Here is a 144179-nt window from a genome sequence, read left to right on the forward strand (position 1 = left end):
TATCATTTCAGTTAATTTGTGTACCATATAAGGTAAGTGTCTAAGTCCATTTTTATTTTTTCAGATGGATATTTAGTTGTCCTAGTACCATCTGTTGGAAAGACTATTCTTTCCTCATTATTTTGGTACCTTTTTTGAAAATCAATTGACCATAACGTACGAAATCTCAGTTTGTTTCATTGATCTATATGCCTGTTCTTATACCAATAACACACTGTCTTGATTACTGTAACTTTATATTAAGCTTAGAAATCAGGTAATGTAAGTATTCCAATTCCTTCTTTTTCAAAATTGTGTTTGCTATTTTAGATCTTTATATTTCCATATAAATGTTAGGATTTGCTTGATGCCAAGATACTGCTGTAATAGACAATGTTCCAAATCAAGTAAGCCTCTTCTGGAAGTGGTCCCAAAACAACTGGATTTCATGGCCTTTCCTACCCTATCCTGGATGAACTACTGCACCAATAGAGCTGGAGTGAAGATGGGAGCAGCCCCAGATGAAAACATTACAGACTTTTACTGTTATTAACCACGACTCAGTAGTTTTCATAAATAAATGCTTTGGTCACTTTCCAGTGACCAAAATTATTGTTTTTTTATAGTTTTATTCAGCTTTATAGTTGCATTGGGAGGGAAACATCTGTCAACCCCTTCACTTAGTCATGCTAGAAATCAATCAGGAAAACTTTTCTTTTAAGGTTTATTTTGTTTTTAATTGACACATAATAATTATACATATGTATAGGGTACAGTGTGATGTTTTGATATATGTATACACCATATAATGATGAAATCAGTGCAATTAGCATTTCCTTTACCCAAATATTTATAATTTCTTTGTAGGGAGCACTATCAAAATCATCTCTTCTAGCTATATGCAAATATGCAATTCATTATTGTTAGCTATAGTCATCCTACTGTGCAATCAAACACCAGAAATTATTCCTTCTATCTAACTGTAACTTTGTAACCATTGACCTACCTCTCCTCATTCTTCCATTTCCAGTATTCTCCCCAGCCTCTGACGTTACTATTTTACTCTCTACTCCTAGGAGATAAACCTTTTTAGGTTCCACATATGTGTGAAATCACGTAGTATTTGTTCTTCTGTGCTTGGCTTATCTCACTTAATATAATGTCCTCTCGGTTCACCCATGTTGTTGCAAACAACAGTATTTTGTTCCTGATATGATCTCGGTCTGTGTCTCCACCCAAATCTCATGCCAAACTGTAATCCCCAATGTTAGAGGTGGAGCCTGATGGAAGGTGATTGGATCATGAGGACATATTTTCCCTTTGAGGTTGTTATTGTGATCATAAGTGTGTTATCATGAGATCTGGTTGATTAAAAGTGTGTAGCACCTCCCCGTTCTCTCCCCCTTCCTCCTGCTCTGGCCATGTGAAGACGCGCCTGTTTCACCGTCACCTTCTGCTATGATTGTAAGTTCCCTGAGGCCTCCTCAGGCATGCTTCCTTTACAGTCTGTGGAACCATGAGCCAGTCAAAGCTCTTTTCTTATAAATTACCCAGTTTCAAGTATTTCTCTATAGCAGGGTGAAAATGGGCTAATACAATTCTTTCTTATGGCTGAATAGTATTCCATTGTGTACACAGACACATTTTTTAGCCGTTCATCTGTTGATGGACACATAGGTTGATTCTATATTTTGGCTATTGTGAATATTCATGCAATAAACATGGAAGTACAGATATCTCTTCAACATACTGATTTTATTTCCTTTTAGATATATGCCCAGCAGTGGATTGTTGGAACATATGGTAGTTCTATTTTTTATTTCTTGAGGAATCTTCATAGTGTTTTCCCTAATGGCTGTACTAAATTACATTCCTACCAACAGTATATGAGAGTTCTTTCTCCATATTCTCTCCAGTATTTCTTATTTTTTGTCTTTTTAATAATAGCCATTCTAACTGGGATGATGTTCTCATTCGGGTTTTGATTTGCATTTCTCTGATGATTGGAGATGTTGAGCATTTTTTTATATATCTATCGTCCATTTGTATGTCTTCCTTTGAGAAATGTTTATTCAGGTCTTTTGCCCATTTTTAAATTAGATTGTTTTGTTTTGTTTTTCTATCGAGTTGACCTCCTTATATATTCTGAATATTAGCCTCTTGTCAGATACATACTTTGAAATTTTTTTCTCTCATTTGGTAGGTTATCTCTTCACTCTGTTGATTGCTTCCTTTGCTGTACAGAAGCTTTTTAGTTTGATATAATCCCATTTGTTTATTTTTGCTTTTGTTGCCTATGATTTTGAGGTCTTGTCAAAAAAAAAAAAATCCTCACCCTGACCAATGTCATAAAGCATTTCTCTTGTGTTTTCTTTTAGTAGTTTCATAATTTCAGGTTTTATATTTAAGTCTCTAATCCATTTTGAGTTGAATTTTGTATATGATGAGACATAAGGGTATAGTTTCATTCTTCCGCAGATGTGTAAATATCCAGTTTTTCTAGCAACATTTATTGAAAAGGCTGCCTTTTCCCCAATGTGTGTTCTTGACACTTTTGTGGGAAACCAGTTAGTTGTAGATGTATGAATTTATTTATGGGTTTCCTATTCTGTTCCATTGATCTGGGTGTTTGTTTTTATGCCAGCTATGTTGTTTTGATTACTGTAACCTTGTAGTCTATTTTGAAGTCAGGTAGTGTGATGCTTCCAATTTTGGTCTTTTTGCTCAAGATTGCTTTAGCTATTCGGGGTCTTTGTGGTTCCATATGAATTTTAAGATTTTTTTTCTAGTTCTGTGAAGAATGTCATTGATATTTTGATAGAGATTGCATTGAATCTGTAGGCCACTTTGAGTAGTATGAACATTTTAACAATATTAATTCTTCCAATCAATGAACATGGGATAGCTTTCACTTATTTCTTTCCTTCCATTTCTTTCATCAATGTGTTATCATTTTCATCATAAAGATCTTTACCTCCTTGCTTAAATTTATTTCTAGGTATTTTAATGTTTTTTATTTTTATTTAGGTTCAGGGTTACATGTGCAGGTTTGTGATATGTAAATTGCATGTCACAGGGGTTGACTAGACAGATTGTTTTGTCACCCAGGTATTAAGCCTAGTACCTGATTGATAGTTTTTTTACCCTCACCTTCCTCCCATCCTCCACCCTCAAGTAGGCCCTGGTCTCTGTTGTTCCCTGCCTTGTGTCCATGTGTACTCAATGTTTAGCTCCCACTCATAAGTAAGAACATGTGGCATTTTGTTTTCTGTTCTTGTGTTAGTCCACATAGGATAATGGCCTCCAGCTCCATTCACGTTACTGCAAAGGACATGATCTTGTTCTTTTTACAGCTGTGTAGTATTACATGGTATATATATAGCACATTTTATTTATCCAGTCTACCATTGATGGGCATCTAGGTTGATCCCATGTCTTTGCTATTGTGAATAGCACTGCAATGAACACATGTGCACATGTTTCTTTAGGGTAGAACAATTTATATTCCTTTGGGAAGATATCCAATAATGGGATTGCTGGGTTGAATGGTAATTCTGCTCTGAGTTATTCAAGAAATCTCCAAATTGCTTTCCACAGTGGCTGAATGAATTTACATTCCTACAAGCACTGTATAAGTGTTTGCTTTTCTTTACAGTCTCACTAGGATCTGTTATTTTTTGACTTTTTAGTAATAGCCATTCTGACTAGTGTGGAATGGTGTCACATTGTGATTTTGATTTGCATTTCTTTAATGATTAGTGATGTTGAGCATTTTCTATAAGCCTGTTGGCTGCATGTATGTCTTTTTTGAGAAGTGTCTGTTCATGTCCTTTGCCCATTTTTTAATAGGGTTTTTTGTTTTTGCTTGTTAATTTGTTTAAGTTCCTTATAGATTCTGGACATTAGACCTTTGTTGGGTAAATAACAGTTTGCAAAAATTTTCTTCCATTCTCTAGGTTATCTGTTTATTCTGTTGATAGCTTCTTTTGCTGTGCAGAAACTCTTCAATTTAATTAGGTCTCATTTGACAATTTTTGTTTTTGTTGCAATTGCTTTTGGTATCTTCATCATGAAATATTTGCCAGGGTCTATGTCTATAATAATATTTCCTAGGCTGTTTTTCAGGGTTTTTATAGTTTTAGGTTTTTACATTTATGTCTTTAATCCATCTTGAGTTGATTTTTGTATATGGTGTACGGAAAGTCTCCAGTTTCAATCTTCTGTATGGCTAGCTATCCCAGCACCATTTACTGAATAGGGAATCCTTTCTCCATTGTTTGCATTTGTCAACTTCATTGAAGATCAGATGGTTGTAGATGTGCAGCATTATTTCTGGGCTCTCTATTCTGTTCTATTGGCCTATGTGTATTTTTTTTGTACCAGTGTCATGCCATTTTGGTTACTGTAGCCTTGTAGTATAGTTTGAAGTTGAGTAAGGTGATGCCTCTAGCTTTGTTGTTTTTGCTTAGGATTGCCTTGACTATTTGGGCTCATTTTTTATTCCATATGAATTTTAGAAGAGTTGTTTTCTAATTCGGTGAAGAATGTCATTGGTAATTTGATAGGAAGAACATTGAATTTGTAAATTTCTTTGGGCAGTATGGCCATTTTAACAATATTGATTCTTCCTATCCATGAGCATGGAATGTTTTTCGATCTGTTTATTCATCTCTGATTTCTTTCAGCAGTGTTTTGTAATTCTTGTTGTAGAGATCTTTCACTTCCAGGGTTAACTGTATTCCTAGGTAGTTTATTCTTTTTGAGGCTATTGTGGATGGGATTGCATTATTGATTTGGCTCTCAGCTTGGATGTTATTGGTGTATAGAAATGCTACTGATTTTGGTACATTGATTTTGTATCCTGTGACTTTGCTCAAATTATTTGTCAGACTGAGGAGCTTTTGGGCAGCAACTCTGAAGTTTTTCAGGTATAAAATCATATCATATGTGAAGAGAGATAGTTTGACTTTTTCTCCTCCTGTTTGGATGCCTTTTATTTCTTTCTCTTGCCTGATTGCTCTGGCTAGGACTTCCAGTAAAATGTTGAGTAGAAATGGTGAAAGGAGGCATCCTTGTCATGCCCTGGATTGCAAGGGGAATGTTTCCCGTTTTTGCCAATTCAATATGATGTTGGCTGTGGGTTTTTAATAGATAACTCATTATTCTGAAGTATATTCCATCAATACCTATTCTATTGAGAGTTTTTAACATGAAGTGGGGTTGAATTTTATTGGAAGCATTTTCTGCATCTATTGAGATGATTATGTGGTTTTTGTTTTTGGTTTTATTTATGTGGTGAATCACATCTGTTGATTTGCATATGTTGAACCAACCTTGCATCCCAATGATAAAGCCTACATTATCACGGTGAATTTGCTTTTTGATGTGCTGCTGAATTTTGTTTGCTAGTGTTTTGTTGAGAATTTTTTAATCTATGTTCAACAAGGATACTGACTTAAAGTTTTTTTTTGTTTTGTCTCCACTAGGTTTTGGCATCAGAATGGTACTGCTGTCACAGAATGAGTTAGGAAAGAGTCTCTCTTCCTCAGTTTTTTGAAATAGAGTAATTGCCCAATGGGTTCACCTTGCCTACTGCCTAACAGAGCTGATCTATCAAGACATGGAAATTGCAATAGAGAAAGAGTAATTCACACAGAGCCAGCTGTGTGGGAGACCAGACTTTTATTATCACTCAAATCAGTCTCCCCAAGCATTCAGGGATCAGAGTTTTTAAGGACAACTTAGTGGATGAGGGGAAGCCAGTGAGCCAGGAGTACTGATTGGTCAGGTCAGAGATGAAAACATAGGGAGTCAAACCTGCCTTCTTATGCTGAGTCAGTTTCTGAGTGGGGGCGACAAGATCAGATGAGCCAGTTTATCAATCCGGGTGGTGCCAGCTGATCCATCAAGTGTAGGGTCTACAAAATATCTCAAGTATTGATCTTAGGAGCAGTTTAGGGAAGGTCAGAATCTTGTAGCCTCCAGCTGCATGACTCCTAAACCATAATTTCTAATCTTGTGGATAATTTCTTAGTCCTACAAAGACAGTCTAGTCACCATGCAAGAAGGAGGTTTGTTTTGGGAAAGGGCTATTATCATCTTTGTTTTAAACTATAAACTAAGTTCCTCCCAAACTTAGTTCAGCCTATGCCCAGAAAGGAACAAGGACAGCTTAAAGGTTACAGCCAAGATGGAGTCAGTTAGATTAAATCTCTTTCATTGTCTCAATCATAATTTTGCAAAGGCAGTTTCAACAGTTTCAGTAGGAATCATACCAACTCTTTATACATCTGGTAGAATTTGGCTGTGAATCCATGTGGTTCTGGACGTTTTCTGGTTAGTAGGCTTTTTACTACTGATTCCATTTCTGAACTCTTTACTGCTCTGTTCAGGGATTCAGTCTCTTTCTGGTTCAATCTTGGGAGGTTGTATATTTCCAGTAATTTCTCCATTTCCTCTAGGTTTTCTAGCTTGTGTGCACAGAGATGCTTTCAGTAGTCTGAAGATTTTTTGTATTTCTGTGGAGTCAGTGGTAATGTCCCCTTTGTCATTTCTGATTGTGTTTATTTGAATCTTCTCTCTTTTTTCTTTATTAGTCTAGCTAGTTATTTATCTAACTTATTTATTTTTTCAAAAAACCCACTCCTGGATTCATTGACTTTTGTATGGTTTTTTGCATCTAAGTTTCTTTCAGTTCAGCTCTAATTTTGGCTATTTCTTATCTTCTTCTAGCTTTGGGGTTGGTTTGCTCTTGTTTCTCTAGTTTCTCTAGTTGTGATGTTAGGTTGTTAATTTGAGATCTTTTGAATATTTAGGGTGGGCATTTAGCGTTATAAACTCCCTCTTAATATTGCCTTAGCTGTGTCCCAGAGATTCTGTTATGTTGCATCTTTGTTCTCATTAATTTCAAAGAATTTCTTGATGTCTGCCTTAATTTCATTGTTTACCCAAAAGTCATTCAGGAGCTGGTTGTTTGATTTCCTTGCAATTACACAGTTTTCAGCAAGTTTCTTAGTATTGATATCTATTTTTATCGTGCTGTGGTCCAAGAGTCTGGTTGGTATGATTTCTGGGGTTTTTTCCAATTTGCTAAGGGTTTTTATGTCTCTGTGTGGTTGATTTTTACAGTAAGCGTCATGTGCAGATGAGAATAATGTATATTACATTGTCTTTGGATGCAGTGTTCTGTGGATGCCTATTAGGTCCATTTGGTCAAATGTCAAGTTCACATCTTGAATATCTTTTTTTCTGCCTCAATTATCTGTCTAATATTGTCAGTGGGGTGTTAAAGTCTTCCACTATTATTGTGTGGTTATCTAAGTCTCTTTGTGGGTCTCCAAGAACTTGTTTTATGAATCTGGGTACTTCTGTGTTGGCTGTATATATATTTAGGATAATTAGGTTTTCTTGTTGAATTGAACCCTTTATCATTATGTAATGCCCTTCTTTGTCTTTTTTGATCTTTGTTAGTTTAAAATCTGTTCTGTCTGAAGTTAGAAGAGCAACCTGTCCTTTTTGCTTTTCTCCATTTGCCTGGTAGATTTTTCTCCATCCCTTTACTTTGAGTTTGTGGGTGCCACTGCATATGAGATGGGTCTCTTGAAGATAGCATACCACTGAGTCTTGCTTCTTTATCTAACTTGACACTCTGTGCCTTTTAATTGTGGCATTTAGCCCATTTACTTTCAAGATTAGAACGAATATATGCAGATTTATTCCTGTTATCATGTTGTTAGCTGGTTATTATGCAGGCTTGTTTATGTGGTTGCTTTATAATCTCACTGGTCCATATACTTAAGTGTGTTTTTGCAGTGGCCAGTAACAGTCTTTCCTTTCCATGTTTAGCACTCTCTTCAGGACCTCATGTAAGGCAGGTCTGGTGGTAACAAAATCCTTTAGCATTTGTTCGTCGGAAAAGAAACGTATTTCTCCTTTGCTTATAAAGCTTAGTTTGGCTGAATATGAAACTCTTGGTTGGAAATTATTTTAAGAATGCTGAATATAGATCCCCAGTCTGTTCTGGCTTGTAGGTTTTCTGCTGACAGGTCTGCTGTTAGCCTAATGGGGTTACCTTTGCAGGTGACCTGTCCCTTCCCTCTTGCTACCTTTAACATTTGTTCCTTCATTTCAACCTTAGAGAGTCTGATGACTGTGTCTTAGGGATGGTCTTCTTATGTAGTATTTTGCAGGAGTTCACTGCATTTTCTGAATATGAATGTTGACCTCTCTAGTGAAGTTGGGCAGGGGTTGCAGTTGTCAGACAAGCCTTATCCTTGCTGGGTTGGCCGTAATCTGCTGTCCATATATTTCTTAGGGAAACATGGGGTTGTGCCTGCCTTCAGAGTTCAGGCAGAAGCAGGACTGCTGGGCTTGCAGCTCTAAACAGGCATGACTTGTGTGGCTACCAGTGGCAGGTTTGGGTGGAGATGTGTGCCCTACTGTCTAGGTGCTTCCCAGGACAACAGGTGACTGAACCAACCAGCTGAGTTCACACAGAAGTGGGACCACTGGTCCAGAAACTCTAGCAGGCATTGCCTACCTGGCTATCAGGTGTCTGCAAACTTGCCTCCAACAGGCTACATAGTAAATATTTCAGGCTTAGAGGAGCAGTCCCCAACCTTTTTGGCACCAGGGACCAGTTTCAGTTTCATGGAAGATAATTTTTCCTGAATTCTGCAGGCAGGCACAACCCCATGTTTTCCTGGGAAGCACATGGACACCACATTACAGCCAATCTGGCAAGGGTAAGTTGTGTGCCCTGCCATCTGGGTGTTTCCTGGAACAGGAGGCTGCACTCTCCAGCTGAGTTCTCACAGAAGTGAAAGCACTAAGCTGAAAGCTCTAGCAGGCATTACCTGCCTGGCTTCTAGTGCCAGGAGTGGGTGGAGCCACCCACCCCAGTCATCCAGGCATTTCCCAGGACCACAGGAGGCTACATCCTCCAGCTGAGTTCACACAGAAATGGGACCAGTGGGCCAGAAGCTCTAGCAAGTGCTATATGTCTGGCTACCAGTTGCAGGGGTGGGTGGAGTTACATGCCCAGCCATCCAAGTGTTTCTCAGGACAAGAGGCTGCACTCTCCAGCTGCATCCACACAGAGGTGGGGTCGCTAGGCCAGAAGCTCTAGTGGGCATTGCCTGCCTGACTACCAGTGGCAGGGATGGGTGGGGTCACACATCCTACCATTTGGGTATTTCCCAGGACAACAGGAATCTGCACCTTCCAGGTGAGTTCATACAGAAGTGAGATCACTGAGCTGGAAGCTCTAGCAAGCATTATACCCCTGGCTACCAGTAGTAGGGACAGGTGGGGTCATGCACCCTACTGTCTGGATGCTTCCCAGGACAACAGGAGGCTGTGCCCCCCAGCTGAGTTCACACAAAAGTGGGACTATTGGGCCAGAAGCTCTAGCAAGCATCACCAGCCTGGCTACCAGTGGTGGGGGTGGGTGGTGTAGCCAGCCAAGTTCAGGCTGAAGCAAGACTGCTGGGATGGAAGTCGCCAGCCCTGTTTGTTGAGGAGGGATGAAGCAATCTCAGTGTTCCCAGGAGCTACAACTGCAGCCTCTGTTGGGGATATGGCACCAGTTCTGGTCTTTTCCAGGGATCAAGGCTTGTAAAGGTCCCCATGGACTTGAGAGTTGCCCTACAAAATGTCCAGATGGCTTTCTGCCTCAGTCTAGAAGCATCAGGGAAGGGAGTTGCTGGGAGGCCAGGGAAATTCTTCCATTTCTAGTCTTGCACAGGTGCTTGTGGAGGCCATGAATCTTCCAGTCTTCCTGGACCTCTCACTCACTCACCCTTTCCCATGTTGCAGAGGTTCTCCTGGCACCACATTGAGCCCAGACAGGCTGGTGCCCACCTTCACTTCTCTCTTCTGTGTCCCCCTGCTGCCTTGATGGATCCCAACGTGGTTTCTCAGATGATCAGCCTACAGGGTCAGCATTCACTAGCCTTTTTTTCCTTCTCCATGAGAGCAGTGTACATGAGCTGCTTCTAGTCCACCATCTTGGCCTCCTTCCAATATTTTTTAGCCATTGTAAATGGAATTGTTTTCTTGATTTCTTTCTCAGATAGTTTGCTGTTGGAGTATAGAAACACTACTGATTTTTGTATGTTGATTTTGTATCCTGCAACTTTACTGAATTCATTTATTAGTTCTATCAGTTTATTGGTAGAATTTTTAGTGTATTCTATACATAAGATCATGTCTTATATATAGAATACTCTAAAGGGAAAATCTGACTTCCTTTTTTTCCATTTTGGATGCCCTTTATTTCTTTCTCTTGCCCAATTGCCCTGACTAGGACTTCCAGTACAATATTCAATAGAAGTGGTAAACGTGGGGATGCTTATCTAGTTTCAGATCTCTGAGGATAAGCTTTTAACTTTTTCTGGTTAAATGTGGTGTTGGCCGTTAGTTTGTCATATGTGGCCTTTATTTTGTTGAGGTATGTTCATTCTAGACCTAATTTGTTAAGGATTTTTTAATCATGAAAGGATGTTGATTTTTATCAAATGCTTTTTCTATGTCTGTTGAAATGATCATATGGTTTTTTCCTTGATTCTGTTAATGTAATGTATTACATTTATTGAATTGCATATTTTGAGCCATTCTTGCTTCCTTTTGATGAGTCCCACCTGATCATAGTAAATAATTATCTTAACATGCTGCTGGATTCAGTTTGCTAGTATGTTGCTGAGGATTATTGCATCCATATTAATCAAGGATATTGCCCTAAGATTTTCTTTGGTGGTTGTTGTGTTCTCATCTGGTTTTGGTAACAAGGTAATACTGGCCTCCAATAATGAGTCTGGAAGAATTCTCTCCCCTTCAGTTTTTTAGAATAGTTTGAGAAGGTCTGATATGAGTTCTTTTTTAAACGTTTGGTAAAATTAGCAGTGAAGTCATCGGGTCCAGAGCTTTTCTTTGATAAGAGACTTTTATTACTAATTCACTCCTGTTTTTTTGTTATTGCTCTATTCAGATTTTTCTCTCTCTTCGTGATTCAATCTTGATAGGTTGTATGTGTCCAGAAATTATTCATTTCTTCTAGTTTTTTTTTACTTTTTGGCAGGTAGGTATTTACAACAGTCTCATATGACCCTTTGTATTTCTGTGGTATCAGCTGTAATTTATCTATTTTCATCTCTCTATTTATTTGAGTATCCTTCTGTTTTTCTTAGTCTAATCAAAGGTTTGTCAATTTTGTTTACCTTTTTAAAAAACTAACTGTTTCATTGATCTTCTGTAATTTCCTTGTTTATTTATGCTCTGATATTTATTAGTTTTTTTCTGTCCACTAACTTTTGGTTTAGTTTGTTCTTGTTTTTCATTTCCTTGAGGTGCAACAGTAGTTTTCTGAATTTAGGTCTTTCTACTGTTTTGATGTAGGCATTTATTGCATAAATTTCCCTCTTAAAAGTGCTTTTGCTATATTCCATAGATTTTTGGGATGTGTGTTTCCATTTTCATTTGTCTCAAAAAATTTATTTTTTTTTAAATTCATTTATTGACCCATTAGTTTTTCAGAAGTGTGTTGTTTAATTTCCACATATTTTTACACTTTCCAACTTTCCTCCTGTTATCAATTTCTAGTTTTGTTCTATTATGGTAGGAAAAATACTGGTATGATTTCAATATTTTTAATGTTTAAGACTTGTTTTATGGCCTAACATATGTTCTATCCTGGAGAATGTTCCATGTGCTATTAAAAAGAATGAGTATTCTGCAACTCTTGTATGGAATGTTCTGAAAATGTCTTTCAGTTCACTTGGTTTAGAGTGTGGCTTACCTTGATGTTTCTTTGTTGATTTTCTGTGGGGATGATCTGCACATTGCTAAAAGTGGGGTGTTGAAGTGCCCTACTATTATTGTATTGCAGTCTATCTCTCCCTTTAAGTTTACTGAATGTTTTCTTTATATATTTATGTACTCCAATGTTAGGTGCAAGTATACTTATAATTGTTATATTATCTTTCTGTATTGACATGTTTATACAATGGCTTTCTTTGTCTCTTTTTACAGTTTTGGGCATAAAGTGTATTTTATCTGATACACCTATAGCTACTCCTGCTCTTACTTGGTTTTCCTTTGCATAAAATATGCTTTCCCATCCCTTTGTTTTAGATCTATTTATGTCCTTCCAGTTGAAGGTTGATTTCTTGTGAGCAGCAAATAGTTGGGTCTCGTTTTTTTTATCCATTCAGCCACTCTATGTCTTCTAATTGTAGAATTTAAATATTTTACATTCAGGATAATTATAGATAGGTAAGCCCTTTAGTACTGCCTTTTTGCTACCTGTTTTCTAATTGTTTTGTAGATCCTTTTTTTGTTGTTTGTTTTTACTTTCCTCCTCTCATACTCTCTTTTTTTGTGATTAAGTGATTTTCTCTAGTAGCATGCTATGATTCCTTGTTTTTTAACTTTAGTGTCTCCATTGTAGGTTTTCGCTTTATCATTACCATGTGGCTTACAATAAGCATCCTATAGTTATAACCAGTTATTTAAACTGATAATCTAACTGATCACAAAGGGAAAAAAAGAAACAAAAAGAACTGTACACTTTGACTCCATTCTCTTCCAACATTTTGAATTTTTGATGCCACATTTATATCTTTTATATTGCCTGTCTCTTAACAAATTATTTTAATTATTATTTTTAATTGTTTTCTCTGTTAGTCTACATACTAAGGATATAAATGATTTACACACCACAATTACAGTATTAAAGTATTCTGAACTTGTTTGTATACTTACTTTTGCCAGTGAGTTTCATATCTTCAGATGTTTTATTGTTACATGTTAGCATCCTTTTGTTTCCATTTGGAGAACTCCCTTTAGCATTTTTAGTAAGATAGGTCTGATGGTGACAAATTTCCTAAGCTTTTGTTTTCTGGAAAAGTCTTTGTCTCGTCTTCTGTTCTGAAAAGTAGTTTTGCTGGATATGATATCCTTGTTTGGCAGTTTTTACCCTTCAGCATTCTGAGCATATCATCCCACTCTCCCCTAGTCTGCAAGGTTTATGCTGAGAAGTTTGCTGCCATATGTATTAGAATTCCTTTATATGTTGTTTCTTTTCTCTTGCTGCTTTCAGAATTTTGTCTTTGATATAGTTTTGATACATGTCCCCTCCAAATCTCATGTTTAAATGTAACCCCCAATGCTGGAGGTGGGAACTAGTAGCAGATATTTGAGTCATGGGGGCAGATCCCTCATAAATGACTTGGTGCCCTCCCTTTCATACTGAGTGAGTCTCATGAGAGCTCATGAGAGCTGATTTTTTAAAAGAGAATAGCATCTTCCTTCCACCATCTTCCTCCCTCTCTTGTCATGTGACATGCCTGCTCCCCATTCCCCTTCTGCCATGATTAAAAGTTTCCTCAGTTCCTGACCAGAAACAGATACAACACCACACTTCTCACACAGCCTGAAAAACCTCTTTTCTTCATAAATTATCCAACCTCAGGTGTTCCTTTATAGCAACGCAAAACAGACTAACACATTGACCTTTCAGAGTTTGATTATCCTATGCCTTAGGGTAGTCTTACTTGGGTTGTATCTGATTAGCGAACTTTAGTCTTCCTTTACCTGGATATATATACCTTTTGGATATAAAAAGTTTGGAAAGTTTTCTGTTACCATTTCACTGAATAAGTCTTCTACATCTTCGTGTTTCTCTGCTACTTCTTGAATTCCAATGATATGAATGTTTGCTTTTTTGAAGATAGCCCATAGATTCCATAAGCTTTTTTCATCTCTTTTTATTCTTTTGTCTTTTTTTCTCTCTAGGTATTTTTAAATAGCCTGTTTTTTGAGGTCACTCTTTCTTTCAATAGCTTGATCAATTCTGCTATTGATACTGTCTATTGCATTTTTTATTTCATTCATTGAAGTTTTTACATCCAGAATTTGTTGTATTATTTAAATCTCTCTGTAAAATTCCACTAATAAATTTCTGAATTGTTTATCTGTGTTTTCTTGAAGTTCACTGAGCTGCCTTATCACAGTTATTTTGAATTCATTGTCTGACAGAGCACACATCTTCTCTCTTTAAGGTCTGTCACTGGTGAGCTTGTTTTGTCTGTTAAATGAGGTCATAATTCCCAGGTTGTTCTTTATCCTTGGAGACATATGTTGATATCTATGCTTTGAAGACTTGGGTATGTATTCCAGTCTTTGCAAGTCTGCTCGTGTTTGTGCCCATCCTTCTTTAGTGGGCCTGCCCAAAAATCTAAGCTGGCTGACCTTTTTCAGAGTCAGTGACTACTGAACTATTTCAGCACTAGAGGGCGCCCTAAGCTCAGATTCTCCATAAGTCTAGCTATAGCTTCAAGGTTGGTGTAGCACCTCGACCCAGATGAACTTGGGGAAGACCCAAGGAGGATACCCAGGATGTGCAGGAAAGTTAACCAGGGACCCAATTCTGCAAGCCTGTCCCATGTGCCCAATGGGCACACATTTACCAGAAGTTTATTGTACGGGTGTGACAGTTCCTTAATTGCTGAGAGAGGGGCTGGAGCCAAGAATGAGCCCCCTCAGAATTCACCATGGGACAGAGGCTGACACGCTTGCCCCATTGTCCCAGACTTGCACACTTCCCAGTGGTTTCCTGCATGGGCAAGAGGGTTCCCCAATTGCAGCAAAAGGAGACATAGCTAACACTGTGCCCCCTCAGAATCTGCTGTGGAATGGTGCCTGGTGGGCTCCCCATAGAAGTTCAGACAGATAGATAATTCCCAGTCTTCAAGATAAAGACAAGTTTCCCTCTGAGACCAGTGGAAGAGGGCTGGAGCTGAGATACAGGGTGACCTTCAGATCCACTGCTGAGATTGATATCAGTGGACAGACAAGCCTTTCTGCAAAGGCATTAATGTGCATGATTCCTCCCAGACTCCTTGGAAGAGAGTTTTGGTTGAAGGCTCAAGGCCAAATGGGGCTGTGGCCAAGCCCTTTGGGGAATTAAGCTGTTTCTGGATTTGAACCTGGGAGCATGATTGTAGGATCTGCTACCTGGGTGCTGACATGCACTCTCAGAATGGCCTTCCTATATCTTAGACTCCACTGAGGTTTCATAACCTCCTATCTGAATTCCAAGGCTCCCTCAAAGAGACTGCGTTCTGTAAATGCGTACAGAATTCTTACTATTGTGGGGCAATATAAGTGGGTTATCTCTGATTCTGCCATCTTGCTGACATCATCAGCTCCAAGTAAACTTTTTAAAATCTGTTTTGCAGTATATGTATTTATTCTCCCCCCAAGTCATCTTAAAGCCCTTGTCTAACAAGGAAGGAAGAAAAGGAAAAACAGGAGACAGCAAGGAAGGAAAGAAAGAGTTTCCCAAGCAAGAACATAGGGAAAAGAATTTTTGAAGAGATTTTACTGTTTTTTCCTGGTTTTTTTTTTTTATATTTTCATTAACCATTTTGTAATGTTAACTTTGTGTTTTCTACTATTCATTTAATGTTTGGATAAGTAATAAATGTGTGTGGTTCAAAAATTAAATTTAACAGTGTATATGTGGAGTCTGCCTTTCAATCTAATTTTCACCCCATCCTTCCACTGGCTGCCTTTTAAATTGTTTTATTTATTTTATTTATTGATTTTATGTGCTGCCATGGTTTTTTTTATGGAAATGCAATCATATATGAAGATATTTTCTTGATTCTCTCCTGTTTCTAGTAGAAGTCAAAATATAATACATACACTGCTTGCTCTTGCTTTCTTCACTTAAACATAGATGCTGGGATGTTTTCCATATCATTCCAGCATTTCCTCATGTTTTTACCTAGCTGCATTATATTCCATTATAGATGTAGCATAATTTATTTGAGCAATTCTTTATTGATAAATCATACACAGGAAAATCTCTATACATAATCTATGTCATACACAGGAAATCTCTATACACAATCAATGTGAAGTGAGGTAAAATCCCTTCTGCTCTCAGTGTTTCCCTAAGCCAGCTGGATGAGGGAATATGGATGAGCGGGTGTGGTTCTTAGCTGGATAAGGGAGTGTGGTTCCCTCCAGCCCTTTTCCCAATCACATCACCCCAGCCCAAGTGAGGTCACCAATTAAAATGTGATAAGAATGGGTGGATTAGGAAAATCCTGAAAACCCAGCCATCTTCGTCAACCATGGAGAACTTCCTCCTCGGTAGCCTAGCCAAATCTGAGATCTCCCAGATCCTGCACACACCTGCAGATATGTTCCCTGATTCACAGTTGTAAAAGAAAAACACCTTTATCACATAGGACAGGCTAAGATTTTTACCTTTATAATAATTACTATAAAAGATACATATTCTTTTCTTGACATTTGTTGAAGTTAAGTAAAGGTTTCTAAAACAGAAAAGATGTTTGGGTGAGCCTGACACTATATTTCTTTCTCTAAAAACTTGTTCTAACCCATATTACTATTGAGGGGTGGGTAAGGGGGCTATATTAATACTGCATGTCATTGGCCACCCACCCCTGTGTCTGATTCAGGATTGGATGTCCAGCCCAAGGAGCACCAAACTTTAACTGGTCAGGAATTTATACATGTTTTTCAATCAATAATTTATTCCAAAAGACACAGAGAACAGAGAGGTATAGTGGGCACTTGAACTGAAAAGTGATGTACAACATGACTGAGGAAACATCTGCCCAGGAACAACATTTCTGAGAGTAAATTGAAGCAAAAGCCCTCTCCTTGATAGCAACCTAAGGCCAATCTTCCCTTCTGGATCAACTTCAAAGCCCTTCTTCGTTAGCTAAGGATGTAAATGACTCGATTGCTCAAGGCAAAGGGCATTTGTACAGGCAGCAATGTCACAAACCATCATCAAACACGGTATTTGTTCTGCGTATCAAGATCCCAGCATAGTGAGGGTCTCTTAGATGCACCCTGTACCCCCCTTATGACCCCCCAAAAAACTGGTCCTCCTCTGCCCTTCAACTGTCTCTCCTTTTTGCACTCCTTTAATTGCACTTGTTTTTGAAGCCCACAGAATTTATTATTCAGAAAACAACCTTCTCTGCAATATCAACCTTAATTAACTGTGTTCTTTTTCTATCGCCTCCCACCCTCCACTTTATGCATTTGAATTAAGGCACTCCGGAGCCCCTGGCCAGCACCCCTCCCCCATCACACACCCATCAGAGTCTTACCAGCCAACCATGACCAGATAAGGGAAAATGGAATTTCTTATCTCTGGCTGCCAATGTGAAAGGGTCAAGGTTACCAAGGAGAGACCTTCCAAAAGGAAGGAGAGAAAAAAGGAAGCCAAGCCTCCCTGGTTTCCATGGTAACAGAAGGTTGAATCATGGTGCATCCCCGAGAGCCTGGCCCGCTTAGCTCTGCTGACATCTTTCCACTTCATTAGCCTCTTTATCAAGTGACTCTGCATAGGACTAAGTGTATTTTGGTGTCAGGGTGCACTGCAGATGATTCAAAAACAGGGTGACCTTTTCCACTGATCCCCAGGGCCTTGTGGGACCACAGACACTTACACCCCACCTCCTGGGTCCTCTTAAAGGCTTGGCTTGCTCTTCACTCTTTCTAATCAAAACTCCGTCACCGAGAGGCCCGGAGGTGCCCTTACCCAGCAGCTCAGGAAGCCAGGACCCCAGCTGTCAGTGATGCACAGCCCCCGAGCCAGGAGGAAGATTAATGACTTTACACACAGAAAACGGATAAAACGGGCCCCAAAAAGACAATAAACGCAGGGCAGGCTGCGAGGAAGGCTCTGACAGTAACAAATACTGACTGACACCGCATTGTGTTCCCTTTCTAGATGACTCAGAGCTGCCAGTGGAAACACAGATTCATTTAATAAGCATTTCAGTGAGACAAAGGGACCTTTGGGGGTTAAGATTGATCTCCATCTCATGTGTGTGCACTCCATCGTACGTGTGTGTGAGAAGGAATGTCCGTGCTCAGTATTGTCCCTCTGGAAATCCAAGGAGCATGCTGTAATTTCCCAATCTTGTCTCCAGGCTTCAGCAAATTTGTCACTGGTAGAGTATCTCAGCTATGAAAATTCTCCTGCAACCAAGAGTCCAGGGCTGAAAGAAAATCAGTTAAGAGGCTTAAAACACCTTTGACAAGTTTGACCTCTCCTTCAGGAACCCTGTACAGGTCTGTGTCCAGGCGAGGAACTTCCTGCTCCTCTTGTACACAGGCTGCAATGATCTTTACCCCAGAAGCATGCTGGGCCAAGTGGCAGACAAAGGAGATAGGAGCCAGGGGAATGAGACTGACAAGGAGTTTCTAGGAGAGCTGGGGCTACGTTGGTTTTATTTTGTTTTCTTCCTTCCAAATTAATTCACAAATGCTATGCTGCAGAGTCCAGGGAATCTGGTTCCCCTGTCCCAGTGCCAATACCAACAATTGTGTGATCTTGAAGGAGTGACTTGCTCTCCCTGGGCCTCACATTGCCTCACATTGAGGAATGAGCGGGCTGAATTGGGTCATGGCTAAGATTCCTTCCAGTTCTCTCCAGAGCAGGGGTCAGCCCTAACTGCCTTGTCTCTCACACCCACACCCCAGTACTGCCTCCCTCCTAAATCTGTTTTTAAATCCCATTTACTCCACATTATACCCACTCTCAATGCCCTGGCTCTGAACCTGGTCAGAGCTTCATTATCGCCTGCGTGACTAGTACCATGACCTCCTACTGGACCCACAGAATTGTTCTCTTCCCATTCATTCTGCAGAGCCCCAGTTCTTAAAGTGTGGCCCCAGGCCAGCAGCATCATTATCACCTGGGAACTTGTTAGAAAAGCAAATTATTGGGCCCCACCCCAAATCAAACATTTTGTGCTAGGACCCAAAGATCTGATTCTCCCAGATCCTTAGTCTGGACTCCTCCAGGCCTCTCCAGGACCCCATCTTGCCACTCCCTTCCTTGGAAAATATTTACTCTCTAGTAATCCCAAACTTGTTATTTCCAAATACACCATGCTGTGTCACACCTCTGGCCCCACATAAGTCATTCCTTCTAGCTGGAATAGTCCTATGACCAATCTCCACTTTGTAGGGCTAAGTGCTTCTCAGCCCTCTCAACTGAATAGCCTTTGACATCCTTCCAAAGGCACCCCTGCAGATAATAGCCCTCCAAAAAGACTTCCCTGGCTTCTCCCACCTCCAAAACTATGTACTCCTATGATTTCTTGTGTATGCCTCCAGACATAGCGTATGCCTCCAGACATAGCACATGCCACTTTGCAAGGTAGGCAGGATTCTGTGATGTCCCGAAGATTTTCCATACACCCCTTTCCAGTGTACATAATTTCATAATTATGCGCTGCATAATTTCTGGGACAGTGATCATGATAGAGGCAGGAGGAAGAGAAATTCTAGGCCGACTGGGGACAGGTCCCCAGTGAAACCCCACCTTTGAGCCGAAAAGCCTGAAACCTACAGCCCAAAGTGAGAACTTCTATCCCTGTTTGCCAGCTCTCTCCCAATTGGTTCTTTCTGAATAATGTCTTTTTTCCAAAACTACCTATGGCCCACTTCACCCCACATCCTGTGCCTATAAAGACCACAGACTCAGTCAGTAGAAGAGAGAGAAGCAGCTTGACTGGAAAGAGGTGACTTGACTTCAGAGGGACAGCTGGACTTCAGAGAAGAGGCAGCTTAACTTCGGAGAGATGGTTTAACTTCAGGGAATAGCTGACCAGAGACAGCTGCACTTCAGGGCAAGACTATCTGCATGTCTTGTGCCCTCTCCAACTCCCCTCTCTGCTAAGAGCCATTTCCCATTGCTTAACCAAATTATCATCCTTCAGGTTTCTGGGTGACCTCATTCTTCTTGGATGCCAGACAGTCAGGACCCACCGAGTGTGGGTACCCAAAAAACGCTGTCACACTGGCCCTCTTCCCTCACTAATGGACGGCAGCCACCCCATGCAGGGAGGCCCACTGAGCTGATAACACACCACTGTCCACAGACGGCAGAGGTAAGAGAGCAACCCCTGAGGCAGCAGGGGTTGCAGGCACCCCCGGCGGGGGCACTGCCGGGAGGCCCACACAGAGCCTGCTCCTGCTGGTGCCTGAAGCAGCCGATCAGATCCTGCATTCACTCACTCACATGCTCCCTCCAGCAAGGGGCTGTGCCCAGCAAGCCAAGTAAACAGGGCACCCCCGTTGCAAGTCTGACAAAGGGGTAGAGAAAAATCCCGCATCAATTATAATACTCCTGTAATTACATTATGTTATATAGCATATGCTATTTGGTTGACCTTAAAATAGGAAGATTAACCAGGTGGTCTTGACCTAATCACAAGAGTGCTTTAAAAACAGTGCTTTCTCCAGCTGGTTGCAAAAATAAAAGTCAGGGAGATTCAACATGAGGAAGATTCTCAGTTGCTGAGATGGAGGGACCCTGGGGCAAGGATCTAAGAGCAGCCTCTAAGAGCTGAGAACTGTCTCTGGCTGACAGCTAACAAGGAAATGGGGATTTTAGTCCTATGACCTTGAGGAACTGGATTCTGCCAACAAGGATGAGCTTGGAAGTAAATTATTCCACAGCCTCCAAACAAGAAATCAGTCCAGCCAAAACCTCCATTTCAGCCTTGTGATACCTTGAACTGATATACCATGATGGGTTTCTGATCCACAGAAATGTGAGTTAATAAATCAGTGTTGTTTTAAGCCACTAAATTTGTGGTGACTTTTTGCACAGCAGCAGAAAACTAATACACCTTGTATTGTAATTCTCTGTTTGCATAGCAACTTCCTCACTGACTGAGCTCCTTAAAGATACTGCTGGCCGGGCACAGTGGCTCACGCCTGTAATCCCAACAGGGGATTGGGAGGCCGAGGAGGGCCGATCACCTGAGGTCAGGAGTTCAAGACCAGCCCGGCCAACATGGTGAAACCCCATCTCTACTAAAAATACAAAAATTAGCTGGGTATGATGGCAGGCGCCTGTAATCCAGCTACTTGGAAGGCTGAGGCAGGAGAGTCGCTTCAACCCAGGAGGCAGAGGTTGCAGTGAGCTGAGATCATGCCGTTGCACTCCAGCCTGGGTGACAAGAGGGAAACTCAGTGTCAAAAAAAAATAATAATAATAATAGAGACTGCTTCATTAATTCTTGCATCACCAGCAACTTTCTGGGGCATGCCCAGAGAGGGTTCATAGTAAATGCTTACTGGGTGAATAGATAGATGGGTGGATGGATGGATAGATGGATGGATGGATAGATGGATCATGAAGCATGTGATACCATTGTTTCAGCAGTTGCTTTAAATATGGGGGGGAATCTAACATAAAAAGGGGATAGAGTATGTAAATAAACAATAAAAGCCAGGATGGGACAAAGTGATTTTTTTGTCCCATCATTGATTTTTGCAGCATAGAGGCCTTTTGCTGCTTAATACTGAGTGTCAACCTGATTGGATTGACGGATACAAAGTATTGATCCTAGGTGTGTCTGTGAGGGTGTTGCCAAAGGAGATTAACTTTCGAGTAACTGAGTGGGAAAGGCAGACCCACCCTTAATCTGGGTGGGCATAATCTAATCAGCTGCCAGACTGGCTACAATATAAGCAGGCAGAAAAATGTGAAAAGAGAGACTGGCCTAGCCTCCCAGCCTACATCTTTCTCCCGTGCTGGATGCTTCCTGTCCTCGAACATCGGACTCCAAATTCTTCAGTTTTGAAGCTCGGACTGGCTCTCCTTGCACCTCAGCCTGCAGACAGACTATTGTGGGACGTTGTGATCATGTGAGTTAGTACTTAACAAACTCCCCTTTATATATATGACTATTCCATTAGTTCTGTCCCTCTAAAGAACCCTGACTAATACAGGCCTCTTTATCTGTTAGGAGTTTGTCCTTCATTTATCTCTTACAGCTCAACATCTTATAGCATTAAACTAAAGACATGTGCCCTTGTCAAGCAAGTGAGACCTGTTGCATATCACCAGAAGCAGCAGTATCAAAATGTCAACCCACTGCATGGTTTGTAGACGTCAAGATCACCAAGAAAGACACAACTCCCAGACGCACTGGTTGGAACAGCATTTTAGAGAAAAGACAGAGCAAGGTCAGCTTCAACAGTGACCGCTGGTCTCCCATGGCCAGTAAGCCAGCCCTGGAGCTGAGGCGGGGGGATTGTCTGCATGCACTCCTCTTATATTAAAGGCAAAGGATCGTGTTCTGAAGAGATATAGCAGTGGGATTGCCAGGTGTGGTGCCACATGATGCATACGCTTAAGCAAAACAAAAAAGTTCATATCAAACCTAGAACAGGGAAAGATACTCCCAAACAAGGCAATCAGTCCAGCAAAGGCCGTGACGGCTTTTTATCTCTATATAAGAAAATGTCCCAGGTCTGAGGATACACTCATAGGTAACCATGCAAGGATCAGTGAGGCTGCATGTGACCGCCTTGTCCAGCCCCAGTGTGGACATCTATTATTGCTGTATCTAACTCCCACTTCTCTTTGAGTCAATGTTGCCCTATGTTAATGCTGGTAGGGTTCAGTACCCAGCCTCTTACCTCAGAAGTCCAAAGGTTGGGGGTTCTGCCTGTCTGTATTCCCTGGAAATTCAGACAGATAGACCCTTCATCCAGAAGCTGGAGTGAGTGGTGTGAAGACTCTCGGATAGTCAGGTTTTTCTTCCTGGCAGCCATAAGAGTACCTAATTCCTGGTGTCTAATGACAGGTCAAGCGCTATCCTAGAGAAGCAAAGGATGCTTCCTGGCCCAGTTGTCCTAAGAAGGTTCTTAACTCAAGCTCTCAGTTTCTGTCCACATTTCAAATTGATTCTTTAGTATCTCACTGAATCACTGAAACCTCAATAGATTCCTTTTCTGCTTAAAATACAAAGAGTTGGTTTCAGTTGTTTGCAACCAAGAACCCTGACTGATACATACTGTGATCATGCTGAACTGACAGCCAAGTGTTTCTCCTATTTCTAAAAGTCTCCAGAGACTCCATAAGCTCCCTCAGTTACCTGTTGTACCAGTCAAGGTTCTTAGGTGTGGACAAAGGAACACTCCGTAGCTGATTTAAGAAGAAAATGAAATTATTAAAAAGTGTTGCTAGTTCTCTGTGAGTGTCTCTGGGAAGCCCTACAGCCAGGAACAGTGGATCAATCAGACTGTCCTCCAGACTGCTTTTATGGCATCCCCATCAGCATCCCAACTGACACAGAAACCACAGGTCCCACCCACAGCACTGAGAACTGTGTGTTTCCACAATCAACTCTGTGATTGCTGCATCTAGATGCTAAATATCTATGTCCCTTCTCTCACCACAACAAATTCCTCCGGACACCTGCTTCCTAGCATCACTGGCCTCCTAAACGAAGCCAGACACAGGTGCCTCTGGTTGGAAGGAACTTAGACCTGCACTCTATACAAGGGAAGCTTGGAAAACCCATTTCTGGCTTTCCACTTGAGGCACAGACTCAGAAAATGAGAAATTCCCCAAACTTAGAAAGCGTGTACAAGAGTGCTGGGCACCCAAGTGGCTTGACTGATATCCTGTTCATTGCAAGTAGCTTGACATCTGTTACAGCATTAGAAATGCCTGGCATCCAAGAAATCCTTCCTAGAAGCTAACCAAGTGTCTGCCTTCTGAAGTGCTCCAATTTCACCAGTCCTCTGTGTGTCTTCTTCAGTGAAATTCTACAAAAGCCTGCCACTGTCTTCCAAACGTTTGGACACTTACATTCAATCCCCCTTAACTTTCCTGTTATTCTGGTCAAGAAGCAAGAATCTTTTCTCCTTCTCTTTTCCTTATGACTCCTTGGAGTTTTAGTTGCCTCTAAAGCCAGTCTCTCAACTATTCAGACCTCTCTTCAATTGCTCTAAAAGTCCCACTTTTGTTCTGTTCTCCACCAAATTACATAACTGTTGTCATTTTCTCTCTTCATGCTGTATTCCCAGTTCATATCCTTAGCTACGTTCCCCAACAAACAGCATCCCACATTGCCCAGGCTCATCCAACTCTGGTAGGTCATACTGCCTCGTGGTCAAATCACAAAGAAATTTCACAGTGACCTGGCACTATAAGCTGTTCAGAGCTAAAAACACAGCAGCCCCTCCACCCCACTGCTCAGCAATAGTGCATAGCCAACTAAAAGGTATCTGGAATAAGAGGGGTTCAGAGAGAATGAAAGTGGCACACTACTGCCATGGAATGAGACTGTCCTCCAAAGACTTACACTAGCTGCATGACCTCAGGCAAGATATTTTACCTCTCTGAGCTTCAGACTCCTCATCTGAAATGTTGAGATAATAATAATATTTGCCTCATAGAATTCTTGAGAGGGTTAAAGGACAAGACAAAACTACATTGCATACGGTGAAGTGCTCACAGATGGCACCTCATAGAGATGACTTAGAGACCCAAACTGATCAAGGATTTAAAAACACTGTAAACTGGAGAAGTCCCATAAAATTTCAGGTCGTTATTGACATCATTGCAATTAATATTATTTTACAAACTGCATAAAAATACATGGTTACACCCTTGATAAATTAAATTCATTTTCTGGCAGGGTGCTAGTGGTTTCCATATTGCCCTAAAAAATGAGGAGTGAAAAAGCATCCAATACAGACATGCCCAGAATGATTGAGCTACAGAAACTCTCAGAGTTGGTTTTCAACCCTTGCAATTTACAGTGGTAGAAACTGAGGGGATAATACCTTGCCCAAAATGGTCAGTGGCAGACCGTAGATCAGTGCTCCTGCCCCTGTAAACATCACCTTGGCAGAACAGGGCTTTCACACTGGCCTTCATGGACCAGACGGTGCCCTCCCATACCCACACGCACACCGTAGCAAGGCTCCTAAGGGGGCACTCAATGTCCAAACCTCTGAGAAAAGCAAGTCTTACAGAAGCCAGAGTTAATGAATCCTTAAACATCATTTTAAGAGCCAAGGAAATGTCCACACCAACAACACCTCCCGGACTCTAAGTCTAACCTGCCTTGTATTAATCTCTTTAAGAAAGGTGAAAATGGGAATAACAGTTGGAGAGTGAACTTTGGAACTGTTATTATCATCAACACCATACTGAGAACTAGCCTAGCAGACCCCTAAGAGCCAGGGTGAGAGTTTGTAAGCGGAGTGGGGATAAAGTAGAGTTAAATATACATTGACAAGAAGAGCAGAAAAATCCTGCAAAGATCCCAATATAATAAGAGATTATTCCATATCAAATCCCAGGGTGGGGGCCACAGAGGATGTATGAGGCTCCCTGGAGGAAGAAGTTTACAAGTTAAAGAGTGGGCATAGTCGCCAGGCGCAGTGGCTCACTCGTGTAACCCCAGCACTTTGGGAGGCCAAGGCAGGTGGATCATGAGGTCAGGAGATCGAGACCATCCTTGCTAACACAGTGAAACCCCGACTCTACTAAAAAAAATACAAAAAATTAGCCAGGCGTGGTGGCGGGCACCTGTAGTCCCAGCTACTCGGGAGGCTGAGACAGGAGAATGGGGTGAACTCAGGAGGCAGAGCTTGCAGTGAGCTGAGATCGTGCCACTGCACTCCAGCCTGGGCAACAAAGTGAGATTCCGTCTCAAAAAAAAAAAAAAAAAAGTGGGCATAGCCATCCCTCCTTCTAGGCTCAGCCCAGCAGCCCCTCCTCTGGAAGTCTTCCTGGGGTCCCCAAGATTGAAGGAGACATCTGCTCTTAAGGAGGTCGTAGCATTTTGAGCCTCCCTGTCATGGTACTTCCATCTCACCAGCTGTGAGCTCTGGGAGCACAAAAGTAGGTCCAAAAGTAGGTCTTATTGGCTCACCAGCATGCAGCAGAGGACCTGGCAAAGTCTACCAGTTGGATCTATGAAGGGCACCTCAAGTTGAGGCCAGCTTCCTCAATATATTTACAAGCCAGACTTGGAGTAAAGGCCCTTTAAGCCAAAGCTATTTCTCCTGAGATCTGGAACTCTATTGATTCTCAAAATTCCTTTAAATTCATAGAAAACAGATGGAATCCATCAGCTGCAAGGAGATGATACAAGAAGAACCTCTCTGACTAGCCCAGGAGTTCAACACCCAGGAGCTGCATCTTCAAAAATTCAAAAGAGGAGGTATAGGAACATGGCAACCTGGGTGAAGAAGGGCTGGGGGGCTTATCATAGAGGTGGCTTTGCATAACTGGCACTCAGTTTTAAATTGGATTACATGTTTCAAGCCAACTTTTTAAAAACAGAAATTTATTTGAAATGCTTTTACTTATACTTTATATAAGAATAAGAAACTTCCAGTGGTCCCAATCAAAGAATATATAAGTATACATAAAGAATGCATACGTTGGTGTTGGGGGAGTCTGAGAAGTCTCTCTGAAGTTAAAGGGAGGGCTGTGCCCCTACATTCCCACTACAGACCCGCCCATTTTGAAGACGCCCAACCTGAGCCCAAGTGCATTTCTCCTGCTTGCTGCCTTTCTCTTGTGTCACAAAATGAATCTTCCAATTCTACCACGGAAATCCATGGCTTTCACTAAGAACTCACAGCAGTGCCCAAATGATGGAAAACTGAAGCAGAAAGAAAACACATCCCATCCAAACACAGGCCTTTATGTGGGCCTTACTGTCTGCAACACCAATTCAGAAAGCTGCTATCGATTTTCCATGGAAAAGGGGACTAAGGAACTGGAAAGCTCGTGGGGGAGTCAGGCCAGAGGGAAGCTAATATCTCATCTCTCTGTATTATCTTTTTCCACAGTTCAAAAATCAATTAGTGATGAATTTCTCTGGAAACTTTTTAAACAATGTTGTTTCATTAAAGATCTATGCAAGCACCATCAGATTTGCTCTCCAGGTGTGAATTAGAAAATTAGCCTCATCCTTTTAATAATTTCCTCCTTGGTAACATTACATCAGTCTACACAACGTCTAGTGCCAGCTGAGTTGGAGCTGATGGGAAGTACATAATTCCTTTTTCCTTCCAGTAACACAAATGAAAGCAGGCAGGATGGAAATTGTGGCGCTTCCTGCAATGGGAGCAGGAGACAAAATAGAGGAAAATCCAGTAGAGGCCAGGAAGAGGAACTTCAGAAGACACATCTGCAATGGCTACTGCCAGTAAATAACAAAGAAAAGGAATAGAAGATGATCAGAAGATTACAGTGCCTATGAAAGGGACTGAGAGAGGCTCAGGCCAGCCTGTTGCCGCAGCAGTGTGCTGCCTAGGTGAGGCCAGCTGGGAGACTTTCTAGAGTTGTTTTTTGTTTTTTGTTTTGTTTTGTTTTGCTTTGTTTTGTTTTGTTTTTTTGAGATGGAGTCTTGCTCTGTCACCCAGGCTGGAATGCAGTGGCTCACTCGGCTCACTGCAAGCTCCGCCTCCCAGGTTCACGCCATTCTTCTGCCTCAGCCTCCTGAGTAGCTGGGACTACAGGCACCTGCCACCATGCCCTGAATTTTTTTTTTTTTTTTTTTTTTTTTTTGTATTTTTAGTAGAGACAGGTTTCACCGTGTTAGCCAGGATGGTCTCGATCTCCTGACCTCATGATCCGCCCGCCTCGGCCTCCCAAAGTGCTGGGATTACAGGTGTGAGCCACCGTGCCCTGCTGAGACTTTCTGGAGTTGTATAGCCCCAGACCTAATCCCCTTGATCAGCCTGTGCCACAGGTAGTAGGCTAGGAAGGAGTGTGCTGTTCTGTGAGGGAGGAGGGAAGTTACCGTGGTAGTCACAGTGCCTGGCCTGGCACCACAGCATGCAACTGCTTTATTTCCTGCCTCCCTCAACAGAGGGAGATGAACCCTCATTAATTCAGACTAATTTGCTGGAAGGCCAACCTAATAGACAGTAGTAAGATGCTCTTAAAGGATTCCATTTTATCACTTTCATTTACACATAGTAAAAGGAACTAAGTCTGCCTTTGATGAATAGATAAAAATAATCAGGAGTTAGCTCATTAAAACACAATTTAAAAATAAATTAACTAACATTTTATCGATTGAATAAAATTATATTAAAGCTACACTGTGACAGGCAGAGCAAACAACCAGGTCACCATCCCTGTCCTCAAGGATCATGCAGTCTGGGTAGAAGAGCCAGGTCCGGAAGAGGAAGTAAATGATTGCAACAGGGTAGAATTTATGTTATTGGAGGTCAGCTAAGAGAAGGACGGTAAAGGGAAGGAGGAAGGGGCGCCTTACCCAGAGGGAGCAAGCTTAGCAGCCAGGGGAAGCTTTTTTGAAGTGTTCCTGGAAATGGGTCTTGAAGAAAAATTAGAAGTTAACTAGGTTGCGAGGAGGTAAGGGGAAAGGGAGAGGTAATGGGGAAGGAGGGAAGAGGACCACATGGCCATTCCAGGCATTCATGTAGTAGTGTATGGTTTGCAAATCACATAGTTTACCCATGTTTCTCATTTTAACTTCATAACAGCCATGTGAGGAAGGTGCTGTTATTTTACTCTATTGTAGATGAAAACAGAGCCCATGTGACTCCCCTACCTCAGCTGGTAAAGATAGGAGCCAAGGGCTGGAATCGAGGCTCCTAGACCCTAAAACAATACCCTGCCAGGATTCTAATGAAAACCACAGACTCTCTTCTCAGAAAAAAAAAATGCATATATGCTCACACACAGAATAACATTTCACATACAAGTCAATATTCAGAAGCCCGGAAAAGTGGGATCAGTCCAAGGATTCTAGCTAAAATACCCTCCTCTGAACAGAGTGTGTACTTACACTGCAATCATCCTACATTGTAGACTTCTAGGTTGATCTAAGGATTCTATTGTTAATTGGGTAAATGGTCATTCCTCTTCTAAATCTGTTTACCCTAGTGCTAGTGAGCCTCACATCCAGGGATCAAGCATGGGTTGTTCAGCCCTACATCTGAGCAATCTCAGATTGTACACTAACTGTGTCTTGCCCAAAATGGTTTCCGTCTGCTGAGGCCCTAGGGATCCAGAGTTACAGGCTCACATTTAGCGGGGAGGGTCTGGGTGGGAGAGCAGGTAGGTAGTCAGGGTTGATGAGGCTGGGAAACTCAGTAGAGAAAAGCAGGCAGGCATCAGAGGAAAGAAATCCTTCTCCCCATCTCCAGGTCTTACAATATCATAAGCAGTTCCCAAGTTATTCTCCCAAGCTCTGAGGCTCTGCTAGGAATAATTCTCCCTGCCCCTGCAGCAAACCCTCCTTTTCTCCAGACTGCAGGGTTGTGTCTTCCTGTTTACCCCCTAGGCACAGTGTGGCTCAGTGCCTGGCCCACAGCAGGTGCTTAATAAATATATATTGAAATGATGTATGGATGTGCCATATCTGCCCATCACCGATTCAAGATCATCTCTGGAAGTTGCAGAGAAGAAAAGGAATTGAAAAACATCTCTCCTCCCCGTGCAGTTTTCACATCATCACAGCACATTTCCAGGGGTTTATCTCCCTTACCTGGGTGTCCACAGACATGATGATCTCATAGGCTTGTTCACGCACCAGCTACCTTGCTGCAGGCCATCCCTCTGCCCGCAGCTGGTGAGGTCTCTGTGGGTCACAACCAGGCTCCCAGGAGGCTGAAATCCCCTCCTTGTGTCTCCTGGTTAGCAAGCAGCCAGCCTGCCCCGCCCACAGTCCTCCTCCCCTTCCATAAGGACACCAACTGGGAAAATGCAGAATTTAAATGATTCCACAGGAAGAAAATCAACATCTCTTCGAGATCAAATTCTAGGACCAGAGTAGAAACTGAACATTCTGGAAGCAATAATTGGTCTCATTTATCTAAATTTAGAAGGTCTAGAAAGGGAAAGAGTAACTATTAAGACATGTTATTTAGAAGAAGATAAGTCTTTAATCAAAGAGATGAGTCAAACCCAAACTCCAACCAAAATCCTGCTCAAGTCACGGGTTTGAAATCTAAGTTCCTTTGGGGATAAAAGTCAGATTTTATTTAACTTGAAAATGAATAAGAATGTTTACAGAAAAAATAAACTCCACCAACAAAAATAGGCCAACTGATAACTAAAAAACACCAAAAGTCATTAGTTGCAAATCAGAATATTTTGAATAAAAAGGATGCCTATGAGCTGAGAGACAGCTGAGTTCTTTGAGTTCACGGTGCTTTGAAATCACCTAGGACATGGAAGCAGATCTGGTGAATAGGCACCCACTGCCTTGCACTCTGATACCAGCCCTACCCTAGGTTTCCCTAGATGGCCTGGGTCATGCAGCTTATCCTCCCCAGCCTCAGTCTCCTGAATAGTAAAGTCAGATTGATACCCCCTCACTTCTTTCATCTTCAGTTCAGTTTCCTTTAACAAATCTTTCCTGAATGCCTGCCCTGTGCCTGGGGCTGTCCTAGGTAGTGTCAATACAAAAATGAATAAGACATTGTCCCTGTCATTCTGGAAACCCACTGTCAATGTGTAAGGGTGATGGTAGAGAGATGTCCAGGGTCCTAAAGCCTGGGGCTTGGGGGAAGTGGAACCCAGGATACCTCTAAGGCTAAGTGGGAGCTTGCAGGTGAAGAAGAAGGGAGGACATTACACTCAGAAAGAACCTTGAGGGGAGCACGGAGATGCAGGAGGTCATCTAGTGTGAGGGAGGAGCCCAGGGGATTGGGTCCCATCAGAGCCCAAGGGCAGGAGAGGCAGGACGGGGCAGCCATGGGGAGGCACCAGGCCAGAAGCTGTGAGAGTTGAGCTAAGCATTTTAATGCTATCCTGCGGGTGGAGAAGCGCCATCTTAGGGTTTCCAGTATAAAAGTGACAGCTGTTTTGGCATTTTGGAACAATCATTTTTCCACAAAAAGGTATTGGGAAGACAAAATAAAATAACAAAGGAGAAAAAGGGCGAATCTAAAAACAATAAAAAGCCATCGTGAAATTGACTGCAAAAGTGACTTCACTTAAGAATATGGATCCCTGTTAAGAGTGGCCCCAGCCAGCCGGTGAGCTATGGGCCTGAACTCAGGAAGAAGCTGAGGTCCTCTCAGCACCCTGCCTCAGGATGCTGAAGACGTATGTCCTCAACCTGTCTTGCAGCCCCTGCAGGCTCCTGCTGAGATTTCCTTTACTGGGTATGTAAGCTATCTCTGGTCTGATGCATGCACCTTCATACCAAGTGGACCCTTTGGTAATCTGTACCTGGTACGGTCCACTGGGTGAACTCAGTGCTCTCCATCAATGTTTTGCTGATCTTCATAAAGTCCAAAAGGATAACATCCCTCGAGTCTTGTTAAGGATGCCCGAACTGGGAGGGTCCCAGGTACTTATAAAAAAGTCCAGATTCAAAGGCCGGGCGCGGGGTCTCACGCGTGTAATCCCAGCACTTTGGGAGGCCAAGGCGGGCTGATCACCTGAGGTCAGGAGTTCAAGACCAGCCTGGCTAACATGGTGAGTCACGAGGTCAGGAGATCGAGACCATCTTGGCTAACACGGTGAAATCCCATCTCTACTAAAAATATAAAAAATTAGCCGGGCGTAGTGGCAGGCAACTGTAGTCCCAGCTACTCAGGAGGCTGGGCAGGAGAATGGCGTGAACCCGGGAGGCGGAGCTTGCAGTGAGCCGAAATCGCTCCACTGCACTCCAGCCTGGGTGACAGAGCGAGATTCTGTCTCAAAAAAAGAAAAAAAAAAGTCCAGATTCTGGCCCAGCATGGGTGCATCTGCACGTACACACAACATGAGTCTCAAATAGGGCCTGCCTAACCACCCGCTATAATGAAATTCTATGTGTTGTGTTAGTCATTATTTCTAACTATTGAGCTTCTGGAAATTCTACACCTTTCCAGATAAAAGATTGAGAGCTAAAAATGATAAGTCAGTCACAGAAAAATAGCTTCCAAATGCTATTTCTCTCTTGGTGTCTCTATTTATCTCTCTTTATTTTCCTTCATAATACTTATCATAATCTGATGATATATTATATACCTGTATGTTTGTTCATTATCTCTGTCTAAAAACTGTATAAAAAGAAAAAGATTCTGTCTATTTATTGCAATACCCTCAGAGCCTAGAACAGTATCTGGTCAAAGTAAAGTCTCAATAAATATATGTGGAATAAATAAATGAGTGACAGTAAGACACCTATAATCCACTAGCAGCCTTGATTTTTTTTTTTTTTTTTTAACTGTTCACTACCTCACCAAATGAGGAATTGGTACCGATTAGGGGGAAAAGCACAAATGACTGACAGGTTTTATTGCATTCATTCATTAACTCAAAAAAAAGTTTTTGAGAGCCCACAATATGCCAGGCATTTAAAGCAGCTTCAAAACTGGTATACAGGTTAAAAAATAGACACTCAGTTTCAAACAAGGGAAGGGAATATTGTGAAATCTGTAGCCTTCAAAATAGGAGGTCCAGGTCTCATACATCCTGGAATGTGAGGAAATTTCACCAAAATTACTTATTCACCATAATAGCAGAGGTGGGAGAGAAAGATGAAAGCTATCGATTGCCATAAATAGCTCTCCAAATCCTTTCTTTCATAACATCAATCATTTCAAAATAACCGAAAAATTAGGAGAAAGTCCCTAGTCAGTACAGAGGATACAGTGACTTTTAAAGAACTAAAATGCCAGGCAGAATTGAGAGCTTTGAGCCTGAATACCAAATAGAAAGGTGCAAGAATACTATTGATGGAATGCAAGCAGCTATAAGAAAAGCATTTGATATAGTGGTATAAAGTGTTACACTCAAAATTAATTCAAATTGGCTTAGTAAGGAGTGCTGCCACATAAATTTAAAACTCGCTCAAAGTCTGCAAACAAAGGGTGAAGACATGGAAATGTATTGGGTTGGGGGAGGCAGGGTGCACGGGGGTCATCTTTATTAATGATCTGAAAAACAGAGAGTAAACAGCATGTTAATGAAACTTGCAAATGACGCTAATTTGGGAGGTGTTGCTCTGATCACTGTGGACAGAGAGGGAATGTAAATGAACCTTAAGTGGTAATAAATATGAAGAGGAAATAACACAATGAGATTCAAGTCAGAAAATGCAAACCATGCCCAGTGCAGTGACTTGCCCACTCCCACCACAGAGCTCTTTGCCCCTTATGTTTGCAGGATGGTGCTGTGGAGGAAAAGAACATAACGCTAATGCAAAAAGGTTTAATCTAACAAAACAGTTCTTACTTGTGCAATTTTTTTCACCGGCCCTTTAAAATTCCACAAAAGGCTTTCCCTGGATTCAGAGCAAGAGTAGTGCTCTTAGATGATGAGGCTCCATAAATTACAGTGCAGGAGAGGCTGTTAAAAGAAAACAACCAAATAATGAGGGGAATGGAGAGATTGATTTATAAGAAATGACCCAAAGGGGTAGACGTTTGTTAATTGATAGCTAAGTGGTAACATGATAATGACCTGCTGAGATCTCTCCATGACAAATAACCAAGGGGAGGAAATATTTAGTATCAGATGAGGAACTTCTTCATTCTCTCTGGCAGGTAGTGCCTCTCCCTGGGGGCTGCTATTGCACTGAGTTTTACCGGCCCAATTCTGATGGACTTCACCTCTGAGCAGCCCAAATGCTGGCCCTCTTCACCCTCCATAGTAAGATGATAGAAGAGGCACTTTCTAAACACCCTCACTGCTTATCCCCACGTGCACTGCTTGTCACACCCTCCTCACTTTTGCTCCTGATCTGATGAAGGGCATCAGTTCAGGGGAAAGAAAGAATTCCAGCAGGGCACAGACACACTGGGAATGGACACCAACTCCAGCAAAAGGACAGGGATGGGAGGTGAGAGGCCTCAAGCTGCCATCCTCTTCTCAAACAAGCCTTCTCCCACTGCAAGAAAAATGAATGTCATAGCTCTATGCAAATAGATAATTGTATGCAAATATGAGTTTTGATATGGTTTTTATTTCCCAGCAGGTTCAGCCACCCAAATTTATGGCTTCCAGCCGGAGATCTTTCTGGGCTGCGCCAGTGACAGATTGTGGATGGAAACTGTGCCAGATAATGTCTTGTGCTTCGTTCAATTCAGAACCCTAGGAAATCAAAGTGAAAGGAAGCTTAGAGGCTGTTTGTCCCACTTCTTTGTGTTACATTTGAGGACTTAGAACTTAATAAAAGTTTGTGTTGAATGTATATTTCCCTCAGGAGAGGCTGCCCGGGATTGAATGGCACTGTCTTAGTAGTAACACTAGCAGCTTAACAGAGACCTTGGCTTATTAGTCTCTGAGACCCAAGCAATGGTCTTCCCTCTAACCCAGCTACCTCAAGAAAACTGGGAACACTGGGACCTTATGCCACAGAAGCCAGGAAGCTTTTCCAATGACTGAAGCAGACATCTCAAACCTAGGATTTCTGGATAATTCCTAGATGGGTCTAGAATGTGGGCAGTCTTGGCAATTTTTTCAATGCCAACAATGGTACCCATAAGGCAAGCACCATAGCCTTCTCCACCCCTTTCCTGACTTTCCCAGGCCCCTGGCTGTGATCCTCTGTCACCATGCCTCTCCTTGGCCTCATCTCCCCAGGGTTCTGATGCATGTTCAGAGAATACAGGCAGAGAATTACCACTCCTCATGCTTGGGCTAGCACAGAACATTCAAAGCATGTACCACCTTATTAGGTTACCTTAACCACCCTGTGAAGCAAGCAAGGCAGTTGTTAATAACCATCTCCATTTATTCAGTCAGCAAATATGTACTGAGCACCTGATATGTGCCAGACACCACTGGAGATACAACAACGAACAAAACAAGCAAAGCCCCCAATATCATTCCATGTAGAGAGAGATGAGCCTACTGGAGATACAGCAATGAGTGAAACAAGCAAATCCCCCAATATCATTCCATGTGGAGAGAGGTGAGGCAACCAGAAAACAAACTAGTATACACACAAAAATAAAATGGCTTCAGATGATAGTAAGTGCAATAAAAATAAATAAAATATGATAATGAGTAAAAATAATTGGGGGATGGGAAAAGGGCAGCTGTTTTAAAGGGAGGACGGGAGCCTCTCTGAGAAGGCGTATCTAGCAGCAACTCATGATAAGAAGGAACCAGCCACGCACAGATCAGAAGATGGAGTGTTCTGAGAGATGGCAAGCACAAAGATGCTGGGGCCAGAATAAAGTCATGCTGTTTGAAAAACAGAAATTCCAGTGGCTGGAAGGTCATGAAGGATTGGCCTAGAGGAGGTAAAGCCTGGAAGTGGGCAGAAGCCAGATCATGCAGGAGCAGGTAGAAGAACATGGCAAGGAGTTTGAGAGTTGTTCTGAGGGCTGAAAGAAGGAACCTCTACTTTCCCCTTTCATTTTAAATGGACGATTCCCTAAATCTTAGAGGAGTTCCTTAGTGCCTCAAAATATCACTCAGCCAAGCAATGGAGCAGCCAGAACCCAAGCCCAGGAACTGTGACTAAGGTTCTTACCTCAAATTTTTTTTTTTTTTTTTTTTTTTTGAGACAGAGTCTTGCTCTGTCGCCCGGGCTGGAGTGCAGTGGCACAATCTTGGCTCACTGCAACCTCCACCTCCCAGGTTCAAGTGATTCCCCTGCCTCAGTCTCCTGAGTGGCTGGGACTACAGGCACACGCCACCATGACTGTCTGAATTTTTTTCGTATTTTAGTAGAGACAGGTTTTCACCATGTTGGCCAGGATGGTCTCAATCTCCTGACCTCGTGATCTGCCTGCCTCAGCCTCCCAAAGTGCTGGAATTACAAGCATGAGCCACCGTGACCGGCAGGGGAGATACCATGATCCCTTAAATAATTTCTAATGAGCACCTACGAAAGCAAGAAAAATTGGTCCTGTGTCAACATTCCCCCACCCCTTTCCCAGATCCTCTGATGGGGCCAGGTGGCAAGAGGGCAGGTTCCTCACACAGGCCAGAAGCCCTCAAAAAATGGATGCCTCCAAACTAGAACTGCACCCTTCCCAGCTCCTACTAAAATGAAAGTAAATGAGGGGCAGTTGGAAATGCACATCAATGTCTAAGGAGGAGCCAAGAACTGCCCAGATAAATTTTTGTTAAGTTCTAAAAGAAGTCAATGGCTGCCTTGTAGGCACCCCACGCAATCTTTTCATGTCATCACACCCTGGCAGGATGGTCAAACATGGCTGTCTCACACTGGATGACGGATGCAGGAAACAAGGAAGGAGGAGGATTCTGTTGGTCCAGAGAAGACTGTCTCACTAAGACTCTGTCCCCAGGCTGGTAAGACCCTGCAAATCAAACCATGGAGCCCAGTATCTGCCATGGTTCATCCCTGTCTGACCCACCCTTCATCCTTCATGCTGTGGTAACGTCAGAGACCCACTTGTGAGGCCACAGTGAGTGCAGAAAAGCCAACAGAGCCATTACCCCTGTCTCAGGATGCTGCCCGCTACAAACTCCCATTCTCCAGCCCTCAACTCCCTGCTCATCCCTGCTTGGCTCCCAGATGCTCTGACTCACTATCATTTGCAACCCTCCTCCTTGTCAGTCTCATTCAGAGTCCCTTCTCTAACTTCTAAATCTTAGCCCAGAGACTCAATTCTCTCTCCTAATTCTAGACAAAGGAGCTTCCATCCAGGGCCCTAGATTCAGGCTGGTGGGCTCTCTTAGTCTTCCCACCAGCACCACAGTCCCCTTCACTGTCTGCCTTGAGTTTGGCTCCCACTGGGTTCTCTCTGCACAGCCAGGTCCCAACTCATCAAGTCTGTCAGTACCTGATGCTCCGAAAGTCCCAGAGGCCTGGGCTGTTGACATGATTTAGGTGATCAGGTCCCACAGGCTTCCTCACAGGTCAGGGTTCTCTAACAGCTCTCATTGGTGTCTGAATCCAAATAAGAGCCCAAAGCTGTGTAAAGTCAGGACCACCAGTGCTACTGTAAACTTCCAAGTTCACACTGGCTTTACTTTCGGACAGCAGTCAAGGGTCAATGGTGAATCTCAGGATTCTTTAAAAATCTGTCCCAGGATTTTGATTGGATCTATAAGAAATTGAGAGAAGCCTGAGTTCTGGACTGGGCATTGCCTAAAGCCAGAAATCCCTTCTCACAGCCACTATTCTGGGTCTTCATATCCCCTTCAGGATCCTCCAGGAAGTTACTAGCATATCAGGGATAGGGTTTCTCTATTCCAGAGATCCGAAAACATAGTCATCCTCTATGGCAAGCTCTGGGGCTTCAGAAAATTCACTACAGACCCTAATGATGGTCCTGAGAAGCCAGCTTCACTAGCAGAAACCTTTATGGTCAGAAGTCTCCGCTCAGAAGTACACTGAACCCATAGGGACATCTGTGCCCATATTAGAAGTCCAGCTTCTGGAAGTGCAGTCCTCTAGCCAAGACAGTGAGGGCAGTGGAAGTGGTGGCTGGAGTAGCATACACCAGCCCTCTCTGGGGCATGGAGGGAGAATGACCTTGAGCTCTGAGTACTCTCTGAGTCACAGGTAGGTAGTGGCTCTATAAGTCTCAGCCCTGGAAGTGAAGATGGGTTGAGTACCAAAGAGCTCCCAGCCTCATCTGCCTCACCAACCCCTGGCTTGGCCCCAGAGCCCTAACATGAGGCTAAGATTTCATTAGAAGCTACACATCAAGTTCTAGGGCCCCTCCTTCAATGTGCCCATGGTCACTGTGATAGTTAATTTCATGTGTCAACTTAACTGGATCAGAGGGTGCCCCGATAACTGATTAAACACTACTTCTAGGTGTGTCTGTGAAGGTATTTCCAGTGAGATAAGCATTTGACTCAGTGGACTAAGTAAAGTAGATTGCCCTCCCCAATGTGAGTGGCCACCCTCCAATCCACTGATGGCCTGAATAGAACAAAAGGCAGAGGAAAGAGGATTCACCCCTTTTTCTGCTTTGCTGCTTGAGCTGGAACATCTCTCATCTTCTCCTGTACTGAGATTGGAATTTATGCCATTGGTTCCTCTGGTTCTAAGGCTTTCAGACTCAAACTGAATTATACTAACAGTTTTTCTGGGTCTCCAGCTTACAGCTGGTAGACCATGGGACTTCTCAGCCTACATAATTGCATGAGTCAATTTCTCATAATAAATCTCCTTTCATTAATATATATATATATGAATATATATATGTATATACACACACACACCCCAATAGGAGATCTATAGATATGGATAAGTCTATATAGAGATATATAGATGTAGATGTATATTAGTTCTGTTTCTCTGGAGAACCCTGACTACTAGTCACCTCACCAGCAAGAGCCACAGGATCCAGTCAGTTCCTGGCAGTAGCGTTAGGCCCTGTCACAGGGCTTAGCCCTACAAGGGCCCTAAATAAATGCCTAGTGAATAAATGGATAGTTGGAATGGCCATTTGTCCATCATCTTTTGTTCATACATCCTTATCTGCTTGTCCCTAGTGGGATGCCCCTGAGGTCAGAGATATCGTTGGTCAGGGACAGTCACACCACAAGAATTCCACAAGGCCTTCATGATTGAATAATACTGGTTTGCGGGGAAAGCCAGGGGACTTGTGTTCTGGTCCCAGTACTGTCCAATTCCCTGTCTGAGCCTTGGCAAGTCTGTCCCTCTCTTAGCCTCTGGCTTCTCACCTCTGAATTATAGAAGGTGCTGAAAGAAGACACTGTTTCTACAATTCCTGGTACACTTGCAGGTGTGCCTCTTCTGTCTGGTCCCTTCTCAGACCTCCCCCTTTTGGAGACTGAACACCTATTTCCATGCCCCTCTTAGGGCTCATCACTGACTCTGAGTTGACAAGTGGAAACTGGCCACAGAAGCTAAGCTGAGACCTTCTGGGGGATGCAGAGGCCTTTGGGATTGACGGGCCCTCCAGCATGGCACTTACAAATAGAATTTCTCATGTCTCCCAGTGTTCCCGATCAGAACAACTCTCAGACAGTCTCATTCTTACTCCCCAGTCTCCAGGTTCCCAAACTATGAGCAGGAAAGGGCTTTGAACTATATGATGGGGTCAGTAGCACTTGCCTCATAGAAACATTGTGATTATTAAGTGAGACACTGTAAGCAAAGCATTCTGCACAATGTGAGCACTCAGCACACATTACCTTTTATTATTTCCTTTCCAGTTTCATTTCCAGGACACACTTTCTGCAATTCCCTTCTCAGTTCTTGGTCCTCCTTTCTTGTGTGCTATACTACCATGGTGACAGCATCTCCCCAACGGGGCCCTTAGACTTCAGGTCAAGGTCAACTCTGGTTTCTCTCTGTGTCCTCGGGGTCACCATGGGACCTGGCACCAGGTAGTCTTAGCAAGTGAAAGAGATGCTCTTTCTTGAGACATCAAGGTGGGAGCCTTGCTTCCCACCTGCTTCCCATTTATCACACCAGAGGAAGGTAGAGGTACCAGGAGGAAGGAACTGACATCTTGGTTGTACATCTTCAGTAGGTCAGACATTATGCTAGATTCTCACTCCATGCTGGAGTGAAGGGACTTGTGACCAATTATTCATTATAGCCGCAGACCTCAAGAAGCTTAAAATCTGCATTTTGACTGAAGCCGATGAATGGAAAACAGATAGCCTCATGGTAGGCACAAACCTCAGTCCACAAATCTGGGGGTATAAGAAATCTTACTCTATTTTCTACAGTTTAACTTATTTCTAACTTTTCCAACAGGTTAATCAAATAGGTTGGGGTTTGCTGCAAGGAACAAATTAACCCTGAAATCTCTGTGATACAACACTGGCTTATTTCTAATTCATGCTACATGTCTAGCACAGGTCAGCTGGAAAGCTGTGCCTTCTACAGTCACTCAGGGACCCCAGGATATGAAAGACTCTCCTCTGTCCTCTCAATATGGTGACAGAAGTAAGAAGCTGGAAGGTCACAGAAGACCTTTATCTGCCTTAGCACAGAAATGATTCGTGTCACTTCCATGCATAGCTCATTGATCAGAACTAGTAGCTTGTCCTCCCTTAAATGCAAGAGGCTTAGAGTCTTCCTATGTGCTCAGGAGGAAAAATGAAACAGCATGTGGTCTCTCCAACACTGAGTAAACTTCTGTTTCCCACTCCCATAGGTTGTGACACATTTCTAAGTTCTTACCTTGTGCCAAGATATTGAAGAGGGGGATTCCCACCTGTATACATGAGTTAAGAGTGAGATGTCTGCTGTCCCTTTCCATGTGGCCCCTTCATGACTTGCATCTCTCTATTTCTGTTCCAGTCTTGGTATATGAACTTCTTCCTTAAAAGTGGCAGGCGATCCCATCTGTACCATGCAGCTGGCTTCACTGAGAGTGACCTCACTGCCTCCCAGTGGCATAGCCAGGAAGCTGGGCTCAGCTCTTTGTTATTCTAGGCTCTTCAACCTCTTTCTCCTCCCATTCCCCAGGCTGAGGGAATAAGTTCCAGGGTGAGGTTGAAGGTGGAGTGGGGGGAGCCTATCCCCTTGTGTTTTTTCAAGAGGCTTTTTATCTACCATCTCCCTTTAAAAAAAACAGGTTTCTTAAAAAAAACAAAAAAAAAAGACCTAGAAGGGAATTGTTTTGCTGACAACATCTGCCTTTTACCCTATTATATACCTTCCTTGAGGCAATGAGCACAGAGCTTGTGTGAATAGGAAGAAAGAATAGGGGAAAATGCAAAAATGAAAAAAGACGTAAATTAGAGCTGCAAAATCTTACCCAGACACACACACAAATAGCACCTTCCTGGGCTTGGAAAGGAGGAACTACTCCACAGGTTAGGCCCAATTTCAGGAGAGGATGAGCATGTGCCTATCTGCCCCAGCGACCAGAGGGGCATTTCAGCATGGTGATTCCAAGGCAGTCTTAGACCCTCAAATAATGGGAGGCTTGGAGCTCTCCATTGTTAATGAATAGAACCCAAAACACACAACTGACCTCATAAGCATGGGGCTGGGAACAGGGAGTCAGGTTCTCCCGAGAGCATCACCAGCAATGGAAACTGCTACACAGAAATATCAGGGTGTGGGCTCTGTTTCTGTGCTCAGAAAGGACAGTGTTTTAGCTGAGACACACTGCATCGGACACACCAAAGGAGGGGATTGATGAGGAGTGTCTAGGATACACGAGGTAAGGCACAGAGTCAGAGGAAGAGGAGCCCCTGTCAGAAAACTGTGGGAGGCTTTGGTCCCATAGACCCATCATAGGTGCCCAAATATATCATCTAGAGGAAGAGAAGTTCTGACCACCATGGCCCATGGCTGCCCATCAGAGAGCCCTTTTTTGGTACTGAATCCTTCCCTCATGCCTGGAAAAGGGATAACTAAATGTATAGCCACTCAGATATTTCAGCTAAATCTAGTCTGTTATCCTCAAAGGAATTCGATTTCTTTAAGATTCACTTTGGATGGCTTAAATTCCCATACCTATTTTATTGTTGACATGAGGCACTGGGCATAGTGGTGGCTTTTAATGTTTCTTTGTTTATTTTAAGCTCACCACTGGCTTTCATGCGGATTTAAATTGAATCACTCTACCCAGCAGTGCGCTTCTTTATTGTTTAAAAGCTGATCACATCTCTTTCTGAAAAGCACAGCATACTTGTTACCTTTGCTACAAAGCAGCCACGATTTAGTGAGCTGAAAATCAATATGTGATTGAATCCAACATGTGCTCTTCTCTGGAATTCTTAGTCTTTCAACTGATAGTCCCACGTCACTGTCCCACCCAGGCATTTACTTTCAAAATCTGGAGAGAAAAGAATCCATTTTCCAATGAATGAAAAAAAACAAAATAACACTAACAGAATGATTTCAAACACCAAAGAGAGATTCAGCATTACTTGGGAGCTGAGCAGACAATCCTTGGGCAAAGAAATAAATGACAAGTTTTAAACTAAACCAGAGGTCTACTCTATAATGTTCAGCTAGCTAGGAGTCACTGTCTGGAACCTAGTATGAATTTGCTTTTAAGATGTCTTATCTCTTACATATATTTTAAAATACATGATCCGGAAGATTTGGCACCTCTTCTATAAAGACATTCTTCTAGAACTCACCTGGTTTAGAAAGTGCAGCTGCTAAGAAATGCTGCTCTCCTTTGGTCATGAATTTCAGAGAAGAGGAGGAAGAAATGAGGCTATCATTGCCTGGTGCCCCCAGGATAAGGAGAGAGCCCCAAGGTCAGGGAAATTTGCCCATCCCCAGTCCCACTTTCACTGAATGGAAGGCTCTGTAACAGAAGAACAGGGCTAGGGAGAAGCCAGATTTGACTTTTCCTGTTTCATTAAACTGGGTTACCAAGCCTAGGAAAGGTCTAAAGGAAAAGGTTTTGCTCCAGCTCCCTCTGTGTGAGATGGGAGCACTCCCCTGAGAAGTCAGCTAGACAGAATGGAAAGTCTGTTTAAAGGACACTGAACCAATGCACCTCATTTCTGGCTAATAAAAGAGCCCAAAGACAAGACAAAAATGCATGAGTAAAGTTCCTGAAGATTTTTGAATGTGGATGTTAAGGTCGGGAGAGTGGAGAAAGACAGAGGAAGAAGAATTTAACTCAGGTTGGAAAACATGGTTAAAGGCCACAAAAAGGTCAACGTGTTTAGTACATAACATGATGAAAGCGCATACATTGATGTTGTCTGATTCCTGCATAGTGCATGGTGTTTCATACCAAGTATGCCTACTATAACTGTTGTTTAATTTATAGTTTTTCACTCCAAACCAAAAAGTAGCTCTAGCTACAGTTAGTATACCTGAAATGTAGTAATCACTAGGCTTGAAGAAGCCATTAAGACCTTTGCTGTCTAGAGAGAGACCATTTGATATGGTTTGGCTATGTCCCCACCCAAATCTCATCTTGAATTGTAGCTCTCATAATCCCCACATGTCATGGGAGGGACCCAGTGGGAGGTTATGGAATCATGGGGGCAGGTTTTTCCTCCTTGCTGTTCCTGTGGTGGTGAATAAGTCTCAGGAAATCTGATGGTTTTATAAAAGGGCAGTTACCCCACACACGTTCTCTTGCTTGCCACCATGTAAGACGTGCCTTTTGCTCCTCCTTTGCCTTCCACCATGATTGTGAGGCCCCCTCAGCCATGTGGAACTGTGAGTCCATCAAGCTTCTTTCCTTTATAATTTACCCAGTCTCCGGTTATGTCTTTATTAGCTGCATGAGAACAGACTAATAAATACACCATCATATAGTGGTAACTACTTTTTTTTCTGTTGCTTAGCCTGGAGTGCAGTGGCATGATCAGAGCTCACTGCAGCCTCGACTCCCAGGCTCAAGCAATCCTCCCAGCTCAGCCGCCCAAGTAGCTGGGACTACAGGCAGGTGCTACCATGCTTGGCTAAGTTTTTTTTATTGTTTGTAGAGATGGGGTCTCTCTATGTTGCCCAGGCTGGTCTCAAACTTGTGGGCTCAAGTGATCCTTCTTTCTTGGCCTCCCAAAGTGCTGGGATTACAAGTGTGAGACACCACACCCAGCCTGTGGTAACTATTTTAAATTGCCTATAGGTCACTAAAGTTCAATAGATAAAGCAAGGACAGATAATGGTGGTCACTGTAAGCCACAGAGATGAGTTAGATGGGAAGGGGAAGAAACAAGGAGAGGAATCATTTGGAGTTTCAGATGGATGAAATCTGTGTAAGACAAAATATTGTTCTGTCAGGTAAAAAGCCAACAAAGACCCTTCAGATCTCAAATACTACAGCTAACTCCAGGACTGGAAGTGAACCATCATCCTCGGTGACACAAACACTATGAAGGGCTTATGTTTATAATGGCAGATTGAGCAAGCACTGAAAACCTCTCTTCCTTATCTAAATGCATAGAAATGATAGAAAATATATATTTAAAAACACAATGCTATGGTTAAAACCTAGGAAAGTATATATCCACAAGCCAACTTTTAAGAGTATTCCTAAACCAGAGAACAATATAGCAGCCCATAGGACATGTGTGGGTACAAGATTAGAGGTGAGTCATCACCGGCATGGCTCCTGTATGGAGTCAGAGACTAGACCCAGGTAAAAAGGAGACAGAACCATGTATCACAAAGCCTTCCCCATGAACAAGGAAAAAATTGCCCTCATGGGTGGAGGTTCATCATAAGTGGTCCTTGAGTGCTCTGGACAAGATCAATCTCCCCAAAAAATGTCACAGTTGAGAAAACAACACAACCTTTCTACCTAGAGGCTGCCACAACTCGGAATATACGAAAGACAAATTACCCACAAAGACTAACTTACAACCTAAAGTTACTACATATATGAGGAGTACCAACTCCATGACATACAAATGGGAAAACTCAAGAGATTTAAGATCTTAGGCCTAAGGAAACAAATATAATAAAGCATCTAATATATTTAAAGTCCTTAAAAAGATTTTTCAATATTATTTATGAAAAAGAACAAGGATATTATGAAATAAGAGCAGGTACTAATAAAACAAGTTGTTAAAAATATAGCTACTTAAATAAAAATGAATAATTTAATGCTTCCAGCTAAAATGGAGTAGCAGGGATTGGATATACCTTCTAGCATGAAACAACTAAAAACTAAAAATATATTAAACGACAGTTTTTAAGACATTGCATATCAGACAACAAAAGTCAGTTATCTCTGTGAGACAGTAAACAAACAAGGGGAGCCCCATGAGTACCCAAACTTACAGTGAATGCATGCAGACCACCATGCAAGGAAGAAGAACACAGGCAGAGCCCATGAGACTCCTTGAGATAAGGACACAGAGTTGGAGTCAGGTAGACCAAGTCAGTGAGAGTATCAGAGTACTCACAATACCAGAGAGGAGAAGCAGCAAGAAAGGGAACCCCAAGGATAGGTAGAAGGTCTTCCATGTGCGTTCATCAGACTACTAATCAGCAAATGCATGTGAAAAGACTACCTGAAGCCAGGGAAGGAGCCTTCCAAGAAGATTAGAAGGGCCAGTGTTTAGTGGTCACACACGGCCAGGAATAGTGCCTGTTCCTACCAGCTAGACTGCTGTGAATAAATTTGAACCTTAAAGAGTCAGTCCCTCAAGATAGATCCTGAGAGGCTAACTGGGCCTAAATTTAAAATAGAACCAAGTAGCTATTTGCTGACCAGGGGTCACACAAGTACTCTGAGTTCTCTGAAAATCGGTACCTTTTTATGTTTGGAACTTTCAGAGCTCACCTGAACCATTCAATCAGAGATCACCTGTTTTGGCTAATCGGGGTTCAACTGTATTGACAAATCAGGGCTCAGTTGTTTCAGCCAATGAGAACTCAACTGTATCAACCAATCAAAACTAGGCAAGTTTCCATCTTACATATGCATAAGTGGACCTAATTGGGAACCTGGGTAGGAACTTTTGCTATAAAACCTGAGCCTTCTCTTTGTTCTATGGAACCCACCTTCATTTTGCATCAGAGGCTACATTTCCCTGGTTGCAAACCATTCAATGGAATAAAGTCTCTTTTCTACAAGTTGCTTTTCAGAGAACTTTTGTCACACTGGAAAACTTTCTAATTAATGAACTGTTTGGTAGCATATTTAGACAGGTTTTTTTTCAGTACTGGAGAAAATTTGTTCTAGATTAAATATTGCCCTGGTCTTGTAAAACAAATGTTAAAGCAAAAATGATCAAACTGCTTCTAAGTAGTTTAACTGCATCTCACATGAAGCTAAGAATAGTTACAAAAATATTAAAATCTCAAACACCCAAGAAGTTAAAATTTACTCCAATAAAAAAATAAACAAGCATGCAAAGAAGCAGGAATATACAACTAATAATAATGAGGAAAAACAATCAATTGAAACAGAATTTGCTTCAAGAGACATTAAAAACAGTTGTTACAATTGTATTCCATATGTTTAAAAGGCTAAAGAAAACATTGATCATGGAAGATATTTTAAAACCCAAATCAAATCCAGAGATGAAAACAATCAAAGCCTGAGATTTAAAATAATGATAATAAGAAATCTGGATGGGTTTAATGGTAGATTAGATGTAACAAAAGATTAGTAAAATTGAAGATATAACAATATAAAATGATCCAAAATTATGCCCACAAGAAAACATAGCTATATTAATAGTCATGTTAAATATTAACGGGCTGAATCCTCAAACGAAATTTTGCAAAGATTATCAGATCAGATAAAAGTATCAAAATTCAACTATAACTGCTTATAAGAAACACCCCACTTTAAATATAAAGATACATAATACCGGTCAAGAGAAAACAGGAATGACAATATCATAGAACATATTTTAGAGCAAATAACATTAACAGAGATAAACATTTTATAATGATAAAGAGGCCAATTCATTAAGAAAAAATAATAAGCCTAAATATTTATGTACCTGATAGCATAGCTTCAAAATGTAGAAAGGAAAGAGTGATAAAACTTCAAAGAGAAATAGACAAATCTAGAATATAAGTTGAAAATGTTAATAACTCTTTCTCAACAATTGATAGAGGAAGTAGACAGAAAATCTGTAAGGATAGAGAAGACTTGAACATTATCAACAAACTTAACCTAAATGATATTTATAGAACTCTCCAACCAATAGCAGAGTACATACTTTTTGAGCGTACACATGATAGACCATATTATAAGTCATAAGACAAGCCTCAATACTCACTCTGTTGCCTGGACTAGAGTACAATGGCACAATCATGGCTCACTGCAGCTTCAAACTCCTAGGCTCAAGCAATCCTTTCACCTGAGCATCCCAAGTAGCTGGGACTACAGGCATACATACACCACCAAGTCTGTTTTGTTTTTTGTTTGTTTGTTTGTTTGTTTTACTTTTGTAGAGTCAGGGTTTTGCTATGTTACCTAGGCTGGTCTCAAACCCCTGACCTCACACAATCATCCCGCTTCAGCCTCCCAAAGTGTTGGGGTTACAGGCATGAGCCACCATGCCTGGCCAAGCCTCAATGCATTTTAAAAGATTAAAGTCATAAGAAGCATGTTGTCTGAACACAAAGGAATTAAGTTTGCAGTCTTTGTGTCATTGGATCAGGTAAAGATTTCTTAGGTGCATGCCCAGAAAAATAGTGTGGCCTGGAGTCGAGGGCTAGCATGAAAGTGCAGAAACAATAATGCTCACTAAAGATCATCATGGTGACTGGTAACAAATGGGTAGAAGAGGACCTCTAAAAGAAAGCTCCAAGATTTCAAGGCTGGAAAGCTAGAAGTACAGCATTACACATAGGGGCAGAAAAACTGTGATAGAAACCAGTTTGAGAACAAAGATAATATCTTCTGTTTGGGTCAGGTTGAGTCTGAGCAAATATGAAACCTCTAATAGGAAGCACAACAGACTGCAAGGGGTATGCAACTAGAGACTCAGGGGGTCCAGAATTTTGGATACATTATTAGTGTGGTTTAAGCTGTAGGAATAAGGGATGCTCTGGGGGAAACACAATAGGGAGAGAGAAGTTGACCAGGGACAAAGTTGTCCAAGCACATTTGAGCTCAAAGAAGAAATTGCCGGCCGGGCGCGGTGGCTCAAGCCTGTAATCCCAGCACTTTGGGAGGCCGAGGCGGGCGGATCACAAGGTCAGGAGATCGAGACCACAGTGAAACCCCGTCTCTACTAAAAATACAAAAAATTAGCCGGGCGCGGTGGCGGGCGCCTGTAGTCCCAGCTACTCAGGAGGCTGAGGCAGGAGAATGGCGGGAACCCGGGAGGCGGAGCTTGCAGTGAGCCGAGATTGCGCCACTGCACTCCAGCCTGGGCAACAGCGTGAGACTCCGTCTCAAAAAAAAAAAAAAAAAAAAAAAAAAGAAGAAGAAGAAATTGCCAGGAAGTAGGAGACATGAACAGATGGTATTACTGCAAAAGCCAAGGAGACAGGCAACAGTTTCAAGAAGGAAAGCCTGATCATTGTGTGGGTCACTATCGAATAATACAGGTTAAGGAAATGAAGATAGAAAAAGCTATTGGCTTTGGGACTTTAGTCAGCTCAGACTGCTAAAACAAAATACCATAGACTGGGTGGCTTAAACAATAGGCATTTATTTTACATGTCTGGAGGCTGGAAAGTCCAAGATCAGGGTGCCAGAATGGCTGGATTCTTGGCAATGCCGCTTTTCCTGGCTTGGAGATGGCCACCTTCTCACTGTATCCTAATGATGGAGAGAGGAAACTCTGGTGTCTCGTTCTCTTTTTTTTAAGGGCAGTAGTCTCATCAGTTACCTCCCGAAGACCCTATTTCCTAATACCATTATATTGGGGCTTTAACATACGAATTTGAAGGAGTGGGGACGGTGACACAAACCTTCAGATTATAACAGAACCAGAGTCCAGTAGTGTCCTTTCATGAAACTAGTCTCAGTATAGTGGCAAGGGGAACTCTAAAATGCAGTGAGCTAGTGCAGAGGGAATGGAGCCACAGATGTGGGCCATCCATCCTGGAGGTTTGGCATTGCACGGGAAACCTTTGCATGCCAAACACACCAAGCACCTCAACATTCCTTCAATCCATCAGGCCCTTTCACACCTCACTCTCTTCCTGCTGCCTGGAATCTTGTGGGTAAAAACTTGTTCTTTTCCTGCTCAGTAAATTTTTCCCCTTCTGGGAACAAAACCTCTTTTCTGTTACCCTACTTTCATCCTTCTGGACAGAGTAGGTGTTCAGGAGTAGGCACATGACTATGTGTAGAGTCAACTGGAAGATGGATTTAAATGCTGGAAGAGGGCATAGGGTCTCTCTCCTTGTGAAATCGGGAGTAGAGCTAAAACAGAGAAGAAGGTGAAAATGGAGAGAGAGAGAGAGAGAGAGAGAGAAAGAAGAAAACAGAGATACTTTTAAGAGAAAAACAGATCCTCAACAACATTATGTAAACCCCTTATTCCAGTCATGTCTAAAATCATGCCCTCTTCTTTATGACATGAGCTAATACAGTTCTTCTTTTCTTTGAGTTAGTTTGATTTGATTTTCTATCACTTGCAACTAAAAAAGTCCCAGCAAACAAATGTCCCCTACCCTTTCCTCTCCCCCTTTCTTTACCTTGAAATTTCTTACCTATCTTTCAAGTCTCAAGTATAATGTTACTTTCTCGGTGATGCCCCTGGGGTGTGATGGTAAACTGGCTCTAAAAAACACAAGCCCTGTTTTGTTCATGTTTTCTCACCTGTGTATCCCAGCACACACACTGTGTGACATCATCATTGGTTACATTTTTGTCCTGCTGCTCAATTGTGAGCTCCTCAAAGATAGGAACTGTGTCTTCTTCACCATCTTCCCAGAGCTAGACTTGTAGGAGGTGTCAATAAATACTTATACAATGAGGCTAGATAGTTATAGCAGCAATGAAGCCAAGTAAATAAGGTAAAAGAGGCCTGTGGATATTTGAAGGCGGAAAAAGTTGCTAACAGAGAGAAAAATAAGGGGAAATATTTAAAACTCTGGCAAGGGAAGAAAGCAAGGTGTTTCAGGGGCTAGAAGAGATAGTAGTAAGAGGCAAGATGGACAATTTGAAAGGAAGTGATGAGAATCTGGGTGTGGAAACAGAAATGTGCCAAGATGAGGAGGGGATAAATTAGAAGAGGGTTTTCCTTGTTCCAGGGAAGTCAGAGACAAGGAGAGAGGGCAGAGAGGGGCTGGGAGTGGGACCAGACAATCAGGTCCAGAAGAGGTGCAGGGATTCAAGACAGGACAGAGCAAAGCTTCAGTTCAGCTGAGCTGAATGACTTCCATTTTAGTCATTCCCATGTGTACAGTTCTGCATTGTGTTCAACTTCACAATTTCCAGCAATGACCTAGAAACCATACTAAAGCTGCAATTACTCTCTGAGAATAAGAGGCTAGGCAGTTATCCATCGCTTCCCCCAAACACATCTCATTCTCTTGATTTACTTTTCCAAGGCCATGCCTGACAGTGCTTCTGGAGCAACTACACAGGACAGCCATGCCCAGCTAGTGAGAGCAGCAGGGGAGAATTAAACTCAGCCAACTGCAGCCGGCAGGGAGTTACACCACGTTGCCCTGACAACTAATGGGCAGAGCTAGTGAGAGATAGATGGAGATGGCTGAGGTCAATGGGTAATAAAATTCTAGTTAAAGGCCGATTTTTCTCTCCTTCATTTCTGCTGATATAAACATGAGGAAAAAGAAAAGATAATTGGGAGGCAGATTTTTCCAGTTCCCATAGGAGCTACAGATTCTAAGCATAAGACCCTGGGTTGAATTGAGGATAAAACCAGGAAATACCTAGATCCTCAAAGATCCTGCTCAGGAATGGCTGCCCTCAAAACACAAACCAAAGGCATTGGGAAGGAAGTACATAAGTGAGTCTCTTTCATTGAGTGTCTACTGTGTATAGAACATGGCCCTAGGAGATGTTAACCAGAAGTCTCAGGAGACATTATAGGCCCCCAAGGTGCAGCCCAAATCTTATCTCTGACATTTACTGCCCAAGCGACCCTACCAGATACCAGACCTATTTGAGTCTGAGTGGTATAACGGATATATCAGTTCTTGTCTCACAGGATTATATGTTGGCCAAGGAGATAATGAGAGTAAAGGCGGTAGCATAGTTGTCTCATGCATAAAGCACAGAATGAATGGCAGCCCAAAATAATAGATGACATCACTGAGCCCCTACCCTATGTATATTAGGCTGTTCTTGCATTGCTATAGAGAAATGCTGGAAACTTGGTATTTATAAAGAACAGAGGTTTAGTTGGCTCACAGTTTTGCATGCCTTGTGGAAAGCATAGTGCTGGCATCTGCTTGGCTTCTAGGGAGGCTTCAGGAAGCTTACAATTATGGTGGAAGGCAAAGGGGGAGCAGGCATGTCACATGGCGAAGGCAGAAGGAAGTCAGAGAGAGAGTGGGCGGGCAGGTGCCACACACTTTTAAATGATTAGATCTCATGTGAACTCAGAGCCAGAGCTCACTTATCACCAAGGGGATGGCCCAAGCCATTCATGAGGGATCCACCCCCATGATCCCAACACTTGCCACGAGGTCCCACTTCCAACACTGGGGATTACATTTCAACATAAGATTTGGGTAGAGACAAATATCCAAACTATATCACTATGCTAGCACTATTTTCAAATCTTTACACATGTTTTCTTACAATATCCTATGGAACAGGAACTGCTACATACCCATTTTACAGATAAGGAAACTGAGGCAGAGAAAAGGTAATGTTCCTGCTCAAAATCACATAGAGAGTAAGTGGCAGAGCCAGGGCTTGCACCCAGACAATCTGGCTCCAAACCTGGGCTCTACAACATCAACAACACAGAGGAGTCATCAAAAATGAAGATGCAGAAAGAATACTGAGATATTACTTACATATCTTTGCATACACATATATAAAATAGTTCTAGAAGGATACACAATTTAAAAATTGTAACGTTGTTTGCCTCTTGGAAAGAGAAAGGCAAAGAAGGGAAATTTTCTACTGTATATTTCCTGTGAATTTTTAACCATAGGAAGGGATTGCTTATTTTAAAAATGAATGAATTAAATTAAAATTTAAAAATAGAGGAGCAGGGCAGGAGAAGTCACTCTGAATACATTTATTTCTGCAAACATTCATTGTATGTGAAAAAACAGGCTCCCATTCTCTACTCCCTGACATGACTGTGGAGGAAACAGGCCCATGAACAGATGACTAGAGAACATGGTGACAGACATTCATACAGGTGAATATAATGTGCTGCATAGCCCCTGAGGAGGACATGAAAAATTCTGCACGGAGAGAGGAAGTCTGGAAGGCTTCACAAAGGAAGGACTTCTAAACAGATCTTTCCAGAACTTATTATCTTAAGTCAAGTCATATGTGCCCATGGGAAGTTACTCAACCTCTTTAAGCCTCAATGTTTTCTGCAAACATTCACTGCATGTAAAAGAACAGCTGGGTGAAGAAGCTGGGATTTGAAGCCAGCCCTCACCAGAAATCACTGCCCTCAGTCATCTTAATCCTCTGGTGGCACCTCTAAAGAGACAGGAAAGATGGGGTCATGAAGGCAGATGTGGTCCCTGCTGAGGATCTAAGCAGAAGATGAGCTGTGGCCAGTCAAGTTGAGTGAGAGATGGAAGGACATCAGGTGGGGAGTCGGTCCAATTCCAGAGTCCCCACTGTGTGATGTCCTCAGCCAATTTCTCTGGGCTTTAATTTCTACCACTCCAGAGCAAGAAGTTAAAAGAGCTGCTTTCTAAACACGCTCTACTTATCCGATCGGAATTATTTTTCTGGTTGCCTAATAGATTTTATAACTCAAGCCTGCTATAATTTGGCCTCAGAAAACTCATCTGACCCTAGGCCCCCATCCTCAACTTTGAAGCTGCCCCTCATACCTTCCCTGAGAAGCAGCTACTGAATGCAAAGACCTGCACTAGCTACCAAAGAAATAGGTCTGGCCTCTGCTGTGATGGGGGGGGATGAGTAGAAAAGTGGTTATTGTTTAAATGAGAAAAAAAATAATCCATAGAAAATGCCTAGATCACACAGATACATGTGAACCCAGTCCAAGCAGCATGCACAAGGCTGAGGCCAAAGCCTCATCTGTCCTTTCCAGAACACTTTGGTGGTGTCTAAAGAGAATCTTCAAGTTAGGTTTTAAAGGTGAGAACCTGGCTTTGGCAAGAGTGGGAGAACTTCACAGGTGGAAATGGGAATGAAAGAGATAATGGCCCCAGACTGGGCTGGAACGGAGCGTCTACGCAGGTGAGGAGTGCTAAAGAATCTTGATGACATGGGCCTGGGAATAGGCGGATGAAGCAATGGAATGAATGCAAGACTGACAAGCTTCTGGCTCAATATAAAAAGGTAATGGATAATCATGAAAGGGAGTAGCTTGATAAGAATTGCCTAGAAGGAAGATTATTTAAGAGCTGTTTATGTCTTAAATGGATGACAATCATAGTGTCTAAGCCAAAACCCAAATCACAGTCTACTCACGGAAATCTACTCTGATTTCTAATTTAAAATCAGAACACATGGTGAACACACCATATACTTCCATATCTGTCCAATATTCCTCTACATTAGCATTTTCAAAAGTAGTATTTGCATAATATTCATTCCAGAGAATGAAAATAGGTGTTACAATGAAAAAAAAAAAAAAAAACTTCAGGCCAATATCCCTGATGAACGTAGACACAAATATCCTCAACAAAATCTAGCAAATCAAATCCAGCAGCACATCAGAAAAGCTAATCCACCATGATCAGGTAGGCTTCATTCCTGCGATGCAAGGTTGGTTCAACATACACAAATCAATAAATGTGATTCATCACATAAACAGAACTAAAAACAAAACCACATGATTATCTTAATAGACACAGAAAAGTCTTTTGATAAAATTCAATATCACTTCAGCATAAAAACACTGAACAAATTAGGAATTCAAAGAACATACCTCAAGATAGTAAAAGCCATTTACGACAAACCCACAGCCAACATAATACTGAACAGGCAAAACCTGGAAGCATTCCCTTTGAGAACTGGAACACGACAAGGATGCCCACTCTCACTACTTCTATTCAACATACTACTGGAAGTCCAATCCAGAACAATCAGGCAAGAGGAAGAAATAAAAAGCATCCAAACAGGAAGACAGGAGGCTGAACTATCTTCACAAACGATATGATTCTAGAACTAGAAAAATCCCATAGTCTCTGCCAAAGGCTCCTAGAACTGATAAACAACTTCAGTAAAGTTTCAGGATACAAAATCAATGTACAAAAATCAGTAGCATTTCTATACACCAGTACTATCCAAGCTAAAAGTCAAATCAATAATGCAATCCCATTCACAATAGCCACAGAAAGAATAAAATGCCTAGGAATATAGCTAACCAGGGAGGTGAAAGAGCTCTGCAACAGGAATTACAAAACACTGCTAAAAGAAATCAGAGATGACACAAACAAATGGAAAAACATTCCATGCTCATGGATAGGAAGAATCAATATTGTTAAAGTAACCATACTGCCCAAAGCAGTCTATAGATTCAATGTTCTTCCTATCAAACTACAAATGTTATTTTTCACAGAATAAGAAAAACTATTCTAAAATTCATAAGCAACCAAAAAAGAGCCCAAATAGCCAAAGCAATCCTAAGCAAAAAGAACAAAGGCAGAGGCATCACACTACCCAACTTCAAACTATACTACAAGGCTCCAGTAACCAAAACAGCATGGTGCTGGTACAAAAACAGACACATAGACCAATGAAACAGGATTAAAAACCCATAAATAAAGCCACATACTTACAACCATCTGATTTTCAACAAAGTTGACAATAACAAGCAAAGGGGAAAGGACTTCCTATTCAATAAATGGTGCTGGGATAACTGGCTAACTATACGCAAAAGATTGAAACTGGACATTTTCCTTTCACCATACATAAAAATCAACTCAAGATGGATTAAAGAGTGAAATGTAAAACCTAAAATGATAAAAATCCTAGAAGAATACAAAGGACATAGCATTCTGAACATAGGCCTTGGCAAAGATTTCATGACAAAGACTCCAAAAGCAATTGCAACAAAAAGAAAAATTGACAAATGAGACCTAATTAAACTAAAGAACTCTGCACAGAAAAAGAAACTATCAATAGAATAAATAGACAACCTAAAGAAGGGGAGAAAATATTTGTAAACTATACATCTGACAAAGTCTAATATCCACAATCTACAAGGAACTTAAATCAACAAGCAAGAAAACAAACAATTCCTTTAAAAAGTGGGCAAAGGACATGAACAGACACTTCTCAAAAGAAGACATACATGTGACCGGCAAGCATATGAAAAAAATGCTCCACAGCAATAATGATTCAAGAAATGTAAATCAAAACCACAATGAGATATCATCTCACACCAGTCAGAATGGCTATTATCAAAAAGTCAAAAAATAATAGATGTTGGTGGGGTTGTGGAGAAAAGGGAATGCTTATACACTGCTGGTAGGAATGTAAATTAGTTCAGCCACTGTGGAAAGCAATTTGGAGATTTCTCAAAGAACTTAAAACAGAATTATGATTCAACCCAGCAATCCCATTACTGGGTATACACCCAAAGGAATATGAGTCATTCCACCATAAAGGCACATGCATGCGTATGCACATCACAACACTTTTCAAAATAGAAAAGACATGGAATCAAGCTAGATGCCCATCAACAGGGAACTGGATAAAGGAAATGTGGAACATACAGGAATACTATGCAGCCATAAAAAAGAATGAAATAATGTTCTTTGCAACAACATGGATGCAGCTGCAGGCCATTTTCCTAAGCAAATTAACTCAGGAACAGTAAACCAAATACTGTGTGTGCTCGCTTATAAGTAGGTGCCAAACATTGAGTACACATGGACACAAAGAGGGAGACAATAAACACCAAGGCTTACTTGAGGGTAGAGGTGGCAAGGAGGAGTAAAATTGAAAAACTACCCCAATCATGTACTATGCTCACTATCTAAGTAACAAAATCAGTTTTACACCAAACCCTAGCAACATGCTATTCACCCATATAACAAACCTGCACATGTAACCCGTGAACCTAAAATAAAAGTTGGAAGGAAAAAAGAAGAAAAATAGGTGTTGCCAAAAAAATCCAAGTTAAAAAATAATAATAGCTAACTGCAAGCCAAACATAAGTGATCCACAAACATGCTTTTACTCAATCCTCTCAAAATCGGTAGGTGCTATAAACATCCCCATTGTGCAGGTGAGAAACTGAAATTCAGGCATCATTAGTAACTTGCCCAAGTTCACTGTGAAGTGCCACAAGTTTATTTCAGGCAATCTGGATCCCAAACCCATGCTCCTAACCCTCAGGCTACATTACTTATCATAATTCAGAAACACAGGCTAAACAAACTTCCCTTCCCATAGGACTTCTCAGAGACTTTCAATCATTCTTCCTCCCTCCTTCCCACTTCAGCTGTGACATAAAACAGGTTAGGAAATCCTTGGTGAGGCTGGGGTTTTGAGGGACCCCACAAGGTACTGAGAAGAGCATCAGGAGACATTACCTTTCCCCAACCCCACTCCCAGCCCCTCCAGTACGGGCAGCTTCATGATGAACACTGGGAATCAGAGAGGGAGAAGAGAGATCACTGTGGGGAAAGAAGGGCCACTAGGGCCATCTGGGCCCACAGGAAGGGGCAGGACATAGGGGGCAGCCGGAGGTCCCATTATTTCTCTAGTCTACCCCCTGTCCTTGTGACCAGAATAAGGCATTGTTCCTTTGGTTTCTGGATCATGGAGGTCAGTCTCAGAAGTCCCAGACCTAAGGGCTCTCGGAAGGAACCAGAGTGATGGCAGGGTGGGCAAGGGCAGAGGCTCTTTACTACTCAGTACAGAAAGATATCACTATTTTAACAACCAGCCCTGGTTTCCTTCACATTTCACATATATTCAGCTCTTCGACATTTCCAAAGCCCATTCACCCTTGATCTCATTTGACTGACAGGGTAACTCTGGGATCTCAGCAGGACAGACATCATCATCCTCATTTTGTATATTAGGAGCCTGGGACTCAACAAGTGAGAACAAGAACTGGCTCTAGAAAGGAAGTCTGAATCTGGTACTCACAATATTGCCGCAATACCGAGGTTCCATCCAGCCTCAAGATTTGTCCTCAGCTGGAGCATGATCACCTTACAGGAAGCAGTGGGCTCAAAGGGTGTACACTTTTGCTATCCAGCCTTGCCACTTCCCAATTTTAGAATTCACTCCTCTGAATACCAGCGCCTCATCTGTGTGCACTGGTACCCACCTCACAAGGAGGTTGTGAAGACTGAAGAGATAATGTCAGAACATCCCCCAGTACAGGACCTGACACACACAGGAGGTAACCAAGCATGGCTCTGTTCCCTCTCTGAGCCAGCCTACCTTCCTCTAATTTCTGCCCACCTTCAGATCCCCTAGTATGAGTCTTAAACAACTTCCCTTCACAAGAACTTTATTTTTAAAATGGCAGGTGAGAAAGCCAACCACAGACTGGGCCAAGATTGAAGGCCAAGTTCACACAATTAGAAAGCCCTGTTTTGACAGGAAGAGGCAGGTGTTGTGTCTGCCAACTCAGCACCTACTTGCCCCTCCAGCACCAGCATCCCGAAGGTCCTTTGGGAACTGTTCCTCTCTCTGGGCTGCTCGATCTCACTCCTGAAGCTTAGAGGTGAGCATGTGACCTGAGCAGCCAATCAAAGCTTTTTATCCTACAGGCCACAGTGATTGGCTCAGAGATGGACACATGACCTAAACCTAGCCAATGAGATTCCATTTGGGATTTTCATTGGATCTACAGGTAAAAAGTTGTTTTCCTTCCACTGGGCTTGAAGCTGGGAGGGTAGAAACATGGATATATGTGCCATGGCCATCACATGAACAGAGCATGCCTGTGATCCAACAGCAAGAATGGCAGAGCTGAGAGACAGAAAAGACAGCATGCCAAAAATGTTGTCTGAGTCCCCAAATGCAGCCATACCTGACTCTGAGCTAAGTGTGTGCAAAAACTTAACCTAAGTAGTCCATGTCTATTTAACTTGGTTAAATAAATTCCATAATCCCAGGTAGCCAAAACTAAATGGAATGTAGGGTTAACACTGAGCAGTGTGTATATGGATGAAGGGCAGTATCTATCCACAAGTAAGAAAAGAAAGAAGAATATTAGGAGCCTAAAACTGGGAACTTTCTGATATGCCCAGAACCCTACCTGAACTTATATACACGAACACACACATCACACACTACCCCCCACACATCCCACACACATACCCATGTTCCACATAAACATACACACACCCACATACACAGTTCTGGCCTGGGAGCCCACATTAATCAGACGTTGCTTGGCTTTTCCAGCTGATCCTGCCCCTGGTCTCATTGCTCCCGTCCACAGCCCAGCACCGCAAGCAGGCCACACAGTGTACCATCCCCTCCTCCCCTGTCTTGCTTCCACTAAAATTCTCTCCCCTCACCCGCTGCCTGCCATCCCTCCTCCTCTCTCAGCCCCACAGAACAGCTCTCCTACCTCAAAAAGCTGTCCGTGACTCATTTCACTCCATCCCTGCCAAGTTCCCGTCACCACTTGGCTATTTTGCACTTCCACAGAAGGAATAATTTGCACTTGCACCCTGTATGGGTTTATACATGTTTGAACATTTTTTTGTAGGCAGCATATTGAGGAGGTGAGGAGGATCATGGCAGACCAGGCTGGGTTCAAATCCAAAGACATCTTCACACACTGTGGGACCCATGCTCTGACCCTTGGGGCCTTCATTCATGGATAAGAGGATTTGACCTCTAGCTACCCTCCCTCCCTGTGAGCAGCTCATGAGGAATAAGAAAGAGAAGGTGTGGAAGCTCTTGTTCAACAGAAAAAGGCTGTTCACGTCAGTTGTGAAGATCAGAGTGCGTTTGGCAATGTGGCAATATTGTACTATCCTTGGGCTTCTCCTCTAAGCCCCTCTCCTTGTTCTTCTCTCTAGGCAGTTTCCTCAGTTTGGTGTATTAAATTGCCCATCAGGAAGCTGCCCAGATAGTAGCTGGCTCAAGCAACCACAGTGTGTGAGCCTTGAGGGCCCAGGGAGTTATTGACATTGACTCTCAGGCCACCAGGCGGTTTTGGGAGGCCGAATTTCCCCTTCACAGTCTATTTGAGTGGGCCACATGGAGCATGGGATACACACAGGAGTGAAAAAAGATGCCTCCACCCTCTGCCCCTCATCTTGCTAGCTGTCCATTATGCAATCAAGAAATGCCAATCTGAGTAGAGCATGTGTCCTGCATTATTGCGGTCTGGAGAGAGGTGGTCATGCTAGCTAGCCAGGGAGATAAAGACACCAAAAACCCATTGCAAGTATTGCAGAAGTGATCAGCAGATGCTCTCCCATGAGACAGTGACAAGAAGGGGGGGGTCCTTTCTCTTCCCTTCTGGGGAAGGAGCAAACCATCTACAGGAAGCATGCATCTGATAGACACTGTGGGCTGAAGGAAGGGGACATTGGTTCTCAAATGTGTCTGCACTTGTATCCACTTTCTCACCAGTTGCTCTAGTTTTTCATTCAATGAACAAATGTTGGCGCCTGCTCTGTGCCAGGCATTGTACTAGGAGCTAGGGATGCAAAAATCAAGTAAGACCCAGTTCTCTGCTCAAAGGACGCCCACACATAGTGAGGGAGGCAGATAATTAAATCAACAACTGTGAAGTGGTGTGATGAGTATTGTGACAGAAAGTAGGAACATGGTAGGAGGACCTGTCCTAGCCTGAGGATCCATGGCAGGCTTGAGAGATGGAGGCAATGTTTGAACTGAGCTAGAAGTTGGAGGTGGCGAAGGGTGGGGTGGAAAGAGATAAAATAAATAAATAAAAAGAGACACCTTCCCTGAGGGAATTCTAATCTTGCTGAGTAGGAGCAGTGAGATGAGGAAGAGGAAGAGGGCTCAAGAAGTACTGCAGAGACAGGGAGGGATGAGACAGCAAACTTAATGAAGATTGGCAAGTAGGCTGTGATGCCTGGGGCAAAAGGTCCACTAAGAGAGAGGAGCCAAGGATGCCAGCAGCCCTGTCATGCTGGGCCTGTGTACTGAGTTAAGGAGTTTGGGCTTTATTCTGAAAGCTGCAGGCAGCTCCTGAAGGCGGGAGGTGACATGATCAGATATAAAATATTCAAGTAGTGGTTGTTGAGAATCTGAAACACTAATTCTTTGCCAAAGAGGAAGGTTGAGCAGGATGAAGTAAGTACTGAAGGCATTAATAGTCTGGTGGAAAAGACACCAGGGAGAGCTCTCTTTCCTGATTTACCTCCTGTGTCTGAAGCCTCTCCTCTTTCCTTTTTTCCTCTGCTGACTTCATAAATGTTTATTTTCTTTGGGATTCTATCCTGGACCTTCTTCTGGCATCTCCTCACTCTATATATCAATGGTTCTCAAAGTCCTGGCTAGCGACCAGTAGCCTTAGCATCACCCAGGAACTTGTTAGAAATGCACATTCTTGAGCCCCACATAGACCTGCTGAATTAGAAACCCTGGTGGTGAGACCTAGCTACCTGTAGTTCAACAAGCCCTCCAGGTGATTCTAACGCACACTCAAGTTCAAGGATGACTGATTTACATCAATCCTGGCTGCATATTAGAATCACCTGGGAAGGTGTTTTTACACACACACACACACACCATACACACAGATGTGTGCCTTGGTCTCACCACAGACCAATTAAATTAGAATCTCAGTGCAGGGCCCAGGGACTGGCGATTCAGATATGCACCCAGGGTTGAGACAAAAACCACTGGCCTAGAGCAGCACTTCTCTGACTTTAACATGCCCATAAATGCCCTGGGGATGTTTTTAAAATTCAGATTGTGACTGGTGAGACTAAGATTCTGCTTGTCTAACTAGGTGATGTCAATGCTGCTGGTCTACAGACTTCAATTTCAGTAAGGAGGGTCTACTTTCCCAGTTTCCTTGGACTCTCAGCTTTAACTACCAACTGTGTGTTAGTAACACTCCCCAGACCTAGTCCCCACCTTTCTTGAGCTCCTAACCCGTAAGAAATACTTCCAGTTGGAGAACCCACTCACACTTCAAATTCAACACTCTCTAATTCACCTCATCCTATGCACCCTCTCTCAGATTTCTACGCACCTTGGATGCTCACTAGCTCAGTAAGCCAGCCTGTTCACCCGAACCAGGATAGACCATGTCCTAAAGCCAAAATAGGACAGAGTTTTAAGAAGATATTCCCCTAAATGGTCAACCCAAATCCCCAGGCTCTCGGGCCATCCCCTTACCTGAGAACTCTAGCCCCCTGCAGAGAATACCCTCCCCTCCTATTTGTGAGGTTTCTGAGAGAGGCTTTGGGCGAGCCTTTGGGGGCTCTGTCACTACTCTTAATGATGACAAAACAAAAGGTCATGGGATAGGAGAGTAAAAGGGTCCCAGGAAACTTTAGGGGAAGAGACATTGGAGTATTGGCAATTTCTTGAACTTAAACCTTCCTTTATTGAGGCTAGCATGTTTGCATATACACATGTGAGCTCAGGCTCCCAGCCTCTGCAGAGTTTCTGAGGATGGGCTACAGGTGGCCCAGCCCCTGCCAGCTCTGAGAGAGCAGCAATGTGGGCTGAATGGCCAATGTACCTGACCTCAGTCCCACTGAGTCCCCAGCACCTCTAGTCACTCTCCATGCAACAGTTTAGAGGCCATGTTCTCGTGGCACCCTTCTCTGGGGCTTCTTGACTTAGTCTCCATCCCTGTTAAAACATAGTGTCAAGAACAAAGCTTAGTACTTGACTTCCCAGATGTAGGAGAAGGGATGCACAGGGAGGATCCTCATTTCCTGTGATCTGAATGACATCTTATTAATGCAGCCTAAAATTGTATCTCCTCATTCTCACCTCATGTCATCTCTGATGGATCTCATTACCAGCAAACTGCATTCAGGCAAGGTCTTCTCCAGCTGGCACTTGTACAATTGATACTTTTGAACCTAAATGTAGAAATTTACATATGTCTCTGTTAACTTTCATCTTTTTGGTTCAGCCCCCATTCTAGTCTATCAAAATCACTTTGAACCACTATTGTATCTTCAGTTGCAGAATTTTCCTTTCCAACTTTCTATTATCTACAAATAAGCATATCTGAAGTATGCTGTGTTAAAGAAACTCTGGACTCAGGAGTCAGGAAGATAAGCACTAGTCCTAACCTTCTATGTGACTATAGGAAAGTTATATAACTTCTCTGGATCTCAGTGATATGACCTCTGGAAATCCTGCTAGCTCAAAATTCCACGAGTTCAGGCCCTGCAAGCAAACCTCTTGGTTTAAAACCCAGCTCTACCACCTATAGGATGTATGATCTTGAATAAGCCACATAACCTCCCTGTGCCTGTTTCCTCATCGTAAAATGAATGATATTATAATACCAGTATAATCAAATAAGCATATAATATCACATATAAGCTTATATTATAAATGTTCTATATTGTATATTATTTCTAAGTATATGTATTATATGTAAGTATATAATTATAGTAAGTATTTATGTGTAATTTATAATAACTATGATAATAGTATCTGCCTCTTGAGGTCATTAGAATTAAATGAATGAATTTATATGAATTTATAAAATGCTCAGTTCATGCCTGGCATATAAATAAGTGGTCAATGAATGTTAGCTGTATTAGTCAAGACAAGCAATTGGTTAAAGAAAAAAATTAACAGAATAGGACCAAGAGAGAAAAAGACTAAATCCAAGACTGAATTCTATAAAAGTCCTCTGAAATATGGTGACCAGATGTCCTAGTTTTTGAGGACAATCCTGATTTACTTCTTCTATCCCAACATTATTATCAACAGTGATTGGCGCCAGACACTGAGATGTGCTACTCAGATACTCACTCAAGGAAGGACTTGCTGGCCTCCTGCAAGGAATGTGGTTACCTACACCTGTTGCATCCCCCAGGACCACTTTAGCTTTTGAGCCAGTCATCCTGGCCAATGAGTAAGTTAGTACAAGGACCCAGACATTTCCACCCAACAAAGGCTTCTTCTAATAGTCAGCATTGGCTCCAGAGCTCCCCATTGGACTGAAAAGACTCTGGCAGGTCTGCACTGTGCTTTCACAGCACCCCCCCCCCCACCTCATTCTACTTCCTTCTTCACTTTTCTTTCACTTCCTCTCCAATAAACCTTTTGCCCTCTGGTCTTATGTCTGCTTCCCAAAGGACTCAGCTGACACGTATCCTACTCTCAAAAATAAACCCGTGTACATGATGTTAGATGTTCACCCTATCTAGAGACCTTTAACATTGCCCCCACCCCTACTTGACTCCCACAATGATATAATATGTGAAACACACATTTTTTCATCTGAATTGTGGAGATAATGTATGACTGCAAGGTCTCTGATGTGCTCAAGCCGGGCTTACACAGGTATGACCTCTCCCCTGATCTGTCTACCTGAAAGATTTTGATAGAAGCTCTGACCAACATATGAAGTTAATTTGACAAAACTTAGTAACCCAGGGTGAGTTCTAATGATCACAACACATCTTTCCTAAGTTTTCTTATAAACCAGGTGTTTAATATTCCAATATAGGGATTTTTCTGGCATCCAAATCTATGGCCTTAGTTCACATCTCCCAGTTCTTTCTGCAGGCCATATATAGTTTGTTCTAGCTGGAGGCTCTCACCCTTCCTTACCCCTCTCAGTCCTCAGTGCTACCTTCATTCCTTCATCTTTGTGGTCCTATCATTGCCAGCCTGTAGGGAGAACTGCACAGTTCCAGGCCCCTGGATTCACAGTCCAGCTCTGCAGCTCCTCCTTGGCCAGAAGTGGGCCTCCTCTTGAATCTTCCCTGCCTCCTTTCCCCTGAGCCCCTGTGCCCCACTCCTCCATTCTGTCCTCACAGTCTTCCCCCACCTTCCAAGCTCCCCTGCCCTCCTGCTAGTCCAACCTACTCTTGGGGTCTAAATCAAGCTCCATGCCCCTCATGAGGCTTCCCCCAGCCCCACGACAACTATAGTGACTAAATACAACTGACCTAGTCCAGCAAACACGACCAAGTTTTGCCTGCAGGCCATGCATCCCGCTGGGCAACTCTCTGCCACCCTGGCTGTTTCCTGGACTCCCAGTAAGCTCCTTTCAGTTTGAGGCCCTGCCTACTCAAGGCAGTTGGCCCCAGTGGAGGAAAGGACCAGGGGACAGAGTGGGGAGGTGGAGGCATCCCCACCTCCTGACCTCCCTATAAGCTCCTTTTCTTGATGACAGGTGGTTCTGCTATTCTGGTGGCTCTTCCAAGGCCCATGGCTTCCCTTGTCCTTATCCTGGTACTGACCAATAATGTCCTCCAGTCCCACCACATTCCAGAGCCCAGAGAGATGGCCTGGCACCTCACTGCCTCCCTGCTGGAAGGTGCTAAGCCATTGGCAGTTCCTTTCAGGGAGAACATAAAGAGGAGGTAGAGGGCTGGAAAGTCGAATGCCCACTTCTTGCTGTGGTGAAATTACCTCATGAATATAGCAAGTAGGGTTCAAACAACCCTGTTCCTTTTTTGGCAGGCATAGGTAGTTTTCTCTTGCTTACTTGCTACAGACTTGCTTACTTTGCCATCTACAAAGAGTAAATAAATTCTTTCTAGCCTTTTCTCATTCATTCACTTATTGTGTAATATGTTCGGTGCTGGCCGGGTGTGGTGGTTCACACCTGTAATCCCAGCACTTTGGGAGGCCAAGACAGATGGGTCACCTGAGGTCAGGAGTTCGAGACCAGCCTGGCCAACATGGTGAAACTCCGTCTCTACTAAAAATACAAAAATTAGCTGGGCATGATGGCAGGCGCCTGTAATCCCAGCTACTCGGGAGGCTGAGGCAGGAGAATCGCTTGAACCCGGGAGGCGGCGGTTACAATGAACCAAGATCGTGCCACTGCACTCCAGCATGAGCAACAGAGCGAGACTCCATCTCAAAAAAAAGAAAAATGTTCAGTAACCACTGTGTGCCAGGCAAAGTTGGGCATCTTAGCCTCAGGCTTCAGGGCCCAGAATCTAATTTCTCTGTTAACCTCTGAAAGCATCTTAGTGTCCTTCCTCCTTCCTTCAAATCTTAAATCACCTACTAGTAAGCACATCATGAGACTCTCTATCAGTAGATCCTGAGAAAATCGTTCTTCAGGAGAGAGTAACGATAGCTCAATGATAATATTCATTCATTTGTTTATTTATTGGGTGCACAAATATTTATTGGGTACTTGTTATGTGCCAGGCACTGTGCCAATCAAAACAAACTATAGCCCTGCACAGTTTAATGTCTGAGAGACAGATTAAACAAATTGGTCCACTAGTAAGCTTATCATCACAAATGGAAGAAAGTACTTGGAAGAAAAGAACAGGTTGTGAAAGACAGAGGATACCAGGATTGGCTTGTCAGGAAGGTCTCGAAGCTGAGCCTTGAGGGACAAGCAGGGTTGATTGGGAGAGGATGGAGGGCCTGTCACCCCCTACTTGCCCTCTTCCTCTACTCCTGGCATGCACCCTTCTTCCACCGTGCTCAGGACCCAAAACAGAGAGCCTCTTCCAGCCACTGCCTTGAGCACTCTCTCCTCTCTTCAAAGCGCTGATCTCAGCCCAGGGGCAGATGTTTACCCCGAAGATGAGTTTGTGGCATTCTTTGACTTCCTAAGAGCCAGTTCATCATAGCATATGCAGAAGTATGCTATCAAGCTCAGGAGAGGGGGGTAGGTAGCAACGGCCCTACCCCCAGCAACCAGGGACTGCTGTACCACTGCAGGAGCTGAGCTTCCAAACAGGGGCTTTGGAATGGCCACATTAAGAATGATTGTGGCAATAAAGTTCTATTAGCCATCTGGAGCAATCGCACGCTCTCCAGGGCTAGGCGCTTGGTCGCTGATGGCTGCCAACAGATGTGGGCAGAAAGAGGCTCCCAGGGATGGGGACAGCTGACTGTCTGGAATGGAGGTCAGTTAGAGGGGGACTCTAGCGCTGGCACCCAGCTAAAGCACTCTGCATGAATTCTGTTTCCCTTTTAGATATGATCCTTAAGACATACGAGGGATATTAACATTTAAACAGATTGCCTTTCCATGGGCAAATCTGAAAGATACATATGAGGTATCAGGGATTAACAGGAAAGCTCCCTCCTCCCCAGGCTGCCTCTTCCACGAGGGTTACATCATTTGGAGTCAAGCAAATTCATGTTCAAAGTCTGCATTTAATTGGTTGTGTGACCTTGGGACTTGCATGAAATCTCTGAGCCTTGTTTTCTCCCTTATAAAATGAATACAACTCCTCTCTTTACCAGCTTCCGGGAAGATGAAATCAAATGGAGGAGGTAGAGCACCTCACCCTACCCATACCCTGTCAAGGCTCCAGCCGTGGTCTTGGCCAGGGGTGGACAGGAATGCAGTTGGGGCTGACTAATGAAGGAGAAGCCCTGGTGTCCCCCTCCCAATTCAGGTACTTCCGTCCCACAGCCAAGACCCAGTTATTCTTTGGCCCATGCACTTCTCAAGAAAGTATGTTGTACTTCCATCCCCCACCATGTGAGCGAATTAACAGGAGCACAAACACAGGTGTCACTATGATTTATGGAGTAATTAATAAACAATTAAGGTGTCTTGGAACACAGTCACACATTTTATTTCAGCAGCCCTGCATGGCGATAGCTTGGCTTGCCCACAATCAGTGTTGGGGACAGCACCTGGCCCATAGTCGTGGGTGATCTAGAAGGATGTGTGGCTTTTATGTAAAGCCAGCATGGGGGGTAGGCACCGCCTGAGAGGCGTAAAGTTAAATGCACTGTTGTCAAAAGCAGCCAGCCCTAAGCCTGCACTTCACTGTGTTAGGTCTCTGCATGGGCTCTGCACCACCCTGGGGGTGGATAAGCCCCTCTGGAAGATCAGCTCACAGGCTGCTGGTGAGGCACACAGACCCCCTTGTTGCTACCTGTCACTGCTGTAAGCACACTCCCGAGGCTGGTGTGCAGACCTGTTTCTAATCAGGGCCACCTGCCTGTGTCCTGCACTGGATGAGACACCATTGGTTCCCTCCTTTTCTGGGGATAGCAACTTACCCCAGAAACAAGGTTCCCCCTGTAGCCAATGAGACTCTTTCCTTTTGCCCCCACCCAAGCCAGTATACCAGGTTCCCTCCCCTTGGAGGCACTGCCGGGGACACTGTGGGCATCCTCCCATCTGCCTTTCCCCACATTGCATGGAGTTCCATCTCTAAGCCTTGTCTACATACCTCCTTAACATGGCTCCAACCTGCCCACTCCACCCCCACCCCCACCCCCACCACTCATGTGCCCTCCTCTTCAGCCTATGGTGAACCTCTCTCCTGGTCCCTGTGTGTACCACACTGGACACAAATACCGTCTCTGCTAGGCCAACTCAACTCCTCCTGTCTCCTCTGACGTGTTGGGGCACTGCCTCACGACCCATCCAACCCCACCCTCACTGACCACCCAACCTGGTCCCTCCTTCCACTAGTCCCAGTTGACATTCTCACTGCTCACTCCTTTCCCCAACCCAAATTCAGATCCACCGGAGAGAACCCAGTTTTGGATCTCTTTTTCCAAGAAGACTTCCCTGGTCAATCTCTTCCACCCTGACCACCCTGAAACCTGCAAACAGGATCAGCAAGCACCATGCCTGGTTTTTATTTTTTGCTTGCTGTACTTGCTTGTGGAGTAGGATGGCATAGAGGGCAAAAGTGCAGCTCCCAGGGTCAGGCAAACCTGGGTTCAAGTCCCGGCTCTGCCACTTGCTGGCTGTGTGACCTTAAGCAAGTTATTTAAACTCTCTGCACTTTAATTTCCCCATCTATAAAATGGGGATCATTATTTTGAAGAATAAATGAGCTAAAGTGCTTAGCATAGTGGCTGATATGTGATAAATGCTCAATGAAACTTAGTTCTTTATCGTCAAACACACACACAATCTTTATAATTAGATTTTAAATGCCACAAAGGCAAGTACCAATTCAAATCTGTTTTAAAATGGGAGAAAGACAAGCTGGTGCTCAGAAACCATTCCTCTGGTTCCCACGCTGGCCCTGACCCCATCTTTCACTTCAAGCTTTCTTTTTTTCCCTTCCCATTGAAACTGCAGTATTAAGAATCTATCTATAGCTGACATCCCAAGCACCCCAAGAACTGTAGTTAGTTCTCTGTGGCTCCAGGTTGAGGTGAAAATAAAGTTGCCAGGTAAAATATAGGATGCTTATGCACTAATTAGTAATACACACACACACACACACACACACACATACACACACACTGTTTTTTTTACCTCAAATTCCAATTTTTTTTTTTATTATTATACTTTAAGTTCTAGGGTACATGTGCACAATGTGCAGGTTTGTTACATATGTATACATGTGCCATGTTGGTGTGCTGCACCCATTAACTCGTCATTTACATTAGGTATTTCTCCTAATGCTATCCCTTCCCCTGCCCCTCCTCAAGACAGGCCCCCATGTGTTATGTTTCCCGTCCTGTCTCCAAGTGTTCTCATTGTTCAATTCCCACCTGTGAGTGAGAACATGCGGTGTTTGGTTTTCTGTCCTTGTGATAGTTTGCTCAGAATGATGGTTCCAGCTTCATCCATGTCCCTCCAAAGGACATTAACTCATCCGTTTTTATGGCTGCATAGTATTCCATGGTATATATGTACCACATTTTCTTAATCCGGTCTATCATTGATGGACATTTAGGTTGGTTCCAAGTCTTTGCTATTGTGAATAGTGCCACAGCAAACATACATGTACATGTGTCTTTATAGTAGTATGATTTACAATCCTTTGGGTACATACCCAGTAATGGGATCACTGGGTCAAATGGTATTTCTAGTTCTAGATCCTTGAGGAATCGCCACACTGTCTTCCACAATGGTTGAACTAGTTTACAGTCCCACCAACAGTGTAAAAGCATTCCTATTTCTCCACATCCTCCAGCATCTGTTGTTTCCTGCCTTTTTAATGATCACCTTTCTAACTAGTGTGAGATGGTATCTCACTGTGGTTTTGATTTGCATTTCTCTGATGACCAGTGATGATGAGCATTTTTTCATGTGTCTGGTGGCTGCATAAATGTCTTCTTTTGCAAAAATTTTCTCCCATTTCCAATTTTTAACTGGGTATCCTGTATTTTGATTTGCTACGCCTGGCAACCTTAGGGGGGAAGTGCGCAGGAAGGAACGTCTGGTGTTCCAGCACTATGTCTTGTTTCTCCCACTGGGAAATTCCACTACAACCAAATTTGTTTGTCTGTGGCCCCCTCACACAAGCCTGAGATTATGTTTGTTATAATCAACTCAGTTCTTCAGTAAATATTTCTAAATGCAAATAAGCATCAAAACCTTCTGAGCCCACCTAGTGGTTTAACAGACTTCCTGACATTCTCTCCATTCCCTACTCTTAGGATGCCCTGTCCTTATCACACGGGAACACACACACTCACAAAGGGAAAAATCAGTATGATTAATGGGGGGCTATAGTCATCTTTACCGTCCTTTCCAATTTTTGACCTTGCATGTGGAATGTGAGTAGCATATTCACTGGTGCTTTGTATGTCCAAAAATTCTCTGAGAGATAATCACTACCTTGACTGGGTATAGAATTCTTAGATCATAACCCTTTTCTTTCAGTGTTGGTAAATATTGTTCCACAGTCTTCTGGTTTCCAGTTCTGCAAATAAATGTGAAATCCTTTTGTAAATGTCTCATTTTTTTCTATCCACAGTCTGTAAAATTTTCTTTTTCTCTGGAGCTCAGCAATGCCTCCTATGCCTGGGGTGTATCTGTTTGCAACAATCCTGGAAACTTCACTGAGCCTGAGCCCTTCCTTACTACAGACCATGTCTTTCTTCAGTCAGAAAATGTTTCATCTATTATTTCTTTAGCTATTATCTCTCCTTCTACCCTTCTAGAACCCCTGGCTTTTTTCATATTAGATTTCTTGGTTATACTTCTTAGCGTTTTGCTCATAAGCACCATATCTTTGTATTTTGCATTTTGACTTAGTTAGAGTCTCGCATATGATCATCCAGAATGCTAATTTTGTTCCCAGCAGTGACCAGTCTCTTTTATAGCTTGTCTATGAATTTTTTTTTTTTTTGAGACGGAATTTCGCTCCTGTTGCCCAGGCTGGAGTGCAATGGTGCAATCTCCATTCACTGCAGCTTCTGCCTCCTGGGTTCAAGCAATTCTCCTGCCTCAGCCTCCCGGGTAGCCAGGATTACAGGCATGTACCACCACGCCCAGCTAATTTTATATTTTTAGTAGAGACACGGATTCTCCATGTTGGTCAGGCTGGTCTCAAACCCCCGACCTCTGGTGATCTGCCCGCCTTGGCCTCCCAAAGTGCTGGGATTACAGGCGTGAGCCACTATGCCCGGCTGAAATTTTTTAAATGAAGAAATCATTTTTCATTGTTTAAGAAAATTCATGTTGTTCTCTGGTTTTCCTTGACAGCACTTACTTCCAGTCTAATAAAGCTCTCCTCTGCCACATCATTGTGTTCTACCTCAGTACAAGCCACCTATTCTCATTGTTTACTAAATTCCTTTAAGTGGATAATGAATTTTCTTTTTCTACTCATGATTATATGGTCCCTGGGCACTCACACCATTTGGGCTATTTAGGGTCTCTCAAACCAGAAGTCATCAGAAAGATGGTGGATTTGTGCCTCCTGGTGGGCTGGCAGTGAATAAGCTGTCCAACAATTACCAGCATCCTCTCTGCAGGGGTCGAGGAAGCAGCTCTGTCCCACATTCCCTGGCACGGGATAGTGTGGCAGTCCTCTTCTGCCTGGTATCACTGATCAGCAGGCTCAGGCAGTGTTTCCAGGGACCACATGCATCTGGCAACAGGTGCAACAGCTCTCTGAGGGTCCCTCAGGCCCTCTTAGCAGCTGGGCCTCTCAGGGAGTTGTGAAATCTCCCTTCTTCACCCCAGTCCTTGAAAATGGAAAGCCTTCTCTACCATACTCACTCCATCCTCACCTGAACCAAACTCCCAGCATCACATTTGCCTTCAGGCTCACCAGCAGGCCCACCCAGAACTTCTTGACTCCTCTAAGGGAATCGTGATGGAAAAAGCCTAGAGCACAGGGCTGGGGGCTGTCTTCAGGGAACCAGCTTCCCTCAACTTCCACTGTAAATATTACTGTTCTAAACCTCCTCATCACCAAAGCACAGTTCCTCTGGAATAGCTGTGTGAATAGCTAGCTCCTTTCAAGGCAGTATGGGAGAGCAGAAAAATAATCTAACCTTAGAAACTAAAGACTTGGGTCTGAGACCCAGCTCTGAGCATTTTGTAAATGTTAAAGTGCTGTGTCACCATGAGTTATCTCTGTAATCAGATTACTGAACAAGACTAAGTCCAAGCCTGAGTCCTGCACGGGGCCTTTACAGTGCTCTCCCAGGCAGCAGATATTTTTCTGCAGAGCACTCCACTCAAATTCTTTAGGGAGAGAGAACTATGATAAATCAAAGACAAAATAACAATAGCAGAGCCAACGCCATATTTTCCTAGCATGTTTATGAGGACATCATATGGAATAGAGCTAAAGGGCTTACTGAAGTCAGGATATTTTACGTCTATTGCTTTTGCCTTATCTTCCAGACCTGTCATTCTGACCTGGAGGAAATTAAATCGGTCTGATGTGATTGGCTCCCTGCACAGTCTTGTTGGTTTTCATCCAGTACCCTCTGGTTTTCTGGTATTTGTAAATTAATTGTTGGATGATTTGTTGCAATATTTCTCACAGGATAATAGTGCCTGTCATAGCACATGACATTTATAATATGTTTTTGAGTTTCTTGGCAAAATGTGCTCAGTAAATGTAAATTATTATTGTTGGCCTCTATCAAAGATGTCAGATGATCAGGCATGAGAATGAGTGGACAGGTTGGGCTCTCTCTGAGCAGGATATCCCACTCACTGAGTACTACCTCTAGGAAAGGGAACTGCAGCAATTATCCTTATCATCATCTAATTTGCAAAACACAACCACTTTTGCCTTCTTCCTTCCCTGTTCTCACTCACTCCTGTGGTCCACTAGGTAATGCACTTGTCTAGAGAATACTCCTTTTTTCAGAATGAAGACATCTTTTGAGCACATATGATTGTTTGACCCAAGAAAGATGTCAGAAGTGTCTACCTTGCCCCAATACCTGTCAATTCAGAGATTCTGGAAGCCAAAGCTGGAGCTCCAAGTCTCAGCCGCAAATCACAAGCAGAAGTCTGTGACACCATTTCAGGGTCTGTTATGAAACAGAAAGATAGAAGTCAGGGGAATGGGGTCCTAGGCTCAATGCCCCACTGGCTGGCTGAAGCAGGTCTACACAAACTCTCAGGGCTTCACCTGCCCTGTCAAGGGACTTGACTAGATGTCCTCAGAGGGTCCTTCCAGAGTGCAGTTCTGTTTCATATTGGGTTCTTAGTACACAGACATGGCAGATGCACCCTTAGACCAAAGGAGAATCAGATTCTCTGACTACTGATTAGAAAGTCCAATGGTCATAAGGTCTGGTGGGAAATCCCATGGACTTAGCCAAGGATGGCAGCAAGGATGAATCCCAGGAAAATGTTGAGCCAGGTAATGGAGGTTTTTGGAGGTGCTACTCCCCGCCCTCTCAATTCTTTGTTGGTTCTCTCTCCCTTCTCCACCTTTAGGCCCTTGGTGCCTTTATATTGTCCCTGATGGCCCATGAAATTCCCAGCTTAGTATGTCTTCTCTAGGCCATGTTTACTGCTCACATATTTCACAATCTACCTTCCGCCTTCAAACTTACCTATCCACTATCCCTATAAAAATATCTGCTTGGTTATTCAAACCATCAAGAAAACAAAATTAGAAGTCATATATGTATGGCTAATAATAGCTCATTGCTTTACATTCTATCTGAGAACATGAGGACCTTACAAATGGAGGCCGTTTGAGCTACGTAGCAGGAGAAGTGGTCTGGGAACCTCCCTAAGCACTCAAAACTCAACAGGTCAGTTGTAGATATCCTATTTTAATGCATAGCTCATCCTCCCATCAAAGGAAGAGAGCTGGGACGGCATTAAAAAGAGGTTCAAAACTGAAAACTTGCCACATTAAAAGTCAAAAAATACCTGACTCTGCTTTGCACCCTGGGTCCACGTACTGAAGACAACATGAATGGATTAAGAATAAGTATCTCTCCCTCACCCAGGCATTTGGAGCTCCAGGAAGCTACAAGGTGGCATGATGAGCAGGAGGAGTCCTGGTTTCTGGTTCTGTGATTGCCGCTTACGCACTTGGTGACTTCAGACAAGACTCTTCTCCACTCTGAGCCTGCCTTTGTACTGAAAACAGTGAGAGGTGATCAGGAGGTCTCTGAGGTCACTTTTAACTCTTAAATATTGTGGTTATCATCTTCACTTATCTTCTCCAGCATGAAGACACTGTAATGTCTTTATCACCAAATGGATACAGGATTGGGCAGATACCTAGTTAGCATTCACCATTCCTGCTGGCTAGGGATGAAGGCTTTTATTCCAGATACACCCTTGTATTTTCTTTCAAAAGGATGCATCCTGGCCTTTAAGAGCTGGTTCTTGTCCAGAATCACTTCCAAGGAGCAGACTGGCCTTCCTCCCCTAGCAGCACTTTGAAATGTAAAATAAAGGTTTGTTCAGTTGTTTTTCACCACAAACTTAATTTTGGAGGAAAGGAGCCTAGCTGTTGCATTTGGAAATGTGCCGTACATCCTAATGATTTCAATGTTCCCACCAGTAGAAGTGTCACCTTCATAACCCCAATTCAGCCAAAATTTGCAAGCTGATCAGATAGGAAGGTGTCCCTGTATACACAGCAGAAGGCTCAGTCTAAGCTCCAGAGCTTTCTTGTCTCAGACCCTATGGCCCATTGAGCTATAACACAGTCCAACAAAACATCTGCCAGTCACACCACTCACAGCCTAAAAAATGCCACAATGAAGGAAGTGCCCATGAGGTCTTCACAGAAAGGAACCTGCCAAATGGTTTCTAGAGGAGACAGAAATTCTTGATTCGAATGTAGCTCTGAGATTTACAAACTAGTCACTTAAGCTCTCTGTGCTTCAGTTTCCTTTTCTGTGAAACAGGTAATAGCACCTGTCTTGCCTTTTGCAAGGATCAGCTGAGGCGACAGATGTAAAAGAAAACACCTTGTGAACTATGGCTCTTTGGAGGAAAGTGGCAGCATAATTGTCAAAGAATTGTTTCAAAGTAGACCTGCCAAACTCTCACTCTCTAGAAATCTAACCCAATGTCCAGAGTAGGGCCTGATCATATGTATTCTGAAAAGGTCCCCAGAAGATTCTGATACACACTCGCCTGCTGTGTGCTGTGCAGAGGTAAGAGGTGATTGATAGGATGTGGGTTCCATTCCTAACCAATATCTGGGTTAGGATATTTATTATATCTAGAGACAACCATGCAGAAAATGGGAGTATGGACCCAAGGAGTCATGAAGAGTTTTAAAGCTCAGGTACAGGATCCTGGCCCCCCAAACCCTGAGAGGTAGCTAGGTCATCTGTCCAGCTGGGAATAAAGTAGAGTAGGGCACATTTAAAAAAAAAATAAGTCAGGGATGATATCTAAGGTGAGATGGAAACATGGATGTCCCAGGCTAGACCGAGATACCATTGAACACAGATAACTGTCAGGGCCTTCTGGGATTTCTTCTCTGTTTCACTATCTTGCCTAAGGTTGATCAAATCAGGCATTGACATTCAAGGTCCTAAAACAAAAGTCTATTCACTAGAAGTCAATGGCCAGAACCAGGTGAATCTCTCTTTGTTCCTTCACCCCGGTCCTGGGGATGGGACTCCTGTAGTGCAGACATGGTAGGGGCAGTGGATTAACCACTTCTTGGCTGGTCACAAATTTGAGGCTTGCTGCTGAGCTCCCAGGTTACTCCCCAGAGGAGGCATCAAAAACAGAGTCCTCCTGCCTGACTGATCTCTGACTCTCCTTCGTGATGTCAGAGATGCCTGGGACTCATCAGCCAGCCAATCCTAGATTAGTGATGGCACTCAATCCCAGGCCATGGACTTTTGACTCTTCATTCACATTGACTAACAAATCTCAGCCTGCTCATGTTTTCCCATATTCACGTATACCTGAACACAACGCAAGACCCATGACAGCCACCTTGCATATCCTGGATGGTCTTTGAACCTCTTCTTAGACAAAGGTCCTTCAAACACTTGACTACCATTGATGGTGAACATATCACTAATACTGTTCAGCCAATGCTTACGTGTGATATACCTTCTATGACAGTTTTTGTAAATAGCCTTGGATCTTTGACATTTCTCTTATTTTAAGGTGGAGTCCATATTCCCTCTTCTTGAATCTGGACAAACTTATGACTGCTTTGACCAGCAGAGTGTGGTAGAAGTGACACTGTATGACTCCCAAAGCTAGGTCAGAAAAAGCCACACAGCTTCCACTTGGACTCCTTGGAATACCCACTTTGGAGTAAGCCAGCCACCATATCAAAAGTCCAATACCATAAGATCACCATGCTGGAGAATTCACATGTGGGCACTCCAGTCAACAGCCCCAGTTGAGCTCCTAGGCAACAGGAAGCACCAAGTACAGCTGTGTGAATGAGCCAACTTGCCTGTCTAGTCTTATCAAGGACTTCACATGGTTCCAGCCCTAGTCAACTTCTGACAGTAGCCACGTCAGAGATCTCATGAAAGAACTGTCCATCCGAGACCTTCCCAAATTACTGTTCCAGAAAATTGTGAATAGGATAAAGTGGTTACTGAAGTTCATAAGTTTTGGGATAAGTTCTTACACAGCAAAAGTAAGTGAAAAATCTAATTCCAATTTTTTTTAATTACAGTGGTGGGTATGAGGGGTGGGCACTTGCTCAGATCATTTGATCCAAACATAGTCAGGCATTCTCATTCTCTGCGAATAGGAATAAAACTTGGTAAAAATCTTCCTGGAAGCAATTTCAACAATACCGAGCTACAGCTTTATGCCATGCATGGCCTTTGACCTCTCAATTGCAATTCTAGGAATCTGCTCTAGTGAACTGATTACAGATATATACAAATAATCCTCTGTATCAGCTCTCAGGATACTGGTGAGGGTTATCTGTAACATTAAAAGATTGGGAATAACCTAAATGTCCTACTGAGGCATTTGGTAAATAAACTATGATACAGTCACACAAGAAAACAATTTATACCCACTTAAAACCATATTTTTGAAGTATATTTGATGGCAAAATCTTCATGATCTATTGGTAAATAAAAATTGAGAATATAAATGGTATTTCCCTTCTACTAGAAATACATATATAAAGAAGGAAAAAGCTCAAATTATTAAAGTGATAATGTCTAAATAGTACTATGACTCACAGTTTTTATTTCCTTCTATCGGTTTTTTTCCATGTTTTTTACATTTTCTATAACCAACATCCGTTACTTTTATGACCAGTAAAAAGGATATTTTAAAGAGAAAGAAAAAAATGTGACACCCAAACTGCCAAGAATGTGAAAAGAGTCTATGTACCCAAGCATCAGCCACTTCTGGAGGGCTAAAAGGATTGTCAATCACAGCTACAGAGCCAAGGCAGAGTCCCCAGTGCCTCATAAGACTGTGAGAATCTAAACTTCCTAGTGGACAAGAAGCAAAGTGAGTTCTGCAGAGCAGGAGAAAGAGCATATGGAGCTTAGTTGGGAAACTGGAAGCCCAGAAAGTAAAGATCAGAAACCAAAAGTTAAAGTACAGTTTACTATAGAATCATAGGAGAGTAATCATTAAGTGTGTGCCCATATATGGGAGTAGAGTGGAAGGAGTGTGAGCAGGAGCCATTGATTAGGAGCTCCTGGAATCTCCTTGAGGACTTGCATCAGCAAAACGCAAGCTCTAGGGCTACACTATCCAATATGGTAACCACCAGTCACATGAGTTACCTAAATTTAAATTAATTAAAATCAAATAAAATTTAAAACTCAGTTCTGTCACACTAGCAACATTTCAAGTGGATAATGGTTATCATATTGGACAGAGCAGAACAGAACTTTTCCATCATTGCAGAAAATGTTCTGATGGACAGAGTTGCTTGCTCTAGGGAGTTGCTCAACTTGGATTCTTAGATTTCTGGAGAGCTAACAATGAATAGCGTAAAGATGGAAGCGGGAGTCAACAGACCAATTGAAACCCAACTCTCACACTTATCAGATGTGAGATCTTAGACCCATTGTTCAGGACTCTCTCAGTGTCAGTTTTCTTATCCATAAAATGAGAATAATAATACTTACCTCATAGGCAGGTGATAAAGATTAAATAATTCAAAGAGTACGAACCACCAAATCAGAGCTTACATAAGGTATGTGCTTAAAAATCACCTGCTGTTATACTAACGAGAATCCATGGAGTCTTTAAAAGCCAAGGGCATCTCAGAATACCCCAACCAAACAGATCCTACTCAGAACCCAAGAACCTTTGCACCCAGACTCAGCCTAAAAATAAGAGGCTCTTTAGCCTTTCTTAAGGTTCTTTTAAGGTCATCTGGCCTCATACCTCATGTAAGCTCAGGCTGCTGAATGTCTAAGGAAGAAAGCTGGAAGATGCCCAGGAGTGTGGTAGCCATCATTCTTCCCAGAACAGAGCTTCTCAGTCCCACCCTCCAGATGAGAAAAAATGGCGTTCAGTGAGGTTATCAGCATGCAGCTGGGACTCAAGCCAGGTCTCCGGTGCCCCACGCATTCCCTGTCACCTGCTAAAATGTCTTACCATGGTGGCATGCAGGAGACTTTCTGAATCACAATCTAAACCCCTCCTTGGGCAGGAAAAGCCTGTCGTGGGAAGATGAGAGGAGAATGGAAGCCTCATCTTGGGAAGGTGGACAGCAAGACTCCTGCTATTCACCCAGATGCATGAAGAACTCAGTGCAAGCCAACAGGGGTTACACAGAGGACACAGAAAGCACTCCTGGGCATCACTTAATGGGGAAAGAGAAAGAGAAACAGAACACGCAGCTCATGGAAATGGACTCGGATGTCTACTCCAATCAGGATTGAGCACTGACCTCCGGAAGGAGGAACAAGGAAGAATTGGCCTTCCAGGGGAGGGCAGCAAGTATAAACACAAGCAACGCTATTCCTGTCCAGCTCCTACATAAAGCACAGTTACGGAGTGAAGGAGCCAATTTCAGCATGACAGGAGTAGGCATAAAAAGGATATGTGGAACCATACGCTCTTCCCCAGCATGGCATAACCACGTTATCACTAGATGAAGTGCTTGAATGGGTGCCGTAGCTAATTAACAGTGGCCCCCTTACAAAGAGAACTCCGCTTATTTTTATGGATGCGCTGAGCACAACTAGCAGAATTTAAAATCAGGCTCTCCCCACTCATCTATTTTTCTCTATAACTTGAACCATGTTTTCCCTGGGTTCCAGACTAATGAAATGCTTATTTAGAAACTGTGGCCATCTGCGGTTGGTACTGCCACGTTCGTTTCTGCTCCCTGCCTGAAGGTTGATGAGGTTCTGGGGCATGGAAAATTTCCCAGGATGCCTGGGCCTAGGAACCCAGTTGTGTGAGAAGGGAGACTCTGGGAAGAGAGGTCGAGATCGAGCAAAGGGTCCAGCTCCCAGCTCCTCCGTCAGGAAATCCTGACAGCTGGTATACTGGCGGCCTCACCTGCCACTGGGGCACGTCAGCCTGTGCAGGGAACTGGCAAGCCTCTCTCCAGCACCATAGGCATGGGCTCTACATGCTGGTGACTACAGAAGCTCATGCACCACTCCCATCTGCCCCTACCTCACTGTCTCCATCCATACAGAGGAGAACGCCAATCTGTGCTACTTCTTCCTTGCTGCTTTAGTGCTTGCTCTGGGATGGTTTCCCTCCATTTACCTGTGTGATTAGAAGAAATCAGGTGCATTACATTCCCCTCAATTAATAAAGTCGGCTCCAGGACCCCCCTGCCACTGTGGCTCCTTGCACACCCTCCTGATAGCCATTCCCCCTCCCCCAGCATTGGCAACCACAGATCTGAGACCTGTGTCTGTCCACAGTGATGGCAGTTCTAAACAGCTGGCAGAGAATGTGCAGCCTCAGCCTTGGATGAGCCCTGTGGATGGCAGGCTCCTCATTAATGCTATTCTCACAGTGGTCTGACCTGCTGGGTTCCTCCCCCAGCTCACCTTGGCCAATTTGATTTTCTTGGTTTCTGGTTGCTTTTCTTCCCTCCCAGTTCTAGACTCTCTTTATGTATGATAACAATAAAACATCAACCCCCTTCCCTGCCTGACCTCTCCAAATAACCACATCCTCAATTCTATTCCATAAGCATATGATGTGGGCCTACTTTGTGCCTGGCGTTGTCTAGGCCATCCATCCTCCCACTTGGCTCCATCAGGGCCAGAACCCTGCCTGTGCTTTTTCTCATGTTTCCCAACACCTGGCAAAGGCTGGTGCTTGACAAGTGTTCATGGAACAGATGAATTGTCTGCTTAAGAGGAGACACCTGTGCAAACAACCAATAAAACACAATGTGATTGGTGCTATAAAAAAGGTGAATACAAAGTCCTTTGGAACTCAGAATCAGAAAAAAGAGTAATTCATTGTGCCTGGGTAGAGGGCACCAATTTTGCAAAGGCATGACTGTGTAAGTGTGCAGTGAGGCTGAGGAGGTAACCAGCTCTGCTGCCCATGTTCTTGCTCAAAACAAAGTGATGAGGACACAGAGCGGCTGACAAGACACCTCTATGTGGGGGTCAATGAAGAAATCAGCAGGTCAAGCTGGTCCTGCCTTCCCAATGAGCACTTCTCAGGAAGTCCAGTCTCTGAACCTACTCTGTTAGGTTCCTGAGACAGGCTCTCAGGACACAAGGGTGAACCAGACTAGTCCCTCCCCTCAAGGAGCTTGCTGCCAAATGAGGGAGAAAGACCAATGGGCAATTACAGTGTGAGAAGGATGTCTGATGCTCTGCCATCCCTGGGCACATGGGCCACATTGGCTCCAACTGCTAAGAGCTCTGAGGTGGCAGGAATACCGGGCATGGGGGGGTGCACAGCACTCAAGACACTGGTTTGTTCTTAGAAGGACTGAAAAGGCCAGAGAAGGGATGGAAGACATGGCCAAGAAAAGCTCAGGTCTCACTGCCACCAGAGAACAGCCTCTGATGCTCTAGATAGGCTGGGCTCCCCCAACCTCAATCCAAAACTCGTCACTAAGGTGACCCACCTTCTGCATGAAGGCTGGCCCGTCTTCTGGGTACCAGGTGACCCCTTCTCACTCCCCTTCCCTTTCACCCAAAGCGATTTTCTCTTCCATTCCTTCTTCTCAGTCTTATCCCTCCTGGAAAAAAGAGGCAAAGTAGAAAGAGAAAAGAAAAAAGCACATTTGGAGAAAAGAGAGAGCAGCGAAGAAATGAAAGAGCAAAGAAAGATGGCAACATGATGAAGGCCACTTAGTTCTAAATCCGTGATACACCTTGGCTTTTAAAAGGGCACAGCTAGAGCCCTGTGCGAGGCAGGGTATCAGAGCCCTGGCATTGGGAAGTGATCCAACTCGTGGCTTGGTAAAAATAATTTACCAACAATAGTATAGGTTTGAAAAAGGAAAGTTGACTAGGAAGGAAGAACACTGCAAAGGGTGCAGCGGGGTGCCTCGGCGAGAGAAGACCGAGCAAGCCGCGGTGCGTTTTTCCTTGGGAGCATTTGGACCTTAGGGCTTGAGCTTAAGGGTAATTTGGATTATATTAGCCACGTAGGTCATGACAAATGATATTGCAGACATTTTGGTGCCTTAATGTCAGCAAAGGTTGCAGATTGAGTTTCAGCATGGCATTCCAGAGATGTATAGAAATTCTAATTACTTATAAATTTTGGAGTGGGAAAGAAATCTAGAACCAGATGCCTCCTTTAGATAGGGAGGAAGTCTAATTGCTTCTAATTTCCCCAGGTAATGAGTTTCATCTCTGGATGGCCTGTTTGATAGTGGTTTTTAACCCCTTCCAAATTCCTCAGATAAGGAGTTTCATCTCCGGGGCCTGTTCAATGGTCACTGGGTGATTTGGCTTTCCTCACCCAGTGATCTCTGCTCCAGGGCCAGGCTCGGAAAGAACCTGCCAAAGGGTCCTGGCAAAGACTAAGACCATTGTCCCAGGCTCTTGCCCTCAACACCACAGCCCTCCTTCCCAACACAGCTCCTGCTCTGAACCCAGAGTACCAGCCAGCTAGGAGGGGGGCTGATTAACAGTGGCTGCTTTGGATTTCTCCCCACATGAGGTGCCCATCCTGCACTAGAATTCTAGTGAGGTTACTGGTCTCACCTCACTCTGAAGAAGGGCATGGGAGGATTCAGAGGTCCAACAGTTTACTGGCTTCCCTCCTAATTCAGACGATTCTGCACTTCAAATTGCTTTGGTTCAAACTCCTTATGATTTTTCTGGGCTGCTGAGAGGAGAGTGTATTGATTCTGTGTTCTGATAAGGTCAGCAGTGATCAGCTCTGACAGTCAGGTGGATGGCCTGTCCCCTTCCCCCTCCACTAGATGTGGCTCCACATGCAGAAGAGGAGGGAAAGAAACAAGGCGGGGGAGGAGGAGACAGCGTCCTTTGTCTCAGTGGTTCTGAAAACCTCTTTAAGCCCCATCAGCAGAAGTGGACTCGTCTCGGATTGCAGTCTAAGAAGAGAAGTATGGGCACACTTGATCTTTTCTGTGTGCAGCTTCATTTTCCTTTTCCTCTCTGTGTGGCTGCCCTGAAGCTTAATATCATGGATGGTGACTCATTTTCCTCCAAAGAACCAATTAACTTCCATGTAACATCCGCAGATTCACAATGACACTGATTAACGTTCAGAACCTGTAGGATTGCTCAGACTGAGGTGGCTAGGCAGGCATAGAGAAGGCCCCTCTGAGGTTTCACGCAGTTGATCTGAACTCTGTGAGAAAAGTGCTCAGATCCTTCTCACTTTTCTGAGGCCACGGGAGGGCAGGCTGCCAGGAGCTCCCTCCCCAGAAAGAGTTCACAGCTCCCCATAAGTGGCAGGCATGTTCCCAATCCAACCTTGCCGGCCAGGGGTTCACACTCCTTGGAGATTTCCCAAATAGTATGTGAAACACTGTGTAAATGTATATGTGGATGTTTTCTAGAAAGGAGGGCCAGAATTTTCATCAAAATCTCCAAAAGATCCATGAGCCAAGGGAGGTTAGGAATTATTGTTCCATAGAATTCTTTCAAAGGTCCTTTAAAAAGCATCAGGCTCCCAAAACCACCTCCCAGCTGGCAGCGCCATGGGAGATGCCCTGAGATGTCAAAGTCTAGAACAAAGAGTGATGTCTTAAGTCGACCTGGGTGAGTTAGTGCAATGCTACTGCCCTAATGATCTGAAGGTCCCATCAAGAACAAGCGCCATGAAATGACCAGTGACTTGACAGGCTTGCTAACCAGTGGGAAGGAGCGTGAGTACTGAACCCACAGCACAAGAAGCTGTGGTCCTGACATCTGTTGGATACCAGCTACAAAACTCTGCTCAGATCCAAGTGCCACTGCATTTGAACCAACCTCAATATATTCAGAGCCCCTAACCAGTTTGGTTGAAGGGTCTGAGATCACAACATCAAACCCAACAGAAATCACAGCTGCTGCTGAGTGGCAGCTTACTCCACACAGCACAATGTTGGGTGCTTCAGGCACAGATGTCATTACATACAACAGTCCTGTAAAGTGCCTCCATCTCCATTTTACAGGTGAAGAGTTTGAGATTCAGAGAAACGACGTGTTCACAATCACAAGACCAGTGCGTGGAGATATAGTTGAGTTTGAGCTAATGTCTCTGTGACTCCAAACCCCATGCTTCGGGACCTTATTCCATAAAGGAATAAGGTTGCAACTGGGGAGCAGCTTAGAAAAGAGAACCCCTGGAAACATGACAACAGAGAATGAGATAAACTACTGCTACAAAGAGAAGAGCTGGGAATAAGACATGAAGTTACTAGAAGGCAGATTTATGTTATATAGAAGCTTGTTTGGGTTTTTTGTACCTAGCAACATTAGATAGTAATTCAAAGCAACTGCCATGCTCACAATCCCCTTCCAAGAAAAATTGTCCCACTGAAGCCCCTACTGAGAGAAGCCTTACACCATTTCCTGAGCAGAGATAACCATGGTTTTCTCTACAGGAATCCTTTGCCACAACTGATTGGACCAAAAGTGAGTTCCTGATCCCAAGCAGATCCTGGTAGGAAAAACTCAGGGCTCACAGTGTGTTGTTAAGGTACTGCTTGCTGCTATAGCAAACCCAAACATGTATGATGGCTTAGTTCCCACCTGACTCAAATCCCACCCTTCAAAGCTGCCTGACCAAGTCCAGAAGCCACTATCCACAATCTGTGTAAATGACACCCCTTAAGTCAGACACCAGGAGAGGTGTCACTGACCCCACATGCCAGCATCTCCAAACCTTAGCTCTTCCCATGTTAGGATCTCTGACACGTGGAGTATTCTAATTGTTCTGGCTAAAGTTTAATATGGAGAAAAACTAAAGCACTGAGAGGTTAAAGGGCAACCTTAATAGCACAGAATGCAATAAGCTCAATGGCATTTGGATTGACCTGCCTGTTTTCACCTAGCAAAGTAAAGCACTGTCTATAGTTTCAAGGCCAATTGGTGTTTCTGTCTGTTTGTCTGCCTACTTGTCTTAACATCCTTCGACACAGTAATCAAAAGTCCCTGATAAAAACAGAAAAGTTACAACTGTTAAAATAGAGGTATTTGCTGAAAGCACTGGTCTTTTGCTTAAAAAAAAATCTTTATCCATGATATATCTATTCTAACTTCCTGGTCCACAACTATTTCCAAGAAGACTGTAACTCAGACCTTAGCATAAGGTCACTGACACGTGACAGCCCTTAATGAATATTTGTTGAATGAATGAGTAAATGAATGAAGCCAAGCCTTTACACAATGCATTCAAAACTGCCCTTGATGGAAGGAGAGGAAGAATTAGCCAATGGAGGAAAATAAAACAAGAAAGAATAGTGTAACTCTGAGACTGAACTAGAATTATCAGGTGGTCCACACCGACGGCCCTCACCAAGCTACAGGCATGTGTAGGTCCCCCAGCTAACCAAAGTCTCCCTCAAGCTGTTTCAGTGGCCGACCACCATCAGCACACTCACACTCTGCCTAGACCCTGCCTTCCCGCCCTGCCCCAGGCAGCCAGAGCTATGTGGTCCTTCACTGCCAAAAGCATTTCTGGGAGCTGGCGTAGAGCCCTTAAAAGCCTGTGGGTGGGACGGCCTGTGAACACGTATGGACACAGCTTATCTTGGAACCCCTCAGGTGAGCAAACACATCCTTGCTGACTGTAGCCACCAGAAGCCTGTCAGATTCTCATTTAGAAAATCTGTTCTGGGCCCAAATATCAGCCCAAGGACCAGAAATGGCCAACAGGCACAAAGGTCTGCACTTCTGAGCTGCAGCTTCATCGATTTAAAATATCAGCTCTGAGATGTCACCCCGTTTCTTTCCAGACAGAATGCATTATCCAGTCTACAAGATGTAGCAGATTAGGAAAGCCAGAAAGGATCGACATGTCCATTCCAAGTGGACTCTCTGGGGTAGCCGATCTAGAGACTGAAAACATTTCTCTTTCATTTATTGCTCAGCTTTTATTTAAAGGGAAAGGCCCCAAGTGGAATTGAGAGCATTTGGGTTGTTTTAAGGGCATCTTTCCTTTCTGTGACACCGTGAGCCTGCTCTCCTGCTCTCCATTTTTCCAAGCTCCAGAGAGAAACTCCGTTTGCCAACACTTGAGTGATTTCACCTCCAGCGTTTCCATGGTGATGTACATTCCCGCACAGCCTGGAGAAAAGGTGCAGCTCTAAGTGAGGATGAATATGAACAAAGCCCAGCAGGCTTGCTGGGCCTGGGGGCTCTCTTGGAGGAGCTGGGCTGCATAGAGCCCTAGACCCACATAGTCTCTGCCCTCAGGTGTCCTGAAATGGCCTTTCCTTACCTGAGAGAAGACAGGCCTATTCCTGGAAACCTCAGTTGGCAGGGGCTCCAGGGACCAGGGAAGAGAAGAATAAGTTGTCCAGAAAACGTGCACAGAAAATCTCCAATACAGCAAACTCCAAACAGCATGCTGTCCTGCACTATACAGGGTCTCCACGGCCCCTGGAGTCTATGGGGCCCTGGCCTTTCCCCTGCCTTAGGCCAGACTAGGTCACCTGCAGCCTGCCATTGAATTGTCCAGCCCTGACTGTAAAACAAAAGCAAAACAAAATAATTCCTCAAGAGGCTAAGGCTGACTCCTGCTACCTGGGGAGCACTGCAGCCTAAGGTAGGGCTTGGGGGTGTGGACCTCCTCATTTGCCCTCCCTCAGACAATAATAGTAATAAAGCTACCATTTATTGAGCACTTGCTATGTGCCAAACACTGCAATAAATGTGTTATATACATTCTCCCACTTGATCTTCAGACTAAAGCAACTCTATGCAGTAGGTGGTATTATTATCTTCATTTCACAGATAAAGAAGTTGGAGCCCAGAGAGGTTAATTCACTTCCTCCAAGGTCACCCAGCTAGTTAGTGGTGCAGTCAGGATTTGAATTTAAGCGGTTTCAACTTACAGCCTTAAATCAGGCATGTTCCCAGACCTCTATGTCTAGGGCTAGGCTTAATCCTAACCCCAAAATGAACAATGACACACTGAATGTGATTTTCAGAATTCACATTTGTTCAGCCTTCCACAGTTAACAGTTATGGCTATAGCTTTCACTTCTTCAGCATCTTCTATGTACTAAATATTTTTTATAGTTAATCTGGTCTACACAAAAGTCTTACAAGATAGGTGTCAATATCCCATTTCATTTAAGGAAACTGAGGCCTTGAGAGACAAAGTTTGCTCAAAGTCAGAGGCTAGTTATGAACCCATTTCTGGCTCCAAAGCCAGGGCTTCTCCACCTGCTACACGTTTCCACTTAATCCACTTATCTCACGTAATCCATACCCATCAGATCCTAGCTTGGGTGACCAGCTTTCCAACTTTGGGGAAAATTCAGGCTCCTAAGCAGAATGGGGAGGCTGAGGTCAAGACTACTCCCCTTTTCCTGCTGCCTGCCTGGTCACATGCAGCACTGTCATAGGTACAAACGTATGTCCTTCTTAGCCTACTTATTCCTCCTCTTCTTTCACCACCATTAATTGAATTCCTGCTATGCACACACCCTGTGCCAGGCAATAAAGTGCCCAGCCCCTGTGTTCTCCTTCAGTGCCAGTCCTCGTGGATGACCCTAACATGCAAAGCCTCATTGAATTCTCACAATAACGCAGATCCTGTGATCATGCTCACTTAATCAGCAAGGAAACTGAGGCTCAGCATGGTTAATCAATCAGTCCACAAGGTCACACAGTGAGTAAGTGGGAAAGCCAGGATAGGAACCCCAGGCAGCAACCCAGGCCAGCCTAATTCTGGAGACTGAGGCACAAAAGTGACCCTTTGTGCTTTGCTTTGCAGCAAGGGCCACATGCTGTGTAAGCTCTGAGAAGGGAGTGATTCTGCCTGGGGCTTAAGGAGGAAGGCTGATGGAGAAGGAGGCTATGGTGCAGAAAAGACTAGAGGCAACTACAGCAGGGATTCCTTATCAGAAGTCTATATGTTCCAGTGGGTTAATGGATAAACCTCAGGATTCCACAGACCACCAGAAAGGAGACCAAAAAATGTGTACCTCTGAGGAGCTGTTCCTTTTTCCGGGGAGAATTACCATCATTTTCTCAGATTCTTAAAAGAGTTCCTGATCCTCCAAAATAGATTAAGGACCACTCACTGCCTTAAAGCGATGCACCTGGTCTGAGGGGTGACTGATGGGAGAAAGCCGTCCCTTTGACAAGTGCAGTGTGGGAACCTGGCCTCACAAGGGATTGAGGTGAGCACACCAGGAGTGCAAACCTGCTCCAGCGAGCTCAAACCTTTCCAGTCTCGTCAGCGAGCTCAAACCTTTCCGGTCTGTCGTCTAGACCTCTTCTTGCTGAGGCACGCTGGCCTAACTGGAAGTGGCGGGAGCTGCCAAGACAGGAGACGGAAAAGGAGAAGCATCACTCTCCTCAGACTAGGAATTAACCTTTCTCCACTCTTTTTTTTTTTTTTTTTTTTACCAGCACCTGCAACCTGAATAGCCCTTCCTCGGGCTCCCAGACTGCCTAAAAAGACCAGCGTTTCCTCTCAGCTTTCTCCCTCTGGTTTTGCTGCATTTCAAGCAGCATGCCTAATGCTCTTTGCTTTCAAATCAGATTCATTCAGAAAGACTTATGCCTGGAGCACTTGGCATAGCACGTGACTACTCTGGATGATGCCCACTGTGAAGAAGGACAAATTAAGGCCTTTCAGGGTTAAAGAGTCTGGGAAGATACAGCAGCAGCAGCAGCAGCAGCCACTGCTGCCTCCCCCACAGAGCTGATATCCAAGGCAGGGTCTTCCTAACAACAGCATGGCAGACTGATGCCAGGTTCCCAGGAGTGCAGGGTCAGAATGCTTATCTGAGAGAATCAAAGCTTTTCCAAGATGATTCTGTTTGAACTGTGTTCTGTTCACTGCCTATGCACACATTTACAAATCCAGTTGGATTCAATGCCATCATCCAATTAGCACACGCCAGCATCTAGCTCCCTAGGGCTAAAATGAAACAGGCAGGGTGAGATCAAACTCTAGCCCCGTTACTTTAGGGTAGATGTCCAGAGGCATCTGGAAGCTGTGGGAGGAGGCTAAATACACCTGCTGCAGGCTGCTGATAGTGCCACTGTACCCCAGCAACTCCAGCAAAGGTGGGTACTTAATATTATTCCATCAGGACATCATTACTGTGCCCCTTCTCTGGGTCTGGAAGTCAGCCAGGCCCCAGAGAGTCAGAGATGAAAGAAAATCTCTCTTCTGAACAAGCTTGCAGTCCGGCAGGAGATGCAGCCTGGTAAAAAGGCAATTATAACACAGTGAGATAAGGGCTGTGATAGAGTGAAGCATAGGAAACTATGACAGGAGAAGTGCCTAGCTCAGCTAAGGAAGTGTCAGGGAAGGCTTCCTGGAGGAGATGACACATGCACTGATTTTTTAAGACAAATCAGGGGCCAGCAAAGGAAGCCCCTTAGTGAGCAGGCAAGTTACTCATTGTGTTCTGAGCAGAAGGACAGGAGAGTGCTGGAGTACAAAAGATGGAGTTAGAGATACGGATAACTTCTTAAGCTACTGACACACTTCAGCATGCATCATGGAGAGCTTGTTAAATGGATTGCCAGGCCCCAGAGCTCCTCATTCAATAGGTCTGGGCTGGGGTCTAAGAATTTGCATTTCTGATGAGTTCACAGGTGATGCTGACACTGGTGGTCCAGGTGAACAGGAGAGTTCCCTGATTCCCCTCGCAGGATGTGCAACAGGTGTGTGACTCACCTGTTCAGTCTCTCTACTGCTCAAACCCCTGAGGAAAAGGGGAGCTCACAGACAGGTGCTGGAACCCAAGTGGGCATGTGTTACAGTGTGCCCCTTTAGCCTTGCCAGCCAGGGACGACTGTTAACCCCACTCTCAGATTCTTGTCTGGCTTTCTGAATGAATCACGTCACACGAACTGTTTGAAAGATCAGGGAAAGGTTACCAGATTTGTATTTTAATATCTCTCTAACAATGGGTTCAAGAATGGACTGAGCGGGGTGGGATTAGGAACAGAAAGACTAGTCAGAAGGCAGCTGCCGTGATCCAGGTCAGAACAAAGGCAGCTCCAGCAAGGATGGAGACAGCAGTCACATGAAAGATATGGAGGGATCTGGACCTAGGGGTTGACTGTGGGTGACAGGGAAACAGAGGAATCAAGAACAGGACCAAGGTTTCAGGCACAGAGATTTAATTCCTAGTTAGGTGTCACTCCTTTAGCAGAAAATATGGGAGGATCATTTTTTTAGTCAAGGAACAAAGGCTTGGGATGATTACTTCTGTTTTGCATATGTGGATGTTAAGGTGCTTGCAAGACATCCAAGTGGAGAACTCAGCAAAGTAGAAACACACAGATCAAAGACTAGGGACAGACACAATCTCAGAGTGAGATTTGGAAGTCGCCAGTGTGGCAGAGAGAATGACACGTAGGAAAATAAGGTGATGACCCAAGAACAAAATGTAAGGTGAAAAGAAAAGGGCACCTAGACCAAAGCCTTTGAAACACCATCATTTAAGACACTTGCAAAAAGCAACAGCAACAAAGGAGTACAAGGAATGTGTCATTTGGGTCCCCCAGGAAACAGACACTCAGACAGTTAGGAGAGTAAAAGGTTTACTGGGGAGCAACACCTATAAAAGGAAAAAGACAGGAGGATTGGGCAGGGGGAGTGGTCAGACCATGATGCAGGCATGACAATGTCTCCATCACCCAACGGGGAGCTCCGGAGCAGACACTCCTGTTAGAAGAATCCACATTGGAGAGAAATGACTGCGTCCTTCTACCACTGCCTTATTTGGTCATTGGACGGGGCTGCTTGAGAAGAGCAAGACCTTGGCCCAAAGATGAAGGAAATCCTAAAGGAGCCTCAACTAGCTGGGAAGTCGTTTCTCAAAGGGGAATATAAGCATTGCATCCTCACAACTGTCCCCCAGGAGTAAGTGGAAAAACACCATCAAGAGTTGCCAGAAAAGCCAAAGGAGGAGATAACAAGAAGGGAGTTGTGGACAATTTCCGAAGCCTCCTGGCAGAAGATAAATCACATGAATGTCCATTAGATTTGCCCCCGAGAGGAGTGAGATGAGCTTTGTCACCAAGGGGCAGCTACAAGGGAAGCATGAAATCCCAGATTGGGAGGTGCCTGAGAGGTGGGCATTAGAGATAGTGGGTGTAGACAATTCCTTCAAGAAGTTTTGCTGAAAACAGAAAGAGGGCAGTGGCTAAAAGAACACATAGAAGTGAAGAGAACTGGATGGAGCATAAGGAGAGAGGGGAGAGATTTGGGAACTGGGACAGCTGTTGGTCCCATCTCAATGACTCTCCTTCCTACCTGGATCCACGTGGAGATTCAGGGGAGGCAGTTGGCTGGGTGGTGAGTAGGCATGGGAGCTGGGAGCAATGTGGCGCCCTGAGAGGGAAACAGCAAAATCCCATTAGGCAGAAAAGCTGAGACCACCTCCTCTGTCATTGATCCATGCTCAAGCCCTTCTGCTCACGCCCCCTCCTTCATTCCCTGGAGGTCTCACTTAGCCACACAATCATAAGTCATTGTTCTAATAGCTTTATTGGGGGGAAAAAGGCATTAAGACCCAGCTTAATGAAGCCAGGACTCAGAAGGCAGCAGGCAGCACACTCGTCATATCATTTCCCTCGGCCTCGTGGGAGTCCACCAAAAAATGCTGTCTTCAAGAGTGAGGCTATTAACCTCGGACAGAAATAACGCAGGTCATAAACATATTGTGGGCTTATTTTCTTCCTTAAAGGCTTTATAATAAGAACAAGCGTCTCACAGTAACATGTCATCATGGGGCAAATAGAGTCAGGTTAGAGTGAGTGCCTGAAGCCTTCCTCCTCTCAAATCTCTGCCTTGATCAATAAAAGATCACAACGAGGCAGCTTAGAGCTTAATTATTTACTATTTCTGTGCTTTCGTATAAGAGAAATTTTCTAAAGAAATCAAACTGCCTGCTCAGTGCCATATGGAGTCAATATCCTGTGCTCTACGAGGTGTTAATGAATTAATTAATCAACTAATGGCAGTGAAGGTCTTCGGAGACCATGGATGCTCAGCTCCCAAAGGGAACACTTTTCACTCATATTGGTGATGATTTTAAATCATTCCTTCCTAAAAATCCTAGATAATGTCTTAGCCAAGCATTCATTAGATTGTACACATTTTCAGTGCCGATTATGTTGAGAATGTTTTTCTATTTTGTTGTTCATGTCATTTCTACTTTATAAGGCCAATTCCCAATTATCTGTGAAAATGAGAGGAGAAGGTGGGAGATGTCCATGGAGAATGGAAACTAATCAGTTGCAACAACTTCCCTTGGTCAAGGCATTGTGTTTTGCCTTCTCCCTGACTTCTTTTTCCCCTTAGGTAGAAGCATCAGAGATCAGTAAATTTGGGAAAATACAGAAAACAGAAGAAAAAGGAGCAGAAATCCAGTTCCAAAATATTTCATAAACTAAATCATGAATCCTCCATGTAATATTAATAATAACCAAGGGCAAAATAATCCGATGGCAAAAGGATGGCTAGTCTAGAAACAGGAGATGAAGGCTGAGTGAAGTAGGTGAGATGAGGCATAAAGAAGGTTACGATGGCCCTTTCCTGATGAGATGCCAACTGGGGAGAAATGGGGGACAAAATCAGAAAGTTTATCGTGTTTGTTTTAAAGCCACATTTTATTGAAAATTTACAAAGTTAAGTTCTGCTCCAAGTTGGGATTTGAACAATCACCAAGCCCTTTAATCAAGCCTGTGTCAGTGGCTGGACCATAAACAGGTGGTAAAAGCAGAAGAAATGTAATGAGTAGTATGTGCATTTCCAGCTCAGCTACCCAATGGGAGTTGGGGAGCCAGTGAATTTGAAAGAGATGGACACAGGCTGTCTGGAAAACAACAGTATGGGGTTCACGCCAGGCCAACATATCACACTGATTCATTCTCTCTGTCGCACGCGCACTCTCTCTCTCTTTTACTCGCTCACTTGCTCTCTGCTCTTACTCTCACTCTCTTACTCTCCCCCTTTTCTTAGGCTATTTAGGAGAAAACAAAAATTGGAAGGTCAAAGGGGGACTTTAGCTGCCAGGGCTGAGAGGTGTGCTTTTGGCATTGCAAATGGAATTTGGAATGTATTTTTTCATAAAAATGTGAATGCAGATCGTAATTGAAACCCATCAGGAGGGCAGGGTGAATGTGAAAACAGCCAACTTTGGGGCAGGAGAGACCACAGGGTCTAATTTTGCCATATAAATGCTGTGTGTCCTTAGGCAAGTTACATAACCTGTCTGAGCTTTGGTTGCCTTTGACATACAGCTGTTGCGAAAATTAAATCACTGAGACAACACATGTAAAGACTAGATTAATGAGTCTCAAACATAGGATATGCTCAGCAAGCATTTATTAGTGTGATTAGCAAATGACAAGGTTACAGAACATTATGGATTATGTGGGCTGTTGTCGTCCACACTTGGAGCTCAACCATCATTGTTTCTATGAGAAAAAGCATTCTGAGTTCAAGAAACCCACTTTTTAAAAAAAGTTATACTTCCAAATTAATTTACAAATTGGGCACTGTCTGTTCTTGTTTTATAGCATCCTTTGCAGATCTAAAATCACTTGATACATTTAAGAACATAAAATGTATTATGTATAACTTGGTTGCTCATAAAATTATCATGTTTGATATATTTAGAGATGTGAGGACTAGGGAAGAAAAGAAATTCAGGAATATGTGGGGGATTTATTTTCCTGTTTTTCCAGTTTGAGGAAGAAAAAGTAAAAGGCTCTAGGAAATAGCATTTCTTGAGGTCTGCCCATCTGTTCAGTGACCTAATACCCCTCTCCCAGGCAAGCAGTATTAGCCCAGAGAAGAACCTAGCTGTGTGAGACACTACACCCTGATTAGAGGACCGGTCAGATAGGCAAGTCAAAATGGACCATCATAAAGCACTCTGCCAAAGAGCCCGGGTCCTTGGCATTCCCCTGAAATGTCATGAATGCCTCTCTCCACTCTAAAGGAAGAGTGCGGAACTGGCATTTATCAGTTTGCCACTTGAAAGGTGTTCCTTTGCAAGCCATCTAGGAGGATTCAAAGAAGGTTTGAAGAATTCCTGTCCTATACATATCCTCAGAGGGGAACACCAGTGTGGGATCCAGATGGATGCTTGAGCTTGTAAGTGCCAACTATCTATGAATATCTATGAAGAAATAAGTCTTCATAGGCTGGGCACAGTGACTCACTCCTGTAATCCCAGCACTTTGGGAGGCTGAAGTGGGCAGATCACTTGAGGTTGGGAGTTCAGGACCAACCTGTCCAACATAGAAAAACACCATTTCTACTAAAAATGCAAAAATAATGAGCCAGGCTTGGTGGTGGGCTCCTGTAGTCCCAGCTACTTGGGAGGCTGAGGCAGGAGAATAACTTGAACCCAGGAAGCAGAGGTTGCAGTGAGCCGAGATGGTGTCACTGCACTCCAGCCTGGGTGACAGAGTGAGACAATGAAAAGGAAGGAAAGAAGGAAGGAAGGAAGGAAGGAAGGAAGGAAGGAAGGAAGGAAGGAAGGAAGGAAGGAAGGAAGGGAAAGAGAGAGAGAGAGAAAGAAAGAGAGAGAAAGAAAGAAAGAAAGAAAGAAAGAAAGAAAGAAAGAAAGAAAGAAAGAAAGAAAGAAAGAAAGAAAGAGAGAGAGAGAGGAAAGAAAGAAATCATAAAGAAAGGCAAGGTAAGAAAACTGGGAAAAGGGAGGTAAGGACGGTGACTGGATTCCACTTTGGAATCCTTTCAGCTGCATGTAATTCAAGACACAACTCAAAAAGGCTTAAACTAAAAGGGCACTGGTTTCACAAAATATGAAGTTTGGAACTGAGGCATATTCAACTTAATTTAGTGGTTCAGTCCTGTCATCCAGGACCCAGGTTCTTCCCATCTACCTTCTGGCTCTGCCATCCTCAGCATGTTGACCTTTGTCTTCAGGCTTGAATTTTCATGGCGACAAGATAGCTGCAGCAGCTCCAAGCACCTCATTCTCACATAACAACACCCAAAGGCCTAGAGAGAACGTCTTTTTCTGTGTCTCTTTTTAAGTACGGAAAACATTCCCAGAAGCACCCTCCCTGACACACAGACTTCACTTCTGTCTCATTTGCCTGAATTCCATCTTGTGTTTATTCTTAAAATAATTACTGACAAGGAGAATATAATTAACACGGTTGATTTGTACTAACAGAGATTTACCTCCTGGGACCAAGGAAAGACCCAGCACCCAACAGCTGGATACCTGAACAAAACTGGTTCTGTTAGTAAGCAAGGGGTACAACACTATACCCAGGTGATCCAAGCACATCAAGAATGCCAGGGAAAATGGGATAGAGCAATATGGCCAAATAGAAGCCTTCACTGATTATACCCCCACCACCCTCCTCCCAGGAAGATATGCTTCAGATGAGATCCAGCACATGCCCAGCTATGGTGGCTATGGTGAGACACTCCTTCTTCTTGAGAAAGCAGACAGAAAACTGAAAGGGACTTTGTCTCACACCTCTGGTACCAGCTCAGTCACAGTAGGGGAGAGTACCAAGTGGGCTCTTGGGGTCCCTCATTCCAGACCTTGGCTCTTGGACAGCATTTCTGGACTTGCCCTGGGCCAGCAGGGAGGTCAATGCCCTGAATGGTGAGTCCCTGGCCAAGCAGCATTCACCACAAGCTGACTGAAAAGCTCTTGGGCTTTAAATGAACATTGGTGATAGATGGGCAGTACCCCTCTGTGGGTCTATGGTGGTAGTTACCATAGGAGAGGTTCCTCTCCCTGTGGTAAGGAGAGGGAAGAGTGGGAAGAATTTTGTCTCATGGTTTGAGCTCCAGGTCACCTGCAGCAGAATATCTAAGGTTGATCTCTAAGGTTGTTTACTCTAGTCCCTGGCTCCTGGACAGCATCTCTGGACCTGACTGGGGAACTTGCTGCAGTGAAAGGAAGGACATAAGCCCAGCTAGGTTCACCACCTAATGATTGTAGAGCCCTAGGTCCTTGAGCAAACATAGGGGGTAGCCAGGTAGCAGTTACAACAGGCTTTGGGTGAGACCCAGTGCTGTGCTGGCTTCAGGTCTGACCCAATGCAGTCCCAGTGGTGGTGGCCACAGAGGTGCTCATGTCACCCCACCCCCAGCTCCAGGTGGCTCAACACAGAGAGAGAAACTGCATTTGTTTTAGAGAAAGTAAGGAAAAAAAGAAGAATCTCTGCCTGGCGATCCAGAGAATGCTTCCAGATCTTATCCAAGACCACCAAGGCAGTACCTCTACAAGTCTGCAAGAATCATGGCATTATTGGGGTTGGGGTGCCCCCTAATGTAGATATGACTTTGATCACAATATCCAAGTCCTTCTGAATACCTGGAAAGCCTTCCCAAGGAGGACAGGTGCAAACAAGCCCAGACTGCAAAGACTACAATAAATACCTAACTCTTCAATGCCCAGACACCCACCATCCACAAGCATCAAGACCATCCAGGAAAACATGACATCACCAAATAAAATACATAAGGCTTTAGGGACCAATCCGGAGAAGCAGAGATATATGACCTTTCAGACATATAATTCAAAATAACCGTTTTGAGGAAACTCGAATAAATTCAGTATAACACAGAGAAGAAATTTAGAATTCTGTCAGATAAATTTAACAAAGATATGGAAATAATTTTTAAAAATCAAGCAGAAATTCTGGAGTTGAAAAAAAATGAAATTGACATACAGAAGAATGCATCAGAATCTCTTAATAGTGGAACTGATCAAGCAGAAGAAAGAATTAGTGAGCTTGAAGACACCTATTTGAAAATACACAGTCAGGGGAGCCAAAAGAAAACAGAATAAAAAACCATGAAGTATGCCTACGAGATCTAGAAGATAGCTTCAAATTAACATATCTAAGATTTATTATTGGCCTTAAAGCGGAAGTAGAGAAAGACCTACGGGCAGAAATTTAGCCAAGGAGATAATAACAGGGAACTTCCCAAACCTGGGGAAAGATATCAATATCCAAGTACAAGAAGGTTATAGAATACTAAGCAGATTTAATCCAAAGAAACCTACTTCAAGACATTTAATAATCAAACTCCTGAAGGTCAAGGATTTTTTAAAAGGATTCTAAAAGCAGCAAAAGAGTCAAATGACATACAATAAAGCTCCAGTACATCTGGCAGTAGACTTTTCAGAGGAAACCTTACAGGCCAGGAGAGAGTGGCATAACATATTTAAAGGGCTGAAGGAAAAAAATGTTTCCCTAGAATAGTATATCTGGCCAAAATTATTCCTCAGATGTGAAGGAGAAATAGACTTTCCCAGACAAACAAAAGCTTAGGGATTTTTATCAACACCAGAGCTGCCCTACAAGAAATGTTAAAGGAGTTCTCCAATGAGAAAGAAAAGGTTGTTACTGAGCAATAAGAAATCATCTTAAGGTACAGAACTCACTGGTAACAATAAGTACACAGAAAAACACATAATATTGTAACACTGTAATTGTGGTGTATATACTACTCTTAAGTAAAAAGACTAAGTGATGAACCAATCAAAAATAATAGCTACAACAACTTTCAAGACATAGACAGTACAATAAAATACAAATAGAAATGAGAATCTAAAAAGTGGGGAAACAAAGTTAAACTACAGAGTTTTTATTAGGGTCTATTTGTTTATGCAATCAGTGTTAAGTTGTCATCAGTTTAAAGTAATGGGTTATAGCAATTACTTGCAAGCCTCATGATAACCTCAAATCAAAAAACATACAACAGATACACAAAAAATGAAAATCGAGAAATTAAATTATCCAACCAGAGAAAATCACCTCCACTAAAAAGAAAACTGGAAAGAAGGAAAGGAGGAAGAGAAGATCAGAAAACAAATAACAAAATGGCAGGAGTAAGTTCTTACTTATCAATAACAAAATTAAATGTAAATCAACTAAACTCTTCAATCAAAAGACATAGAATGGCTGAATGGATTTTAAATAAAAAGACCTAATGATCTGTTGCCTACAAGAAACACCACTTCACCTATAAAAACACACACAGACTGAACATAAAGGGATGGGAAAAGATATTCCCTGAAAATGTAAACCAAAAAAGAGCAGGAGTAGCTATACTTAGACAAAATGGATTTCAAGATAAAAACTGTAAGAAGAGACAAAGGTCATTATATAAAGATAAAAGGATCAATTCAGCAAGAAGATATAACAATTATAAATATATATGTACCCAATACTGGAGCACCCATATATATAAAGCACATATTATTGGAGCTAAAGAGAGAAATGGACCCCAATACAATAATAGCTGGAGACTTCAACACCCCACTTTCACCATTGGACAGATCTTCAAGATGGAAAATCAGCAAAGAAACCTCAGACATAATCTGTAGTATGGACCTGATAGATATTTACAGAACATTTTATCCAATAGCTGTAGAATACACAATTTCCTCCTCAGTACATGGATCATTCTCAAGGATAGATCATATATTAGATCACAAAACAAGTCTTAAAACATTCAAAAAAATTGAAATATACCAAGCATCTTTCTCTGACCACAATGGAATAAAACTAGAAATCAATAAGAGGAATTTTGGAAACTATACAAACACATGAAAATTAAACAATATGCTCCTGAACGACCAGTGGGTCGATGAAGAAATTAAGAAGGAGATTATAAAATTTCTTGTAACAAATGATAATGGAAACGCAACATACCAAAACCTATGGGATATAGCAAAAGAAAGACTAAGAAGGACGTTTTTATCTGTAAATGCCTTCATCAAAAAAGAAGAAAAACTTCCAATAAATAACCTAACAATGCATCTTAAAGAACTAGAAAAGCAAGATCAAAATTAATAAGAGAAAATCAAAACCAAAATTAATAGATGAAAAAAATAAAGATCAGAGCAGAAATAAGTGAAACTGAAATGAAGAAAACAATGCAAAAGATTAATGAAACAAAAAGTCAGTTCTTTGAAAAGATAAACAAAATTGACAAAACTTTAGCCAGACTAAGAAAAAAGAGAGAGAAGACCCAAATAAATAAAATCAGAGATGAAAAAGGAGACATAACACCAAATACTGCAGAAATTCAAAGGATCATTATTGTCTACTAGGAGCAACTATATGCCAATAAATTGGAAAATCTAGAAGAAATGAATAAATCTCTAGACACATACAACCTACCAAGATTGAACCATAAAGAAATCCAAACCCAAACAGACCAATAACAAGTAATGAGATTGAAGCCATAATAAAAAGTCTCCCAGCAAAGAAAATCCCAAGACCCAATAGCTTCACTGCCAAATTCTACCAAACTTTTAAAGAAGAATTAATAACAGTCCTACTCAAACTATTCCAAAATATAGAGGAGGGAATACTTCCAAACTCATTCTACAAGGCCAGTATTACCCCGATACCAAAACCAGACAAAAACACATCAAAAAAACAAAACTACAGGCCAATATTCCTGATGAACAATGATGCAAAAATCCTCAACAAAACACTAGAAAACCAAATTCAACAACACTATGTGGGATTCATTCTTGGATGCAAGGATGATTCAACATATGCAAAACAATCAACATGATATGTCATATCAACAGACTGAAGGACAAAAACCATATGATCATTTCAATTGATGTTGAAAAAGTATTTGATAAAATTCAATATCTCTTTATAATAAAAACCTTCAAAAAACTGGAAATAGAAGGACAACACCTCAACATAATAAAAACCATATGCAACTAGTATCATGGTGAATGGGGAAAAACTGAAAGTCTTTCCCCTAAGGCCTGGAACACAGTAAGGATGCCACTGTCACCACTGTTGTTCAACATAGTACTGGAAGTCCTAGCTAGAGCAATCAGAGAAAAGAAAGATATAAAGGGCTTCCAAATTGAAAAGGAAGAAGTCAAATTATACCTGTTTGCAGATGATATGGTCTTATATTTGGAAAAATCTAGACTCCACAAACAAACCGAAGAAAAACTATTAGAACTGATGAACAAATTCAGGCCAGGTGCAGTGGCCCATGCCTGGAATCCCAGTACTTTGGGAGGCCAAGGCAGGTGGATCACCTGAGGTCAGGAGTTCGAGAGCAGCCTGGCCAACATGGTGAGAGTCTGTCTCTACTAAAAATACAAGCATTAGCCAAGCATGGTGGCTGGTGCCTGTAATCCCAGCTACTCAGGAGGCTGAAGCAAGAGAATCACTTGAACCTGGGAGGCGGAGGTTGCAATGAGCCATGATCGCACCAATGCACTCCAGCCTGGGCAACAGAGCAAGACACCATCTCAAACAAACAAACAAAAAAAAAAAACTGATAAATAAATTCAGTGAAGTTACAGGATACAAAATCAGCATACAAAAATCAGCAGCATTTCTATTGCCAACAGTGAACAATCTACAAAGAAATCAAGAAAGTAATCCAATTCACAAAGCTACAAATACCTAGGAATTAACTTACCCAAAGAAGTGAAAGAACTCTACAATGAAAGCTATAAAACATTGATAAAAATAATTGAAGAAGACACCAAAAACTGAAAAGATATTCCATGTTCATAATTGGAGGAATTAATATTGTTAAAATTGTTTAAATTCAATATTGTTAAAATCAATATTGTTAAAATGTCCATGCTACCCAAAGCAATCTACAGATACAATGCAATCCCTATCAAAACACCAATGGCATTCTTCAGATAAACAGAAAAAAAAGTCCTAAAATTTATACAAAACCACAAAGACCCAGAATAGCCAAAACTATCCTGAGCAGAAAGAAAAAAACTAGAGGAATTACATTATAATTCAAATTATTGTGCAGAGCTATAGTAACCAAAATGATATGGCACTGGCATAAAACAAACACATAGACCAATGGAACAGATAGAGAATCCAGAAAGAAATCCATTCATCTACATACTCATTTTTGACAAAGGTGCCAAGAATATATATTGGGGAAAGGATTGTCTCTTCAATAAATTGTGCTGGGAAAACTGGATATCCATAGGTAGAAAAATGAAATTTGACCCCTACCTCTTGCCATATATCAAAATTAAATCAAACTGGAATAAAGACTTAAATCTATCTAAGACCTTAAACTATGAAACTACTACAAGAAAACATTGGGGAAACTCTGCAGGACATTGATCTGGGCAAAAATTTATTGAGCGATATCCCACAAGCACAAGCAGCCAAAGCAAAAGTGGACAAATGGGATCACATCAAGTTAAAATGCTTCTTCACAGCCCGGTGCAATGGCTCACGCCTGTAATCCCAGCACTATGGGAGGCTGAGACAGGTGGATCACGAGGTCAGGAGTTCGAGACCAGTCTAATCAACATGGTGAAATCCCATCTCTACTAAAAATACAAAAATTAGCTGGGCATGGTGGCATGCGCCTGTGATCCCAGCTACTCAGGAGGTTGAGACAGGAATTGCTTGAACCCGGGAGGCAGAAGTTGCAGTGAGCCGAGATCGCTCCACTGCACTCTAGCCTGGGCAATAGAGCGAGATTCCATCTCAAAAAAAAAAAATGCTTCTGCACAACTGAATAGTCATTTCTCAAAAGAAGACATGCAAATGGCAAGCAGGCCTATGAAAAGGTGCTCCAACATCACTGATCATCGGAGAAATGCAAATTAAAACTACAATGAGATCATCTCCCCCAGTTAAAATGGCTTTTATCCAAACGACAGGCAATAACAAATGCTAGTGAGGAGGTGGAGAAAAGGAAACCTTAGTACACTGTTGGTGGAAATGTAAATTAGTACAACAACTATGGAGAACAGTTTGGAGGTTCCTGTAAAAATTAAAAATAGAGCTACCATATGATCCATCAATCCCACTGCTGGGTATATACCCCAAAGAAAGGAAAGTAATACATTGAAGAGATACCTACACTGCCATGTTGATTGCAGCACTATTCACAATATCCAAGATTTGGAAGCAATCTGAGTGTCCATCAACAGATAAATGGGTAAAGAAAATATGGTACGTATACACAGTGGAGTATTCTTCAGCCATAAATAAAGAATGAGATCCTGATTTGCAATGGCATGGATGGAACTGGAGATCATTATGTTAAGAAAATAGGCCAGGCAGAGAAAGACAAAATTCTCATGTTCTCGTTTATTTGTGGAAGCTAAAAATTAAGACAACTGACCTCATAGAGATAGAGAGTAGAAGGAAGGTTACCAGAGGCTGGGATGGGTAGTGAAGTAGTGGGATGCGGGGAGAGTGGGGACGGTTAATGGGTACAAAAAAAATGTTAGAAAGAGTAAGACCTAGTATTTGACGGAACAACAGGTTGACTACAGTCAATAATAATTTAATTGTACATTTTAAAATAAAATAGTATAATTAGATTGTTTGTAACAGAAAGAAAAGATAAATGCTTGAGGAGATACATACCCATTTACCTTGCCTGATACGATTTTCACACATTGCATGCCCATATCAAAATATCTCATGTACCCCATAAATATATACATCTACTATGTACCCACAAAAATTAAAAATTTTTTTAAATGCCAGAGAGAGATGGCTCTCCCCATTGGAGCGTGGCTCCTTCCATCCACTCACTGTGGAGGAACAAAGCCCTGTCCGAAATGTTTCTCCCAGGGCAGGAGACAAGAGAGGGAACTGAATCTTCACAATCCTGTCCCAGGTTATGTATGATCTAAGGGTCTCATTTAGCTAGAAAGATCCAATTCTTGAGTTGTTCCAGGTTCCATCGCTTCAAGCCCGAAGGTTTGAGACCTTTTAAGGACCAGTGGACAAGATATTTTTCTCCCTAACTGAAAATAAAAATACAGTAGTTTCAGAGGCATTTCTTAAGGTGTGAACTATTCTTCCCCACAACTTTCAGAGCCATTAAATTCTTTGAAATGAGGTATTGGATGATAACTACTTTCTCTGAGTGGTTTCTGATGTAACTAACAGGAGCAGTCCTGGACTTCTAGGCATTCTGTTCATTACTCTGATAAGTATCATGTTTAAGACGAATTCATTAGGATGATATTTCATAATACACTAGGGAATTCATTATATGATCCAAATGTAAAGGTGATAAAGATTTCTCCTCCTCTCTCTTATCTGCTGCTGCAGAGGGAAAGGGCACCATCAATCTATAAAAGGCAATGACATCATTCACCTTAATAACCTCTGCCCTTTTGCTCACGATATGTTCATTCTAGACTAGGGGAGAAAAATTTATGGGAATATTTAGGTTCTGGTCTGCCACCACCTTTAACAATATTAATTAATCTCTGAGATAATCATTCCCATTTCTTAAAAAAAAAAAAGGGGGGCCAACTTAATTAGGATGAGAATTGCTTAAAAATTCTCTCTTCCTTCAGATGTTCTACAAGTTTCTGGAAAAAAAAAAAAAAAAGCCCCTTAGCATGGAAATTAAGATCTGAGGTATTACAGCAGGTGAAGATTTGCAAAAGACACCAAAAGATTATATATAACTAGATTTTCTTTACAGTTTTATGTTAGTGCAACTTTATTGTAGTAGACCAAGGATTGTTCCTAGTGGGGAAGGGGCACCAGGGAGCCAACCATCAGCACTGCTGCCAGTCAGTTCTATGAAGCAGAGTCGCTGCCTACACAGTACAATGCAAGGGCACCAGGAAATCCTTCCAAATATCCCTTCCTGCTTGAAAATGCTGTGAATGTCTTCTATGTGGAAGAGCCATTCCTTCCAAAAATACAGCTACGGTCCAAAGAATGTTCCCTAACACACCAATAATTTGAATCAACACTAGGATGTAATTGGTCACTAATGGGTTTTTCCATATAAATAAGTTTTCATTAAGGAAAAGGGGCATCTGGGAAAGAAAAAGGGACACAAAAACAGGAACTAAAAGGTGATGATAAGTTTTTCTAAATTCCTCATAGCAACCTGGCCTACCCAGAGCAAGACAAGTCAAATAAAACTACTTTTAGTAAATAAAGCAGGAAGAAGTCAGGTCTAAATTCTGTTTCATATTAAGTGAAAAACTTTCTGTGACATGCCTAGAGACAAAGTGATCTTTTATAGGCCCTCCTGGCATGATCATGCCACTACGCTCTTTTTTTTTTTTTTTTTTTTTTTTTTTTGAGATGGAGTTTCACTCTGTCACCCAGGCTGGAGTGCAGTGGCGCCATCTCGGATCACTGCAACCTCCACCTTCCAGGTTCAAATGATTCTCCCGCCTCAGCCTCCCAAGTAGCTGGGACTATAGGCATACATCACCACGCCTGGCTAATTTTTATATTTCTTGGTAGAGACAGGGTTTCACCATGTTGGCCAGGCTGGTCTTGAACTCCTGACTTCAAGTGATCCATCCACCTTGGCCTCCCAAAGTGCTGGGGTTACAGATGTGAGCTACTGCACCCAGCCTATGCTCTTCTTTCCCCCACCCCGCTACCATCCCTTCCCTACCCCTCACTCCCACCCTCCCTGCATTGCTGACCTGCTAGTCCTGCTAGTTCTGGCCTTTTCTTACCTATCACATGCCCTCTGCCCACTTTACATTCTCTGGGCCAAGGACAGAAAATTGGTTTCATCTCATCCAACTGATTGGAAGTGGCTACTTGGAATGTGTTAAAAACTGAACAGTGTCTGAGAATTTATCCTTCTTACAAGTTAACAAGTTAGCCTGCCAAAGTGTTATGGATGCTGGTAGAATGCATGAGATTCCTAGGTCAGGGATAAAGAACCATCTAGCACTCACAGCAAGACTAGTCACAGTGCCACCATTTTTACACTAGTTCCCCAAGCCTCAATTACCACAGGGTGACATGAGGAGTGTCAGGTGACTGCCGCGCACACAACAGGTGCACTGCACAAGAAGAACCCTGAGCTTAGGGACTCCAAATCTTTGAGAATGAATTTCAGCATGCCTACCCTTTGCTCTGGACACTATCTTGTTTATTTTCCCAGACTGTAAGCAAACCTGTCCTTCACTTGGAAAGAGACACTGGATCTTAGAAAAATAGTCTAAAACAAAGAGCAACAGTGAGTGCTTTGCTCATGAGATACGCCGATATGCAAGAGACTTGTGAAGGATTATCTCAGAACAATACTCACCCCTCATTTCTATAGCATCTTATCTTCTGGAGAATCTTCCCATGAATCTCCCACTGTTGGCCACATCAATTAATCAGATGAGGTGAGGCTGAAACCAGATCTATTCAATCTGTCTCATACAGCATGTAATTAGTCCAGTATCAACAGTACTTCAAGTAACAGGATGAAGCCAACCTGCAGTACTGACCTCAGCTGTGCCCCCAAAGAGTCCCAGATCCAGCTGAACAAATCCTGTAAACTATCGGGGTTACCTTAGAGATCCAGGTGGCTTTCTCCTTAAGTTTTTGTATTGACCTTTCAAATTGGCCCAAGCTATTGATCGAGACATAGCAGGATGGACTAGTGATTGCACAGCCTCTGCATCGCCCTGCAGAAAAAAAAGCCTAAGGCAATTCTGTCAACCATAACAACCCTGGCTAATGAGTTAAGGCTAATCTGAATGCTTTCCAGGACAAAGGTGGTGTAACTAATCACTTTAGTTAACGTCAGGGACAGGTTTTATACCACCTTTTCTATTGGATGACTCCCATGATAAAGATAACTGTCTGCAAGGTGTGCCCAAATAATTACTCTATCTCTAGGAAGCTCCCGAGTGACCAAGGGTAGCTTTACTGCAGAGAAACAGTGCAGTTGTCTGAGGGCTACATTATCTACTGATGATGTTTCCTCAAACATTTGAAAGTCCCTTATGATCACTCCTACAGAGAAAGTCTCAGTGCAATAATGCACTGGGCCTCCTTTTTGATGATAGAGGTCTGAAAGATTGCAACTTTTCCTTAATTACTGTCCTTCACAGGACCCTTATTTTGTGAGAAGACCTCTGATTTTTCCAAGATTCGTTAGCCAGCTCTGCTGACAGAGATGTGATAGCACTGCAATCAGGGTCTTGGAGTCTGAGGCTTCTGACTTGCCAGCTGTGTTAGTCTACTAGGGCTGAAATAACAAAATACCAAAGATCAGGAGAGTTAAACAGCAGAAATTCATTCCTCACAGTTCTGAAGGCTGGAAGTCCAAGATCGAGGCATCAGCAGGTTTAGTTTCTCCTAAGACCCCTAGGCCTTTGCAGATGACCACCTTTTCACTCTGTCCTCAATTGCTTTTCTTCTGTGCTCACACACCTCTGGTGTCTCTTCTTCTTATACAGATGCCAGTCATATTGAATTAGGGTCCCATGTTTACGATTTTATTTAACCTCAATTACCTCTTTTTTTTTTTTTTTTTTTTTTGAGACAGAGTCTCACTCTATCCCCCAGGCTGGAGTGCAGTGGCGTGATCTTGGCTCACTGCAACCTCCGCCTCCCAGGTTCAAGTGATTCTCTTGCTTTAGCCTCCTGAGTAGCTGGGATTACAGGCACCAGCCACCATGCTTGGCTAATGCTTGTATTTTTAGTAGAGACAGACTCTCACCATGTTGGCCAGGCTGGTCTCGAACTCCTGACCTCAGGTGATCCACCTCCCCTCAGCCTCCCAAAGTGCTGGGACTACAGGCATGAGCCACTATGCCCAGCCCTTAATTACCTCTTTAAAGGCTCTATCTCCAAATTCGGTCACTTTAGGAGTCAGGGCTTCAACACATGAATTTTGAGGGGACATACTTCAGTCCATAGCATCAACCAACAGGACATCATCTATATAGTGAAAATGGACATGAAAGGGGAGAGGCACACTCACTAAATTCTAGTCCATCCTCTAGTAAGAAATGGCAGGAGACTTTAGGTACACCTGGGGGAATACTACCAACATATGTTGGAGGCCTTGAGTGTTAACAGGAACCAATCTTAATCCTTAGATGTCAGTCGTATGAAAAAGAAAGTGTTGACATGTCCAAGACAACATGCCAAGCGCCATCAGTCTGTGTAACAGACACAGTAGCTGAATCTGGGTGCCTTGTCCTCCCTAAGTCTGAGTAGGATAGTGACTTAGGTACCCATACCCAACAAAATCAGAAAAATTTAAATCCCCCTCCTTCCTAAAATTCCCCAGCATATGCAGATAAGTATGTATCATCTTTAATCTTCCTTGAAGACAGAGATACCTCATCCCACCTTTATTCATCTTTCTCCTTAAAGTAGCTGAAGTCAGGGGAGATAGAGAGTAGGGATCAGGGAGTATGGAGGGATGAAGTGGCTCCATGTATTAAATGAGGTTCCTCATTTACATTTGATTTTAAGCATCATGGCAGTAGCTCGCAGCTCAACCAAATGAACTCCCAAAGTTTTCTGCCCACCTAATACTCTGTATTAGGCAGAAGATCTTCATGGCCAATACCATCTATGTCAGTCTTGGGAACCCCTTCGCTGAGCAGCATTTTTTTCACATTGCATTTTGGTGGGAGCCATGGGGATTTGCATCCTCTTGCTGACTCAGTCTTAGCTGACACAGCAGCAACCTTCATTGATGATGCCACCTTAATCCAAGGCATCTGTATTGCCAGGGGTCAGTAAACTACAGCTTATAGATGAAATCCAGGCTGCTTCCTGCTTTTGTAAATAAGGTTTTATTGGAACAAAGTTACATCCATTCATTTACATAATGCCTGTGGCTGCTTATGTACTACAGTGGCAAAGTTGTAGATGCAACAGAGACAGTATGGCCCAAAAAGCCTAAAATAATTATTATCTGGCTCTTTACAGAAAAAGTTTACTGATCCTTGTGCTACATTATTATCAAGATAATATCCATTAAGATCTGGCCCAATTTCATCAAAAGAGCTAAGGGGATTTTCCAAAGTGGTAGAGCTGGTCATAAGAATTTGTCTCAATTTCTTTGGTTCAGTTTCTCATTCTCTAGTGAGTCACTTTCATTAGCATTGTAAACCCAATCCAGAGCAGTCAGAGCCCAAATACTAGTCAATGTCTCAACCATGATTTCCCAAGGAAGTTTGTCTTTCTCAGATCAGGGAAATATCTCCAAGAAGGCCAAAGCTCAAATCTCCCTTATAGTAGCCAGAACTTTTGGAAGAAAAAAGAACAACAACAAACACACACACAAAAAAACACCTGTGAGAGCTCTACTCTTGCCTCCAATGGATGTAAATTTGACATAATAAATCACAGAAGAGGTGGAGCCAGCAGAGTCTCAGCTATTGCCATTCTTCCTTAACGCATCCACCCTTTGTCTCCCAAGTAGCCAGCCAAAGTTTTAATGATTTCTGCTAAACTTCACAGTCACAAAGTTTTCTCCTTTTATTCTCAGTCCAGGTATGCATCACTGCAACTATTGTCTGGATGGAGCCAAAACTTATTTTCCCTCAGAAAAAATCTTAGCAGTAAGTAGCTTTTAAAATTGAGACTGACTACTAGACTGCTGAGAACGTCCTTTTGTTTGGGGGAGAATTAACAACAACCAGGGCACCATTTAGGCTTCTGTCTTTAACTTATTTCCTTATACTCGTTCTGCAACCACCTCTCCAATGCCTCCTCACTAACAGACAATAAAATGGAAGACAATTTATTGCCCAATTGACCATACAATTTAGTGAACACATCCACTACCAACTCTGTGGACCTTACCCCGGAACCATTAGTAAGTCCAGGAGGCACTCATCTTTCTTTTTGCAGAAAGTCATGTTTCTGTTAGCATCCCATCCTCATCACCAAAACTGTAACAAAATGAGAGGGTCTGAGACTTTGCCCTACTTATAAGTTAACAAGTTGCCCTGCCATAGTTTCATGGATACTGGTAGAAGACACAAGATTCCTGGGTCAGAGATGAGGGACCATTGATTACTCACATCAACAGCAGTAGCCAGAGTATCCGTATTTTTGCACCAGTTCTCTGAACCCCAATTCCTACCACTTGATATGAACAGGGCCAGAGGACACCAGCACATACAAGGAGATATGTTACAGAAGAATCCTGAGCTCAAGAAACTTGAACTTTCATCCTTACTAGCATGCCTTCCCTTTACTCATGAGGGCAATACTATTTCTATCTTCCAAGGCTATTTGATATACAAATGTAGGGGCCAAGGAAAAACTTCCCTCCTCACCCTCTGAAAGTTTGCTGAAAATGAACTGACAAAAGGCAGATTAATGGGGGGAAGGGGTATATAAGTTTATTTTAACATGCATAGTACAGAGGACTCACAAGAGAATGATTACCCAATAACCCAATGGGGTACAGATGCTTACATACCGTTTCTCATAGGGGAAAGTGAGATGGGAAAATATGCAGTAAATGATTTTTAGAAGTAATGAATGGTCCCAATGCTCAGGAAATACATAATTTTGGGGGGGAATTGAATGGAACCTTAGAACAGACAATATTTTGAGACAAAGTTTGTCCAGGCTCTAGGTGTGGTACTTGATTTTCAGTCTCTTCTTCTGTGATATGAGTTTTAATCTTCGCTGGTTAATGAAACTTCAGGGAAGAAATAGAAGGCAATTGTGTTCCTCTTTGGGGTCCAGTTTCTAGGTAGATAAGGGAACTACAGCCTCATCCTGTACTTTGGGAGAGATGGAAGAGTGAGAGACAAGACAGAGAATAGGGAGAATTCCCCAGGAAATAGAGATTGCTTCTTTAGTTCAGCATGTCGAAGTGCAGTGTTTGGGGATATCGATTTCTAAGCCCCAACACAAACAATTTTGAAAAGATAAGTTAACACAACGGGCAGTGAGTGCCTCATTCAGAATATGTGTAGAAACATAACAGACTCATGGAGAATCGTCTCCCAACAGAATGTAGATTAAGAAGGATTTACTGCATCCAGTCTTGACGGGGAAAGATGACATAATCAATTAGTGATTTCTGCCACTGACACTGGAGAAATTCTTGCAGCATTTATGCCACATATTGCATATTACATGACTATTGAGCAAAAAATATATATATATAAATATAATAACTAATAAGAGTTCAGTAGTAATTATAAAATAAATATATAAAAATAGCTTTTAAATATATCAGTAAGAACTAATTAACTAGTTAGAAAATATAATGAAAAAAGATTACATTCAAAGTAGCATTGAAAATATGAAATATTCAGAGACAAAGCTAATAAGAAATATGCAGGACTAAATAAAAAGGACCATAAATTTTCACTAAAGGACATAAAAGTAAAAATTGAATCCGCTGAGAAACATCATATGTTCCTGCATAGGAGAATTTGCCACAATAAAGATGTCAACTCTTTCCCAAATTCATCTGTACAGTTAATGTAATGACAGTCTCAAAAATGTAAGTGTTAGAGTTTAGGGAAGGGAGGGGTGATTATCCAAAAGAAACACTTGTTTTTGTTGATTGAGCCTCAGATTGATGGGTTGTTCTAACATCATTAGCTGGCCATCCTATCTAGTTTGCCAAGTTTGCAGAGCAAATTCTTGATCTGCAACTATTTATGATTTAGGGAAGGCATTAACACAACAGATTCTCTCAAGTTCTGCTTCCCCTCTCACTAAGAACAAGTTCTGTAGCTGCAGTCACTAAATTCTTTACTAAAAGTCCAAAGACAAAGCATGAAGATGAAGTCCTCATCTTTAAGCCTTGCTCTACTGGATTTTCATACTGTACCCAAAATCCCACAATTGGTATCTCTGCAGCAGACCATATGTATAATGAATAAGGGAGCAATAGAAATGGAATTAATCATGACTCCAGCACCAATGAATCTCTTGCAGAGGCTAAATGAGGATATTTTAGTAGCTTTTCGGTGCTCTGTGTTTTGATTTTGTAGAGGCAACTAAAGTGCATCAGTAAAATTGTACTAATGCCCAGCACATACCCATTCCTCAGCTACTCTAGGGTTTTGCTGACCTGAAAATGATCAGGAAAAAAATTTGAGTCTCCTGGCTCTCTTCCCCCAGGGATGTCATCTAGTCTCCAGATTCCTCTAATTCCAGCACAATAGCCACCCTCACAATTGATTCCATGCCTGCCTGTGTCTCCTTTGCCTAATAGCTAGTGTTGATCCAGCACTTGAGACAAGGAAGGAAAGTCCTGGGAAGTGGTCACATCACAGGAAATGGACCTTTTCCCACTTTCTCCACTCATCATAAAACAGTGGAGAATATCCTCATCTTTTATAATGGCCAGGAAAGCATTTTTCCATTCCCTGGCTTCCATGGGCATTACCTAAGCTCACACAAAAGCACAAACTAATCGAGTTGTAGGAGGTTCTAAAAAATCCTACTTATAGGATTTCATTTCAACTCTGATCACATTGATGCAGGACAATTACATAATTTGTAGAGCCTGGTACAAAATCAGAATACAGACCACCTTGTTCAAAGATTATTAAGAATTTCAAGACAGCAAGAGAGCACATTACACCAAGTATGAGGTACGCACAGCTGCACGGGTTGCATATCCATGTAGCTGGTCCATCCTGCGTTTACATGTTAGGACTGCCCAGGGTTTGCTGCTTAACATTACCTCCTGTTTTCTGTAGGTTTTATAAGGCCTCGCTTCAGTGTCAAGGATGTAAACAAAAGCAACATTAACTCCCTCAGTTGCTCAAATGTGAGTTTAGACCTGGAGGCTGAGTGATGCTGGGTGGAGGGCAAGAATCTGTGTCCAATCCAATTACTGTTAAAACAGCAGGTAAGCAACAGCAAGTAGCTACAGTTACAGCCCTACTGACCCAGCCCTGCTCCAGATGTACAACTTTGGTGACTTATAATACTGCCAGAAAGGCAAGACTTACAAAGAACAATCAGATCATCCCATGAAGTTTTAACTGGATGACCCCAGGGTAGGAGGGTCTTCAAGGGGATTCCTGCTTCAGAGAAGAGTGTCACAGACTGACAACTAACAAGTCCCATTCAGCCTACACACTTTTTGTTTGGTTTGTAATATTTTTTAAACTGTAAAATTTTACCTTAAAATCTAGATTTCTATCTTTCTAAAATAATCAGAAGAGGGCCCCCATCTTCACATGGCAACTATCAGCTAGAGTTGAGAAGCCACTGCCCATTGATGTGGTATATGCTCTCCGGGTCCCCCCAGCCTCCAACCTTCGCTAATGTTCTACATTATCTTGATTACCATATGCATGATATCTGCCTGGCTCTGATCTTGAGTTTATGATATTTGGTCCTCATGGGCTCTTCCAGCTCTAAGAAGCCACTGAGGGCCCAGGCTCTACCATGGACCAACACTGGACTGAGTACAGCTGTAGTACAATTTACTACCATTTCTATAACCAACTATTAGACTTTCTGAATGTCACATGGACATGGGTATAAAGTACTATGCAAAATGCTGCTGATGACGATGATGGTGATGATAGTGGTCGTCATTGGTAAGCACTTATCAGACATAATATAAAGATTATATTATACATTATCTCATGTAATTCTGATATATGGCATATAACCCAGACACAGACAGTATCTGACTTAGGTGTCACCTACTTTAACCCAATTCCAACCACCAGGTGAGACACTCCCTCCCCCCACTATACCTGTGTTCACCAAACCCTGCTATGCCAGCAGGATACTGTGTAATGTGCTGCCTTAGCAGCCAGGCAATTCAGCTTCTGCTGCTTCCCCATCTGGATTGCTGAGCCCCAGTAAGTCAGATCCTGGGTCCACTTCATGACCTCTGCATGATGGGATCTGAGAGTGTTACATCCACTAGTTAGGTATCTGCTTCCCCAACCCAACCTATCTCAGGTAAGTTCCCATAATGGGGAAGAGGCACTACCAAAGCTAGGTGAATGGACCATAGGAAGGATCTTTGAAGAGAATCTAGGAACCAAATCTGACTGGCATCATCACCAACTACCTTCCCAGCCTCCAGACCAATGAGAGCCTCCCTTTCTTCTCCCCCATGCTCACATTCTCTCCATGCGCCCCAGGACTTGACCAGTTGTTGCCCAAAAGCAAGCTATACCACCAGGTTGCCTCCTGAGATGCTGCTCTGCCCCTTCAGACTACCCATATGAGCCTTCTTCTTCTAAACTTCAAAATAACCTAGGCCCAGAGGACCCTCCAAGGCACCTAACCTTGTAGTAGGCTAGTAGCAATCACACTCCATCTCTATTTGAGGGTACTAACCCAAGTAAGTTTGAGATCCTCACACTGAGGCAACACTTAGGAATGCTTTTTGCAAGATTCTTGCTCAAACACACACTTATGCTCTTTAAAACTTCTGTTCTTTGGAGCTTTAGAACTAGATGGACATGCTGGGTTTCTGGACAAAACAAGATTATGGTTCCTATTAGTTCCCAAGGTCTTATAATGAGAAAGATTCTGTTTTCTTCAAATGAGGGCCTCCTGAGTATAGTTGAACTCAACTGAAGACCCAAAGCCCAAAATCTGTTTAACATCTGAGCAGGTTCAGGATCTATATCAGTTCCAGCAGAGATGACCAGGCAACAAGAGATTAAATTGTGAATCTGAACTCACCAGAGAGTGATTGATAAACCAATATCGCATACTATCTCCCAGCAGCATCATCACTAAGAGAACCCATGCTGGTCATCAGCACTCAGATGGCCAAATTGCAGGTTCTCTTCTGGGTAAGCAAAGACCATGAGCCAGGGCAGCTGGATGTTCTTTCAGAGAATTACTTTCTAGCTCTGGTTGCTTGATGAATTGCCTTTCTCTGCTGGAGGGATATTGTAGTCCGAAGAACCAGTACAATTCATCTAAAATCAGATCACACTCTTTTTGGGCAGAGTTAGAGGAAATCTTTCAGATTTTTAGTCTCCTGTGTTCCTTTCTCAACAGTCCCTTTCAGTTACCTTATCATTCAAAAGCCACTGCCATTATGTGATCTTATGTTACAATTTCCCAGATTACTGCTTGTCCTACATTGGCTACATTTGTGATGGCCGCTTCCTGGAACATGTGCAAGGACAGCCACATCCCAATCACAATGACTTATGACTTACTGCTCTAAGCCATTGTGCTTTCACTCTGCAGCTTTAATTTCCCAGAATGGCATTTCTTAACCTTGTTCTCTATGGGATGCAGCTAGAAGGTAATGGAAAAGACCTGGAACCAGAATGTGAAGGCCTGGGAAGACAATTTCCTTGAAAAAGGTTCTGTATCCACAGTTGTAAATGCATATAGAAATGTCTTGCCTGCCTATTTCATTATTGAATGGAAAATCTCTTTGTAAAGCTAAGGTACTAAATAAAATGCTGGCCTATCTCTTGCCTACAAAGGCCCAATGGATTCCAGTCCAAACATACAGACTCAGGGGCCCTTGCTCTCACATTGGCTTTTACTGCTTTTCTTAAACCTAACCAGCAACAAAGCATACCCTCCACCCTCACCCCATACTGTCCTCTGGCAGCCAGAAGGAACAGAGGTAGACTGAGATGGGGAGGGGAAGAGGGAAAATTTAAACAGCAAGCCCAGGACTATCAAGTTATTCAGTCATGATCTGTTTGGAGCAATCTCGGCCAGCACCCCAGACACAAACAGAAAGTAATAGGAAAACACTGGATGTTGGCATCTCTAAAACCCGGGCCCCACTACTTATTAGCTGTGAGACTTTGGAAAAATCACTTTTCTCTCAACCTCATAAAAGAGACAAAACACTTACCTACTTGGCTTTCCTGGGGATTAAGTTAAGACATGTGAAGCTCCTAGGACAGAGCCTGATCTGCAGTAGATGCTCTACAGAAATTGACTTCCATCCTTATAAGGTGACACGGGAAGCCAAAATGACAGCCTCCCTGTTTTAATCAGAACTAAACTCACTACCCCTGGATTATAAGGCAAAGCACTCTAAATCCTATTGTCTTCTTTAGCAGGGTTCAATTGTTTATAGCAACTAGGAATACTCTAAAATGGTGTGCAAACCGTTGTGAAAGAATGAGTGTGTTCAATTTTGGGGGGAGAAGATCCACAGATTTTAAAAGTGCCCTCGGCCCATCAAATGTCAAAGGTCTCCACTGTACCAAATATACTTTTCCAGAAAGCAAACATACCTCCAGCCAAGGAAGGAGTGGACCTTTCTCTCCGGACTTGAGGCTGTGCCACAGACCAGCCCATTCAGTGGGTTCTGCTTCATAATCTGACTTCTATGATTTGCAAATGACCTTGGACAAACATAAACATTATGAAGTTTTGGGTCATTTTATGTTGGTTCGCTTTGATTTGGTTTGGTTTGGTTGTTGCTATTGTTTTCAACTTCATACGGTGATGGACAGGCTATAAGGGCACGCAGTCATTTATCTAACAGAGAGGAGACAACATGTGTATGTGCACACAAACACATGCACACAAACTTCCTCTGAGAATACCATACACCCTCATTTAGATCAATGTGCTTTGAGCAAATGGGAAACTGAAGTTCAGTGTTCCATAACTTGTCTCTGAAAACTTCTCATATTAATTACCATGTACCTAATGGATCTGTATCCACAGTTGTAAATGGATATAGAAATGTCTTGCTTGTCTATTTTTCCATCCCTACATGGATGACTGCTGTATGCCAGGTACTTTCCTACAATATACCCAATTCTCACAACAGCCCTATGAGGTAGATATAATTCTCCCACCATCAAGGCAGCTGAGACTCAATGGGTTAATAACTTTCCAAAGAGGATTCAAATCCCACCTCCACTTGCGCTTGAGGGAAATTTTTTAAAAAACTAACAAACTCAAACAGTGTAGGAGAAGATATTCAAGGATAAAATAGAAACCAAAAGAAGCTTGTTAAAGGGGAAAAAATAGGAGATGGATATTGTACAGCACCTTAAAGTGAAAAGAAAGAAGCCCTTCTTCCAGTTACTATTGCCACATAACAAACCAAACCAAAGTTAGTGGCATAAAACACTGACCATTTTATTACACTGACAGCTTTTATGGGTGAGAAATTCAGAAAGAGCACAGGAGAGATGGCTTGTCTCTGCTCTATCATGTCTGGTGCCTCAGCTGGGAAGACATGAAGGCTGGAGGTAACTCAATAGCTGGGGTCCGGAACCACCCTCAGGCCTTTCACTCATGTCTTATGTTGATGCTGACTGCTAGCTGGGACCCCAGCTGGGACTGTCAACAAAAGCACCTTTACGCGCCTCTCCATGTGGCCTGTGCTTCCTCACAGCATGGCAGCCTCAGAAAGCTTCAACATTTGATGTGGCAAGTCTGGGCCTAAAATGCCAGTGTTCCAGTAGACATGACAGAAGCTGCAATGTCTCTTTTGGCTTAGCCTCAGAAATCATACAGCCCCACTTCTGATACATTCTATTGGTTACAAGCAAGTCACAAGCCTACTCTGACTCAAGGGTAAAGGACATAGAACTTGTCCTTAATGAGAGGACTGTCAAAGAATTTGCAGCCATTTAAAATAAAACCCCACAATGAATGGACACAGAAAATGTTGTATATATAAACAATGGAATATTATTTGGCCTTAAAAAAATAAGGAAATCTTGTCATTTGCCACAATGTAGATGAACCTAGAGGACACTATGCTAAGTGAAATGGGCCAGACACAGAAAGACAAATACCATATGATCTTACTAATATGTGGATTGTTTAAAAAAAAAAAAAGTGAAACTCATAGAAACAGAGTGAAATTGTGGTTACTAGAGGCTAGGGGTGGGAGAATTGGGGATATGTTTGTCAAAGGGTATAAAATTTCAGTTAAAGAGGAGGAATACATGCAAAAGTTCTATTGTACATCATGGTGACAACAGTTAATAAAAATACATGGTAGGCTTGAAAATTCCTAAGAGAATAGACTGTAAATGTTCTTATCACAAAAAAATAAGTATGTGAGGTAATGTAAGTGTTAAGTAGCTTGATTTAGCCATCCTACAATGTATACGTATAACAATACATCAGGTTGAACACTGTAAAAATATATGATTTTTCCTTGTCAATTATAAAAATAAATAAAACCCCACAGGCTTCTATTCATATTTCTAGGATATGAGATAGATATGAAAAGAAAAGTGACTGGGATGAGATATTGACAGCTTCGAGTTTACTGAGGCCCAGTGGGTGGTGGCAGGGGTGTAGCAATATGTAAGAGGCCCACAAAGTTATATAATTTACACTAAAAAAAAAGTGTTGATTTGGGAAAATCAGAGTACAATAAATTCTCCATTACTGATTCCAAATCAGGGATCACTCACCAAGGCTGAGTTAAAATTTCTTCATGTTCTATCTATAAAGAAAGGCTTCCTCAGCAATTTAATCATGTAAACAAGATGCAGGGTCAGGGAGGGTTTGTCTACAACCTACTTAGGAAAAACTGTTCTTAAGAACTTTAGCACTTTAATCACTTTAATTGTTTGCATGCCAATTAATTGGCACTGCTAATTATAAATGAGTTATCTGTTCATTAAAGCAGGCTTAGACGAATGTCAGCTTAAAAGCACTTAGCAGTTAGTGTGGATTGCTGTTATCTGCAAATAAAAACTGCATTCCTTTAAAAATGTCTGCATTACAAGTAAAAAAAAAAAGTCTATAATTTATTTTTCATTAATTCTGATTCATTCTACTAGGCTATTATAACAAGATTTTAGTAAATAAAATGTGAACTACCAGTGGCAAGAAAGGCAAATGAAATGAAATAGTCAGCTAACTTTCTAACAGCCTTGAATAAAGGGTCAAAGACTCTCCATGCCCACCAGAATGGCTTTCAGCCTGGAACAGTTCTCTCTTTCCCAGATGTAGGATCACTGGGAAGCCGGACAGAAATACCACTCTGTAGTCCAGAACTAAATGCCCTGAAAGGGACAGAGCTCATAGAAACAGGATTTCTCAAGACTTACACATATTTTATCCACAGCATCCTGAAAGGCTACACAGCAAACCTCATTGGTGTTTGAACTCCAACCTCCTGGCATTAATTAATCCTGAAATTAGTCATTGGAATTCAGCCTGCTCTCTCCAACTAAGGGAGAAAAACCTGATTTCATGTCTTTGTATCTCTCAGACATTGTCAGGAATGAGGGTAGGGAGTTGGGCTTCCCTTGGCCACACAGCTGGTGTCAGCAGTGGGCAGGCTTATGTAAACCCAGCTTAATTCTTCATGTTGCTGTGCCTCCATAAACGTGTGTCAAACAGATGAATGAGAGACCAGTAGGAAAGTTATTGTAACAATTCAGATGGCTTGGACCAGGATGGCAGCAGTGGAAATGGTAAGAAATTGTCAGATTCCAGACATATTTTTTAAGTAACAGCATTAGGGTTTGCTGATGCATGGTGTACTAGGTTGAATAGTATCCCCCCAAAATGCATGTCCTTCTTGGAATCATAGAATGTGACCTTATCTGGGCCAGGCACGGTGGCTCACACCTGTAATCCCAGCACTTTGGGAGGCTGAGGCAGACAGATCACCTGAGGTCAGGAGTTTGAGACAAGCCTGGCCAACATGGTGAAACCCTGTATCTACTAAAAATACAAAAACCATCCAGGCATGGTGGTGCATGCCTGTAATCCCGCTACTCAGGTGGCTGAGGCAGGAGTATCAGGAGAATTGCTTGAACCCAGGAGGTTGAGGTTGCAGTGAACTGAGATCATGCCACTGCACTCCAGCCTGGGTGACAGAGCACGAGACACCATCTAGAAGAAAAAAAAAAAAAAGAGTGCAACCTGACTTGAAAATAGTGTCATCACAGATAAGCCTGGCATACTTATAAGAATAGGAGAAGAGACACAGAGACAGACACACAGAGAGGAAAACACCATGTGAAGATACAGACCCACAGAGGGAAGATGACTACATGATGATGGAGGGAGAGATTGCAGTGATGCAGCTGCAAGCCACTGAACACCAAGGATTGCCAGCAACCGCCAGAAGCTAGGAGAGAGACATGGAGCAGATTCTCCCTCTGTGCCCCCAAGGAGGAACCCACCCTGCCAACACCTTGATTCTGAATTTCATGTAACCACGTTCCTATCCTTTGTCAACTCATCGTCAAGCTGTAATTATAATCACTCACATTACTATTTTACAATTGCTACCTCCTCACCACATTACAAGATCAAGAAGAGCAGGAGTCATGTCACTTTGCTTGGCTATTTATCACCAGAACTGAGAAGAGTATCTGGCACGGAGTAAGTGGAAAATGAATGAGTGAGTGAATGAGTGAAGATTACTCTTTTCATAATTATGGCATCGACAGAAATGAGAAGAATGAAAGACATCCCAACAGGCTGAGACAAAAGCAAAACTATGGGGGAAATGTTTGGAGCTGTGTTTGTAAACTAAGGATAAAAGTTTGAAGAATGAAGACGAATGAATAAAAATCTAGAGAAGACAAAGGAAGCTGAGTGGTGGTGGGAGGTCCTAGCAGTAGTGTCTGGAATCCCTGGAGTGATTAGCCTTTGAAAGAAGTAGTCCTGTTCCGATTCGCTATTGCCGTAGCAAATTACCTCAAAATTAAGTGACCTAAAAGAACCATTTTTATTTTGTTTTTATGCGGCATTGTGGATGAAAACTACAGGAAGAGCTTAGCTGGGCTATTAATATCCGATCCACATATTTTCAGCTAGGAAAGCCAGAGTCACAGGATCCTCTCCCAAGATCACTTCTTCACTCACCTAACTGGTGCCTCTGTACTACTTGGCCTCCGTTTCTACATACAGCTTCATCCTTAGGTTCTCTGCATATGGTTTGAGTTCCTTACAGCACAATGATCTTCAGAAAAATTGGTGAATTTTTTGAATGGTGACTCAGGGCTCCAAAAGACCAAGGCAGGAGATGTCAGTCTTCTTAAACTCCAGGCCTAGAACTGGCATAGTCTCTTATGTCCATACTCAGTTAGTCAAGGCTCTCACAAACTATCCCAGACTGAAGAGTAAAGAAGATGGACCTCACCTCCATTAAAGAATTTTCAGCCATTTTAAATCCACCACAAGTCCGTCATGAGGCAAGACAAAGTGATACGATGTTTCAAGTAGATAAGGAAAATAGTGAAGAAGGTCTTACCTGGTAACCTTTTTTTTCTATTTCACAACAGTTCGAAACTCTTTTCTTTACTTATAAAAAAGTTAGAGAAGTGTAAGTGGTGACATTCTAAGCAGTCTCACTTATATCCACCAATAAAAAGTCAAGCAGTGATGTAAACTAAGTCTTTGGAAGTTTGATGCCTTCTCCATCTTAAAGGTTTGCTTTGAATATTATAACCCAAATGCAAATGATTCTCTTTACATAAATCAGAGTGAGTCTCTTTTTTCCTTCTCTGGTGTAACGTCTTCCCTATGCCCTATGTGGACACCCATGTTTAGCCCTCTGCCCTCTTTTCTGAGTTCTCTATCCTCTTCTTAGATGGATGGTCTGATTCCTCTTCATCTTCCACAGTCATTGCTCTCCTGAGATCCAGTTCAGCTGCCTGGAATTACCACCTAAATGCTACCTGCAAATGTTTGAAACCTTCGTCCCCTCCCCACCCAGTCTGTCCAGACTTTTGACTTCCAAACTTCCCATGTTCATTTTCCTTGTCACCCTGACTGAAAACTGTAGGTGCCATGGTTGGGGTGGGATTGTACTCCCTCTGCCCCTTCTGACTACATTCCTTTAGCAAATTAATCACCAGGTCATATCGGTTGTTAATTTGTAGAATCTCCTGTGACTGTGCTACCCTCTCCTATTTCCACTGCCCCTGTTCTGGTGGACCCCTCATCACCATGTGCCTGGTACATGTAACTAAATGTGTTTAAGGCCTCCCTACATTCTATAACCCGCTTTCACACTCCTGCCAGGTTAACACTTCTTCCAGTTTTGAAATTATATGTTACATTCCTACTATTTTAGTACTACCCATAAATTAGAGTATAGTTATTTAACAAAGTTAATCAGTATATCTACTCTCCTTCCGAATAATAAAAGGACCTTAAATGCCTTGAACTTTCAGTCACCTCACTGTTTTCTTACATGTTATTTTGGCCTGGTAATCTAGTTCTATAGTACCTTTATATTCCCTTTGTCAATATTATTATTATTTCTTCATTCAGTCAGTGAATATTTGTATCTATCTACATATTTAATAATTGCTTGGGTTGAAACTAAACCCCAGAACCCCTTCTTGGATTCAATTTCATGCTTCATGAAGAACATCTTTTTTATACCAATGACTCTCAAACTTGACATCACATTAGACTCACCCTGAGATATTTTTAAAATCCCAATTTATGTCTTAGAACAATTAAATATATATATCTGAGACCATCAATATTTGGCAACTATCTACCAGTGATTCCGATGTACAGTGAGGGTAGAGTCCCTATGTTTTAGAAGATCTTCCACGAAAGATCTCTTAGCAAGAAATTTTGTTCTTGTCTGAAAGTGTTTATTACAACATTCACCTTTATCATAGAATTTTAATGTAGCTAAATATAAAATTCCAGGTTGACAATTATTTTCTTTTAGCACAATAAAGATGTTATTCCACTGTCTTCTGGTTTTTATTTTCCCTGTAGTGAAGTATGCTGTCAGTCTAATTTCCTTCCTCTGTGATCTTCTAATTGCTTTCTATTTGCTTTTACAATTTTCTCCTTGTACTAAATTTATGTGTGTACTATACATAAGTTTCATTAAGATGTGTCTGATGTAAAATTTATCTAACTCAAAAAGAAAATGTTTGGAATTCATATTTCCTGAATCTGAGATTTTGCCTCTTAACATTTTGGAATATTCTCAAGGCATTATCTCTTTTAATATTACTTTTATCCCATTATGTCTATTATGTCCTCACAAAAATTCTATTTTATTTATCTTACACCTTTTCATTCTACTTTTATGACTGTAATATTCTTTCATGTTTTCATTCTTTGTATCTTTAAGACCTCCCAATTAATTTGTTTAGTCTTCATCTTTACCTAACCTGCTGTGTAATCTATAATTTGAATTTTTTATTTCCAACTATTTTATGTTTTAACCTCTATAAGAAGAAAATAGAGTTTCTATTTTATTCTTTTCCAAAACTGACTGATAATTTTATAGGCTATATTTCTTTATCATGCTTTTCAATCCTTCTTTTGCATCTCTAATCACTTTAAACATACTTCATTTAGAGGACGTAACCAATAATTCTGTTATCTGAAGCTTTAGGGACTTAATTCTTCTGTTGTTTCTGCTGACTCTCAATGTGGGGAATTAGTTCTTTGAGAATGTTGTAATTTTGAATTGTGATCTTGAGTCTGGCAGGGCTTTAGCTGCAGGAGTACTGTGTGATCAGGATTTAAAGCATGTCCTTCCACAGAGGTGACCCGCAGGTTTTACTAGTCTGGTACCAATTCCATATTAACTTCTTCAGTTGGATTTCCCAGATCACACAAGTAAGTATAACAGGATGGTGCTTATGAATTCTCATGAGACACCAAGTACCCTTATAGGATTTTCATTTTGGTTTGGTTTTTTTACCAGTAAGTTGATGTTTTTAGATATCATTTCACTGAGGATACCGCCCATTGAGAGCTTTATGGGCAGGAGAGGATCTCAGTTCTAACATCCTGCTGCAGGAATGCCCAAAATCTCAACTCCGATTCCTTGTGGTTCTCAAACTGAAGTCACCTGCTTAACTAAGACTAGAAACCCCTCTCAGGTCTGCAGCAGTGAATGCCTCCTTACTACTCTAGTTTTCAGCTTCCTCTTCATATTTAGATCCCTGGATCTTTCCTTTCCTAAATTCCTGGAAACTCTGCTATATATTTAAAATGATGTTTAAAATGGGTAACTATGTGAGATCATGAACATGTTAACTTGTTCCACTATAGTAACTGCTTTCCTATACATATGCATCTAATAACATCATTTTTAATGCCTTAAATATACACAATAAAATTTATTTTTAAATATAAATAATAAATAAAATATTGTTCATTTCATTTCCTTCAACATTCTAAGTTTTTATTTTGTTGTTGTTATTGCTATGTCAGAAGAGACGTTTCAGGGCAATTGTGTTAACTTGCCATGAATGGAAATCCTCACGGCTATTCCTTCTAACATCTTGGAAGAATGTATTTTAATTTGCACTGTGGCTCGCATTTTTGCATAAGAAAATTTTTTATTAGCTGACATTTGTTAAATAAATAAGGACTTTTTTATTAACAAAGAATTTTCTTTTTCAAAGTAGTTAGCAGGAAGGAAGAAAGGAAGGAGAAGGAGAAAGAAGAGGAGGAGGAGGAGGAGGAGGAAGAGAGGGGGAGGGGTAGGGGAGGGGGAAGAGAGAGGGGGAAGAAGAGGGAGGGATATAGGGAGGGAGGGAAGGAAAAATTTTAGTCTGGAAACCAGAAAATTGTTTTCAAACTATATTAAATACTGACATGGCTTTGTTTGACAAGGAAATTGTGAACTTTCCCCTTACACTTTATTCTTTAAGAATCAAATAAACCATTCATTGAGCCAATGCTGGTAAAGTCACTCTATGAGTTAAAGCAACCAAGGAAATGATCTTTGGGCACATGTTCTATTCCAGTATTGAAGATCATAAAACTGGGGAGGGGTTTGTATGTTTTGTTAATAACCCACCATTAATAGCTTTGAGCAAATTTAACTTTATATTACTGATGGTGAGATATAAGTCTGGGTAGACTTAATTGGCCTTCCATTTCATAATTCATTTAGTGAAACATCAAAGGTATGGACAAAATTTAACAAGGGAAAAACAGACATGGGGAATAAAATCAGGTTTTGCGATAAACAGCTATAGATTTCAGTTATTCAAATTATTTCTAACACAAATAAGCTTGGCTCATTGAAAGAAAAGAAAGTATTTCTAGCTAGTCAAAGCCTTCTTTGAATTATTAATAGCTCCCATATTTCCCTTCCATCCTCCTATACCTCACTCTTGCCATCTCCTCCCTATTTGTACTATCACAGTCTCAATTCCAAATTCTATAGGATCTTCCCCCATTTTCCCTTCTGATATGCAAAAATAAATAAATAAATAAAAGCCAGTTCCACCAACTGAATTAATAGCCAAGATAAATTGCTACAGGAACTGTGGAATTTTTACTTTACAGAACTCACACAGAACATGGTACAATTAATTACCTATTGCTGTTTGTGTCTTGTCCTTCCAACCAAACTGTCAGCTCTGTAAGAGAGGGAGACAAGTTCTCATGCCTTTCAGGCCCCCATGGTTGGCTCAGGGTTTGGTGCAGGCTCAAATCCAGGTGAATACTTGATGATAATGATTCTCCTGGTCACCATCATCATTATCATCACAACCTCTGCTATCAATTGAGCATAAGCTTCTTTGATTCTGAATGCTTTTCAGATTCAGTTTTAAGTCCTCAAAATAATCATAGGAGTTATTATTATTGTTATGATTATCATCCCTCTTTTTATACATGAGAAAACTGAGTCTCAGAAAGAATAAGCAATTTGACCAAGGTCACACAAACCATAAATAGTGGCCTTCATGACATCTTTGTATTATATTCTCACCAGATACATTTTTTAACCATTCCTATAAAGGAGACCATTAGAAACATTTGCCCTTCCTCAGTGTGAATGCAGCCCCATGAGCACACAGCTTGATCGGGGGCACTGGTGTATGTCAGCCTCCACTTGTCCCCTCAGTAGGGAGCCTTTGTGAAGTGTACAACTTGCACAATTATATGTTCAAACCCACAGATCTCTGATTCCAAGCCCCATAGTCCTTCTAGCCTCTGTGTCTGGCCAGTGATGATGATTCATGATCCTTCATTGTCTGTTACTAAAATAGTTGGGATTTTTCTTGTTTCCCCTCAGTCATACTCAAGCAATTTGAATTTTTCTTTGCAGATAGTTTGAATTACCTGAGCTTTGAATAATGATGCCTGACTCTACTCATTCATCGTTGTCCACCGCTAAAGAAGATCTACAATGGTCTCTTTCCTTCACCTCAAGAGCCATTTTGGTGATGGGAATGGATGAGGAGAGTATGGATAGTGCAACACCAGCCTTCACTTCCATAGTGATAAGTTTCACACCATTATTACAACAAAGCAAACTAAGCTTCCCATCCCTGTGGTACAAACAGTGGTAATGTGACTGCACAACCCCACCCCTAAGCAAGTGCTTGCTATCAGAAACCCTGACAAATCACAAGGCATAAGCAGCAAAAACAAAGCACTGGGGTAATAATTTATTTTTAATGCCATGCTGTCTTTAACAGTGCAATTTCCTCCAGGGTGTTTGCTTTGAGACTGCAAGATAATCACATCTCAGAAACCAGGCTAATTACAGTTAACAGCCTGAAAACCAAAGGAACCCTTCCCTCTACCCCCCACCTATTTTTTCCACTAGAATACTACACAAACTTCAGTTAAAATGTGCAGCATCATTTAGGAAACCAATTTGACTACAGCTTAGAGGTTCATTCTTCCCTTCTGGAAGCACATGTATAACTTGCAGTGATGTGTATCTGAGGGACAGAATAACACAGCCTCAGCGATTAGAATAAATAATGGTACTATAGAAAGGAAACAATGACAGCAATCCTCTAATAGAGATGAAAGTCTGAATGTTTCTGGAGGAAAATCCGAGTGTGAATGTGGATTTGTGCTACAAAGGTGAGATTACCCGTGCCCTCCAGACACACTTTAGAAGTCCCTTGGAGTAAACAATGAACCAATTTGGGTCATTTGTAGAATTAAGGAGCTGGAAGGGATGTAGGAAATCATCTGGTCATTTTAATTATTCCTAACATCCAAAATGCAAAGCAACGTGTATCGGTCATAAAAATCCTCAAGAACAACAATTCCACGACCTGATCATTCACTCAGAAAACATTTCTTATCATCTCACAGGCACCATACACTAGGCTATGGATATGCAGGTGAATTTCCCAATTTTTTATCCTCCTTCCACCAGAAAGTTCTTCCAATCCTAAATTTATCTTGATGCGACTCTCACACCTTCCCTCTACTATTTTAGCTGAGATAAAGTCTTTCCCAAAGAGATAGAACGATCCCACCCTCTCCTTTGGATGGTGTAACTTCTACTCCAAGTACTTCCCAACGTTTTAATCATTTGCATATTATTTCCTGATTTGTCTCCAGTTTCTACATGTTTTCAAATGTAGAAACCAAACATCACAGCTAGCTCTGGCTCAATTTGGTATCTCATAGGAGCTAGTGCCTGTATTTCCTTTTGTCCGTTTGTGAGGAGTGGAGGACTGGATTGGGGAAGAGAAATGAAAATTCAATATTATGAACTTTCACCTGAAATTCATTTCTGTTCCTATAGTGCCTCCAGATCTCATCTACCAGATACCCTAGTCTGAAACTTAACATAGCTAAAGCCACGCTTCTCTGTCAGGCTTCTGCAGAATGCCAATGGCTTTCCTCTCCATCCAGATCTTACACAGAAAAGCAGCACATTGACCCTTCCATCAGCCTTCTTGCTAGAGGCTCTTGGTTGCTAATAATGTAAAATTTGCATGCAAATGGTGTTTCACATAGTAACAATTCCCTAGCAACACTGCCTCATTTCATTCACTTTTTTAACAAATGCATATTGAGTGCTCATCATGGAGGAGGGGACTCCACCATCTTTGTTCCCGTTCAGCATGGAGGAGGGGACTCCACCATCTTTGTTCCCGTTCAGCTCTTATTAGCCCTCCTGTAAAGGAGGAGGAATTGTTAGTCTTGGTTGATCAGGACATTCAGTGGGGCCACTTTTTTCCGGTGGGCATGGTCACCTCACTTTAAAAGTCAGCACCCAGATGCAGTGCTCCCCTTCCTGTCTGACTCAGACCCAGATAGGTCCTGGTGCTAGAGGGACATCAGCCATCCTTATTAGCCTTTCTTTTCTACTCTTCTAGTCTGAGGGCTGGCTGGGAAATGTTCCCAGATCCCTTGTTGGGTTGAGCCACTTTCTCTGCTCTTGGTTTCTTCCCAGTGTATATATCTGTATATATACTAATATATTTTATCAGTATAGAACTGATAAAATGATGTATAAAACTGATCTTATGGTCCTAATATTCAGGTTAGTGAGTACTGAGGAGGTGAGGGCCCACTTCATACTCAAATCTAAGCCATGTCTTCTACCCAGTTTTATCAAAGTCCTAAACTGAAATTAGTTGCTTGCTTTTGTAGTACTTTAAATTCCTGTTTTGTTACTATCATTACAAATCTAGCTTCCTTAGGAAGATCTTGAGGAGGTAGGGATGACGGGAATAACATGAATTGAGTATCCAGGCCATTAAATCATCACATTAACCAAAATCTCATCTCCAGTCCCTAAAATTTACTATGTATCATGCCTGGTACTAGGCACCAAGGAGTCAAAGTCATACAAAGCACACCTATTCCTTCCACGGGCTTACGATCTAGTGGAACAATTTACCTGCCTTGGAAATGAATTTTCCATTGTCATTATCTAAAAGAACTTTTATCCTTTACAAGAGAACATTCAGAATAAATTCTACCTGAGGTTTAAAAGAGATTTCACTACAGAAATGTGAAAATTTGCAACAGTGAGGTCATGGTGACTATGTTACATGTTGTGAGGACTCTTTTGTTTTTTGGCTTTGCCTCAGAAATACTTTACTAACTTGTAACAGGGGAGAAGTTAAGTGGGCAACTAAAAGATATAATGCAGCTACAAACTCAAAATGTCCAGGCACAGTTCCAAAGAAGTGGAAACTACGAGCTAGGGACTGACTGGTTTTTCTTTTTCTTTCTTTTTTTTTCCCAAAAGTTATATAGGTGATATTTGGTTACATGAGTAAGTTCTTTAGTGGTGATTTGTGAGATTTTGGTGCACCCATCACCTGAGCATTGTACACTGCACCATATTTATAGTCTTTTATCTCTTACCCCCTCCCACTCTTCCCTCCAAGTCCCCAAAGTCCATTGTATCATTCTTATGTCTTTGCGTCCTCATAGCTTAGCTCCCACATATCACTGAGAACATGCAATGTTTGGTTTTCAATTCCTGAGCTATTTCACTTAGAATAATAGTCTCCAATCTCATCCAGGTCACTGCAAATGCTGTTCATTCATTCCTTTTTATAGCTGAGTAGTATTCCATCATGCATATGTATATAAAGATATATAGATAGATAGATCACTTTTTGATGGGATTTTTTTTTTTGTTACAGATTTATTTGAGTTCGTTGTAGATTCTGGATATTGGTCCTTTGTCAGATGTATAGAACCGATAAAAGAATTCAGCAAAGTTTCTGGATACAAGATTAATGTACACAAATCAGTAACTCTTCTATACACCAACAGCACCAAGCTGAGAATCAAATCAAGAACTCAGTCCCTTTTACAATAGCTGCAAAAAATAAAATAAAATACTTAGGAATATACCTAATCAAGCACTAGAAAGACCTCTACAAGGAAAACTACAAAACACTGCTGAAAGAAATCATAGATGACACAAACAAATGGAAGTACATCCCATGCTCATGGATGGGTAGAATCAATATTGTGAAAATGACCATACTGCCGAAAGCAATCTACAAATTCAATGCAAAACACCCTCATCAAAATGCCACCATCATTCTACATAGAATTAGAAAAAACAATTCTAAAATTCATATGGAACAAAAAAAAAGAGCCCTCATAGCCAAAGCAAGACTAAGCAGAAAGAACAAATCTGGAGGCATCACACTACCTGATTTCAAACTATACTAAAAAGCCATGGTAGCCAAAACAGCATAGGACTGGTATAAAAACAGACACATAGACCAGTGAAACAGAGTAGAGAACCCAGAAATAAACTCAAATACTTACAGATCTTTGACAAAACAAACAAAAACATAAAGTGAGGAAAGGACACCCTTTTCAACAAATGGTGCTGAGATAATTGACTAGCCACATGTGGGAGAATGAAATTGGATCCTCATCTCTCACCTTACACAAAAAGCAACTCAAGATGGATTAAGAACTTAAATCTAAGACCTGAAACTATAAAAATTCTAGAAGTTAACATCGAAAAACCCTTCTAGATATTGGCTTAGGCAAGAATTTCATAACCAAGAACCCAAAAGCAAATGCAATAAAAACAAAGATAAATAGTTGGGACTTAATTAAACTAAAGAGCTTTTACACAGCAAAAGAACCAGCAAAGTAAACAGACAACCCACAGAGTAGGATAAAATCTTCACAATCTATATGTCTGGTTTTTCTTTTAATGAGAGAAGGGAAGAGCTCAGTCAAACTCTGTGAGAAAGCTTATACCCAGAAGAGTGTTCTGGCCCCCACCACACACACATAGTGTGGGTCTCACTCCCAAACACACTTTTGCCTCAAAATAGGGAAGTGAGGCTCATTAGAGTTCATTATAGTCACAAAGAGAAAGTTAATATGTAAAAGGAAGTGATGGAAGCAAATGACATGATGTGTTAGGTTGGCGGAAAAGTGACTGCGGTTTTTGTCATTAAAAGTAATGGCAAAAGCTGCTTGTTTCAAAAGAGGTTTGATTTCTTGTCCCTCATTCTTTTGAACACATCTTTAGAGCAGGTGAAGAGCAGGTGTTGCTGCATAACAAGGAAACTATTTCCAAATTGCTCTCAAAAAGTTGGGTCAATAGTCGTCCACAGTCAGCCTACATTTCCGTGAGCTGAGAAAATTCCATTACTGGGGTTTCCGCTGGTCACATGAAGGGGACAGGCTACAGTGGGTGGTTCAAACTAAGCAGTCCAACTGCAATATTATAAGATTCAGAATGAGAGAGAGAGGAAGAATCTAATGAAACTCTGGAAATAGAATCTGAGTTGGTTTAAATTTTAGTTGATAGCAACGGTAAGAAAGAAAATAATCGTATAAAATTTTAAATACACTGAAAGTACTGTATCATATTAGAAAATTGGGGTTTTGTAAGTCTCTGAGTGCTTTAGTTATTTTAAACTATTTAAAATAGAAAGATTATGTTTTCAGTATGTCTCCTTTGTCCCACATGACTTAGATCATGTAACTCAATTGCAAATCATCCAGTAGCACCTCGTTTTAATTGCAGAGCAAAGATGCAAGAAGAAAGCACAGAACTGCACCCCTAAAGCTATAGAGGGATGGCAACTGGTATAGTTTTTAGGAATGACCCAGGAATATTTTAGGTAAAGCATAACCTACCCTACTAATTTGTTTTTCAAAAATTTCCCTGAGTTCTCTTTTAAAGAGATGCCCCGGCAAGTACATTCTTCTATATAATTCAGTAGTATCATAAAGCTCTGCCAATATAAGGCTTCTGACCAATGTCACTGATTTTCAGTTCATTCATTCATGAAGATTATTTTTCTCTAAATAAACCTGATACACAGAATTGGCTTCATAACAGTTCTTTATTAACAATACTCTTACCATTGATCAGTGCCTGAACTACTTTTATTTAGTTGTTTTTAATAATGTACTAAGTGCCAGGCATGGTGGCTCATGCCTGTAGTTCCAGCACTTTGGGAGGCTGAGACAGGTGAATTGCTTGAGCTCAGGAGTTCAAGGCCAACCTGGGAAATACACCCCATCTCTACAAAAAAAAAAAAAATAGCCAGGCATGGTGGCACGTGCCTAGAGCCCCAGCTACTCAGGAGGCTGAGACAGGAGGATTGCTTGAGCCTAGCAGGCAAAGACTGCAGTGAACCAAGATTGTGCTACCACACTCCAGCCTGGGCAGCAAAATGAAACCCTGTCTCATAAAAAAAAAAAAAAAAAAAAAAGTACTAAGTGTTCATGAATGCATTATCCAAGAAATAAAACAAGAACCTTGACAGAGATCTACATCTAACCATATGCTCCCCCTACCGCATTCCATCTACCTGCCTTCTGCCACCTTTCCCTCTTTTTCCACCGAAGATAAGCATCTTTTTGAATCCCAGGTTAATTCCCTTGCTTTCCTTTGTATATTGCTTGATTGCATTGCATTTATTTATGTTATATATAAAAATTACATGCAGCATGATGCCAAAATAAAGTGCTTTTTTGTTTGTTTGTTTGTTTGTTTGTTTGTTTGTTTTTGAGATGAAGTCTCACCCTGATGCCCAGCACTGGCGCGATCTTGGCTTACTGCAAACTTTGCTTCCTGGGTTCAAATGATTCTCCCGCTTCAGCCTCCCGAGTAGCTGGGATTATGGGAGCCCACCACCATGCCCAGTTATTTTTTGTATTTTTAGTAGAGATGGGGTTTCATCATGTTGGCCAGGCTGGTCTCGAACTCCTGACCTCATGATCTGCCCACCTTGCCGTCCCAAAGTGCTGGGATTATAGGTATGAGCCACCGTGTCCAGCCAAGTTTTAAAACACTAATACACACACACACACACGCACACACACACGTAATGTATATACATTATATTTGTATAATGTATAATGTAACTTTTGGAGAATTATCTTTCTCCCATTAACATGATGCTGTTTAGAGTCATCCACATAGTTTCAAGCTACTGTGGTTCAGATTTATTTTTAAAATCTTTATAATGATCTGTTCTGTTAATATGCTGCCATTTATTTTCCTATTCCCCTAGTTTTGGTCATTTAGGTTGTTTCCAGGTTTTTGCTATTACAAACAATGCCGCTATGATCATTCATGTGTATGTATCCTGTGTTCATGTGCTAGAGTTTCTCTTTGGCATATACCTAGGAATTGAATTGCTGGGTATAGGAAATATGAATCTTCAACTTTAGAAGACAATGCTAAATTCTGTTCCAGACTGATTTCATGTTCTGCTTTAGGAGATAATGTCAAACTTTTTTCCAAAGCTATTGCACTCCTACTTGGCATTGTCAGACATTTTCATTTTTACTTAATTAAATAAGTATAAAATGATATCTCATTGTGGTTCTGATATGTATTTCTCTGATGACTAATGATGTTGACATCCCTTCACATGTTTTCTGATTTTTTGTTCATGTGTTTTTCTCATATTTCTACAGGTGTGTGCCTCTGTGTATGTGTGTGTTCTTACAGATTTGTAGGAGTTCTTTACATATTTTTATGTTAATACTCTGCAGTTTTGTATATTATAAATATTTTGCTAAAGCTTGAAGCTTGTTTTCCAACTTTCTTTAAGGTGTTTTTAAATCTCAAATCCATTTGGAGTTGATATGAGGCAGGGGTCCAATTTCACCTTTTCCCATGTGGATAGTGCATAACATTTTTTTCATCTCCACTTGCTGATCACTCTTTCTCCTTATTAAGCTGACCTGTCACCTCTGTCATATGCCACAGTTTCATAGACAGCTCTCCATTCTATTCTTCTAGTCTCATTGTCTAGCCCTGTACCAATCCACACTGGCATTCCTCCCTGCTCTGACTTCTCAGAAATATCCTGATTATTTTTGATCCTCTACTCTTTCATGTAAATTTGGAAATCATTTTATCAAGTATCATTTTTAAAACCCTAGGGCCTTGATTGGAAATATATTGAAGCTACAGATAATTAAAATCTTTAATATACCATAATAAGATTTTATAATTTCCCCTGTAGAGATCTTTTACATCTTTTATTAGATTAATCCTAGATACTTGATACTCTATGATAATTTTGTTGATTTGTTTTCTCTTTAATTTTGTTTTATGCTTTTCACTGGTATAGAGAAATGCAACTGATTTTTATATTAATCTCACACCCACCTTACCAAGCTCTCCTATCATTTCCAACAATTTGTCTGTAGACTAATTTGAGTTTTCTATGTAAATTATCATATATCTGCAAATCATGACTGTTTTATTTTCACCTTTCCAATCCTTATGCCTCTAATATTCTTTTTCTTACCTTACTGAACTGTCTAGAACCATCAATATAGTGCTGAAGTGAAGTAATAATAGAGAGCATCCTTTCCTGATTTCTTCTCTTTCTCACTCATCCTGGGTGATCTCTTCCAGTTCCATGGCTTGAGTTACTGCCTAGACTCTCCTAATTAATGTATCCAACTGACTCCTGTACCTCTTGATCTGAATATTACACAAGTACCTAACACTCAATATATCCAAAACCCATCATCTTGTCTCACCTCTCATCTCACGCCTGATCCTCTGTCATTTTCTAACTCTATGAATGGCACCACTATGCATGTGGCTAAATCCCCCAAAAAATTGCATCTTTTTTAACCCTCCCTCCTACCACACACTCTCTTGGCCATCAAGTCCTATTGATTCATTAACAACACTTTAGCTCAACTCTTTTTCTCACCAATTCTACCAACCCTCATCATATCTCACCTGTCTTATTGCTATAAATTCCTAAATCATTACCTGTATCCAGTCTTGCCTTCTCCTAATCCCTCTTTCATGCCACCGCCAGAAGAGTCTCTCTAAACTCTAAAGCTCTCACATAGTACCCATGGAAAATTCCCTTAGTGGTTCTCCATGATTTCTAGAAAAAGCTTACATTGGTTGCATGGGGCAATGTTTAAGAGTTGGGCCCTTTTGGATCTGGTCCCCATGATGCCTCAACTTCATCTCCTGCTCTCTCTGCCCCAACACTCGGTTCTCTGGCCATCCTGGGTCCTTGCAGTTCCACAAATACCTGATGCTCTCTCTTTTCAAGGTTTTTGTACATGCTATTTCCCCTCTCAGTGGTGTGATTTCCTTCCCCATTCCCTCCCATCCTTGTCTGGATAACCCCCACCAATTCTTTAGGACTCCGCTCAGAAATGACTTCCTCCAGGAAGATTTCACCATGCTATAACTGTCCTTGCCTGTTTTCCCCGCTCCCTGAAAGCAGGAAAATTTCATATCATGTTTATATCCCCAGAACCCAGTGTAGTGCCTGACATAAGGTAAAGCCTCAATGAATGCTTTGGAAATGTAGAGTGAATCAGTACTCTCCCTTTACCCATAGATCTGATTTATTAATAATCCTGTCTTTCAAAACACCTTTCAAGCCTTCCTAATCTCTCCCCACTACGATATGCCCCATCCCTTTGTTTACATCTTTCCCTGGCACATCTCCCACCAGATTTGGGCTTTTGTCTAATCCTGTCTACCAGCTGCTTGAAAACTGGGGTTTGGCCTCATTGATCTTGGTGTTCTTACCACTGGTGGCCCAGGGCCAAGCACATAACCAGTGTCAAATAGATATCCAAAATAATACCGTTGAATTATCTCCTGGAGCCACAAACCAAACAGAGAACATGCTTTAGATTCTTCTGGAACTGCATTAGTGTTCAAAGTAGAAAGACTTCTTCTGCCAGCATCTCCACCTGCACAGGCTTCAGCCCCCATCTCCCAGATGCTTCTTCAGTTTTATAATGGAAGTCCCTGGAACAATGTTATTCATTTTACATAACTCTCTTCACAGACAAAGCCTCTTCATCTTTCTATTCTGTACTGCGAGGTGCACCTGCACATTTTCTTGGCTTTGCTTTGGGTGTTTTTTTTTTTTTTTTAAAAAGAAACCTTGGTGTCATTTAGTCTAGGTTTTCCTTCCTAGAAATATCACCCTCTCCTCCACAGCTGTTTATGAGTGTCACACTCTGCCATTTAAATATTAATGCTATGGAAACAGAGGAGAAAAAATCAGTCTGTCATCTGATATGCAATGTTGAGGGAAATTAAGATTAATAAATGGTGACAAGCACTATGGAGGAAATAAAAGTCAAATTGCCTTGGACTATTTTCAGAAGTTGTTTGAGCAATGAGTATTTGATTGGATGCCCCAAAACTATGATGGTTCTAAAAGCCTAATTTCTGACTATGGATCTCAAATGAAAACTCAAACCTTAGCTTTCCCCTCAGAGCACTTGCATTCTGCAAGTCATATGCAGGGAAATCCTTGAAGGGGTGAAACTGAGAAGTGCCTGGAAATTAGGTTTCCTTAACGAAATCTCAAGCAGTCACTGTCCTGGGGAAAGGCAAATTTTAAGCCTAAACATTTAAGTAATAAATTTATGTGTATCAGGTTAAAATATCTAAATGATTAACTAGAATTTTTCACTTATTCAGCCAGATAAATCACATCATAGACACATTGGCACACCCTGGGTGTAGCTGGGCTTACCCCAGTAAACTGCAGAGAAAGGGGTCCCTCAAGCTCCTGTCCTAGGTTTTGTTCTCACAACCTCCATTCTGCATAACTTGCTAGGACTATTGATGAAAATATAAGGCAGCAATTCCCAAAGTGTGGTCCCTGGACCAACAGCATCAACATCACCTGGGAACTTGTTAGAAATGCAGATTTTCAGGCTCTAGTCCAGGCTTACCGAATCAGAAACTCTGGAGATAAGGCTCAGTAGCTTCTGTTTAGCAAGCCCTCCAGAAGATTCTGACATGTCTTCAAGATTGAAAACTACTGATTCTTAACCCTGGCTTCATGTTCATATCACCTGGTGAAGTGTTTTTTCCAAAACACAGATGCCAAGGCGCTGTCTCTCAGAGATTCTGATTTAATAGTTTTGTGGTGAGGCCAATTCATTGGCATGTTTTAAAAGCTCCCCCAGATGATTCTAGCATGCAGCCCAGGTTAAGAAACTGATTTCAGGCTCCAATTTCTTATTCTAGTGATGGCAACAATCTCAGAAATGGGCTCTTGGCTTCTAGTTGTTTCCCTGCTTGTGTTCTCCACCCTCCCAACTCCAAAGTTTCTGATTCAGTAGGTCTGGTGCAGGGCCCAAGAATTTGCCTTTCTAACAAGTTCCCAGGGGATGATGATGCTGTTGGTTAGGCTTCTAGCCCATGCATTCTCTAGTCACTCTTCCTAGGTTGGAACGGAATTACAGTAATAAACTTAACCTTGCAGGACCTCTAGCTTCCTGCAGATCCCCCTGCCTGTTTTGTAGAGTCCCCTGCTCCTGACCAGAAGACAGTGTAAGGTTACAGTCAATAGTACAGCCTCAGGGTCCTAGCCACAGTGTTTAATCCCATAAATTATTTGTGCCTCAGTACCCCATTCATTAAAAAGGGATGCTATAGTTTGAAGGTGTCCCCAATCCAACAGTGTTGAAAGGTAGGAACTTTCAAGGATGATTAGGTCACGAGGGCTCGGCCCTCATGAATGGATTAAGTCATTATTTCAGGAGTGGGTTAATTATAGGGGAAGTGGGTCCCTAATGAAAGAATGGGCTCAGCCCCCTTTTGCTCTTTCTCTCTGGTGCTTGTTCTCTTGCCCTTCCACCTTCCACCAATGGGATGATGCAGCAAGAAGGCCCTTGCCAGATGCCAGCCAGCCCCTTGAGCTTAGACTTCCCAGCCTTCAGATGCATACAAAATAAATGTATTTTAATTATAAATTTCCCAGCCTGTGGTATTCTGTTATAGCAACACATGACAGACTAAAACAGGATGATAATATAGGACCAACCAGATGGGGTAGCTGTGAGGATTAAAGGCATTAATATATACAGCACACATTTAAAAAGTATGTAGCACATACTGAGTGCTCAAAATATTTACACTAGTTACATACTTATAGAGTTATAATTATAACTTATAAATAGTCATAATTAGAGAAAAAAACAGCTCTAATTATTTTATAGTCCCTCCCTTCCTGGAGTTCAGACACTAATGCCTAGAGGTCCATGCCAATAGGTAAATCAAAAGGGTGTATACTGGCCAGGCACGGTGGCTCATGCCTGTAATCCAAGCACTTTGGCGACTGAGGTGGGTGGATCACTTGAGGTCAAAAGTTCGAGACCAGCCTGGCCAACATAGTGAAACCCCGTCTCTACTAAAAATACAAAAACTAGCTGGGTGTGATGGTGGGTGCCTGTAGTCCCAGCTACTTGGGAAGCTGAGACAGAAGAGGCAGCAGAATTACTTGAGCCCGGGAGGCAGACGTTGCAGTGAGCTGAGATCATGCCACTGTACTCCAACCTTGATAACAAAGTAAGACTCGGTCTCAAAAAAAAAAAAAAAAAAAAAAAAAAAAGGGCGTATACTTTGCTATCCATACTCAGAATCACTCATCCCCTTTCTCTCCTCCAAAAAAATTTATGGAGGGTCTTTTAATGGACACCTGTGAGTTTGATCAATGTTCTCTCCAGAGAGGCCCAACCCATTAGTCATGCCTAAGTATAACAGCACTTCTTGGAAGCAAGTGAGGAGCACAACCACTAAGCAAGCAGGAGAAACTTTGATATTGTTATAAAATCACATTATGATCATATCACACTGCTTAAAATTATTGCATGATTCCCTTCTGCTTTAGGAATAAACCCAAATTGTTTATCATGACTTAATGGGACCCACCCCATTTTCAGCTTCTCACCCCGTAATGAACCACTTAGACTTTTTTTTCCAAAAACACTCTGCCCTGTGAAGCCAGAGTGTCTTGCCCTCTTCCTTCTGCTACCAAGTGTTCTTCCCCCATCTTGCACAGTCGGCAAATTTACATTTACTGTACAATTTACTAAAAGTCACCTCTGCCTTAGAACCTTCCTGATGCACTGTCCCCACTTCCCCCTAGAAGAACTGACTGACAGAGTTGATCATCCGCTCTTCTGTCATTTCCATGCCCCATGCAATCCAGTGTGGTGCTGATGAGCCACTGGGTTGCCACTATCTAGTCACAGCCTCTCTCCACTGCTGGACTGTGAGCCAAGTCAAAGCTGGAACCATGTTCTGGTCATCCTTGATACCCACACCAAGCACAGTCCCTAGCCCACATTAGAGGCTTCATTGTTGAGTGAATTGGTGAATCAATGAAGGATAAGGGAGGAAAGAAATATGCAGTAGATTCTAGGTAAGTAAACTGAAGTCATTTCCTAGAGGATCAGGGAAAACCAGGAGAGAAGAAATCAGGTGTAGGGTGCAGAAGGGGGAAGGAGTGGTCAGCCCAGCTGATCCTGAAACCAGCAAGTGCATGGGCCCTAGAGGGAAAGTCCAGATGCCTGTGTTAGTTAGTATAGCAGCAGTTCTCAAACTTTTTGTGTCTTCTTTATACTCTTAAAAATTATTGACAACCCCAAAGTGCTTTCAGATACATGGGTTACGTCTTTCCGTAATTACTATATTTGAAATCAAAATGGAGAAATTTTTCAACAATTTTTTATTAATTCATTTAAAAGTAACAATAAGCTGGGTGTAGTGGCTCATGCCTATAGTCCTAGCAACTCAGGAGGCTGAGGCAAGAGGATCATTTGAGCCCAGGAGTTGGAGGCTGTTGTGAACTATGATTGCATCACTGCATTGAAGCTTGGGTGACAGCAAGATCCTGTTTCTAGAATAGAAATAACAATAATAAGCATGCAAACATAAATATTTTCATTTTAAGAATAACTATTTTCAAAAACTTTTTATTGGGAAGAGTAGCATTGTTTTGCACTTTTGTGAACCCCTTTAATATCTGGCTTAATAGAAGACAGCTGTATTTGGTATCTGCTTCTGCATTCAATCTGTTGTGATATGACTCATCATGTAGCCTCCAGAAAACCCAGCTATGCACTCATGAATGAATGAGAGTAGAAAAGGCAAAGAAAGTTTAGGGCTGTTAAGAAAATAGTCTTGATCTCATGGGCCCTCTGAAAAAGTCTCAGACCGCCAGTAGCCCCTACATCACACTTTGAGATCTGCTGAATTAGCATATAGGTCATCTGTGGTCACAGAGACTGAGATAACAGTGACTTGAATAAGATAAAAGTATATTTCTCTCTCACCTAATTTATTGAAGTAAGCAGCACCCATCAGTCATGGTACTTTTTCTGTTTTTTCTACCATCTTGGGGAAACACGGCCCAAAATGGCTCTCCAGTACTATTGCTATGCTCCAGACAGCAGGAAAGGGAGGACACACCCCGACCTTTCAAGTGCATGTTCCAGAAGTTGTATTTATCCCTCCTTCTCACATTCCATGATCCAACCTTGGAAAAAAAGCCATTATTGTACTACAAAGGAGTCTGGGAAATAGCTTTTTTAAATTTTTTATTTTTTAGAGACAGTATCTTACTCTGTTACCCAGGCTAGGGTGCAGTGGTACAGTCACTATAATCAAACTCCTGGGGTCACACAATCCTCCTGTTTCAGCCTATTAAGTAGGTGAGACTACAGATGTGTGCCACCATGCCTGGATAATTGTTTTACTTTTTTATACAGATGGGGGTCTTGCTATGTTGCACAGTCTGGTCTCGAACTCCCAGCCTCAATCAGTCCTCTCACCTTGGCCTCCCAAAGTGCCAGGATTACAGGCATAAGCCACTGTGCCTGGCCAAGGAAGTATCTTTAATCCAGTTGACCATATGCTCTATCACTATAGAAGGTGAGAACAGATATGGGGATAATTCCCATTCTCTTCCACATTGCCCTTTCCTTATAGGCCCTGCTAGGCACAGGCCCCAGGAGAAGATTGAGCAAGCCAGGGCTTACCTTACTACTGCCCAGAAGGTCAGGAGAGCTGGTCCTGGCAAGGATCAAGACTCACATGGTAAGGTGTCTTGGCCTGTGCACCTGCCTCACAAAAACAATGCTAACAGAAAACAAGGTCTCAAAGCAAGCTGGCCCTGAGATAGGAGGCAGAAGCTCACATAAGGAGCAACAGACAGGAGTTAGAGAGCAACCACAATGGAAATGCGCTGGTTAACAGGAAAACTGCCATGGTCCAGTGACAAATGAGGCACTGGTTAGGATAAAGGCCAACATTACCAACACAGTTCTCAAGTCCCTGCATGATACTAAACTCACTCCTATCCCCAACCCCCATCCACAGCTACATCTCATGCCAGTCCCCCCCTCACTCCCTACATTTCAGTCACATTCAACTTTTTATAGCTTGCAAGGTGTACTTTAGTCTTTCTTGTCTCAGCGCCTTCACATGTGCTTTTCAATCTCCTGAAACACTCTTTTCCCCATCACTGTGTGGCCTACACTGACTCGTTCTTCAGGTCTATGGAATTAAAAAAATAATAAAAATAAAAAATAAAAATCAAATGAGAACAAGCAAAGGCCATTTATTCAGAGCTTGTTTTAGCAAGGGAGTCAGCCTTTACCACTTGAGTTTTGGCAGATGCTCAGAGGCAGGCAGGGGAGTGGGAAAGCTTTATAGTGGAAAAAGGAAAGACTTCAGGTGTGCCCTGATTAGACACTGTTGGCACAGGGAAGCTGTAGGTGGGATTGCTAGAAGAAGGTGTCCTATGTTATTGGTTAGGGGTGCATACTTGGCTTTCTCCAGTTGCTCCTAAGTTGAAAGTAGGGACAAAAAATTAGGGAGGTTGTCAGTTATTGACAAAGTTCTGGCCATTTGGGGCCAATAATGGGGATTATTGTTTGGCTTCCTGGGCTGGTTAATAGAGATAGTGGTCCAACTTCCTACAAGTGTACTTTATTGACAGTAGGCTGGTTTCCTAGGCTGGTTACTGCAGGTTAGTTTCCTGAGCTGGTTGATACAGATTGTGGGTGAGGGTTGTATTTTATATATGGTCTGATTATTGTCCATTTGTATATTCAATCTCTCAGGCTTCTGTTCATAGCATTTCCTGCTGGAAGCCTTCTCCAACCCCCAGACCAGGGTAGCTTCGCCTGTAATATGTTCCTGGAGCCCCATGAACTTCTCTTTCCTGAGAGCAAACTTTTAATTATTTGCCCAATAGATTGCAAGCTCTACAAGGATAGGAACTATATTTTTATTATTTATTTTACTATGCCCAGCACCAGCCAAAGTGCTTAGCATATCTTAATAGTAGAGACTCAATAATACGTTATTATGTAGGCCAGGCACAGTGGCTCATGCCTATAATCCCAGCACTCTGGGAGGCCAAGGCAGGTAGATCACTGGAGCTCAGGAGTTCAAGACCATCCTGGGCAACATGGTGAAACCCCCTCTCTACAAAAAAAATACAAAAGTTAGCCAGGTGTGATGGTGTGAGCCTGTAGTCAGCTACTTGGTAGGCTGAGGTGGGAGGATCACTTGATCCCAGGAGGTCGAGGCTGCAGTGAGCCATGATCACGCTACTGCACCCTAGCCTGGGTGACACAGTGAGACCCAATCTCAAAAACAAAAAAGGTATTATGTGGATGAATAGATGAATGAATGGTTGGATTGATGTCAGTCTTTTTCACAGCTGAGAACAGTGTTCTGTTGCTTCTCAACTGACAAATTTCCAGGACCTTCTACGAAGAGTAGATACAGACATGAGTGAGTCCCTTCTTAGTTCTACCCCCTGAGCACTTCAACAGAACTCTTCACCAGTGAAAATGAGATCCCATTCTGGCTTGAGCCAGCAAAGGTGTGAGCTGTTTCAAGTTTAGTCAATTCTCCACCCGGAGGCTGATGTCTGAGACCTGACGTCAGACTCAGGGTTGCCATTCTGGGTTACACTTCCTTGTAAGCATGGATCACTGACAATATTCCATAAAATATTCCAATGGGTCCCAGTGCTACTCTTTTGGCAAGAAGATTACTTGTGCTGAAGTTCTGGCATAAACCCGCCAGCTGTAACATATCTTGCTGTTCTGACCCACTGATGACCTACAGTGCTCTATGTATGGGCTGTTTTCTTTTATTTTCCATCCTCTGAAGATTGTCAGAAGTCTGTCTGGCTAAGCAATAAATTCATCTTTTCAGGAATCAATTGCAGTGACTGGCTGCAAAACCTGGAAATCTAATTAACTGCAAAATAAATAAAAAATACACCGAAGCTGTGGCATAAATCAGCTAGAAAATATTCTGGACATTAAAATAAACAAGGAAATTTTTCAACTTCATTTGTCTTCTTTGCCGTTTTTAAACGCTGTTATTGATAAATTTAGCCTTGGTTCCAATTTTGTCTTAGCCATGATTTGTTCAAGTATAGATCTGTTGGGATGGCTATCTCTGTTCTAATTATACCCTGCAGGAGCTCTCTAGAGAAGCCAACTCGGCTAGGATTACCTTGCTACCATATGTAAAATTTTAGGCCCTCCTTGCCTTCATCTTTTTATACCACATGTGTTCTTAAAGGGACATAAATCTGCTCTAACATTGTGTAGGAAATATGAGTTATTTTGGCTTTCCGGAACATTTTGAAAAGGACAGAGTTTTTATCATTTGCATCAGTTGGCTGAGCAAAGGGCCCAAAGGGCCTTCTGCCTCATTGCTGCTCAGGTCTGCTGTGCTGGAGCCATCACAACTGGAGTCCATGGGCACTAGACAACCTTCATAGTGTGGAGAGTGGATCAAGTACCTGATGGCAATGAGCCTCACTCCCTGTGGCATCCCCAGGTCTCCTGTCAAGGCACCAAGTAACCTGAGGAGGCCACTCGAGAGAGCACTGACTGGCAAAGACACAGAGGGAAATGGCTCCTTGAGCTCCCATCAAGAATGGGAACATATGTCTATTTCCTGTGGATGCGCTATTAGCATAGCGGGGTTGTAATCCCTATTCATAACCTGAAACTGCTGGGGGCAACACAGCAACACAGCAACACATAGATCTCATGGCTAGGGTCCAGATTAGGGGTGTATTAGTCCATTTTCATGCTGTTGATAAAGACATACCTGAGACTGGGTAATTTATAAAGAAAAATAGATCTAATGGACTCAGTTCCACATAGCTGGGGAGGCCTCACAATCATCGTGGAAGGTGAAAGGCATGTCTTACAGGGTGGCAGACGAGAATGAGACCCAAGCAAAAGAGGAAACCCCTTATAAAATCATTAGATCTCATGAGACTTATTCACTACCATGAGAACAGTATGGGAGAAACTGCCCCATGATTCAATTATCTCTCACCTGGTCTCTCCCACAACATGTGGGAATGATGGGAATATATTTCAAGAAGAGATATGGATGGGAACACAGCCAAACCGTATCAGGGGAGCTCTGCTGTTGACTCATTATGTGACTTCAGCCTGTCTTGAGCTGCTCTGGATCTCAGTTTCCTTGTGTGTGAAAAGGGAAGACTGTAATAGAGCCTCCGAAGGCCACTTTCACGTCCCAATGCCTGTGACTCCACAGTGGTGAATAAAAGCATGTTTTTATTTAAATGTTTATGAAAAGCATATTCTTACTTTAAAGACTATAAACTAGGTCTTCTAGCCTTCCTTTTTTCCTGATGCCCTGCCCACATGGTCACTGAATGTGTCATCTGTGGGTCATGAGCATCACACAGACAACAGGTATTAGTCAGTTGATGTCACCATGGAAAACAGGAAAACCAAAAGTCTGCTGTTTCTTAACATTTCTTATCAGGAAAGCAAAAATGATACAATGCTGCTCTAAAAAAAAAAAGATGCTTCCACTTCATCCTACCTCCAATTGCTCCTTGGATAAAACAAATGATATCAACAAATGTGAGAAACCTCTCCCAGGCTTCAAAATGTGCCCATGTGGACAGATTTCAGTTCAAATCACAAATTATCCGCTATCCTTAGCTGGTTATTGATTTGGATTTATTTTATTTTCTAAACTTATTTTTTAAATTCAATTTGCAAACAAAGCCAAAAGAAAACATAGAATAGTGGGAAGCTGTAACCACTGGAAACAGTCATTACTAAGTAGAGGTATTTCCATGGTCATAAGCTAAATATGCTACCATAGGGAATAGAAAACACACAGGGCCTAGGGTGTCTCCTTAAGTCTAGCTGGAGAGCTCAGACTTATGCAAGGAAATTACTGGAAAACCCCTTCAGTGTAATATATGAACAAATTCAGCCTCTTGGTCTCAAGCCTTGTAGCTATATTATTTATTCAATCATTTATTCTACAGATATTCCTTGGATATCAACTCTGCCAGGCACTGTGCTTAGCACTAGGGGAAAAAACAGTGAACACAACAGCCAAAGCCTGACCTCTGAAGTTTGTGGAGAGTGATGCATATATCCACGGGTCATAGAAACAATGGGTTAATTCCATAGGAAAAACTGGTTACTTAGCATAGTGTAGATAAATGTTGTTTTGTTAACCTATGGTCACATTTTTCTACTTTCATCTAGTGGTGTTAGCATCAAGAAGGCAGCAGACGCCTGAGGCTCTTATCTTTCCAATGCCTCTTTCTTCTCCAAGGCAGGTAGTTACAAGTACCAAATAAGTTTCTATTCTCACTGTGGGGTTTTTTGGTTTAAAACTGTTTATTGATCAATAAAAAAAAGTTGAAAATCACAAAGTCATTGCCTGGGGAAACTGTACTAGTAATTTTACAGCAGGCTAGATAGTAAGGGAAGATTACAAATGTTAGTGGGCGGGAGATCCAGCCCTGCTGAAAACAAGTCAATCCTGACAAAAACTCAGCCACCACTATTGACCTTGGAGCATATCGACAAGGTCAATGGCAGAGTGAATATAATCACGTTGGTCCTGTTCCCAGTTTGTTTACTTGCTCTAGAAAAAAGTGGACAGACATCATATGTACTCCCATATGTTTAAAAGTAATAAACACTGTAAATAACAGACTTGAGCAAAGGAATGCAAAAAAGAACATGCATAGGATTTAGAATAAAATTCTAAAATAGATTTTAAAGTTATTTTTTAAAATAGGACTGTCACTAGGACATATTGTTGCCACTGTAACTATTTATATTAATAACTCTGACTCACCCAACAAGTCTTTGTAAGCTCAGAGACATATGAGTATACTGGCAATATTCATTCATTCTTTCAATCATCCTTTCTTCCATCTGCTCAACAAGGACTGCTGTGGGTGTGCGCATCCAAAGCACCCAGAGAAGTACCATTATCCTTGTCCTTATTTAAACAATTATCTTAACCTTATCCAAAAAGAATGTTCATTCCAACCTAATTAGTACCTTTCTCTCCACCCACTTGCCTCATTTAAAGATAACCATTCTATATCCATCATCCAGATTTCCCTAAAATAACTGGAGTAGAATATTTCCAATGCTCTCTTCTGTCTGCTTGTACCCTCACCTACTTCTCTTTCCTCCATGACTTCTATCCATCACCATTTTAACTCTATTATACCCACCTTCAACTCCTCCGTAGCCTACTGAATAAAGCCCCGGACTTGGTCTCATCTGTCAGACTTCTTTATTCTAGCAAAACAGACAATACTATATTATTATCTTAAATATTATCAGGCAAAAGTGCCTTTTCAGAGAAGCAGCATGCTCTGGGTCTGAACAGTCATCTAACCCTAAGTTTTGTTTATAAGGATCCCTGGAGGAAGATGAAGAAGTGAAGAACTACTTGTATGGACTGTCTCCATAGACAGGAGTCGCACTCATTTCCAGGTAAGCTGTCATTTTCACGTTCATGGCAAGGCTCTTAGTCTTTATTTCTGCAACCCGAAAGGTGGGTATCACCTCACAGTTCTGATCACATCCATCAGGAACAGCTAGCTTAAGACGTTATCATTATTCAACATATCAGTTTAAAATAGTTTATCATTTTCCAGAAGAGATCAGCTCTGGATAGAATGGCTCCCTGAACAGGTAAGCTTTGATGGGAAGAAAGGAAGAAGAAAGACTCACAGCACAAGTGAGGCCAGGTCAGGCAGCACCACAGATAGTCCTAGCAAGCATGTAGAACTTAAAAACACAACACACCTCCAGCAACAAACATTAAAGGGTTGCAGAGGTAGAGAGAGATAAGAGGCTCATAACAAAGGCAAGTTCTCCACTTTCCACTTTGGTCAGTGGGAGCCTTGGTTGTGTTATTGTAGAGCATGGGGCCATAGAAATATGGTTCCACTGCCCTGTGATGGGAGATCTCACACTGTGAGAACAGTGAACTAAATGAAGATTCCCCCTTCAGGCTTTCGGCATCATGGACCCCTATATTAGGAGCCTCAAGGCCAGCTTTGGCCCACACCTAAAATCTACAGGAGTGAAAACTTCAGCTTGAGCCTGAAGACACTTAAACATAAGGAGTCAATTCATATGAGGTAATAAGGACCCTTTAGAGTAAGTCCTATCTGGAGAAAAGAAAGAAGGAAAGTATAGCAGTTTGGTTCAAGAGTAATGGGTCACAGGACTTCAACAAGATGGCAGAGTAGGAAGCCCTAGATCCTTCTTTTTCCCAAAGACACACCACTTCAGCAACAACTGACAGAAAAATTTGCTTTGTAAGATATCCAGACACTAATTGAATGGCTCCTGTACCCTCAGAAGAACACAAAAACTGACTCGCCAAAGCTGATAGGGAGCTTCAAAACACCTTCTTGCCGGAATTTCTACATCTGGCACAGCACCATATAATCAGGAAGAGACCCACCCCCACCTCCCAGCTTCTCCCACAATAGGAAAGGGGTTGATTTGTGCATCCAGCACCCCAACTTTTCTGAGGGACCTCCCCAGAGAACTGGCTTGTCTTTCTAACTTGGAGCTCTTACAGGATGAATGGCAGCGTAGACACCTGGGAGAGAATAGAGATAGCATTTGGACTGGCAGATGCCAAAGCTCCCGTGCTGCCCCTTACCCCAGCTCAGCACAGAGTGAGCAGATGAAAACTATAACTACCTTCTTCTCACCACAGAGGGAAAGGTTGGGAGAGGACCCAGAATGTCTGGCTGGGCTGA

General features: G+C 42.2%; 1 protein-coding gene across 2 annotated transcripts; it reads right to left on the reverse strand.

The window, feature by feature from the left end:
* Nucleotides 1-15835: 15835 nt before the first annotated feature.
* LOC106997102 (uncharacterized) lies at nucleotides 15836-84490 on the reverse strand. Of its 2 annotated transcripts, none has more exons than XR_013414516.1 (5): nucleotides 76985-77185; nucleotides 72411-72547; nucleotides 71389-71478; nucleotides 61093-61184; nucleotides 15836-18029 (listed from the first exon to the last, which is right to left on the reverse strand). XR_013414516.1 is itself a non-coding variant. In XM_077994151.1 (5 exons), exons 1-4 carry the CDS (start codon nucleotides 84352-84354, stop codon nucleotides 61135-61137), a joined length of 405 nt encoding a protein of 134 aa, XP_077850277.1. In that variant the 5' UTR covers nucleotides 84355-84490; the 3' UTR covers nucleotides 15836-18029; nucleotides 61093-61134. The 2 variants fall into 2 exon arrangements, 1 of the variants encoding a protein (XP_077850277.1); XM_077994151.1 differs by lacking the exon at nucleotides 76985-77185 and adding an exon at nucleotides 84227-84490.
* Nucleotides 84491-144179: the final 59689 nt, after the last annotated feature.

The sequence above is a fragment of the Macaca mulatta genome, chromosome 2, assembly GCF_049350105.2.
Source record: "Macaca mulatta isolate MMU2019108-1 chromosome 2, T2T-MMU8v2.0, whole genome shotgun sequence".
Lineage (NCBI taxonomy): Eukaryota > Metazoa > Chordata > Mammalia > Primates > Cercopithecidae > Macaca > Macaca mulatta.

What these genes read in the sequence shown, in the direction of transcription:
- LOC106997102 (XM_077994151.1), bottom strand. Translation starts at nt 84,354, where the DNA reads ATGCTGTTTGGAGTTTGCTGTATTGGAGATTTTCTGTGCACGTTTTCT. An exon ending in ATAGGCCTGTCTTCTCTCAG is followed by an intron (nt 72,548 to 84,226) that starts GTAAGGAAAGGC and finishes CACTGTTTTCAG; the next exon opens with TACAAAGGCAGGCTCAGAGT. An exon ending in CAGAATCTCTGAATTGACAG is followed by an intron (nt 61,185 to 71,388) that starts GTATTGGGGCAA and finishes TTCTACATTTAG; the next exon opens with GTTCAAAAGTATCAATTGTA.